Genomic DNA, 128,010 nt, shown 5'->3' with positions numbered 1-128,010 from the left:
ATTGATAGAAAAAGTTTGTCAGCAGCGCAACGCGCGGGGGATGACTAGTTTTGAAATTTATAGTATAGTATTTTGTGTATAAATATTTTTATCCTCTGTCTATTATAGAATTATAATAATATTTAAATTTTTTAATTAAAAAAGAATATATATCTATTTCAATACTCCACGTCTTAGTATATCACACTGTTCATTTCTCCCTTTTTATATCGACAAGTAAACTAGTGAATGAAAATCCGTTTAGTCCATAATTCATTTTAAATAAATAAAAATACTAAGAATATGAAAAAAAACATCGAAAACATTCATCTTCCCATGTTGTTACAATCTAATCAATACAAACCATGATTTTAGAAGCCAAAGGCCTATTTTTATTGTTATAATTTATAGTACTAGTACAGTTTATTTTTAATTCACATTAGTACAAAAAATCAGAAAAATAAGCCTATGTAGTGTTCTCCTATTTAATAGACAATTGTATATAGCAATGGTACACTAAAACTTAAAATGAGATAGGTATTTAGCTCCAATAGTACTCAAAAACCAATTCTATTTTTGGTTTTTGAAAAAAAAAATACCTATCTTTAGGTTTACACTAAACCAAAACCTAAAAAATTCTCAAATTTTGTGAATAAAAATAACATAATATAGAGAATATTCTTTTAAGTTTGAGTTTAGTGTAAATGGTTGGAGTAAAATCAATATTTAGTGTGAGATTTACACTAAAATGGGTTTGAGTTTAGTGGAATGGTTGGAGATGCTCTAAAAGTAGAGTTCATGGACCTAAAAGTAAAGGTGGGAAAAAAATACCGAAATACCGTACTGAATAATTACCGCGTAATACCACAATTTTCAGTATAGAATGATACCGTACCGTAATCTTTCGATACGGTAACGGTATCAATTTTCCTATATCGCAGACTGACAATATATCGAATATTTGGTATACACCTTAAATTCGGTATACCGAATCCTCGGTGCATACCAAAAAATCGGTATATGTTCAAATGTTATATAGAATATATTATACTCCCTTCTTCTCACTTTAAATGAAACATTTTTAATTCGTCACGAGATTTTATATAGTGTTGTTTTGTGAATAAAGTAAATAAAATAAAGTAAGAGAGATGAAAAAAGTAGAGAGAGTAGTGTTTTTATATTTAGAAATGTGCATTTAGAGTGAGACATCCCGAAAAGAAAAATGTGTCTCTTAGAGTGACACGAAGGGAGTATTATATTTAATATAGAGTAAAAGCTAAAATTGGTCCTGAACATATGACCATTTTACGTTTTTGGTCCGAAACATTATCTTTTGAATTTTTTGGTCCTGCAAATATAGAAATTTGATCATTTTGGTCCTCCGTCAACATTTTCGTTAAAAACTAACGGTTAACGAGTTTAATCCCAAAATGTTTCACTTCAATTAAATAATATGTTAGGGTTCTTATTTGGAGGGTTTCACTTCAATTTCTATCTTCTTCGTTCCTCTCATCTTTCATCTTTTTCATCCATTTTCATTCATATCAAAATTCTAATCTACAGAACTTCAAATTCTCCATTCATTCAAAAATTCTAAAATCGAAATTCATCTTCAAAATACCTAAAGCCATCTCCAATCATTTACGCCAAGCCAAAACCCATTTTTGAGTATACGTCACACCAAAAAGTAGTTTTACTCCAACCATTTACACCATATTTAAGTTTACACCATTTTTGAGTATTCGTCTAACAAAATTTTGGAGTAAACACCATATTTGGTGTTATTCCATTGAAAAACCCGAAAATGGGTTTGAGTTTGGTGTACGGTTGGAAAACTTATCTACACCAAAAATGAGTTTTGATGCATGGTTGGAGATGGTCTACATAATCAAGAATCCAACAAAATCGAAGAATCCCAAAATTGAAAAACCCAACAAAAATGGGAGAACCTCAAATCTGCAAACCAAACAAAATCAAGAACCCAACAAAATCGGACAAAATCGAACCCACCGACGGCGCCGAATACTTCCTCTCCGCCGCCGCTATTTTCCCCTCATCAAAATCATCGTGCAATCGGAAGACCTCCTCTTGAGAGATTGAGCTCCAACAGTACAAGGCGATCAAAGAGATGCATAGAATCGGCAGAATAGTGCTCGGGCGACGGTGGCTGGAATTCCCCAACGAAGACGGAGACTGGCGACGAGCAGGAATCTGCTGCGGCGGCGGTGGAGGAGACGGCGACGGAGAAGGATGTTTGGCGGATGAGTTGATTGTGAAGAAATATGATTATCGGAGAGAGTGAAGGCAGTGATGGTTTTACCAAAGGAAGGGTTGTCGGGAGGGGGAAGAGTGATGATGACATATTATTTAATTCTAATTTTAAAAGAATAATTATAAAAATAATTAAAGAATTGATTAGGGACTAAAAAATCAGAATTAAAAGTTTAATTTGGTCAAAATTGGGATTAAATTCGTTGACCGTTACGTTTTAACGGAAATGTTGACGGGATGACCAATTGTGATTCGATTTGAAATGTGCATGACCAAAATGATCAAATATCCATATATGCAGGACCAAAAAATCCAAAAGATAATGTCTAGGTACAAAGGGGTGCGTTATATTGCTAACTATTGAAGTTGCTAACTGAAGAGTTGATTTCTTGCTTGCTGTATCCTATCAATTTCTAATTACACACTTCCTAGATCCAGTAAATCAACTAGATCACAAGGTCTAGAGACTCACAAGACTGGAAGTCTGGTCGTTGGTACGCAAGCAAACCTTCAAAACCCTCAACCACAGATACTAAACTAGCACAGGGAAGTAGGGATCGATCCCACAGAGATGGACTCGTAAAATACATGCGTAGAGAATTGGAAACTATTTTTGGGTTGGCTGCTGCCACGCATATTTTGGGTTGAGGAATTTAACTAAGTGAATTTGGAAATAAAGTATGCTATGCTAACTGCTAGATCTAGGCAAAAAAATGAATTATGTATAAGAACTAAATCAAATCAACTACTAGATCTGGGACTTCTACGAACATCTCTAGACCAAGGAGATTAAAACAAGTGGGGACCAAACTCTGAAAAAGGTAAGTACGGACAGAATCGAATCTGCAGCCTAACTAACTAAAGCATCAACTGAAAATGACTTCATCTTCTTCAACGAACACAAATAAATGCAGAGATCGAGAAAAACAAACTCAGATGTAGATTGGAAACATAATTTTAACGGTAAACGAAACAACGACGGAAATCACACTACTAGACGAAGCAAACCAAGCAGAACAAAATCCCCATAATCTCATGCACAAATTTCACCTCCCCTGTTCAGATCCACACTTCGGATGCTAAATCCACTCCGGATCCAAGCATCCGAACAAAAATCCAACCGAACACAACTTCAATACCACGATTCTCGAATCTCCTAAAATATTCAGCAACAAATTCAAGAGAACATCTCAAATAAACAAACCAAAATAGCAAGCGTCATAATAATCAACACGAAATCCAACTTCATCAAGGCAAATCAAACGTAAACAGAACGGATAAACTGATTCAGCAACAAAACAACAAGCTCGACTTCCAAACGTGAAGTTCGAGACGGAACAGAGTAGTAAACAGAAATTAAGAGAACAATTGTTTCTTCGCCCTCAAGGGACGGTGGTGCACTGATACGTAATTCACGAAAACGAAAACCACCCCAAATTTCCCATTTCCCTAGTGTGTGTGCTAAGAGCGTGACTGTGTGTGGAGTGTAACCGATCTGCCATTCTTGTTGCGCACTCCTTTATTTATAAGCTTCGAGGTGGGGCCCAGCGAGGTATTGATTGACTTGATTGCCCTCAGCTTTTGGCTTCCTTCCTCTAGCTTTTCCTCTTGATTCCGTTCCTGCTCCTCGCTAGATCTACTCCTCCAGCATCTCCTGGATCTAGCGCTACACACACACCTGGCTTAACAAAACTTGTTAGATCCAGCAGAAATGTGATGTTTTTCACTACATAACCAATGCATGAAATTAGCCTTATCAAACTGCTCACACTTAAACCATACTTGTCCTCAAGTATAAAGACAAGAAGAAAAGAAGAATAAGGCGAATTTCAAGCATGGTTATCCCCTTGACCGACTCTACAGACTCTAGACAAAACTACTACACTTAGACACTAAAACAAAGAATACATAATCACATAAGATGAAAACACATAAACACATATGCATGAACTGGTTTCAACTTTTAGACAACCGTCCCCACAAGATTAAGGTCAATCCAACAGGCTGCACTCCTCCAAATAGGCCCTTTTCTCCCCTCTACCTAGCCAATCTGTCAGCTCGTCAAGATAGCCTTTTACTTCCCCAATTGTTAGATTCACTCGATCGCTCATTCCTTACCAGGGATGTTAGGACCGATTCTCTCTTAAGTTATTGCCAAACCACTGAAACCTCGGGTTATGAGAATTCCTCCTTCTATCCTCCGTCACTATCCCCCTTTTTTTCTTTTTTTTTTTTTTCTTTCTGGACTTCGTCCAGCTTATACCTCCTTGATTTCCTGGACTTCGTCCAGCTTATACCTCCTTGATTTCCTGGACTTCGTCCAGCTTATACCTCCTTGATTTTTTTCTCTCTTTTTATTTCCTCCTCTGGACTTCGTCCAGCTTATACCTCCAGATTTTATGATTATATATTTTCTCCTTTCCCCCTTTTTTATTTATATTTTTTTTTTTTTTTTCTTCTCTTTTCCTTCAGCATTCAGTGGCAGACTTTTGACATATGTTAGCTCTAAGTGTTATCACAGGCTTATAACTCACCTCTAGAGTAGGGCTTCACAACTGAGCAAGTAAAGGCATTTACTATCGTTCTCGCTTCATTCAGATTGGTTCGGCTTACTAAAGAATCAGGCTTCTAAGTTGGAATACCTCCTATTTTCAATTGCTCTCCCTAAGGGAATCTGCCGTATTATATCCACTAGTTCATGCGACACACCCCTAGACCTACGACTCCTCAAAGCATAATAACACTGCATTGATTCCTCTCCCCCTCCCACTTCACTCAAGCTTGTCCTCAAGCCATCGTCGTGAAGGGGGGAAAACAGAGAATTCAATGCAGAATTAAACAACAATTTCACTTCTCACACTTAGACCGAGCAACGGGCTAAGTGGGAGAAGAATAAACCAACAGAAAACATAGAACTTCTCACACTTAGACCAAGCATTGGGCTAAGTGGGAGAAGATAGCATAAAACACAGCAACGCATGGAAATAAAACACAGAAAAAGAAACACAAAAACTAAAATTTACTTGGTCTGGGGAAATTGCTCATTTCTGGGGCTGGCTCCCGCGAGAGCCAGACGGTGGTGGAACACTGGGGCGGTTTGTTTTCACTTTCTTCTTCGCTGGTTGCTCCAGCTCTTCCTTTCCTTCTGCAGCTTGATCGAGTCCTGGTTTCCTCATTAGCATTTTCGTCCTCGGTGGATTTGGAACTTTCTCGGGAATAGTCGGGGTGGTCAACTGCTGGAATGGCTTGATCGAGGGACTGCTGTGGATGATCTTCTGTGCCTCGCCACTTGACCCAGGAGTCGACTTCGACTGGGTCAAGGGAAGCGTCTGATGCAGCCATTTCAACATCCGCGTAGATATCTCCACAGCTTCCGCCACTCTTTCACTTTGTTTGGCACATTTCGTGGCCAAATCTGCTACGTTGCTGCTCAGAACTTTTACTTCTTCCCGACTCCCATTGAGTTCCTTCCGTATTCCCCCGAGTTCCTTCATCATCTCCTTTTTCATCAGTTGCATTTCCTTTTTCATGTCCTGCACCTCCTTCCTAAGCTCTTCCACCTCTTCACTTGGCATGGCCTCCTCAGCTTCCTCCGACTCCGCCTTCGCTTTATCTCCCAGCGAATAGAAGTAAGTCTTGTTGCCTTGAGTTTGCAACAAGCCCTTGTTGAAGAAGTAGTCTACGCTGAAAACCTCTGGGCGGTCGCACATCACGACCTCGGGAGCAAGCTCGGCGATCTTCACCTCAATGTTTCGTTGCAGGTAGGCGCCGATGAGGTGGCAAGTATACATGTGGCGTGAGGGATTGCTCGTCATCTGGTGACAGGCCTGAGCCAGCCAATATCCCAAATGTACCTTGATGCCATTGGCCATGCACCAAGTGAAATATAGGTCGGTGGTTGTAAGAGCGGCATTTGCTGTCCCCATCAGATTGTAGCTGATAAAAGTTTGGGCGAAACGAAGGATGCGGTCTTGGATATGAGAGGCCTTCGAGTAGCTTGACTTGAATGCACCCGCTTGAGAGTGAGTGAGCGACTCCCATGCTGACTGCACATTGAAACCGGGTGTGTGCTTTGGTAGCCCAATCATCCTCTCGTTCCACTCCCCTTCATCATCCTCCTCTGGAGTGAGCACCCCCATACGGAGTGACCATTCTCTGATGCTAATCTCATGTTCTTCGTTGAACATCCGGAAGGTAATGGAGTCTGCATCCAAGTCAGTAGTGTTTTTAAACCGAAAGGTGGAGAAAAACTCCCTCGCCAGATCCACCGGAACCTTTACTCTGCTATGCTGCAGCAGCCACTCAAAACCAATTGAGGAAATGCAAGCACAGAACTCTTCGTCGCTTGCAATCTTTACTAGTTCCTTCGGCCGATATTGCTTCCCAGACTTCGTCATCTTTCCCGTGCCACACCTTTCCTTGTAAATAGCGGCCCTCTTCGGATCGTCGAACTTCCTCATAGCTTGCAACAATTTTTTCGTTAACAACACCTTCGGGCGTCCAGCGATAGGCTCCTCCTCCACTTCCTCAGAGTCAGACTCCGGCAGGGGAGTCTGTTCGTCTTGATGCTCCGTGGAGGGTTCCTCGACCACTGGGGAAAAAGGTTCCTCGACCTCCTTGACGGAGGTAGCTTTCCTCGATCGGGTAGTTGCATGGCCTTTCCCTTTCTGTTTCTTCTCGTTTTCCAGACGGCTCTCCTCAGCCGTTGAGTCCTCTTGTGCCACTTCGTCAACTTCATCCAGTAAGCTTCTCCTGGTGCGCCTTCGCTCAGCCCTTTCGTCTACAGCGGGCTCATCTTTCTCTTCCGGTTCATCTACCAAATCCACAATTAAATGGAGCCCCTCCACGTCGGGCTCCTGTACATCAGTCTGCTGCATCTCCGCAGCATCCTCAAACTTCTCAGGGGTTGCCCCCTCACCTTCAACCATCGGGGTTGCCCCCTCAATGTAAACGGGGCTTCCCCCCCCAATATCGAGTAGAGTACCCTCCTCGTCGGCAGGGGTACCCCCTTCCTTCCCCTTATCACCCTCAAGATTAGGGTCCTCGAATTTTCCTATCTCTGTCTCGTCACCCTCAAGATTAGGGTTCTCAAAATTACCTGTCTCTGTATCGTCACCGTCCCCGCCTTCCTTTCCGTCCCTTTTTCCGCCGTCCTTTTGCCTACCTCCGACATCATCCGCCTCCTCTGGGACTATTTCTGTGTTTGTCGGTTCAGATCTACACGCTTCCGCCTCTCCTTGCAGCGCTTTCTCATGAGAGACGGAAGGTCGGGCTGACGAATCGTCTGGTACCGACGTCGGCACAGTGATCGCCGCGGATGGCATCATATTGGCAAAGAATAGGGCGTAGACCTCCTTCGCCTTTTCGACGCACCCTACCTTCTGCGTCAGATCGGCCAGCAAGGCCGGGTCGTAGACTATTTGTGGAGAATTTCCGGCGGGATTAGTGGATTCCATTACTCAGATCTGCAATTCAAACAAAAACTCGGCCGATTTGGTTAGGGTTTGTAAGCTTAGAGAGAGAATGACAGTAGAGAGAGGGAGGAGCAAGTTGTGAAATTATTATGTGGAGAGAGAAGGTCGGTTCGCATCTTTTACACAGAAGAGAGAGACGGTTGCAGGCATGACATCAGCGACCGTACTCCTCCATAATTGTCGGCATTTTGAATTTCAAATTATAACTTCCCTCCTCAACTGCTCCTTCATGCACTCTTCCTCTAATTGATTCCCTTGACCGCGACCTAAAAAAAATATGAAGACCCCAGACTCCTGGGTCAAGGTTAAAGTACGAGACATAAATCCCCTTTGAGTTTGGGTCTTCGAAAATATTTTTGGAAATTTTTGAATTTTTATTTTGTTTGGATTTTCTTTGTCTTCTAAAGCAATTAAACTATGTACAATTACCTTTGAATATTCTCGAATCCCCTGGATCAGTGTGTAAAAACATAACATTTCCCTTGACCCAGGAGTTCATCGAGAATATTCCTTTGTCTGGCTAAGTGATAACTGAGAGCGCACGTAGTGGTATTTCCTCCACTACGCATAGCTCAGAATTATCCCTATAGACTTTCAATCGATGGCCATTAACAAGAAAAGGGACCGAGTTAGGAGCACTTCCCTGGATTTCCACTGCTCCGTGTGCGCGGAGGCCAACGATGGTATATGGACCTACCCACTTTGACTTCAACTTCCCTGGCATTAGCTTGAGTCTGGACTGAAATAGAAGTACTTTCTGCCCCACCTGAAGTTCCTTGACCCGGAGGTTCTTGTCGTGCCAGAGCTTCGTTCTTTCCTTGTACCACATTGCTGAATCGAATGCCTCTAGCCGTAGTTCCTCCAGCTCCTGTAATTGCAGCTTCCTTTCTTCTTCACATGCCACAGACTTCATATTCATCTTCTTAATGGCCCAATATGCCTTGTGCTCCACTTCCACGGGTAAGTGACACATTTTCCCAAACACCAACCTATAAGGTGACATCCCGATTGGTGTCTTGTAAGCAGTTCTATACGCCCACAAAGCATCGTCAAGGCGTTTACTCCAATCCTTCCTTGTGGTGTTAACTGATTTTTCCAAAATACTCTTTATCTCCCTATTAGAGACTTCAGCTTGCCCATTCGATTGGGGGTGATATGGTGTAGACAATCTATGATGCACGCCGTATTTCCTCATGAGCGCTTCTATAGTGCGGTTGCAGAAGTGTGTTCCTTGATCTGAGATAATCGCTCTAGGAACTCCATATCTGCTGAAAATGTTTGACTTCAGAAACTTGGCCACCTCTTTAGACTCACAAGTGGGCGTAGCCTTCGCCTCTATCCATTTGGAAACGTAGTCTACAGCGACCAATATGTAAGCATTTCCGTACGACGACGGAAATGGGCCCATAAAATCCATCCCCCAAACATCGAAAATTTCGCAGATCACTATGGGCACTTGGGGCATCTCATCTCGTCTCGAGATTCCCCCTGTCTGTTGACACCTTTCGCAGCATTGACAGTATTCAAAGGCATCCTTGTTCAATGTAGGCCAGTAGAATCCACTGTCTAGAACTTTCCTTGCGGTTCTCCTTGGTCCGAAATGCCCTCCACACGCCAAGGAGTGACAATGATGGAGTACATCTCTTTGTTCCCATTCAGGAATGCAACGTCGAATTATCTGATCTGCACACATCTTCCAAAGATAAGGATCATCCCAGAAGTAATATTTGGCTTCGCTTTTAAGCTTCATCTTCTGGGCCCGGGAGGCTTCCCCTGAACTTGGCACCTCTCCCGTGACCAAGTAATTTGCCAGGTCGGCGTACCATGGTTCTGCGTTACGTACGCGCTTTCCTCGATCAGATTCTCCTGGACCTGTTAAAACTAAGACAGATTCCCAGCTTATCGGTCTAGGTGGTTCGTCCATATAGTACAAATGTTCTTCGGGAAAAACATCGGGAATAGCCTCGTCCGTATCTCCTTGATGAATTCTACTCAAGTGGTCAGCCACTCGATTCTCTGTTCCTCTTTTGTCCCTTACTTCCCAATCAAACTCCTGTAGAAGTAGGACCCATCGAATTAGCCTTGGCTTTGATTCTTTCTTAGCTAGCAAGTACTTTATTGCTGCATGATCAGTGAAAACAATAACCCTTGACCCAAGAAGATAAGGGCGGAATTTTTCGAACGAGTAGACGACAGCCAACATTTCCTTCTCCGTAGTATCGTAATTCTTCTGAGCTTGATTTAGTGTCTTGGACGCATAGAGAATTACGTAGTTTTTCCCATCTATCTTCTGCCCTAGGACGGCTCCCACAGCGAAATCGCTCGCGTCGCACATTATCTCAAAAGGGTGATTCCAGTCCGGTGCCCTGATAATTGGTGCGGACACTAGTCTCTCCTTGAGCAATTGAAATGCCCTCTTGCATCCCTCATCAAACTCGAACTCCACATCGTTGTGCAGCAAATGAGTGAGTGGTTGCGCAATTTTTGCAAAGTCCTTGATAAACCTTCGATAAAACCCTGCGTGACCGAGGAATCCTCTAACTTCCTTTTGATTTGTAGGGTAAGGTAGCTTTGCAATCACTTCCACCTTTGCCTTGTCCACTTGTATTCCTCTTTCAGAGACCACATGACCTAAAACAATCCCCTCAGTTACCATGAAGTGACATTTTTCAAAATTCAGGACTAGATGTTTCTCTTGACATCTTTGCAGCACTAGGTCAAGGCTGGCTAAACAAGTATCAAATGAGCCTCCATATACAGTGAAATCATCCATGAATATCTCGATGCATACCTCTAGTAGATCCGAAAAAATACTCATCATACAACGTTGGAATGTACCTGGTGCATTACATAGACCAAATGGCATCCTTCGGTAGGCATAAGTTCCAAAAGGGCATGTAAATGTGGTCTTTTCCTGGTCCTCTGGGTTCACGAAAATCTGGAAATAACCGCTATATCCGTCGAGGAAACAGAAATACTGTTTGCCAGCCAGCCTCTCTAGCATCTGGTCAATGAATGGTAAAGGAAAATGATCCTTTTTGGTGGCTTCATTTAGTTTCCTATAGTCGATGCACATCCTCCATCCAGTGACCAGTCGAGTAGGCACCAACTCGTTCTTGTCATTCTTCACCACTTGTATTCCAGATTTCTTCGGTACCATGTGAACCGGACTGACCCACTCGCTATCTGGAATAGAGTATATGATTCCAAGGGACAGTAGTTTCAGAACTTCCTTGAGCACTTCCTCCCTCATGTTTGGATTCAGTTTCCTTTGTGGATCACGCCGAGCCTTTGCCCCTTCCTCTAGTCTGATGTGGTGCATGCAAAGATCAGGGCTAATTCCAACTAGGTCAGAAAGTGTCCACCCTATGGCCTTCTTGTTCCTCCTTATTACTTCCAGCAGCGCACTCTCTTGGTCTTCAGTCAAGCGGCTGTTAATTATCACTGGACAAGTTTCTCCTTCCTCCAGGTATGCATACTTTAAATTTTCAGGCAAAGTTTTCAACTCCTTCTTCGGTGTGATGGCTTCCTGAGGTAAAGGGTTCTCCGCCTTACTTCTTGGCGCCATTTCCTCTAGATTCGCTCCCTCGTCTGGGCTCTTCTCCTGAACAGATCTGGCTGATTGGAATGATAGTGGCTGGTGGCAGAATGCCATGATCGCTTCATTGATCTGATCATCTGTCAAGTCCTGTGCGAAAAAAGTTTCACACCATCCTGTCACCTCCTTTTCTACAGTCTGGCTCAGCTCCGAATTGTCAAACTGTTCCTGCATTAGTTCAGTCTCAAGATATTCTTGGACTAGGGGGTTAATTACATCTACAACATGCAAGTTTTCAACATCAAGCGGTTTTTTCATAGCTTCTTCAATGTTGAAGGTGTATTTCTCCCCATGATAGTCCAGGCATATGGTTCCATCAAACACATCAATAACAGTCTTCGCGGTGCGAAGGAAAGGTCTCCCCAGTAACACCCCACTAGACTCAGTAGATTCATTTCCCCTCATTTTTATCACATGAAAATCAGCTGGGTATAGGAAATCATGCACTCTAACTATAACATTTTCCAATACTCCCTCAGGAGAGATGCATGTTCTATCGGCCAACTGAATCACTACTTTAGTATCAACCAAACTGACTCCCACCAATTTTTTATATATTGACAGCGGTAGGACATTTATCGAAGCACCTAGATCACACATGGCATGCTCAATTTTAATATCACCTATAGAAATAGGAAGAGTGAACATACCTGGATCTGTACACTTTGACGGCATCCTCCTCTTTTGTATCACGGCGGATACATTTTCTCCTATAACAATCTTCCCATCAGGTTTGGTTTTTCCTGCTATGAATTCCTTGATGAACTTGCTGAAGGTGGGTATTTTCAGAGCCTGCAAAAAGGGTAGGTTAATCTCCAGCTTACTAAATATTTCCACAAGGTCCTCAGTATCATCTTTCTTTTTCTTGGCTTCTCCTCGATATGGGAATGGTTTGGGTCGCTTTACTGCATTCGTGGAACTCCCTGCTGGGGCTGCACCTGTCTCCCTGCTTCCCTCTTTAAGTTCCAACTCAGGTTCTGGATCAAGGAAAAATGGGTCACTTAGTCGAGGCATAGATCCCCTTAAATCTCCCTCCTGGAGGTCATCCTGTATAGGAATTTCTCTGAGTCCAGGATCATCTCCTCGAGACTTCTGATTCCCCTTTTCTCCGTTCATCTGTGAGGGTGTCTCCTCGTTTATCACTTGCTTCGGTCCTTCATAGCCTTTCCCCGATCTCAAGGTAATTTGACTAATATTTGCTCGGTCTGGTGGTTTGACAGTGGCAGGCAATTTCCCTTCATTTCCCCGCATTTCGTTCAGCGACGTGGCCAACTGGGACATCTGCTTTGCCAGCATGTCCATGGCAGACTTCTGCTCCTGCTGGGCATCTTGAATTTTGTGCACCACGTCATTGTTAGCCTGCATGTTATTCTGCATGTGTTGTTGGGAATTTACCAGATCATGCACCATGTCATCAAGATTCCGCTGTGGTCGGAAACCTTGAATTGAACTGGGATTAAATCCTTGATTTTGATTGGTTCCAACCACCTGGTTCTGGCGAAAATTTCCCTGACCTCCTTGATTATTGTTGTACTGGGTTGCTGGACCTGGGTGACTCTGTTGGAAATTTTGATTGTTTCCTGAATTGTTCCTCTGATGCGGTGGCACATAAGAATTCCCTTGGTTGCTCTGGTTCCTGTTGTTCCAGTTATGCTGATCCCCTTGGTTACGGAAATTCCAGTTGTTCAGCCCCTCTTGCTGCTTCCCTGCCCAGTTAGAATTATGCTGTGGTCCTTCCTGATTCCGGCTGGGCCATGTCTGCTGGTTCTCCGCTGGACCTGGGTGTTGTGACTGTGGTTGTTGGTTCCCTTCAGCCCATCTGAAACAAGGATTGTCCCTCCATGGTGCCTCCTTAATCTTCCACTGGTTCCAGTTGGTATTTTGATTACTTTGATTCCAATTCCCCATTGCATTCACTTGAGCTTGGAAATCTCCATCGAGTGAGGGATTATTGTAAAATTGAAGCTGATGTTCCTCTTGACCTGGGTTTTTTTCCTTATCAGTCGACCCAGGGGTATTTTTCTTTTCAATGGCATTTAGCAGTGCCTTCTCCAGTCGATCTATTCTGTCTCTAACCTCTTCTCCTTCTCGTTCCTTAACTGTGTTCGCGGAGCTTCTCCTCATGATAGCACGCGGGCAGTCATACGCCTTCTTCGCGTCGATTAATCTTCCCAGAATCTCGCGTGCCTCGCTTGCCTTATTCTTGGTGAAATTCCCCCCGCTCGAGGAATTCATTAAGTCCTTGGACTCAGGATTTGCCCCTTCGTAGAATAGATAAAATGTTTCAGCCTCCGTCATCCTGTGATTTGGGCAAGCGTCAAGCAGGCCTTTAAACCGAGACCAATATTGGCTTAAAGATTCATCGTAGTCCTGCTTACACTCTTGAATTTCTTTTTTCAAAGCGTTTGTCTTATTGGACGGAAAGAAATAGTCCAGGAACTCCAATTTGAAATCCCTCCATGTGGTGATCGAGTCAGGTGGAAGCCTCAGCAACCAAGTGTTTGCCTCTCCTTTCAATGCAAATGGAATCGCTCGCAGGCGATAGTCCTCCTCGGTAGTTTCGTTAGGCCTTTTCTGGATGCTACATAGCTTACTAAACTCGTTCAAAAACTCATAAGGACACTCATTCCTCCGTCCAGAGAATGTAGGTAAAACGCCCAGCACATTCGTCTTGATCTCAATAGACCGCTGACGTTGATTTGACACTATGGCATGAGCTGGCTCTCCGTCGAGATGTGCAGTTAGCGAACCAATCTCTGGGTCTAGGTCCACTAAGTTTGCCATTACAGACTCCTCTTCCTCCCTTTCCGAATGCTCAGTTTCTGACGACGACCGTGAATCCTCTTTCCCCGATGAATTCCACTCTTCTTCACTCCCTGATTCAAACGGAAATGGATCTACAGTTGACAACCCCGATCTGGTAGTTATGGCGGATGTTGATTCCTTAACTTGCCACTTCAACTGCACGTTCCTTGACCAAGATGGGTTGCTCCAGATTCCTGACCTTGAGCCCTTGCTCATAAACTGCCAAAAGCGAAATTCAAAAGATTAAAACTATTTACACCAAATCTCTAAACACATAAACAAACTACGCCATCCATCCCCGGCAACGGCGCCATTTGAAGAGTTGATTTCTTGCTTGCTGTATCCTATCAATTTCTAATTACACACTTCCTAGATCCAGTAAATCAACTAGATCACAAGGTCTAGAGACTCACAAGACTGGAAGTCTGGTCGTTGGTACGCAAGCAAACCTTCAAAACCCTCAACCACAGATACTAAACTAGCACAGGGAAGTAGGGATCGATCCCACAGAGATGGACTCGTAAAATACATGCGTAGAGAATTGGAAACTATTTTTGGGTTGGCTGCTGCCACGCATATTTTGGGTTGAGGAATTTAACTAAGTGAATTTGGAAATAAAGTATGCTATGCTAACTGCTAGATCTAGGCAAAAAAATGAATTATGTATAAGAACTAAATCAAATCAACTACTAGATCTGGGACTTCTACGAACATCTCTAGACCAAGGAGATTAAAACAAGTGGGGACCAAACTCTGAAAAAGGTAAGTACGGACAGAATCGAATCTGCAGCCTAACTAACTAAAGCATCAACTGAAAATGACTTCATCTTCTTCAACGAACACAAATAAATGCAGAGATCGAGAAAAACAAACTCAGATGTAGATTGGAAACATAATTTTAACGGTAAACGAAACAACGACGGAAATCACACTACTAGACGAAGCAAACCAAGCAGAACAAAATCCCCATAATCTCATGCACAAATTTCACCTCCCCTGTTCAGATCCACACTTCGGATGCTAAATCCACTCCGGATCCAAGCATCCGAACAAAAATCCAACCGAACACAACTTCAATACCACGATTCTCGAATCTCCTAAAATATTCAGCAACAAATTCAAGAGAACATCTCAAATAAACAAACCAAAATAGCAAGCGTCATAATAATCAACACGAAATCCAACTTCATCAAGGCAAATCAAACGTAAACAGAACGGATAAACTGATTCAGCAACAAAACAACAAGCTCGACTTCCAAACGTGAAGTTCGAGACGGAACAGAGTAGTAAACAGAAATTAAGAGAACAATTGTTTCTTCGCCCTCAAGGGACGGTGGTGCACTGATACGTAATTCACGAAAACGAAAACCACCCCAAATTTCCCATTTCCCTAGTGTGTGTGCTAAGAGCGTGACTGTGTGTGGAGTGTAACCGATCTGCCATTCTTGTTGCGCACTCCTTTATTTATAAGCTTCGAGGTGGGGCCCAGCGAGGTATTGATTGACTTGATTGCCCTCAGCTTTTGGCTTCCTTCCTCTAGCTTTTCCTCTTGATTCCGTTCCTGCTCCTCGCTAGATCTACTCCTCCAGCATCTCCTGGATCTAGCGCTACACACACACCTGGCTTAACAAAACTTGTTAGATCCAGCAGAAATGTGATGTTTTTCACTACATAACCAATGCATGAAATTAGCCTTATCACTAACTCTGCTAACTCATTAATGCAGTGTATTAAAAGTCGATACAGTGACATTAAAATGTCAATCCATAATATCAACACATTATATTAAAGTTCAACAAAATACATTTTAATGTCATTGTGTTGACATTTTTAATACATTGCGTTGATGAGTTAACAAGTTAGTAACTTAAGAAAGTTAGCAATTGATCATTACCCTTAGGACGAAAAATGTAAAATGGTCATATGTTTAGGACCAATTTTGGCCTTTACTCTTTAGTATATTTTTATATATAGCATTAAAAAAGAATAAAATATTTGAAATCCCACTTTTAAATATTTTGTGTATAAAATATTTTTCTTTTGCATAATGATATTACGGTATATTGAAAAATCGATATGGTATAATAACAGTATGATATTTTGTCATAGCGCAATTTTCATACTGTTATACAGTATTGACCCATCCCTATCTAAATGATATAAACCGTATATCATAATTTATATTCCCTTCGTCCCATAATAGATGTCACACTTTTTTTTTTGTTTTGTCCCACAAAAGATATCACATTTTCATTTTTGGAAAAATTCTCTCTCATATGAATATAAAAATCATATTTTCTCTCTCCACTTTAAAGCCTCCTAAAATCTCGTATCATCCCAAAAGTGTAACATTTTTTGTAGGACAGAGGGAGCATAGACTAATAAAAATCCAAATTTCACTAAAATTACTAAACAATATTTTTGAGGCCACCGAGTTTTAAACCTTAGCGGCAAGAAAGAGAGATGTCTCTTCTACCGCTATATATTATCACTTCTTTTATGTGTTAATTCGAAAATCATTTAAAATCTAAGAACAATTTTTTTTTAAAAAATATTGGGCATAAATCGCACCCGCAGCAATTTGCAGAGACTTAGTACTCTGCAATGCCACATGCATGCACATCGTGGTCTCTATGAATGAGCAAATTGTTAACCATTGTGAATGCTCTTAAATATTTTTTCCACCAATAAATATGGTGGCAATCACAATTAGTACTAGTTGAAATGCTTTGAAAGTAGAGTTGAAATTGCAAATAATGAACAGATTTATTGAAAAAGGACCTTAATAGTTTGCATACACACACAATCAAGGGAGATGTCACCGCTGAGTGGCTTCTCTCACAGAATCAAGATGACTACAAACACACACACAAACTGACTTATTGGATATACACACAATCAGTTTAGACATTCTGGTAGCCTCACATATCACGCAACAACGATCTCTTGGTTTAAGCCTCCGTCGCTCATGCCTACACAGCCGCCGGCCCCACAACCTCCGCAACCACCAGATTTCTCCATGTTCTTAGAACCACCAGTACTAACACCGGAGTTACCCATCACGCTTCCACATCCACCACCACAGCCACCACATCCACCACCACAGCCACCGCTAACACCATTTTTAGCCATCATGCTTCCACATCCACCACCACAGCCACCGCCACATCCACTACCACACCCACCGCTGACACCATCTTTAGCCATCACACTTCCACATCCACCACCACATCCACTACCACAGCCACCGCTAACACCATCTTTAGCCATCATGCTTCCACACCCACCACTACCACCACATCCACCACAACCACCTGTGTTAGCCGTCATGCTTCCACATCCACCACAACCACCAGACTCCACGGTCCTCACTCCATTTCCACATCCGCTGCCACATCCTCCACAACCTCCAGCGAGAACACCTGTGTTTGCTGCAACCAATTCCTTCGGCAGAGGAGCCTGGTTGGTCTCTTTTCCTACTGCAATATTATGTGCTTCGTTTGAGAGTTCTTCGCTGTGCAACGCCATATTGCAATGCCCTTCATTTCTCAATATGTTACCTAGTATAAATGTAACTATGAGGCTGGGCAAAACGAACCAGTCTTCTTTTACCTAAAATCCCAAAAATAGCAATAAAGTGATGAGTGATTAATATACTTAACCGAACATGACTGAGTTCCTTAACACACAATAATAGTACCTTGACAGTGCCAGACTTCATGTCAAGTAATGCCACTGTTGTTCCATATGGCTCTTCAGTAGAGAATTTTACAGCTGTTATTAGGTGAGGTTCATGTTGATGCTCAGCTTTGTGTTTTGCACAGCGCCTTGATTCATAGTCCAGCCTTCCACCAAGAAAAAGTCTTACCTGTATGAACACAGATGTTATGAACATAAAAGAATAATGCCTAAGAAACTAGAGATTCTTTGTTGTTCTATTGGAGATTCTTTGCTGTATAGCAAATCAAAATGTAAAAATGGAGGATACATACAGTATGAGGACCGGTCATCTCGAAGAGGTGTCCGTCATCATTGTTTGTGTTCGGAAGCTTAAGGGACCATGGAGAATTCACCATAGACCACTTGGACTCTGCACCCTCGGCCAGAGTACATGCTTTGCCCGAATCCATGATTCCAACCACTACTTTCTTCCTAGATTCTTTCTTGCCTTTTGACTTATGTTGATCTCTGAAATCAGGAGATTATACAACATAAGTAGACTGTTCTTCAAATCCAAATATGTACATTTTCCATCCAAACAACTTCTTATAACATTATCCATAAGATAATCTAAGCATATTGCATTAGTTACTACCCCAACTTCAAGCTAAATAATGACGAAAAAGTTAAAAGTGAGATGGCGAAACAAAATTAAGTAGAAGGAATACAAAATGCATACATACGCACCCAACTAAGCCCAAAAACACTGCAACTTATAATGAAGGAAAGACAAATCTTAGATACCTCATATGCAGGTTGAGAACCATGTTTCCTTCCTCATCTTCTATGCGTGCCCAATTTTTAGAGAATTGGGCCCTGACTGGCAATGGGAACAAGCAAGAACTTTTCGAAAATGGCCGAGACCGAACCATATGAAGTTTATGTGGTGCTGGGGTAGGTATGGTAACTGATATGGCCACTCGCAAGCCAATCGGCTTAGATTCCGTGATGTGTGAACTAGGAACCAAATCCAACCATTTTTCCACAGTAAGATTGGAGTCAGGTGACAGGAAGTCTTCCAGAGATATGAAAGTAGTGCCTATGTTCTTGACTTTTTTTATGAGCGGTGAAACAGAAGGTGAGGACATGAGCTCAAAGAGCAGATTCCCAGTAGGCTCACACTGGAAGCATGCCACTTGTTTCTCACCAGATTCAGAGAGAATTTTCAGGGTTCTCTTTGCATTGAAGATCATATCTGGCTGCGATTTACTGAAGGACACACAGAGACTTCCATTGTGTCCCTCTGGAAGATTCCTTACACTCACAAACTCCAACATGACCTGAAGAATTGAATAAACATATCAATTTTATACTTTAGCCATATCATTTTCCTATTTAATCATGCATAATGGAGAAACATGGTATAGACTGCTGAAGCCCCATTTGTACAGGATGATTAGACATAATATCTAGAATGCTTTAGTTCAAAAGAAAATGACTATTGTTATATTGTCTCTGAGAAACAGATTCTCAACAAAGCATTCAGTCTCGCTGTGAATAGCATGATGCAAAACAGTATGAATAGAAGTCTCTCCACTTCTTTCGTTCTTTCTTTTCTTTTCATCTGCTTCTTTTTCTCTTTAAAAATGAATTCTTGTGTGAGTCAAGATACAAAGGGATTTAATTTGTGAAGCAATTATAAGCATATGCAACCATAAAGGACAAATGATCTGAAGAGAAAATCTGTCATCAAAAAAGCTGAATCGTATTTGGTGGATAAGGATCACATATCAAAGTAAAACAGGGTAGTATGTGATATAGGGTATCTCAGGTAAAGACAGGTTCATATCATAAACTTTTGATCTTTATAGATTCTAATCCCAGAAACTGAAAGATGCTGTGCTAAAACCATTTCCCCAGCTATATGGTGATGTAACAGTGTGCTTAAGGATTTATGGGTTTGAAATAATAGCGGAAAAGAGAATGGTGGCATAAAATCAACCTAGTGCAATGCAATATGCATACATGTCTATTCAAAGAGTGTTGTAAAGGTCTTGAGAAGTACCTCAAAAACTTTTGTCGCAGGAAGTGCTACTATTGGGCTCTCATTCAAACTTGCTACCTTCTTCGTGACAGTGCCCAAGTAAGGAGTAAGTCTGACCGGTGAAGGGGCATTGCCCTTGTACATTGCTCCAGCTCTCCAATACCTATGGCCATACAGGTCCTCAAAGGTCTTGGTCGTCCCAGTAAACCCAACATCCAATTTCTGACCCTTTGTTCTATCAGAATCAGTGTCATCATGTTCCAAAATTTTTCCCATTATTTTTAGAAGATCTTCACAATAAGACACTGGATGCAACTGATGAGTGTGCCAGATAAGGTCAATGTCGTAAGTGGGGACAGAGAAGCTCTTGATGCCTTTCTCCTTGTTTCTCTTGATTAGGTGCAGAAATCCTTTGTACCTTGCCACAGCTCCTATAATATAGCGAGTGTCGTTCATATGGCATTGGGAGACCTGCAATATAAAAGGAGAAGAAAATACACGAAAAGATTGAATTTTCTGAATCAAGTAATAGACACTGTTTGATGCATGACTCTAAAAATGGAAAATAATGTATATATAGAAACTATAAAAGGAGCCTAAAATTAAAATGACTATAGTTATCAGGCTTGCCTGATAAAAGAAAGGGGCTTGTCTTTGAGCAGCTGCGATCAAATCATACTTCGTGAAATTCTCTGCCACTACTCCTTGACCAGAGATATTCTCTTGCTGAAGTTCCAAATCCAGTTCAAATGGCTCGCCGGGGAATAATCTTTTCCAAGCGTCTTCGGTTTGCTTTCTCGAAGTTCCCTCCACAGAAGAAATAACATTCTTGTTGTCAAGAATTCGGCCATAGAACTCCTCGCAGTCTTTTTTGTATCTAACCTGGAGGATTAGGCCAGTTCAATCTTGTGCTAACACAATACATTGCTGAAGTCAACAATAAAGTAAAGAGCGTGGAGGCATACTGGATTGAGCCTGTGAGAGTGCCATATCCATTCACAATCTAAAGGGACAACCAATGGAGCTTCAAAAAGTGGCGATTCAGAATGTTTCGCCAGCATTGGAAGCCAATAAGCATTGTACCTAGTGGTAGAAAAAAGACGATTCCCGTTAAGATGATAAAGAAAGTAGAAACTATGATGAAGATCCTTGTGATGGTGGATACAAAGTCATCATCCTGACTACATACCAAGAGATCTGATCAATTAACAGATATATTAAGCACTATTGTTAGGGGATATAGCAATTCAACTTTTCCAATTCTAGGTCGAATTTGCTTCCGGTTATCAGGAGCGTGCCAACATAGCAATAGACCGCCGACTTAAAACATCATCAATAACATTAAAACTACTCAAAACACGGCATCTACTAAGCATTCTACTACAATCACCAATCATCCATTAATTTAAGCATCTATGATCTATACACATCAACTATTAGAATAAACAAATAGATGCGCGAATTGCTTGCCTGTAAATGGCCCTATCTAGGCCAGGGCTGTCATAGAGCCAACGGTTCCGATCAACAGCCTCGAGAAACTTGAGCTGCCTTTTTGCGGCGGAAACAAGGTCGACGTTGATCTCAGTGTTCTGTGCTGCTTCCCATTCCAACTCCTGCTGCTTCTCCATTCTTCACAGCTTTTAACTACCGAAACAATAACACACTAAGAAAACAGAATTTTCACAGCCAGTAAAAGCGCACGATCGGAAATTCAATACACGGAGTATAATCTATCCCCAAATCAGATATCAATTCAGTAAATGAACGGAATCCTGATCACTTCCGTTTCGGATTTCAAGTAAACTAACAATTGTTCTACAAAATTATGTTACTTAAGTGTAACGTAAAATTAGCAAGCAAAACTATTATATTAACTGAAAACGATGATCGGAAAAAGAAGGATGATTATGAACAGAAGATGACGAGAAAGCGTTAGGAAGTTCACCTCAAAATTACTTTTCCGTTGACGAAATATTAGATGAGGAATGAGCGCTGAATTTACCGGTATTTATAGCATATTCCATGGGTACGATATTTTTAGTTCAAGTAGTACAAATAGGGAGTGAATGACGAAACTACCCTCTTCCATAATGGAATGCCCTTCAACTGCTGTTTCACAACTAATTTATTCTTTTCGTTTTGGATAGGCTTATTGCAAGTAATTATATTTAAATTTGTGTATGACGAAATTATTTTTATTATTTTAAATCAAAAGATTTAAAATGATGAGACTCTGTTTACTTTTCTCAATTGTTACGTTTTCTATTAACCAGCTAATGTCATACGTTTTCTATTATAACTCTTTGAGTCATAATTCGCTTATTTTCCCCGTAACTATTTTTTATCTATATTGATAAATATACTTTAGATAGAGATAAATCAATTTATGGAAATCAAATTAAATTGAATAGCCTTATCTAAAAAATAAGTACTAGTACTCCTACCTACATATTTCCGTACACAATTGATTTTGTTAATTACAATTATTTTCCATTTTGTAGATAAATTACTATACAGAGTACTCTGTAATAGTATATAATAATCCTAACATCATTTGGCATATGATTACTTTTTTAATTGAGATACTGTGAAAATTGTTGAAGGATATACGGAATATATGATTTGTTGTATTAATGAAATAGAATATATTTAATTTTCTAAAAAAAATCATATTGGGAAGGAATATTTAAACATTAAATACCAGTATAAATTTTGTACTAATTACTAAAAAATTAATAGAAAATTATGACAAATATCATGTCTGTAAATCACTATCTTAATTATGGTTGACATAATATATTGCAATAAATCGAGCAAATATACCATAATTTTCTTTGCATGGCTTGGCAGTTGAAAGACCAAAAAGATAAAGATGAAGTGGGGTCACAGTATTACAATCCCACCCTGTTATATCTATTATTTACACGTTCAATAATCTGTATTCTATTAAACAAAAAAAAATGACAAATAAAATTATCTAATTATTACACCTACACGATAAATATAGTTTTCATCAAAACTTGAGGTTTTTCCCATAAAATGGTAAATGGAGATGGTAATTGCTATTTTAGAGAAGGACATAATTGGGAAATTTTCAAGTGATGAATAGAATTTGTCACAATGTGTAGCATAGGAAGTACAAGGAGGTCCACGTCGATATATGACCCACTTTAAATAACAAAACATAAATTACATTTGTCTTTTTCATAAAATATAAAAGAAAAATGATAACTTACACGCCATCCTCGTAGACTGTAAATTATAAAGTGGTAATAATGCACGTATTAATTATTGGTTGAGCTCACTATAGAAAAAATTAAAATCAATCACCTGCCCCCATGATTCTTTGCATAGGTTTAGCAATTCAGGAAAAGGAAAAAGAAGACACAGAAATTTCACATGAAGTTGCAGTTTGGGCCTAATTTCAGTAGAAAACATCAGCTGCTGCACAAACTGCATGATATTCTTTTTTTGCTCACATAAAAGCCTAAGAAGAAGGCATCACCCCCTCCAAAACGTGATCTCGATCACCATCTCAATATCTTGACGAACTAAGCAACTGCTGGAATCACGCAAATACCACAACCGAAAAGTATGTAAAAAGCCAACCATACGCCATATTTTTGGCTCAAAGGAAATCGTGATTACATACATCGGATGCAACTAGTGATACACGTGAGCTGAGGTAAATAGCCTATGTCAATCTTATGAAAGACGCATCAGTTAATTTCATCCAAATAAGGAAACAAGCACAAACCTTCAAGTGAACTTATAGGTTTACTAGCTCCCACAGATTTAGCAGAGCACCCTTTGATGGAAAGTTTACATCAGCTGTCTTCTGAATTTGTGTTCGTCTCTGGTTTGGCATTTTGCTCCAAGTACTCCTCTTCAATAGTTTCTTTAAGGATGAAAAGTCTCTGGATAACAATAGGTTGGTCCATTTTCTTGGCTTCCCTGATTTCAGTCTCTTCCATATTGAGATGGTATGCATCGAGCATGATCTTAATCCACTTGTGCAGCTCCTTGGGAGTTCTGAAACGTCAGATGAAGATGCAGTTACATCAGAAACAGATTCTGAATCTTTTATATGGCTAAACAGTTCGGAAAAAAAGATTTTTCACTACGTGTATATAGCATTTGGTTGTTTGATATCATGTTCGTCGCCAGGCGAGAAAGCGGTGGCCAATGCTGAAAATCGCTCTTCAGGATCTGTGATGTTCAGCAAATACTTCAGGAGTTTAATTTCCTGGGGCACAATACTCCTCAAACTGCTCTGTGTTGCCTTGTATATACGATACATTATATCTTTCACCTACAAAATTTTGCTCATTATAAACTGCATGAAAATGTACACCAAATTCTTGAGAAAATAAAATAGTAATGTTGCATGAGAAGTAATTTTTAGGGAAGAAATAAACACAATGATTTAGTTCAAGAATAATGAGAATTAGGATGCTTTTTAAAAACATACGGAGGTTTTGGCGTTTAGAGTAGTGTCTACTTCAGAAAGAATAATGGCATTTGAAATATCAGAAATTCGCCTAAACACAATGACTAGGTGGCAGTGTGGCTTAATACTTACGCTGTTGCTACTTTAGCCTTGTGAAATGGATTTAGCCCATTTTGGTGAGCAATTAAAAATCCTAAGAGCAACTTTTCTCAAAACCAATTGAGAAATGCAAGCCAACTGGATATAAACTACATCTAAGTATCATAAGAAAATATGTTATAAATTTGATGCATGTTTGCTGTAGACTATGTAATTGTTGCAAACCATTAGAAGAATAATCAATCAGCTTATTGAATGTCCAACCCATTAAGAGTCTAAGACCTTAAATCAATGATGGGAATAATATAGGTAGAGTAAAAAAAGAAGAGTCACAGCGTATAGCGGAGAATGATAAATGGAAAGCAAATGAACGGTGTTTTGCTTTTCAAATCAAATTGACATCTCAGGTATTAATAAGATTTTTGAATATGGAAAGCTGATTCACACCTCATTTTTCATAGTTGCTGACTCCTTTGCTGCTGACCAAGCACCATTTATCAATAGAATTAAAGAAGAGTCAAGCTCTTTTGCCTTGGCTAGGCCTTTTATTTTCTCACATGCTGCATCTATTGAAGGGGAGTTTAAGATGTCATCAAACTTAGCCTGTGCAATGTCTAATGTATCCACAATCTCCAGAGTATTATCGAAAGCGCTGACTGCTGATAAGCATCGAGTCCCCAGCCTAGCAACCGCTGCTCAATTATAAGATTACAATCAGACCCTTATTCGAGAACTTTGACAATCAGTTATAATAATCATAATATATAGGAAAAACAAAAATGACAACGCAATGCCTGAATTTACACTGGAAAATAAAACTAGGGTAATGAAATCCAAATTAGATGATAACGTGAGCCCCTATTGCATAATTTTTATAGGTATTTTCAATAACTGATTATATATGAACATGCATGCATACACTAGGACTCGGACTATAAATTTAAAAAATTCTTAGGATACAACAGAAGTCAAGCATGTTTAACACTAAAAGTACTTATGTAGACTAGCAATATGTATTTCACAATTGGCATAATGAGAGGCAAAAGTAATTGCATACGCCCTATTACATGATTATATCCCAAGTTCGAACATCCAAAAACAAATGAAGCACTTCTAAGCACCACATCACTTAGAATACACTATTTTCCTGGCTAGACACTTCAACCAAGTCATATAAAATAAAACTCGCTTAAAAACATATCCGTTGGACTGGATAAGCTATGCAAAAGCATTACCATCTCGGTCATCCAAGCTGTCATAGGTTTCTGAGACCAACGTGAGATGGCGAAAGAAACTGTCTGTAAAATCCCCACGTCTCTTTGCTACAATAGCATTGATATCCATGGGACTTTCTTGTATCTCTTTAAGCAGTGCAGTATGCTTTTCCATTTCATCATCAATCTGCCAAGTTCATGTGTGATTCATTTGTAGCTACAATGAAATTTTCAACTAATAATACACATTCTAATCCTCCAATCATTTCATAAGACAATAAGTAGCTGATTCGTAGCACATAAGCAGTTATGCCACACTGCTATTTTTTTTTCCAAAACCACAGAGATCAAACCAATTATTGGAATAAGAACAATTAGTTGAGTGAAATCAAAGATCAGCGAAGACATAGCTATGTTTACAAAGTAGTAAAATTGAGGAATCAATTGAGCGAAGTAAATAAAAATACACGAGAATTTACCTTTCTAACTCTCCTCGACAGGTCTATCAATTTTTGCTTCATATTTGAATCTTTTTCAGAATCGGCGCGGGTTTTACACCGATTATAAAATTTCTGCCGATATTTGCCCCACTCATCTCTGAAAATCAAGTATTTCTTCCAATCTCGAGACTTAGGTTTCTCGTTCAGGAAAAGGTCGATCATCTTATCAATAAATTGGGTTATCGTGTACCCCTCTGCAACTTCAACTTCAACGTCAGCTTCAACCTCAACCTCCATTCCAGCTGCGGCAGCACAAATCTTCCATTCAACTGAATCAAAGAGAATCACTCCAATTGCTGAACTAAAGCTGGGAACAATGAGCGATAAAACAAAAAATACAGCATACCTACGGTTCTTCTGGATTTCGCAGCTGTAAAGCTTTGGAAAATTTGAGAAGTTAGCAATTGAAGTGGTAATTTTGCAGAACGTGGAGATATTTCTGGATGGATTAGAGAGAGAGTGGAGGTGAAGAGAGAGAGTTTACAAGCCATGGTAGCGGTCTGTTTGAGCTGTCGACAAGGAAGGAAATGAATTTGGAGATAAGAAACGCCGACCAAAACGACGTCGCACTACTCGTTTCATAAACCCGCTTTAAACCCTCGCGGGAATTTCCCCCTTTCTAAACGACGACGTTTGCTTGGAATTGTAAATCTTAATTATAATAATTTCTCCAACTTAATCAACTCTAGACTGATCTTCACTTTTTCTAAATCAAAAAAATAAAAAAATTTACCGCCAAATGTCTTAAATTCAGAACGAATCTCACAAACTTATAAAAAAGAATTAGCATGTTTCAATACAAAATTGAAAATATGTTAAGTCAAATTGCTATCCAGAGATTCATTTCAAGTACAAAAGGTGCAGAATTTGTTGTGCCTGTGTGCTTCACAACAATTTCCAAATTATGAACAGGTCATAAAGATAGTATAAAATATTGTTAGATTAGATTAAGAAATTAAATTAGTGGAAGTGGACTTTAATTAGCAAAATTAGGGATCAAACCGAATTGACCAAGTAAACACACTAAATGTCAGAATATCTACATCTATCCAGTCTGTAACATTAATCCTCCCAAATTTTACAACTCTGTATACCTCATTTCATTGTTTCTCCAGTCAATCACTAATTGTCTTGCTTGCTCATCTAAATTTTATATTTTCTTTTGCTCATCAAAATTTAACTAGACTAAATAAAAACAACTATACCAAACATAATCATAGAGAAACTATAGAGTGGCCTAATTGTAATCAGATGATAGAGAAATTATAGAGTCACCTATTTGTCACCATATGGTTGCTTGTAAATCATATTCATTAACAATTATTTAAAGACTAATCCCATTTCCATGATCAATCATTCAAGGTAACTGACAAAGGGAGGGACAAAGATGAATTATAAGTAAATGGTGGCTCAGCCCCATAGCAAATTTAAATTTCCACAACAATAAAGAAATATCAACTACTCTAAAAACAAACAAATCATAATAATCATCAAGAGTATTAGTTAAAACTAATGGTCATTAAACTTATAGTTTATGCAATTAGATTAATATATCTCTAACTTGTTGTCAATGCTTAAGCACCAACCACTGTAGTCAAACTGGAATATCATCAGAGGTTTCTTCATTTCCATGTTTTTTGTCTTCCCTGAGAGGCTGAGAAATTCAATCCAGGAAACAAGATCAGCTGAGTTACCATGTTGTTTTCCTGATCAAAGCAAGCATAACTATAAAGTTTGAGATCATCAAAGCATCCCCCGATGGGGCGACTTTCTGTGACGATTTCAGGATGATGGAGGAGTTGGATATCGCGAATACGAGACTAATCACATGCTGCATCTTTCTCATATTCCTGTTGGTGAATTCAAGTTATGCACAAGAAGGTGAGTTTCTTGGTGTTCTTTGTTAGTTAGTAGTTATGTTCTGCCTTTTCTTTTCTAGATCTTGTACCTTAAACAATTTTATTGCCTTCATAAACTACAGAATATATAGAGAAAATGTTGAATAGAACATTTTATTGTATAACTTCAGCTGTTTAAATCATGTCTATGGAAACTAGGCAATTTAAAACAGGATCCAACATTAGTTTCTAGTAGTAGTGTTTATACTGTCAATATTTCACATTTTTGGGGGATGATCTTCAGCAGGCTCGCTTAGCATTCAGTGTTGCGCTGATACTGCCTTCACAGATCCGAATACCACTATTAGCTACATATCAGATGAAACTTGGTATCCTGATAACAAAAGTTGTCAAAACACAGTTTGGACCGGGGATGTCAATCAAGAGACTAACGAAGCAAGATATTTTGAGTCGGGATATAACAGCAAATGGTGTTACAGCTTGCCAACAAGGAATGGATCTTCCTATTTGATTAGAGGAACATTTCCTCTCAGCAATCCGCTGGAATCATCGCCTTCAGGCAACTTTTTCAGCGTATCAGTTGGCGAAACGGAAATAGAGAGAGTCAATTCTTCATCGAAGCGAGTTGAGGGATTATTTACAGCTATGAGTAACTACACTAACTTCTGCCTAGTGAAGGGAAAAGGGGAAGCATACCTTTCAAAGCTGGAACTTCGACCTTCGAATACTGTATACCTAGCGAGATACAATTCTAGCGTGCTCAAACTTGTCGATCGGGTAGATGTAGGAAACACAGTGGCTGATATCAGGTATGCCTTCTAATTGAAGGTTGTTGCAATGATGAACTAATTTAGCATGGTTTCTTTTCAAATAAAAACTACTGAAGTTGTCACCTAAGACTCTATTCTATTAGTAGTACTTATTAGTGAACATATAAATGGGAAGCTCTAATTAACATAACAACATCTATTATATAAATTTCGATCAAACCACAGAAGAATGTAATAAGAATTTGACTGAACAACTAATCTTCTACTTTACTCTATTTTGAGATCTCAGGTACCCACACGACTCGTATGATCGAATTTGGAGATCAGATGTATACCCTGATTCAACAGCTAGATACATACCGCCTCCCACCACCGATGTCAATATCACTGATCCAGACAATATAATGCCTCCACTTCAAGTATTAAAGACAGCTGTGACTCATCAGGAACGGTTGGAGTTTCAGTATGATACCCTCGATGCAGGATCAAGAAACTACAGCATCTACCTCTACTTTCTTGAGCTGAATGAATCTGTTCGAGTCGGGGAAAGGGTATTCAATGTGTTCATCAATGATAAGAATATGCATACGGTTGACATATTGGCTAGCGGTGCACCCTTCTTGAGAGTAACTCTCAACTTCACAACAAATGGAGTTCTTAATCTGACCTTGGTTAAAGCCTCGAATTCTCAGCTGGGACCCATCTGTAATGCTTATGAGATTTGGCAAGTTTACCCGAGGAATGCAGAAACGAATGCTGAGGAAGGTAACTAAGCACTTAAGTTACCTAATATTTTCATGCAAGAGATTAGACAGATGGCTAAGATTCTCGTATATCTATTTAGTGGCGGTGATAACGAAAGTGAAGAGCGAGTTGCTTGCCCAGAACCAAGATAGTGAAGTTCTGAAGACATGGTCCGGAGACCCTTGTCTCCCTCTTCCATGGCATGGTTTGTCTTGTGATGCTCCCAACGGTACCTCAATTATCACTGGAATGTGAGATGCTTCTCCATAATGCATACTCCTTTCTCAATGTGTTACACCTGCAAACTCGTTGTTCCAACGACGATTCTTCACTTTCTGCTGTCACAGGGACTTATCCTCCAACAGACTCACCGGGCCACTCCCTTCCAGTATTACCGACCTGAAATACCTGAAAGAATTGTACGACTCAGTACTCTTCTTTTTAGTTTCTTTTGTTGATTTATGAAAGTGACGATCAATGGTAAAACGCAGGAACTTGAGCAATAACGGCTTCATTGGCACTGTTCCTCAGTTTCCAGCTTCTTCCATGCTGATTTCACTGTAATAATTCAACTCAACTTAGTATGTTAGACTATTTTATTTTGTAGTATCAGATAATTTAAGACAGTCATCTATGAGTTTTTCGGTTATTTTGCAGGGATGTGAGCCACAATGAACTCACAGGAAACATCACATTCACTATTTCCAAAATGAAACATTTGGAGAAACTGTAAGTTCACACACTATATTCTTGACAAACTACTAGGTGCTGTTTAAACTGGTTTTGTCAGTGAATTATCGTTTATCTAAACTCGAATCTATTTTGTTGTTCAATAGATATTTCGGCTGCAATTCTCACCTCACAGGAAGTATTCCTACAGACTTAAGCAAGTCAAATCTCAGTACAGAGTAAGATGTTTATCCTTTTAGGAATCCACAGCATATTTACGGTGCAAAACTATCGTTAATCGTTATCTACATCCGTTATGTATATGTACCTTTGAGAGAGAATTGACTCCTTATTTAGCCATCTACATTCATATATGCAGCAATGGGGTATGCAATGCTCAGGCATCCTCCCATTCGGCTCGGATTCTCATAGGCACAATTGCAGCTGGATCTCTGTTAGTTATAGCCATAGCCGTAGCTGGGACATGCCTGTTCTGTATTTACAAAAAGAAAAGGAGCACTCTACACAAGTACGATGACAAGAGGCAACTGACGTCGAAAAGTAAGTACACAGAAAATCTCAATGTGTTTTGGGATGGAGAATTTTATTTCATGAAGCTACAACAGCATTGCTTTAAAGCGCAGATGCGATCTATGCAATATCGAGCACAGAATCCGTGGCTACAAAATCAATTTCTATCCAAAGTTTCACACTGAAGTGCATAGAAGCTTCCATACAAAACTACAAAACACTGATAGGAGAAGGTGGATTTGGATCAGTCTATCGTGGCACTCTAGCCGATGGTCAAGAAGTGGCAGTGAAGGTCCGATCAGCCACCTCAACACAGGGAACCCGTGAGTTCGATAATGAAGTAAGCTTCTATCATTTATATACACCATATGAGAGATGACATTACTTCTTCTGTGATGTCCATGCCAGCCTTACAGTATCTGTATCGTTAAATTATGCAGCTAAACCTGCTCTCAGCAATTAGACACGAGAACTTGGTGCCATTGATCGGATATTGCTGTGAGAATGACCAGCAAATTCTTGTCTATCCTTTCATGTCGAATGGTTCTTTACAAGACCGCCTATATGGTAAATCTTGTTTACATTGAAATCGATCAAAGTTAGATTCTCTCCGGATTTTATTCATCTATTCTCATTCAATAACAGGAGCAGCAGCAAAGCGTAAAGTCCTTGACTGGCCAACAAGACTTTCCATTGCTTTAGGTGCTGCAAGAGGCAAGTAGCAAACAGTTCCATTAAAAATCATGTTTTTACTAATCTATAGTAGTATCATTTTTCATGAGCTTAATCACATTTTCAAACCAACTATGAAACTTTTTTCCAGGCTTAACATATCTTCACACCTTCTCCGAGCGTTGTGTAATACACAGAGATGTGAAATCGAGTAATATACTTCTGGATCATAGCATGAGTGCAAAGGTTTCGGACTTTGGATTCTCGAAATATGCACCTCAAGAAGGGGATAGCGGTACTTCTCTTGAAGTAAGAGGCACTGCAGGATACCTTGACCCGGAGTAAGTTTGCAGTATCAGCCTTTCATGAATCATATAAGAATTACCACTTTCTATCTCCTAACAAAACTGTGCCTTCTCAGGTACTACTCAACGCAGCATCTATCAGCAAAAAGCGATGTCTTTAGCTTTGGGGTCGTTTTACTGGAAATTGTAAGCGGCCGAGAGCCTCTCAATATAAACAGGCCAAGAAATGAGTGGAGCTTGGTGGAATGGGTAAGGTTTTATACATGAAAGAGATGAAATTATAGTGCAACCATTTATATTCACTTGTTTCATATTTCTTTGCTTTTTGAATAACATATAGGCAAAGCCTCATATAAAGAACTCAAAAGTAGAAGAGATAGTGGATCCTAGCATTAAAGGAGGATACCATGCTGAAGCAATGTGGAGAGTTGTAGAGGTAGCTTTGGCGTGTATTGAACCTTACTCGGCTTATCGCCCCTGCATGGCAGACATTGTTCGTGAGCTAGAGGATGCTTTCATCATAGAGAACAATGCATCAGAATACATGAAATCCATTGAGAGTTTTGGTGGGTCTAATCGCTACTCAATAGAGAGGCCTATCGTCATACCACCAACTCCAGTTCCGACAGAGCCATCCCCTATTCTTATGCAGCCGCCTCCTCCACAGCCAAGGTGATCAGCTCGGGTAATTGAGATTGTTGCTTACGAAATCAGTCAGCTTACGATTGGATAAAAGATTTAGAAAACATGACTAGTTCTAGACTATTTGGTTTCTACCATTGCTTCATTACTAGTATTGTGTAAATACTATGACAGGATGGATGATAAGCAAACCAAAATGCCTTCCTCCAAGATGCATAGTGCAAGACCACCTAGTTTAGGCCAAAAATCATCCAGAGAATGAAAATTTTTACTCAGTTGAGCATCTGTATTCTTAATGGAGCCATCATGCCAATTGTAATGGCGTATAAGCCTCCATCTTCTCTTTAAATACGTAATTAGCAATGGCGTATTTCCCATTCATAGAATACAAAAAAAGCTTCCGATCAGGAAACTTTTTTTGCTTATGTTGATCATACACTTCGATGTTTCGTGTTTATTTTTGTATTGCCACCATATTTACAATTCGGTGTTAAGTGTATTTGTAAGGTTGATCTCGAATTTCATATATTTTCAAACTCATTATTCATCCCTGCCATTTGTGTAAAGCTTTTACTGTCTTGAGATGAAAGTTGCTCCCTTTTTCTCCCTTGAGTGAAAAATTACAGACATTTAACATGATTTTAAAAAACTGATTTTTCTTTTTCAAAAATTGATTACACCAAATTCATTTATTTATATTTTTTATTTCCTCGTGCGGCAGAGCCCTGTCTCGAAATCAATCATTTGAAATCAAAGAAATAATACACCAAAAAGGAAAATTATGCATCTTAGTAGTATTAAGAAATGCAATGTTGGCATATAAACAGTCAATTGCCTTTGGAGAAACAGCGCATAGTTACTGTGTCTATAAAAAACTAATGCCATTGTACCTTTCTGTGTCTATAAAAAACTAAAGCCCTTATTGGATGTACTAAAATTTGGCTACAAGCTAACTCAAGCAACTTGCAACAGACCATTGTGCCTTAGTAAGGCTTCGGGAGAGGGTTCACGCCCACGGAATTCCACAAAGACCTGACCAAATATTTTGGCAAATTAGAGATCATGTAAAAACCTTTTGTTGTATGAAATTTTGACTTAAAAAGAGTAAGATAGACACAGTATAATCACTTCTAACCTCTAGAGGAGCTTTTCCGCCTCCGAGAGCAAGAACTGTTTCTCGGAACCTATTGCCTGTTTCCTTCACCGCCTGTCACGAGGGATAAGTCACAACTCACAAGGTGTAAGAAAGACAGTTGCATTAACTATATTCCATGATATGCATATGTGCACCAAAACCATAGAACATCAAATACCTTATCATCATTCAATCCGGCATCTTCAAATGCTGAAAAGGCATCAGCTGACAAAACTTCAGCCCACTGCATGAAGATATGGGCATCAGTTGGTGTTAGCAAGAAAACAAGAAATTGGAAAATAGATGAGTTTCTCTGCTAAGGAAATATTCAGGGTAGTTTATGCCTAATGCTGTAGATCAAAAAGTAGCAAGGAATTGAACCAGAAAAGCATCTGAAAGGTTAAAGAGCACCGGAGTGCATACCCAAGCATTAATGCAGAGAGACCAAAAAATTACCTTGTAGCTGTAGTATCCAGCGGCATATCCACCAGCAAATATATGACTGAAACTGCAAAGGAACTTATCCTCTGGAAGTGGAGGAAGCACTTGAGTCTTTTCAGAAACTCTTCTGTCAACATGGAAGATTGACTCCGAACCACCTGGGACATACTTCGTGTGCAACTCTAGATCAAGAGTGGCAAATCGCAGCTGAAATATACATGAGAGCATATAAGTAGTTTCCATGGCAGTCAAAGGTAATCATGCAGTAGCATACTTTCTATAAGTGAGAAATGGAAACCCTGCTGAATAAATCAACAATCATTTCGATAGCGCTGCACCTACTTGTCTAAGACTTAAAGAACCAGCACGGAAAGTCCTAGCAGCAAGAAGCTTTTTGTATATGGCATCTGGAATGCTTTCACCAGTTTCATAATGCTTGCCGATACTCATCAAGGTATCTCTGCAAACAATAACACATTAAATCTTATCAATGAGTAAGATGACTGGAGAAGAATCAAAGAGTTTCTTATACTCCATTGACGAGCATGTCATTGAATGTTGGGAAAGAATCAACATATTAGCACTATAGCAGCTTTACAATCAGCAGTTTGGATCCAAATATTGTTTTAGGTTCAATTTTCAATTCTGAGACATTTCACAAGAACTAGTCAGGTCTACAAAAATAGGAACAAGTGGCACCAAACAGGAAAACCTGACCAGACAAAGAGAGGTGGCATTATAAGTATATAGTTAAGTATAACAGATCCTGGTTATTGGAAAGATAGGACATTTAAAATATATAAACAGGTAAAAATACCTACCTATGGTAGCACCAATTTTCCATGAATTGGGAAGGCAGTTCTACGGCATCCCACTCTACATTCCTTATACCAGCAACCAAACCCTCATCTTGCTTTGTCAGCATATGCTGAAGTGCATGGCCAAATTCATGGAATACGGTCTCAACCTACAAGTACCGTGAGTGAGAATCAATCACATAAAGAGTAGTTAAAACAAAGAATAGCACCAGGACTTCAGAGTTCAGACTTTCAAATTTTTCTCCAAAATCATTTCACATATGTTTGTCAATAATGGGAAAGATTTCATGCCATAGCATATTAATATGTAACTTGAGGGGGTATATATATAACAAATTTAGGACAGGCAAGTGTTAACTAAATTTCATTAATACTTCATGCTTAGTCCACAAATTGGAGTAGCTGCCACTAGCAGAGTAACACAGTCCAATCACAAACTGTAATAACTTATACTCCATCCGTACAAATCTTCTAGTTGGTAGTACAAGAAACATGTGCATACCTCACGGAATGTCATAAGGCTTGGCTTGTCCCCTACAGGTGGCATTTGGTTGCACACCATGTGGGCAACAGGCAACCTAGGAGAGGAGCCATCTCGCGACATGACACGACTTCGGCTAACTACTTCATCCATCCATGCTCCTCCTCGTTTCTCAGAAGGGCGAGAATATGGATCAAAATAGAAGTATGCAATAGGGTTACCTGAAGAAGCTTTGACACGATAAAAACGAACATCATTTATCCAAACCTACAGAGAAAATATATTCTGTTAGTGACAACCCCATGCATCATCAGACAAGCTCGCTCTGATCTTAAAACATAGATACAGAAAGTATCTTACTGGAGCTAAACCGTCTGCAGGCTCAACAGTGATCCCAAACAACTTGTTTGCCAGACTGAAAAGACCATCCATAACTTTTGGCAAAGAAAAGTAAGGTCTCAACTCTTCCTGTTGAATTCACTAAACGTGATCAGATTGAATATTCAGCAGAAGTAAGTAGGTAGATAGGAAGCATATTGAATCATACTAAAAGCAATCAAAGTTCTGCCATAAAGAAGATGCACAAAAAACTGTCACTATAGCTTCTAAATTCGAATTCTACACAAGTACACTATTTACGAAAGCACAGAGCAAACACAGAGTGACTAACAAAGTACCAACATAAAATAAATATTCATCAAAAATATTTATGACAGCAGACTAAATTTATTCAGATAAGATTAACGATCAAAGAATGATAACTAGCATTGAGGAATACATTACTGTAAGGAGTTCCTTTTCTAACATAAGCAGTAAGCAGAACTTACTTGGCAAACAAAAATATGAATAAATAATCATGCAGCATCTCTTTGCAGGAAGCGCAAAGGAACATATAAATAGCGGAAGAGTATCTGAATGAAAGCAAGCAGAGTATTTCATAAAAGCCATGTTGTCAAATAGCGGATATAGAGGAGATATGGCGCTATTACATAGCATTCTGCGATTGAAACGCTATCGCCACGCCGATTTATGACATTTTTCCGTGGCGGCCGCCACGGGCGCCATGGCGTTGATTTTGACTATTTACCTCTTATTTTGACTTTTTTTATCTCTAATTTTGACTTTTTAAATCCAATTTTAACTTTCTATCTTTGAATTTTTAATCCAATTTTGACTTTTTTATCTTTTGACTATTCAGCCCAATAACTAGAGACTGGCCCAATTAACCCTTACAGACCGGCCCAATTAACCCTTACAGGCCGACCCATTGACCCATACTTGGCCCAATTTTAAATTAAAAAGATAATTAATTAAGTTAAAATATATAAAGTAAATCATATTTCCACCATCATTTTATGCTTTATTAATTGTTTTAAAAGTTTTAGATGTTATATTTTTATTAGTTTCTAATTTTTGGATTAAACATAATAATTTATATAAGTATTATTTTATTTATTTAATTCTTGACCGCCATATCCCGCCATACCGATATGCCATATCCCTATGGCTGTTTTCGGGTAGATCGCCATAAGCCGCCATACCGAGATTGACAACATTGCATAAAAGACAAAGACGCTGCATGCTTTTGCATTTTCTACAGACTACAATTCAAACTAGTCTTTTTGAGAGAATTGATAGATCCACCAACTCACCTCATTTATTTCGTACTTCGATTCACGAAGTCTCTCACTCCAAAAGCTAGTATCCCAATGATTTAAGTCGTCAGCTTCTGGAGCACCTTGACTCTTTGAGAAAGCTTTGAGGTCTTCCATATCTGCCAGGCCAAACAACAATGTCAATGTAAAATCTTCCTATAAAAGTCTCCCTTTAAAGGCAAAGAGATACTATGTCGCTACATTCCAAAATTTATGTGTTAAGAATCATACTACCTTGAACTGCAGAATTCCAGGATGCAGATCGAAGTTTTTCAAGGAGTTCTTCTGCCTTATTAACAGTTGCCATCTTGCTGGCCATACTTACCTGATAAAGATCGCCCCATTAGGAATTTCTACAGATAGTTATATAGAAAATAAGAATCATACCTCTGCGTAGTTATTATATCCAAGAAGCTTAGCCTTCTCCAATCTAAGCTTCAAAATCTGGTCAATGATTGCTGTGTTATCCAGATCACCACTAGAAGCACGACTTATATAGGCACGATAGACTTCCTCACGTAAGGTTCTATTCTTAGCATGCTGCATAACAGCCATAAAACTAGGAGCATCCAAAGTAATTATCCAAGGCCCATTCTCTGTAGTGGCATTTTCATGTCCCTGTTTACATTGCAAAAATGAAAATAAGCAAGACCGCCTAATTGATAAGTGATAACATATCAAATAAAAAGATAGAGGTATAACCAAATCAATCATCCAATGTAAGTACCTTAGTCACTGCTGTTTGTGCACCCAGTCCGAGAGCAGTAGCTGGCAAACCTTCGATATCTTTCTTATCTGTTATTAATTTTTCAAATTTCTTTGTCGAATCCAAAACATTCTCCCCAAACTTTTGTGAGAGTTTAGCCAATTCCTGCAACAATTCAACAGACGAAAAGGTAATTATTTTTAGCAGAAAAAGTTCCAAATGTGCAGATATTGGCATACTATGCAACAGATATTTGTAAAACTAAGAGTAATAATATGCACATTCCATCCACATTTCATGATCATAGTTACATTGGTTCTGCTTTAAAAATGGATATGCTGGAGTGCATAGCATTGTGCACACAAGCAACGATGAACACTTGGAATCCCATGAGGATAAACAATAGCATAATAAACACAGCCAAGTTCATTCACGATCACATATTTTGTAGAGGATACCTGTTCAATCTTGTTGAACTCCTCCCTTTTATCATCTTCAAGTGCAACACCATTCAACACAGCCTCCTTTATTTGTGCTGCAGAAATTGATGAACGAGAAGGTCATCAAGATCAGAATGCCAATATAAACATCCTAATTATAAAAGAATGAACTAAGCAAAATCACATCTCGTCTGAATCCAAATATCTCCAAAAATCATAGTAAATACAGGTGTTTCAATGCACCTTCAACTATCCGTTTGCGAGCGTCACTGAGCTTCTCCCAATCAGGAGATTCTCTAATAGCTTTGAAGGCATTGTAGATAGGCTTGCTCTGACCTAACTTAAGCTCAAATGCCACTTTTTCCGGCTACAAAAGCCAAAGCAAGAAAACAACATACAAATCATGTTATCAACTGAATACACACATACGTACATAAAGTTGCATTTAATCCGTATATGCACCTGGACTTCTTCTATGGCGGAACGGAGATCGGCGTTATCTTTGACGGCCTTGAGATGCGAAACAGCGCCCCAAACCACAGCCATACGGTCGATTAACCTCTCCAGCGGCTCCACTAACTTGGGCCACGTCGGTTCCACCGTCCTCTCCAGTTCCGCCAGATCAGATTCCTACAAATTCCTCCAATCCAATTAACTCGAAATTCCAACGCGCAACAATTCAATTCAATCAACACAGAAAAACGCGAATACGAGAAATTCAAAAACACGCACCGATTGCTTGAGCAGCGCACGGATTCCAGGACGGACGTGTTCGGCCTGGATCGAATCGAACGGCGGGAAGTCGAAGTCGTTGAGCAGAGGATTGGTGTCGATCTCCGCCATTTCCGCGACGTCGGATAAAGGCGAGGCGCAGAAGGATCGGACGGAGGGACGCGAGGGAGCGAGGTGAGTTCGGTTGATCGGGTTGCGAGTGCGGAGAAGGCAGAGGGAGAAGGAGGAAGACCAGAGGGGACAGGGACGGGATTTGAGAGGAAGACGAGGGTAAAATGGGAAACGAGGTCTGAGAGAGGGGGGTTTTATGAGACAGACGGGTTGGAAATGGATAGACCGAGTGAGAGATATGAAGGACGCCATGAGAAGAAAAAAAAGGAAGGGTAGAAGAATAAAATGGTTACGAGAGATATGGGGAAATGGGGCGGGTACGGTTCGGATCCATCCGGATCTCATCCTGCTCAACACTTCAATTGGATAAAAGTTTACGCAATTTGATAGATTACAACCACAAGAAATGAATCAAACGCAAAGTAGTAGTAATTATTAAGGGGGCAACGTCGTCTATAAATTAATTTATACTACTAACCTATACTACAAGTCAATGTGACTAATGTCGCTATGGCCTCTGGATATTCTATTCAGACATTGCGATCCTGGAATATTTTACGATATAAATTATAGTACTCCTTATTAACTCAAATTTGGAATGTTATACCATCTCTAAATCAGTAAATCATCTATATCAAACTTAAAACCTATTTTTTAAGTATAGGTTACATAAAATAATTTTAATTCAACTATTTACATTAAATTCAGATTTTACATCATAATATAGTACTACTTAATACTTATGTTTCAGTTAAGAGATGACCCCTTTCTTTTTCACACTTGTTTTAGAAAAATGACAATAAATAGTTAAGGTTGAGAAAAAATTTAAGTACGAGATAGAATAATGTAGAAGAGTACGGACAGAGTGAGTACTATATATCTCACAAAATTTTTATCGGAATACCATATTTGGTGTTGTTCCATAACAAAATCCAAAAATGAATTGAGTTAGGAAAAGTTTTCTACACCAAAACTCAAAATGAATTGAGTTTGAAAAAATTTTCTATACCAAAACTCATTTTTGTGTACGGTTGGAGATGGTATTAGTGGCACAGTTAAACCATTACAAATTAGTTGGACAAGAAATTAATTTACATCTTGACTTATAATCAATTTACAAAGTATCATGTTGTATGAAATAGTTTTCATATAATGTTTTATTTAATTAATTTGATTTAATTTAATTTGATTGAACTAATTTGGTAGTATATACAGTTTCAATTATACTTTCTTTGTCAATCTCCACTACCACTAAACTGGACTGCACTTGACAAGATTTCTTTTTATAAATTCAGACTCACTTCAACACAGGATTACTCCACATAAGAATTATTTTGAAGGCCTCTATCAATTATTGCCACACATATTTTGAGTTTCAAGAATGAGTTAAAAATTGTTAAGATCATACTAAATGACTATATAAAACATGTAGTTCTTCACACATCATATAAACAAGCATTTATTTTGTATTTTAAAATCAAGCAGTTCATAATTAAATATTACTACTCCTTATGTATATTTACAGTTTTACACAAATCAAGGAGTAGAATTAATATGAAATATAAAATCCTATAATACAAATCACCAAAAACAAGTCATTTCAGAAAAAAAGGCATAACTGCAAGTTTCATATGATATTAATTAATTCATTTTGTACATATATAATGGAGAGTAAATAGGAATCAAAGAGCATGACAGTTTCGTATCCCTTCCTTATTTTACTTCACCCCATTTAAGTCTCTAAATTGGACCACAGATTTGCTGCCTGTCTGAATAAAAACAACAACAACAAATGTAGTTACATCAATTTTTTCTTCTTTAGAACAACATTTCTATGCAAGATGTGCCTACCTTATTAGTTTTTGTACTTCATGGTCTCTTTCTCAAAGCCAATTGTGGGGAACTGCTTTGCATACTCCTCCACGTCGTGGCGAAGTTTTGCGACCTCCGATTGGAACGAAGGAGTAGACAGTGTGGCCACAAAGTCTTTCAGTTTTGTGCCTGCATAATTTCAAGTATATTTGCTTAAAGTTGTTGGAATAGAATGAAGACACTCACAAATATAAATGTATAATGTTAACATCAAATAGTATAGTTAGAACCTTTAGTTTCAGCCTTAACTTTGACAGCCAATTGCACAGCAGCATCAAAGAAGTGAGCAACTTTGGCAAAATCCTCCTCTAAGAATCCTCTTGAAGTAAGAGCAGGGGTACCTAACATAACAAGGAAAACAGATATGAAAATTGGCAATGAGACGAATTATCATGTTAAACTTGAGAAAAAAGAAGCGCGCGCACCCATTCTGATGCCACCGGGAACCATGGCGGATACATCTCCAGGAACGGTGTTTTTGTTTGCTGCAATATGGACAGCTTCCAACACCTTCTCTACCCTTGAACCATCAATGCCCTGCAAAAATAAAAGCATTTAAAAATGAGATAGGCATTTGCAAGATAGCAATCAATTAGTATGAAGTGTGACAAATTACCTTGCTTTTCAAGTTGACAAGAACTAAGTGGTTGTCTGTTCCTCCAGAAACAAGTTCGTATCCGTTCTTAGCGAGAGTCTGCAACATTAGATTGGGTTTAATATTGCTTGCCTTTTCATCCAAGAAGTATAAGCAACGTATATCTAAGCCGATTGTACCTGAGCAAACTTTGCACAGTTGCTCAATACTTGTTCTTGGTAAGCTTTGTATTCTGGAGTTGTTGCCTGTTTCAATGCAACTGCCAAGCCAGTAATTGTGTGGTTGTGTGGGCCGCCTTGAAGTCCCGGAAAAACAGCTTGGTTGATTTTATCTTCAAAGTCATACAACACCTTCAAAAAATAAGAGTTAGCATTTTTTTAATCTATGATAACAGAAACCACTATGGCAATCCATCCAACCTCTTTGCCTTGTTTGTTGACCTCTTTAACACCCTTCCTGTAGAAAATCATGGCACCACGAGGTCCACGGAGTGACTTGTGGGTTGTGGTTGTCACCACATCCGCATAGTCAAATGGCGATTGGATGACTCCAGCTGCAACTAGTCCACTAATATGTGCCATGTCGGCCAGCAAAATTGCCTTCTGCTTGTCGCATACCTGCCAAAGGCATCGAGAAAACAAGCTCACGGTTGTGTGTCAAGATAACAACGATAACTCCATGAGTATCTGGCAGAAAACTACCTTCCTGATGCGGTCATAATCATAGAGACGTGCATAAGCACTAGCACCAGCAACGATGAGTTTTGGCCTAAAGAGTACAGCACTCTTTTCCAACTGCAGAAATAAACTAATTCAGCAAACTGTAACATTCTAAAAAGTTGCTATACGATGATAATACACGAGGCTTCACAAATCAGACTCCTCATATTTGTAGAACATTCTGCTATTGATTTTCTGAAAAGAATTTATTTGAAGGATTTGAAAAAAGTAATGCACCTGATCATAATCAATTAAGCCTGTGCTTTCATTCAATCTGTATGGCATAGTCTCAAAAAATATAGAGACTGCGGATATCTTCTTAGTATCAGTCTGTAAAATCAGAACAAAATCCATCACAATATTCTTGATGATAAACAAATAAGTGTTCAAGAGAAAATATCTATAAATACGCACCTGGTAACCGTGAGAGAGATGGCCTCCATGAGGAAGATCAAGTGCCATAATTCTGTCATGCGGTTTAAGTAAAGCAGTGTAAACCTGAAAGTTTGAAGGAGATCCTGATAGAGGCTGCACGTTTACTGTGATGAAAAACGACTCAGATAAGTTTCACTAATATCCATATCTAGTTTAAAGTGTCAAACCTCACAATGTATATTTACTGATACAAACCATCTGAGTACAGAATGAAAATGCCATTACCTCCCCATTTCGCAGGGTCCAACCGGAATGCTTCCAGTGCTCGCTTTTGGCATAGCGTTTCAGCCATATCAATGTACCTGAAATTTCATAAAACTCATCATAATGGCAAATAAGTTTAACAAATATACATAAGCAGAAATTAGCATAAGATTAAAACAAAATAATGGTTAAAGTTAAATTCTACTCACTCATTTCCTCCATAGTATCTTGCACCGGGATATCCTTCACTGTACTTGTTAGTCATAACCGAACCAACCGCTTGCATCACAGACAATGAAGTGAAATTTTCAGAGGGGATGAGCTCGAGCCCCTGCAACATATATATATGCAACATACATGGATTCCAACAATTAAAACACAATACACCTACTCCTTTATTTTAACTAAAAGTTGAGCAGGCAAAAATGGTAAGAAAGCAATCTGATCACATAAAAGTGATAGCAATACAATCTGATTTAAAGCATGAAAGGAGAAGCAGAAGTGACCTTCCATTGTCTGGCCTTTTCGTGCTCGATAATGTCAGCAATCTCGGGATCAATGACTTCCAACGGTGCATTCAACTGCTTAGGCCACTGCAAATCTCAGTGAAACACAAGTTAGTAAGTGTTATTCATGAGAAACTCAATTCCTAAGTGAGAAACAAGGCATACCGAGACGCCGTTCTTTTCCTTGTCGTAGACAGCTTCATCAGGCAAGGAAGACTGCAGAAACACAAGTTTAATTATGAGAATATAATAAGTAAGGAGAAGGGGAAATGAAGGAAGTGAAGCATGGAGACCAGGTGATAGATAGAGCCGCCGCGCTTGAGAGGTTTGGAGATGGAGGAGGAAAGCCTCCTCACTGCCATGGCTAGCATCATCTTGTGTAGCGTGTTTTGCTCTCAGGAGAGATGCGAGAATGAGTGAGAGTGGTGGATGTGTGTTTAAGTTTTAATGGGTGAGGTTTTGGTGGTGCTTGAAAATCGATGAATATGTATGGTTCTTGTTTCTCATTTTAGCGCTATAATGCTTTATCCGCTTTCAATTTGCATTGCAATGGAGAGGAGCACAATATTTTTTTATTGTTTTACTTTAATATCATTATCTCAACGACTTCGACATCACAGTCGCCAAAAAATCAAGCTTTCATGTTTCATCCAATTAAAGGATAAATTGGTGTTTCATATTTTTATCTTTGAAAAAAACAACGAAATACTATCAAAGCCCGGCCCATATTGATACCACCTAAAACAGCAGCGGACAACAGCAATGTAAAATAAATCAAGATCGCGCAATTGTTGCAAAGCCCGGCCCATACGAACCGCATTCCTCAACACAATCTACTACTGTACTTCATAATCGTCCGTTTCACACTTTTTAAAATCTGAAAAATAAATCACAAAATATAAAATTTTTGCTATTATCACCTCCTTTCTTTTTTTGGTGAACTACGCGCTGATATGGTAGTCTGTTTAAAACATGTAGACAAAAATGACATTACGTAAAACGACAACGTCTAATTAAGTTCGAAATGACGTTTTATCTACGTGTTTTTAACGGGCTTGCACTTTTCGTCGTAAAAGGAAAGGATGAGATAATTGATCTCAAATTTCATGATTTATTTTTCAGATTTTAAAAAGTGTTGAACAGTCAAGAAATTGCTAGGAGTATCTTTCATAATTTATTTGACAATTTGCCTTATTAATTTTATCATATTCTTTTAACTAAAACCTAGTACGAACAACATATGTTTGAATTGAGAGAATCTGTAACAATATTTTTTGGACAATTGACAGTTGAGGGAATATAAGAGAATATTGTCTCCGATAAACATCAAACTACCCTTTAAGAATAATTAACATTATTAACTTAGGGGCTATTCGATTTGCAAGATTATATTTTGACTATTGAATATGTGATGTATTTGGTTCATGACTTAGCCCCAGATAAATAATAATTGTTATAATTAGTCATAGCCGCTCTTATCATAGGATAATTAGTTTTAGCAATCAAATGACGCCTTAGTGTAACTTATAATTCCCTCCTAGCATTAATGTTAACTTTGGCTCGGAGATGATTTGCGGAATAGAAAGTCATCAACTTACTTGATTCATGCTTCATACTAGTATATGGCAATGGTACTTATCGTTTCACTCCAATTAAGCTGCACCGATAACCAAATTCTATTGCATTCAACTTCCATTTCCAATTCAACAACATTACTTAGGCTTCTTCATCAAAGGATTTCAATCTTTCATCCCCTCATCCGTATTTGAATCAGCTTTAACCTTGTCAATTAAGCAATATATTCGAGGGGACAAGTGTTAATTAATGTGAAACATGACTATTCATCCTTGAAATCTGCTTTAATTTGTCTGCTTTTTCATTAGGGACACCATTTTAATTATGAGATGTTGATGGCTACTAATTGTGCTCCTTGCTCAACGCTCGGGTCAAAAATTATTTCATGACAACGTTGTTATTAAATCAAAGCCACTAATTATTTTTTATCTTCACCAATAGAGTATAATTAAATACATGTCGCCTACTGATCTCGGTATACATCCTATCAACTCACACTTTTGCTACATAAAAATCTAAATGGAGCGTCAATCCATTTGAAGAAGGCAAACAAGGTTAAGTATTTCTACTTTATTACAAGATATGATTATGAGACATACATTTATCGGATTTGTGCCGAATTCCACAGACCTTCTCATATTCTAACCTTTTTTTATTCGAATTTTGAGTGGTATCGATTTTTTTTTCCGGCCGTCCACTTACTTTACCCTTGCAAAATAGATATGTTCATCTCGATTACAAACGACAAAATCTTATAGATTCTTCCCCATATATATGTGGTGCTTTGCATGAACTCAAACTTGTTAGCTAATACCAATGGGTGGGGTAATATGAGTAAGTGAAAATATTAGTAACTTTAAAAAGTACTACTCTTTAAAATATTAGCTAATACCAATGGGTGGGGTAATAAAGGGTGACTAGTTAGAAAAATCACAGAGTTTGGTTGATTCCATAACTTTAAAAAGTACTACTGTTACTTTATATCATAACTTTTGACATTTCCCCAATTGTTTCATCTATTCGTATTTGGAAGAAATTGTGTATGACGTGAGCCTATATCCATATTTTTTACAAATTTTTGTATCACTCAAAAAGCCACTGGTTGTGGTATGATCTGTGTACACGGTCCCTCTTGACCCTATAAGGTAATGTTAGAATTTTTCCTTAGATAATAAACAACCAAGACTTACTTCACTTTAATGCTCTTTTAATGCTATATTACACTAGTATTATTCGTCACATTTCATGCCATTGGAAAATCCGGTTTACCATTTTAATATATCTACGATAAGGAGTTCTGGTTTAGGAGTGGAGCCATAAATTTGAGGGAGAGAGGAAAATTTATACATGAAAAAGTTTTAAGATTTTGAGGGACATTTAGTGAGAAATGGAAAGAAATAAATGGTAGTAGTAAAATATAGAATATATACACGAATATAAAAAATTAGGTGGGACAATTGCCCCCTCTTTCAATGAATGTAGATCCACTCCTGTTCTGGTTCACTTTTATTGTAAATAATACTTAGTAAATAGATTCTACATACTACTAACTCATTTCACTTACATTTTATTATAAAATTAACTCCCTTCGTCCCCATGAGTATGAACTTTGGATTCAGCACGAGTTTTAATGCATTATTGCCAAAGTAAGAGAGAGATAGACAAATAAAGTTTTTTAAGTATTGTTAGTGGAGAATGAGTCTCACCTCATTAGAAAGAAGGGAGTTTCCAAAATTGGAATGTTCATACTCTTTGGGGACGGACGGATAGCGTACATAAAAATGGATTTCACATTCCACTACTTTTCAGTCACTTCTCTTCATATTTCTTAAAAATCATGCTGAAATTAAACGAGACTTCTATTGCTGACAGGTTATATTTCCTCCTTCCCACAAGAATATGCATTTTGGGTTGGACACAAATTTTAATGTACAATTGATAAAGAGAAGAATAGAAAGAAAAAATAATTAAAATATAATTAGTAGAGAGAGAAAAAATTTCTAAAATAAAAAAGTATGTATTATTGTCGGACAAATTAAAAAAAAAGAAGCTGGAACGCTTATTTTTATGAGATTGAGCAAGTATGTAATTTTGAGTTGAAAATACAACATTTCATTATAGGTTATCAATTTGGCTGAACTTTTTCCTTTTTTTGAGTGGTTATTGAGATGCGTGATCGGCAGTGGCTATTTCCTTTTCCAACATTGTTTTATTAAAAGAAAACAAACAATGCCACATTTTATTTTGATGTTCCACTTTCCCAAAACACACAAAGTAATTCCGAAATTGATATTCTAGGTTTTGTAGTCTTTAATTTCTGATCATATATACTATGCTCATTTTGTTATATAACTTTAGCCTTTTACATCATTTTGTGATAAATAATGCACATGATTTTAAAAGTCATTCATAGTTCGTTACCTTAAATAATCCTATCACCAAAACTAGCCAACTGATTTATTCACCTTTCTGGTTTATACCAACAATCGACTCCTGTTTTTAAACTGCACCAGCCACTAATATTGTCAATGATTAAATATTCCTCTATAAAATAATCTGCTCCGTTGTTTATATATACATACTGAAATCCTTTGTTTTTAACTTAATAAAAAGAAAATGGAATTCTATGAATTGCATGTAATAGGATGTATAAGAGCGAATAGCTGGTTCTCATATAGATGCAAATTAAGTTTAATGGTGATTAAATTAATATGATTAAGGCGAATTTCTTAATTTTTCTAATCAATAAGGTACCAAAAATAATTAAAACGTTCAATTTAATCATGGAGGTAAGTGAGTCATTGATATAAATATTTAATGAGGTAGAAATATCATTAAACCTGTTCTGGTTCAACCACCATATATATATATATAGTCCAAATGTATAAATTGCTGGAAACGATTTGTTACTAAAATAATATCCCATGAAATAATGAATGATCAAAGATACTAACCTTTTATTCCCGGTCTGTTGAGAGGATAATATATTGTTTCGTAATTGTAGATTAATTTAATTAGAAGAATAATATACACTTTATAGCGTAGGCCTACACAACAGATGTATGTGATATATACACCTTTTTGTAGACCGTACAGTTAATTACATATTCTATTTATGACCATATTTAATACAGTCTTGCAAAATTCTTCCTTGGCTTGAGTTTTCAAATTTTAAATCTTTTATACCAGTCAAATTAATAAAATTATACTACTATAGTTTAAATCAATCGAAAGTTAAATAAACATATAATTAAATCATCCATTATCAGCCAAAAATGTGTTAACTAACGCTCCTCCCCCTAAAAAGAATAATAAGAATATACAGATCTCTCAGTGGAGACGCTACCTTATCACTTAAATCAAATGTCAACTCAGAAAATTATCATAAAATTGGAATCAATATAATGTCAAAATGAGTCATCACTCTTTCAAAAAATATTATACATTTATACTCCATATTATGTGATATTTATGGATAAAGTTATATGGAGGTAGAATTTGTTTTTTGTAGGTCAATTGACACTAGAAAGCGGAATTGAAACATATCCAAATTAACGTTTATGTGGGAAAAAATGATAAAATTTAATTTAGTTGGCAAAATGTTATAGAGTAGATGAAGAATTATTATTGATATTTCAAATAAAGTTTATGCAATAAAATATGATAATAAAATATTGTTTAAAAGTTCTGTATATATGTGTAAATATTGAACCAGCTGTAATATAATGTACTAGTACTAACTGATTGTTATAGTATGAATATAATTACTTATGGTTACTGATCTCACGTTAATTAATTGTAACCAATTACCAAAATATAATTGAGAGTACCTTCTTAAGTGGAGTATAAAATATTCTTTACATATTCAAAGCGATTGTTACATTTGAATTCTCTATACATTAAGCAAAAAAAAGTTCAAAATCTAGTTTGGTATGAAGGTTATTTGATTTTAATAATTAATTGACGAATAAAGTAATTCATTAATTAATTTTCCCCAATCAAGTTTTAATATATTGTTCAAAATATATTCAAATTCAAAGTTTTAAAACCTTATTGTTAAAAGTTTTTTTTTTTTTCCTGGTAATTGACGACTTGACCGACCATGTTGGGAATCTATCACAAGAGAATCCAAAACTTTAGGCAGGATGTTAGTTAAAGTGCAATGCATTATTACAGAGTAACAATTTGGCTATTTTGAGGTAACTAATTAGTTGCAAAGCCAATACCGTCTAATTAGTTATTAGTAGTACTCTATCAATTAATTTGCACATATGTTGACTGCGAGTTACGTTTACCTGATAGTCGACCCCAATAAATCCTATTATATCACCTAAATCATATCCTAAAATAAAACAATAGTCCACTAATTATAGTAATAAGTGATTGGGCCCATTGAGAGGATAGAATAGTTATAACGTTAGGATGCCTTTTTCCACACTTTATAAAGCTCCCCTCAATTCCAATTTCCATCACAACACCACCTCACAAAAATATTCTCAAATCTCAATCCCAAAAATGAGCGACGTTATTAGCCGGCGGCCGTCCTACTTCACCGGATGCATGTCGCCGTCGTGCGTCCCCGTGCACGAGGAGTACTCGCGCATACCCGGGCCCCGCGCCAACCGAGGCCGGCAGAGGCTGCGGAGGCTGATCCGGAAGATCCTTAGCGAGAGCAAGAGCCTCTACGCGGCGCCAAAGCCCCTCACTTTCCAATACGACGCCGTTAGCTACTCTCAGAATTTCGATGACGGCTGCCACCGCCGCGACGACGATTACGCTCGAACGCAGCACGCTTCCAGATTCTAGACGCGCATCCGAAGCAATTTGTACATATTTTTAGCATTAATCTATTCCAATTTTTGCACTTTTGTTGAGATCTTTGAGAATGGACTATATGCTTTTTTATTACTTTTATTAACTTTATCAATTATCATCATCTTTCCCTCACACACAAACAACACTACAAATCAGAACATTGTGATTTCTGAATCTATATAGTAATTTTGAAAATATAAATATTGGGAATAATGAGCTAATTTTGAATCGAATCATATCGTTAAAGAAATTGCACATGGATGAAGCACCAATTGTCTCCCTATTATGTCTTCTAGTACTGGTCCTCACTGCCGTTGCTGTCGTTCACTTAAAATTATTCTTAAAAAAAAAAAATAAAGCTTTAAATTCCAGCAATTTCCAGTTGGTTTTTACTTGATGATTGTAGCAGCTGTTTAGGTATATTTCAATGCTATAATTATTTTAATTTAATACTATTAAATTTATATAATTTGCAATCAACTAATTTCGGCGGGCCCGGACCAAGGTTTCTCGTGTGATATTGTTACAGGATGTGTGTTTTTTGGGCCAATTATAAGGCGTGTGATATAAATGTTTCAATAAATTGTGTAAATGATCAAACGATTCAAGTTAGGTGAAATTCATGTGCGATATTTATTTATAATTAATAGATGTGTATTGCCTATTTGAAACGAAGAACATGAGGGAAAATATTACTCCTAAAAACGTCATTTTCCTTTGCTATGGAATTCCTGGGCCACTGCACACTGTCGACTGTTTATGGTCCGTCTATATTAAATTTCGAGTGGTGATATATAACAGTACGGTTACAAAAGTATTTGTATTAATTATCTAATTGCAGTAATATAAAATTAAATGGATTGGAACTTGACAATTTTGATGTTTCACAAGTTTTAGTTGACATTGACTACATAATACCACAAATACATGAATAAAATAAGAGCTTCTTGGTCATTTTTATTTTATTTTAGTCTGAGTATGATGAGAGTTGAATTTGAATCCCTATCTGTTAGAATGAAGAAAGTTATTCTTTCAGAATCTTCACACTGATATTACATTGATACTCCAAGAATAAATTGATACTTTTTTCTGTACACATATATTTTGATCTCTATTTTAAATTGATACTTTTTTCTATACACTTATATTTTGATCTCTATTTAAAGAGAACTTGAGGAGTGATAATCATCAATCAATGAAATACATTTAATCCATTCATATCACCTAATTCAACATGGTATCTGTCTCGGCCAAAACTGTTAAATGGTTCAGTCGACATATTTGAGGAGAAGAGAATATTGTAAGGCTATAGATTGTATTGCATAAGATAATTCAAATGGTTCCCAACATCCATATAAGTAGGATGGTTGGAGACTCTTGAGATACTACAATGAATGTCTTCTTGGACAAGACTAACATGGGAACAAGGCATGATTTAAATGTTCACGTCTTGGGACTCAAGTATTCTTTAATGTTTTTCTCTTCTCAACACTTCTCTCTTCTCAATACTTCTCATTTCTCAACACTCCCCCTCAAATTTAGTAGTGGGGTCTCCAATACTCAATTTGGAAAGCACACCTTCAAAACTTCTTGTGTCGACTACTTTAGTCAAAATGTCGGCAAGCTGATCTTCTGAACGAACAAAAGGAAGTTCGACAATACCGTTTTCAATATTTTCTTTGATGAAGTGTCTGTCCACCTCGACATGCTTAGTTCGATCATGTTGGACTGGATTTTGTGAGATACTTATAGCTGCTTTGTTATCACAATACAGCTGGCACTTGCTAGGTGAGAAATTCATCTCTTTCATCAACCTTCTTAGCCATAATATCTCAGTCAACCCACTCTTAATTCCACGAAATTCTGCTTCAGCACTCGAGAGAGCCACCACCTTCTGTTTCTTGCTCTTCCAAGTTACTAAGTTACCTCCAACAAAGGTAAGGTAGCCTGCTGTGGATTTTCTATCATTAGGATTTCCTGCCCAGTCAGCATCTGTGTACCCATGAATTTCAAGATGTCCGTTCTTTGAGAACAACACTCCATGTCCCGGAGTTCCTTTCAAATACCGACAAATCCTAAGAGCTGCCTCCATATGATCCGTCTGCGGCTTGTGCATGAACTGACTAACAATTCCGACCGCATAGGCTATGTCTGGCCTAGTGTGAGAAAGATAAATAAGTTTTCCAACTAGTCGTTGATATTGACTACGATCGGCCAACTCAGTCCCTTCTTTGATTTGTAATCCATGATTGACTGCCATAGGAGTGGTTGCTGGTTAACATTCCAAAAGACCAGTTTCTGCTAGAATATCCAAAATGTACTTTCTTTGTCGCAGAAAAATTCCTTTGGTTGACCTTAGCACTTCAATTCCAAGAAAATACTTGAGGTCACCCAAGTCCTTCATCTCAAATTCCTGAAATAAATTCTTCCTCAATTTCTCAATTTCTTCTTCGTCATCACCTGTGATAATCATATCATCCACATATATGATTAGGCACGTGATCTTATCACCTTGCTTCTTGAAGAATAGGGTATGGTCTGAATTACTCTGTGTATATCCATATCTAATCATTGCCCCCGCAAACTTTCCAAACCACACTCTTGGGGATTGTTTCAATCCATACAAGGTTTTTCTTAATCGACACCGTTCACCTGTCTTAAAATCAGCTGCGAAACCTGGAGGTGCCTCCATATAAACTTCTTCTTCTTTCTTCAACTCACCATGAAGGAATGCATTTGTTACATCAAACTGATGCAATGGCCAGTCCTTATTAGCAGCAATGGATAGCAATACTCGAACAGTGTCCATCTTGGCTACTGGAGAGAAAGTCTCTGAATAGTCAACTCCATATGTTTGAGTGTAGCCTTTTGCGACAAGACGTGCCTTGTACCTTTCAATTGAGCCATCAGGTCTTCTCTTGATGGTAAAAACCCACCGACAGCCTACTGGCCGTTTTCCTTAGCACTTCAATTCCAAGAAAATACTTAGCACTTCAATTCCAAGAAAATACTTGAGGTCACCCAAGTCCTTCATCTCAAAGAAAATACTTGAGGTCACCCAAGTCCTTCATCTCAAATTCCTGAAATAAATTCTTCCTCAATTTCTCAATTTCTTCTTCGTCATCACCTGTGATAATCATATCATCCACATATATGATTAGGCACGTGATCTTATCACCTTGCTTCTTGAAGAATAGGGTATGGTCTGAATTACTCTGTGTATATCCATATCTAATCATTGCCCCCGCAAACTTTCCAAACCACACTCTTGGGGATTGTTTCAATCCATACAAGGTTTTTCTTAATCGACACCGTTCACCTGTCTTAAAATCAGCTGCGAAACCTGGAGGTGCCTCCATATAAACTTCTTCTTCTTTCTTCAACTCACCATGAAGGAATGCATTTGTTACATCAAACTGATGCAATGGCCAGTCCTTATTAGCAGCAATGGATAGCAATACTCGAACAGTGTCCATCTTGGCTACTGGAGAGAAAGTCTCTGAATAGTCAACTCCATATGTTTGAGTGTAGCCTTTTGCGACAAGACGTGCCTTGTACCTTTCAATTGAGCCATCAGGTCTTCTCTTGATGGTAAAAACCCACCGACAGCCTACTGGTCGTTTTCCTTCTGGCAGAGCACATTTCTCCCAAGTGTTGTTTCGGATCAGTGCATCAATCTCTTTCTTCATTGCTTCCCTCCAATTTTTGTGTTTCATAGCTTCTTCCCATGTCTGTGGTATTTCTTCTTCCTCGTATAGTGCATTTTCGAAAGCCCGAGCCATTTCTGATAAATGACCTTTTGCTAGATTCGCGATAGAGTAGCGCCTTTTTCTCTCAATCTTTTCTGGTGTGTACCTTCTGGGTAGAACCCCTCTGTTAGGCCTTGGAGGAAGTATGTATCTCCCAGTGTCAGGATCAACTCCTTTGACATTGTTTTCTTCATTTTCCCCTTCTGTAGCCTCGGTTAGATTTCTGGTCTCTTCTGTATTCACAGTGTTAGCCAAACAGTTATCTGTATTCACAAGAGGACTTACATTGGACAACCTCAATGGAGAAATAATTGGGACAATGTCACCTTCTGCAATAGACTCTACCACATCAGTGACTTGCTCAGCGGAATTGCTTACTGCTTTCTCTGTTAGGTCAGCCTCAGGATTACTTGGCGTTGGCATTGGCATTGGTATTGTCATCCAACTTAGCGGGTCCATATCATTGTTATTCCTAATATTACTCTCCCCCTAACCGCTAAGGTGGGTGAAGAAGTATTTTGTTTCAAGAAAATTGCAGTTCATTGTAACGAACATACGGTTTGACTTTGGATCAAAACACCTATACCCCTTTTGATTTACCCCATATCCTACAAAAACACACTTAATAGCACATGGGGATAATTTAGTTCTTTCGTGTTTAGGGATATGAACAAAAACCGAGCATCCGAAGACTCGAGGTTCTAGGGTCAAGGGGGGAGGTATCTTGGATAGGGTGGACAAGAGTTGCAAAGGGGTTTTGTGTTTGAGAATACTTGCGGGCAGGCGGTTTAAAAGGTAGGATGAGGTGGCAATGGCTTCTGGCCAAAAATGGTTTGGGGCTCGTGATTCAATGAGCATAGAACGGGTCATTTGAAGAAGAGATCGGTTTTTTCTTTCGGCTACACCATTTTGTTCAGGAGTATAGGCACAAGTGGTTTGGTGTATAAGACATTTTTCTTTGAAGAATTGCTGCATACTAGAATCGACAAATTCCCTTCCGTTATCTGACCGAAGTATCTGAATGGTTTTTTGGAACTGAGTTTGGACAAGGTGGTAAAAATGAGTAAAGTGTGAGAACACTTCAGATTTATGTTTCATAAAATAGACCCAGGTCATGCGAGTGCAATCATCGACAAAAACTAAATAGTATCAAAAACCTTGCCCCCCAATAACTGGTGCAGGACCCCATACATCAGAATGAACCAAGGAAAAAGAGGTTTCAACACGAGTACTATTTAAAGGATAAGAGCTTCGATGACTTTTGGATAGAAAACAAGTTTCACAGTACATGTCATGCTTAGGAATAATACTAGGAAATAACAGTTTTAAATAACCGATAGAAGGATGACCCAAATGTCGATGCCAAAGCCAAGCTTTCCGATCCGCCGACCCGTGAGTTAGCATGGCAGTTCCTTTTTGAGCTATCTCATCCACGTAGTAAAGCCCATCGCGTTCAGTGCCACGCCCAATTATCTCCCCGGTTCGGATATCCTGCAACAAACAAAATTGTGGTTGCATTAGTAGCGTACAATTCAACTCCTTTGTGACATGACTAATGGACAATAACTTGTGAGACATCGAAGGGATATAAAGACAATTTGACAATTGCAAGGTAGGTGATATATTAACAGTCCCGGCCCCCTCAACAACTGTAAATTCCCCATTGGCAGTTTGGATGTGAGATTTGTGAGGTTTATGGAGTTCGATGAGATCGGTGGCATCATATGTTATTGTATCGGTTGCCCCACAGTCAAATATCCATCTATCATTTTTTTCTTCGTCACCGGATACTGTACACGCAATTCCGTATTTTTCGAGGGGCTGAAATCGATTTTGGCACAAAATTGGGGCATTTATGGGTTTTTCAAAAGTTTTGGGGTTAAAATGAGGCTGACAATTTTGGTGGGGTTTTTTTTAAAAAATTGGAGATGGATGGGGTATTTTTTGAGATTTTTGAAGAGTTTGGGGGTCTCTAATGAAAGAGCCCCTAAACCCTACTGTACCTAATCCCAAACCAGCCGCTACACCTCCTTCATTCTCCAATTCTGCACTCCAATCGGCGATAATGCTTCCACTTCCTCCGGCGACGAAATTCGCCACCCCGGTCTTGTTCACTGTGGCGTCTCCGGTCCTATTCGCTGGTTGGGCCGCCACGCTAGCCGGCTCTCCACTGCCAGGGACGGTGGCGATTCCGCTACCTCCGACAACTGCGGCAGCGTGACCGCCACGGCTCCAGGGTGCCCGCGGTGGCTGTGGCTTGCCGTGCTTTTCTTCCCACCAATCTGGGTAACCAACGAGTTCAAAGCATGATTCTTTTGTGTGTCTCTTTCGCTTGCAGTAAGAGCATACTAATTTCGATTTGTCTTCTTCTTCACTCCGTCGATTTCTGCCGGTGCCGCCGCGGCCGCCACCCCGAGAACCGCTGGCCTGGTTCTGCCACCCTCGGACAGCGAGACCAGCCCCAATTCCATCAGCAGCAACTCCTCCGTTGCTGTTTGCAGCTTGTAAAACTTGGAGACGCGTTTCCTCTTGCTGGACTAGATTGTATGCATAATCAGCTGAGGGTAGTGGATCCATTTTCAATATTTCCCTCTTGGTAGTTTCGTATTTGCTATCAATTGCATATACAAATTGACATAGTCTCTGATCTTGAATGAACTTGTCGTGAATCTCCATATCCTCTGGGTATATCATTGGATTCTTCTGTTTCTGGTCAATTGCAATCCATATTTCAGATAGCATGCCCCATATTTCATCTAATGATTTGCTTCCCTGTCTCAATGTGGTTGCCTTGAATTGGAGGTCGTACACCTGAATCTTGTCTCCTCCGCTCCCATAAGTAACAGCCAGAGCATCCCAGATATGCTTAGCCGTCGGGTGTTGTGAGATTCGACTAACTAGTCGAGACTCGATGTTTTGTATCAACCATGTGAACACACAATGATCAGCCTGTTGCCACTGTATGAAGGCTGGATCGGTTCGCGGTGGGGGAGGAGGCACTCCGGTAACGTGAGAGACCATTCCCCGACCGCTTATCGCCGTCTTCATAAGAACGGACCAAAGGGCATAATTTTCTCCGTTCAACTTGTTCCCGCTGATGTGGAGGGGCTGCGTGTCAATTCTGTATGGCACGGTAGCAGTTTCTGGTGGATTTGGTTGATTCGTCGCAAAACTATTGCGCATAAAATTGGCAAACTGCCGGGCAAATTCATCCGCCATGGATGAATCTGAGGTTTCGGTTATTCGGTTGCTTTCTGACATTTGGCTTACTGTTTACAGATACAGCGGATAATGATAAAAAATGAAAAAACGGGAAAGGGCCGAGAAAGGTATCAAGGACGATGATGATACCTTATCTGAGTCCAAACCCGCTCTGATACCATGTTAAATGGTTCAGTCGACATATTTGAGGAGAAGAGAATATTGTAAGGCTATAGATTGTATTGCATAAGATAATTCAAATGGTTCCCAACATCCATATAAATAGGATGGTTGGAGACTCTTGAGATACTACAATGAATGTCTTCTTGGAACAAGACTAACATGGGAACAAGGCATGATTTAAATGTTCACGTCTTGGGACTCAAGTATTCTTTAATGTTTTTCTCTTCTCAACACTTCTCTCTTCTCAATACTTCTCATTTCTCAACAAAAACCATGATAAAGACCAAATGAACAATTCAAAAATCCTGATAAAAAATATCTCAATACTCATATCCATCAATTCAAATTAAACCAAAGTCAACCAAATCATTCTCCCAAATAAGCCAATGATGAATGAATGATTTATTGGGTTACAAACTTATCCCACATCGGATGAGTGAGGAAAGTTGGAAGGTGTATATAATTCCTATCCAACCCCAATTAGTTTAAAGCCTTTTGAGAGTGACCCAAAAACAAATCCGTTCGGCAATGGCACAAAGCGGACATAACGACCCATGTTCGTGTCGACTGTGTCCCCGATGTGGTCTCAGTTAGGTTTGTTGGGTATATATAATTCCTGTCCAACCCCAACTAGTTCTCACTCTTTTGAAAGTGACCTAAACAATATCAAATTAATGTTAAATAAATCCCTACGGGCTTGACCCAAAGCGGACAATATCAAACTAATGTTGTTGAGAGTGACCCAAAAATAAATCCATGCGGGCTTGACCCAAAGCGAAACGGACAATATCAAACTAATGTTGCAGTCCTTTTGAGAGTGACCCAAAAATAAATCCTTGCGGGTTTGACCCAAAGCGGACAATATCAAACTAATGTTGCAGTGAGTGACCCAAAAACAAATTCGTGCAGGCTTGACCCAAAGCGGATAATATCAAACTCGACGAATGACGATCCTAACATGATTGAGAGCAACAAAGTTATAGTGAAACCGGAACATGGTACACCTCCAGTGGCAGATCCAGGAATTTATATTCGCGGGTACGAGTCATATGATAAATCATTATATAACAGTCCCGATGGTTGGCAACGGCAGGGCGGGGCCAGGTGGTGTGGTGCGGTGCGTCAGCGGCTTAGCGGTGCCTGCCGGTGAGAGGATTTTTTCCAATAAAAGCTAATTGGGAATGGGCGGCTTAACGGCTAGATTTATGGAATTTTAGTTAGAATTAAATTGCTTTTTTTAGCTTTTATTAACTTCCTTTTATAGCCGAATAGGGGTACATTTTAATATAAAATTAAAAATTTCTATATAATAGTACTAAATAAATTTTTTTTTTTTGGTCATTCGAACCCCTTGTTACCACTCCCCTCCACCACTGTACACCTGCTGCGGCCGCCGCCGTATCAGCCACGCCCCAAAAACAATATACAAGGATTTAATGAAATAAAAATATATGGTCTAATTTTCTCATCCTTTACATATTGTCATTTTTTTTAAAAAAAAGGTTGCTTCCAAGTTTACATATCAATTCAAAATTTAACCTTTTTTTTTTATAACAGGTCTACCTTGAATCTAACGACAGATTACACACGGAGATAACTCTATAGCTTCCAACATCTAATTGAAATAATCAAACACACACCCTTTTGGAGAAAATCACACGAATAGATATTTGCGACTTCAGCTAAAACTTAGGCGTAACCAAATTAAACAGTATTGTATACTTTAATTTCGTGTGTAGCAAAACCCTAATTAAAATCACTTTCACTTGTCGACATACAAGATAATTACGTCGTCTATTATTGTAGGAGTAGTACTTAATTTCCAACATTAATTTCTCAAGATTCTTCATCTAATTACTCCATGACATACGTATTCATTTCAGTACCAACTTTATAGAACCATTAAAAATTTCAGCGTTTTGGGTTAAAGAAAGTCAAATTAAGTTTGTGGTCATGCTTGACTTTGCTACTCTATATATAATTACTTCAATAATTTTACAACACAAACTGATTTTATGATTTGTGAAATCCTGCATAATTTATAATTAAGCACCGATTTGAAAATTTGAAGCTTTCACATACCAACCGAGTACATCCATTTCTATAGCAAATCAGAGTACGATACAAAAGTATTTGTTTTTAACTAAAAAACAGTTCAATCAACCTTTTTGTTGCACGTAGCCCATCTCCAAACCAGCTCACTGCTATCTCCTGATCATAAAATCACAAAAATTATTTGGATTGCAAAAGTGAATGATTTACAATGAAATGAGTTATTAAAGAAAACCTTGATTCATGAGTAGAAGTGGATTGCGGCCGAGGCTGGCTCAGTTGAAGCTGGATGGGTGCATAATCATAGAGAGCCAAACCACTTGGAACCTCAAAGGTGCTGTGATTTTCTGCACCATAAGCCTACACACATCATGTTATAAAATTAGATCAAAATTAGTTTCTTTTACAAATTAATATAACTAATTTTTTAAAATTACCTTTGTGTACAAGTCCTTGTTTTGTTGTTCAATAAGTTTCACCTTCTTATACAGCTGAATGTTTTCTTCATGGATCAATTGTCCCTGAAGTTACTTTCAAAGTCTTAATTCGTTCTAAGGCGTGCGTGATCAATGTATATACGATCGATGTGTCCATACCTTTCGGCTAAGCTGTTGAATCTCCTCACTTAATATTTGTTCCTGTAGTAATAAATTTGTAAGACAAATACTATTGAAATCATGTGTTTAGTTTGGAAGTGAATATATATATATATATGAAACCTTTTTCATACGAACGCCTCGCAAACTCAGCTCTAGTTGCTCCTCTATCCTTTGAAGATCTTTGACGCTCAGTCCATAAAGCTCTTCCCCCATCAGTTTCCTGCTTTATTTATCATGTCAATCCAATTTTATCATTTACATAATTTATTTTACTTCAAGCCCTAAAACGTACCGATGATTTTCCTGCAGATCGCCCAACTGTTGCCTTAGGGTTGCTGCTTCCCTTTGCCAAAACTAAGCATACCAATGGAAATTAAGTTAAGTAAAATTCATCATATATAATCACAGTTTATTTAACCTAATGTTAAATTTCATTCAAGTAACTTATCTCATTCGAAAAAAAAATTGAAATGAATCTAATGAAGTAGAAGAAGCAAATTTAGTGGCAGAATGTTACCTTGATCTCAGATCCCGGATTGAGGAGCTGTTGCTGATCCTCTTTTGCCTTAGTGTAACGCTCTATAACTGATTTCATGCTGCCATCAAAATAATACATATGATAGAAAATTCATCAGCATTTGACTATAAAATCATTCATAGATATTTGCATCTATCACCATTTGATTCGAAAATACTTTTTAGGCCACAGACAATCACTTAATTTTCCACTTTATTAGTGATTACTTCAGACAAAATGTATAGCTTAGCATCCAGAAATTAAGATACCATGATATTCTAATAAGTTATCATCACCATCTTTATTAAGCCCTTGAAAGTAGAAATGAAATGTGTGGTTTTTTAGATCTGAGATGAATAAATTAACCGTACTTGTTCTGAAAAAGCCCGGAAGGACAAAAGATAAAGATTTTGCAATTTTATGATGATTAGGTATAACCTTCTAGTTAACCTCACCAAATGCTTTTTTTCAATCTTCATGAAACTAGACTTGAATAATGAGAATCACATGACACTTGGACATAAAGAGAGCACATGACACTATATACACACTTCAAAGGTACTCAATTTTACTTCTCTCCTAATTTTTTTTTCCATTTTAAATATAAAAGGAGTAATTTTCAGTTAGGGGTAATGTCAAGTAGTACCAAATTTACATGCACTCAATTTTAGTACTTTTAGATTTATATTGCTATAGCCTATAGCTAGGGGAAAGTGTAAGTGTAACCCAAAGAGAACAACTTGAATAACTTCTTCTACATAATTAAGTGAAGTGATTGTAATGTCTACTAAATAGTAACATGATGAGGTTGAAGAGTGAAGAATGGTCAAGAAAAAGATACACACATAAACACATATATAGAAGCAAATGTAATGTGGATTAGTTTAGGAGGAGGTGTCTCATGAGTTTAATTTCCTCAAAAGATACTGATAATTAAAGTTTAGTGTCCAATTTCACGAGAGATATTAAGATAAGTGGAATGCGAAAGATGATGGATGATGATGATGATCGGCCTACCGTTTAGTGGAAATTGTGGAGTGTAGGCCATGCTATATTATAACACACTAGTGCTCATTACAACATCTGTGGATGCTGCATACATTATTGACACCATATATTCTATATTAAATGGGTACTATACAAGCAACTATAACAAAAAAAAAATAATGACTTACCAGATAAGGTTAAATTTCATATAAAACATTTGAAACTTAGGATTATGTGATGTATCTTCCTCAGGTGACACCGGATTTGGGGCTTAACAATTAAATAATTTTAAAAAAGATTTTTTAATTAAATTCTTATTTGTCATAACTGTGCTAATATGATTGGTGGACAGCAAGTTGATCAATAGAGTATTGGGAAATGAAACAAGTACTACAAGAACTTATAGTAAAACACAATTAACATTAAGCAAATGTTGGATGCTACAGTATATTGGTTTCCTTTCACTATCCTATAGTATATCTATAGTCTTATTCAAGATAAGGAAAATTTCATGACAGTCACTTGAAAAGAAAAACAAAACATAATATATTGCTTATGAAATTAGAATATGTTAAACAATGCAAATGGTGTATTGCAGTTAAAAACAAACAATATACTAAGACTGTGATTATAGGATAGATAACTCATCTATGTTTGGAATTTCTACGACTGAAAAAAATCTTGATTCCTAGAATTCCAAGCATAGCCAAACAAGAAATCTTGAACTGAAAAAAAAAAATAGCTAGTTCAAATATTAACATTGAGTTTCTTTTCTAAAAAAGGTCAAGGTCAAATGCCAGAAGACATTATTATTGATTCCTATTTTCTGAATACCCAATGATCATATAATTGAACATGTAACAAAGTTATCTAAATTTTAGAATTGAGTCCCCCTTTCTTAATAAAATCCAAAGGGTTACATATATCATAGATTAAAGCTCTTGTCAGTAGGCTTTATATTGTAGGGACTAATTCATCTCTATCTACAACTTTAATAATTAATGTTATAATAATACATAACTAATAAAAAGGTTATAATATTACTAAAATTTTTAACTATATATAGAAACTTTAAATGTAGTCCTTCTGGTGTTAATTTACCTAACAAACAATATAATTATAAAGTTGTGTGCATGCACCGTCCAAGTAAAGCTAAATTGTTGATTCCAATCAATGCTATTATCTTTACCTTGTCACAACACAAGACAAAAGACATACAGGAAACGAACTTTGCTTTATTAATAATTAATGAGATTTGATTGAGGTATCTGATTTTAATGCAATAGAGAATGTACCAAAACATTATCTTCTCATCAAATAAAACCTTAAACTATCTCAGGGGCTGATGGAATTACCTAAACTACCAATGCAAGCCAACCAAATTGTTTCCTCCCATCAAACAAGAGCCAACTCCAAAAAGAAGAACTATTTGATATATGCTAGTAGTTTCATTTATTTATTTATGGAACATGAAGCTTTAAAATCAATAATTTGAAATGCGATTTTCAAGGTGTATATATCTACAACAAAGGAGGCTATCTAGAGTTAACTTACACAATGTTTATACTTAAAAACACACATATAAATGACTTTCCTTACTAAAACATCATATTCTACATAATTATATATAGGAATATTATGACAAATATAATTACAGAATTATATTTATCCTCTTTCCTTTTGCAATGTATCACATGAAGAAAGATTAAATGAGCAACTTGGATCCTCTATTGCCATATACCATGGCATCTTACATTGCACTCAAGATGATTGACATATGTCAATATTAATGGTTTATGACTTATGATTAATATAAGGAAAATATATTTTCTAGCATCTCAGAATCTTGAACCCTATAGATTGCCACATGTCATCCATCTACGGATGCAATAAGCATATCACACAAATTGACTATAGATGATCTTATATACTACTACTATACATCTTACTCGAGTATATATATACCATTGCCGTACAATTTTGGAATAGTCACACATCATTCTTGGCATCTTACAAGACATTATGGAATGCAAGCAGATTATTATAACTCTCCCTCTTGAACTGCTATACAAGAGCATATAAATAGATAATAAGGCCTAGCTATATATATAGCTCTCTGAGAATAGAGAAATATAGAGTGTTAGATGCTTATACTTGACAAACTCTTGAAAGATGGATATATTCGGTAAACAATGGTATCTTATTCGACAAATCGTCACGAGCTAATGAAAAAGAGAACTAAAGATTTGTCTCTATAAATAGAGGATTGTTCCATCTAGCTTCATATTCAACTCAGATCTTATTGTTTATGTTTATAACATGATATTTTGTTTATGTTTATAACATGATATTTCATTCATTTTTATCATATCTTCATATGATTGAAATTTTAACTACGCCTCAAGAAACCATAGAAAAGACACATTTACATACAGTATATTTCATTAATTTCTTCGTTAGAAATGATTGAATTAGATATAAGACAAAAAATCCATACTATATAACTCTACAAAGTAAAGAGTTATTTGAAAAAGATTAGACTTTTCATACACAAAACTTAAATACTTCTTCCACTAAGATGTTCAAAAAAACTAAAAACACTTTAAATTAAAAGTACCGAGCATCCAATTTGAATCTTTCATTTAATTAGTCTATCATAAACAAAATTCCATGCAAAATGGTCCTAAACAACTAATCAAGATTGATTTGAAGTATATATTTATATTTAATTTCTTGATGTTAATATTGTGTAGGAGACAGAAACAGAAATCACACATTGAGCATTCTTGATTTAGAGAGAAAGCAAACCTGGTATTTGAAAATTCATAGAGTTTGCCAGTGCTTGAAAATATAATAACTCCAACTTGTGCATCACATAGAATGGCAAGTTCCTTAGCCTTCTTCAACAATCCGCTTCGCCTCTTCGAAAACGTCACTTGCCTACTCGTTGAGTTATCGATCCTCTGAATCACGATCTTCCCCCTCCCCATTTTTCTTCTTTCTAGGGTTTCTTCCTTCTTCCCAATTGTTAGATCTAAAAAACCCCAACTAGGGCAAAAAGATGGAATAAATTAAGAAAAGAAAAGAAAAAAGGTTACTTTTGTTGAGCTTAGAGATGAAGTCTGCAAATCAAAGGGGTGAGAAATTTTATTTGAGGCTGATATTGAAGTCAAGACAAGCCCTTTTTATAGAATTTGTTATAGTTTTGGATTCCAAAACTATCTTTTGGGTTCTTAATTTAGAATAGTGGAGAACTCGAGGACCAATCTATAATTATAAAATTGAAAAAGCAAGGGTAGTTTAATGGCGCCGTCGCCTTATAAGGCAGTGACACGTGGGGAATCCTAAATATTTCTATAACAGGAAAAACTTTATTCCAATTTAAGTAACTTTAAAACCTTAAACTTAACAGACCCATGAAAGCTTTGGGCAGACATTTCAGAGATTTGCTATTGATTCTTTTGGCATTTTTCACATCTTTCGAAGTCATTTTGGAACTACCAAGTGACATACCTCCTTACGGCTAGGCTTTTTATACTTTTTCCCATTTGTTATTTTCTTTTCACTTTTGCTAAATACATAAAAATTAATTAGTTCATTGCATAAAATATTTGGATGAAACTAAATCATAGTACTTGGTGCCACAGTTCATAATGCAAGCCACCCTGGCTTCTATTATTTTATGTGAACTGATAGGATAGATCACTTGCTTATATATTTGTGCCATATGCATTTAATACTTTCTCAGTTAGTATTTAGTTTTAAAATAAAAAAATTGATCGCAAATTAATGTTTTTAAGTATGATGTGATATTATTGATTCATTGTGCATAAGAACAAGTTGAACTACGTGCAAATTTAAACTCATTAACTTAAGACTCTCTGATTCATAATTTAAAGTTCCATTTTGTCATTTTAGGATATTCATAATTTAAATTCTCATTTGTTTTTTTAATTTATTTTAGGGAAGTGGACCCACCATTCAATAAATTATTACACTTACATTTTATTATAAACTTACTATATAAAAATAGAGCTCACATTTTATTAACTAATTTTCCATTTTTCTACACAAAATCAAACAATTTCTTAAAATTCTTGTTTAATCAAAATGAGACTATAGATAATAGAGAGGGAGAGTAGTTGATAAGATGACATATCATTCATATCCTGTTTGGTTCATCTGAATTAGCAGGTGTTGTTTGAATTTCTATGCATCTCAATAACATTAACCATAAACAAGTTTTGACTTATTGAAAGAATTCCCTTTTATTACCATCTATAAGATGACTTGTTTGGAATAGAAAATATGTAAAAAAATCGAAATAATACATCAATAAACCAAGTTTCAAACTTAGCATGATAGATTTATACTCGATATAGTATTGATTGTACATAAACGAATATATAACTAAGACTAGATCTTGATACTATCTCATATCGTAAATCATGAGGCAAGAAGTTTGGTACCACCACAGAGATTTGAATATTGGAAAATATTTCATTTTCTTTCTTTGGAATCTTTTAATGTTGGGGTTGCATCGGTAGGCGTTCTCCAACAATGATTATAGTTAAAGAAATAGAGCAAAAAGATGAAATTCTATTGGCTTAGGCCACGTGAAGTCGATTTGGTGAGCCAATGAGAATCTTTTGAAATATATAAAGGGGTTCCTTGAGAAAAGGAAAGCACCAAATTCAAAGGGATAAAATTATAAATTAGAGGAAATTCCATGCTTGTAGACAGGTGTCAATCATCAGCAAATGATAGGAAGTCGAAGACCCTAAAATCAAGTGTTTTAATCTTTGGACAATTTATCACTCCAACAATGGAAATGTCGACACTTCTGACTCTCAAACCCTTTGAAAATTGAGTTCTGTTTATTTCATGTAAGAAATATATATATGTACCAGATCAGATATAATTTTTTGGAATGGGGGAACTATGCTCCTTTTCATGATCTATGTAACATGCTCTTTTAATCAGATGCAAAAATCGTGATGATCAATTTCTTCCTATATTTAAAAGTTAGATTGTAAGGTTCACTTGAGTGAGAGAATTCCCGGGTGGAGGTTTTGTGGTGGATCTGTAATATAGAAGTGATTTTTAGAGTTTATTGGCTGCTTGTTTGGAACTACTCTAATGTATAGATTATATTATCTTGGAGATTTACATCTTTATTTATGATAACCACTATTGTCTTGTATATACCATAGCATAGTATAACTACACGTCTACACCTTTTTTTATGTTCAAGTCAACATAGTATATTAGTATTAGTAATACATTCAGATATAGTATATTCTTTTAATTAAGACAAAAACATTTAGAGGTCTTTACATTTTATTTCGTAAGGTCCTTATATAAATTTTTGTTTCATTCAATTTTTGTATAAATGCATTTTGTTTAGGTTCTTTCATAATTTTTTGTTTCATATCCTTATATTACTGTATTTTGATTATAAAAATAAATATAAAAATTTAATTAATAAAAGAAAAGAAAACTAAATCCCGAAGTTCGTTAAATCAAGATTTAACCAAATTAAAAATGAAAGTATAAAAACCTATTAAATCAAAATACATCAGATCAGTATAAGGACGTAATGAAACAAAAAAATTATAATAAGACTTAATGATAGACTGTATTGGTACAAGGACCTAATGAAACAAAATGCATTGGAACAAAGACTTAATGAACCAAAAATTTGTAAAATGACCTTGAAATGTTTTAGGACAAGGAGGGTTAGTTTCATAAATGATTATCAAACTATGATAGTTCTATTATGATGTTCTATTGAAGTTTAATTTAATTTGATTCTAGGAATACTCTTTGTGAAAGGATTTGTCATGTTCATCAAAATGCAATCTTGGTAACCTTAATGTCTTCATCTAATCACTTTTACTTTTATCCATCACATACTTTACTCTTTCATATCTGTCCTCCTTTATTCCTCTCTTATATTTCATTTTATTGCATTTAATTCACTCAAAACATTTTTTTAAATATGTGCCAAAAAGTTTTATCCCAATTTAGTTAGAATGGTGGGAGTAATATTTTTGTGCAATCATAATAACATTTTCCTCCACTAGAATGTTTTTGAAACATACAATTTCCTTAGTGGCTTCAGATGCAACCACATACTTAGCTTCCATGGAGGAATCTGTGATGCATTTCTGCTTTATATTCTTTTATATTACGGTTTCATAGCTGAAGTGAACATATAATTAGATGTAGATTTCTTCTAATTCTGATCAGTTTAAATATCTTAATCGGTACGAAACTCATAATATAACTTAATTATAGTTTAATGAAGCTCATAATACAATTTAATTAAGCCTAACAAATTAAAGAGCCGCCTACAGTCACGTCTTCTTCTAGATTTATGTTCTTCCCCCATCGTTTCTATCTCAAATATTATGTCCCAAATATGTCTTCATATTTCCCTATAAAAATTACTAGTACAAAATGGAATACGTTTTGTAGCATCGATGGAGGGATTTTTTCAACGCAAAACTAGATTTTGCCACAATTATTGATGTTGGACTTAGCAAATTTTGAAATTACTAACATAAATTAACAATTTGGAAAAAAAGATATTACGTCATAGGCAAAGTTAGTAATGTAATCTCCCATCCCATTAAAATATAGACTTCTTCATTTTGGATTGTCCTATAAAAATAATCCCTTCTATTTTTGGTAACTCAAATTTATTTATTTTTATGCTACTCTCCCTTACTTTATCAGGAGTATTAAGAAAGAGAGGTGGAAAGAGAATTGGGCTTGAAGTTTCTTTGTTGCCCAATTGGCCCCAAACCAACGATCACAAAATAATGTTTTTGGGCCCACGATTTTAGCCCAATTCCTATTATAAAATACGGAATATGCCCATGGAACATTCGGGAAAAGGAGGGGGCATAAGTTTCCAAGTAATTTCCTTCGTGGTCACTTTCTAGAAGTTAATTAATCCATTTAATTATATTTCAGTCCATTTTGAAGTCAAATTTGGTCTACCGATCTTCCCCAATTGGGAACTCGAGAATTTAATGGACATATATTTATCTAATCAACTATGACAAGTGTTATTTTTATTAAAAGATTGACATAGTACCTATTTTTATAGGTTAAATTATATATATGGTCGGAACATGGTTGGAAATTCAATAGACATGTATTTGGAAATTCATTTTATATCAATAGTTAGCCGGCAGTGATGCAGGTGGCTGCATATACTTGGGTCTAATAGCAAGAAATAGCCGAACACATAAAATTTGTTTAGATTCTTTGAGCTGTTCATTTAATTATATTTATGTCAATTTTGTGAATCTGTCATCAGTTTTATATTTGGATTTTGGATCATAATTTGGTTGCCGAAAAGTATAGGTTTAATTTGATTAACTTTATCTCTATGCTTGGATTAATTGTTATTGTAGCTTCCCTTATTCTTAATTCATATACACTTAAAAGCTTAAAAATTGACTAAGCCATTTAAATCATGAAATTTGATCAAATTCTGTTTTTTCTTATAAACACTTTCATATTGAAATATTAACTTATGAAGTTTCAATCTTTCTTAATAGTCTCATACTTGCACAAGATGTTGTCTTTTAATGATGTTACAAACATCGTGAATCATTAAAATAAATATATTTTTTTATTTACTTTATTTTCTTGGTTTTTGAAATATTGTTAATTTCTGCATGAATGAGATAATTGCAAAAAAAAAAATGAAACTTTTGTGATTTAATATTCTATTTTAAAAGATGATGACATAGACTAGAATTTGACTAAACTTCTTCATTTAAAAGACTATTAACCTATAAAAAATATATTATACGTCGATCAAAATGAATATGTACTGTAAGAGTTAGATTTACGAAATTAATTAAAGATCCTAGCTAAGTTCGAATATCACTATCATATTTATAGGTGAGTTTGATATATCTAATTTTTCATGTATGGTGATCCATCTTATGTGATTTATGGGTTGTCGCTCATAACATTATTAATTCCAAATCAAAAGATAGTGACTACAAGATCTCATGAATTTAATAAAAAAGGTAATGGTGCATTTTCTTCGACAATTAACGTATGATAATGTTTGAAATAAAATGGACAACTCACATGTTTATATGAGCCCACAAATAAATGGGAGTGTTGTGTATGTAAATGGACTTTTCTAGTCTTCTAGATCGATTGGAAACCAGTGGATGGTTGATTGTGACAAATGAAACCAGACTACATGTTCAAAATTGAAATTCACAATATAATTTCCCAGCTAACTACTGATGGGTTTTATTTACTTTTCTTTTATAATGAAAAAAGTAAATACTCAATTTCAAATTTTCATTACATCCATAAGCAATGTGTGTCATATATATGACCCATATTTTTTTAATGTGTAATTGATAAAATAAGAAAGATAGTAAAATAAGAAATATAGAAAGAAGAGATCTATTTGTTAAAAATGGACCAAAATGATGAAAATGATTTATTTTTATAAGATAAAGGGCGTATGGAATGAATCATATGGAGACAAACATTTAATAGTTGGTGCATTTGGTGAGTGGGACAATAGTATTGGACTCAATTTGGGATAAAGGTAAAGGTCAAAAATGTTAACGGTATCGGTCAATGAAATACATTGGCTGCAGGCTCCATATGAATCTTAAATTCTTAATTAGAATGGAGTATAAGTGTATAACTTATAACAACCTCCAAAGTAGACTAAAATCCTTACAACATTCTTTTACCATTTTTCACACGAAAAATTGTAAGTCATCCTTTGCGGTCAACATCTATAGTGTTGTGAAATAATTATATAAAAACCTCTTAATAGGATAATTTCTCACAAAATTCATAATTGATTTATATCTTAGGAATTACTACTATGTATTCTGAGAAATGTGGTTCACTCTGGTCTTTAGGTGATTCAAATCATTTTGAGAAATGACTTCTTCATAAAATTAAGAGTGAACTTCAAAAATGGTCCCTGCACTATGGGTTTATCTCGAAAATGGTCCTTGGACTTTAAAAATATCACCAGTAGTCCATGGACTAAGGGTTAATATCAAAAACGGTATTTTGAGACGAAAATGCCCTTTTGAGGGGTTTTGAGGGATTTGGGCAATTTGGTCTTTTTACACTTTTAACATTTTAAATCTGATATTATTTTAGTTATTTACTAAATCTGATATTATTTCAAAATTATCATTCTTCGTCCCTTTTGTCATCCTTCACTTTGTTTCTTTATTTCAATATTAGATTTAATTTTACAAAATTAAATTTTAAATTTCAATTTTTAAATATCAATAAATTTTTTTAATTAAAACTATTAATTCATGGACACTATAAATATTGATTGAAACTATTAATTTTTGTTATTTAATATAATATTAAGCTGAATTGAAGAAGTACAGAAAAATAATATTAATCGTGATGGAAAAATAAGAGCTATTCTATTTAGCTTTCGTTCGGTTGTTATAATTGCTTGTGATTGAATATTATAAAGTCAACTAAAAATTTTGTATAGGAGTATTTTTGTTGAAATTTTCTAGTCATTTTGATTGATTGTTTTCAAATTAATAAACGAAAATTATATTAGTCTTACATTAAACGCATATTTATTTCAAAATAAATCGTGTTATATTGTCTATTTATGATTAAAGCTATTAAATATTGATTAAAACTAAGACGTTGTTATATCTTATTGATTGAATATTAGACACTATCAAATATTGATTATGACTAATAATTTTTGTTATTTAATAATTTTTATAATTAAAAAAATTTATTGATATTTAAAAACTGAAATTTAAAATTTAATTTTGTAAAATTAAATCTAATATTGAAATAAAGAAACAAAGTGAAGGATGACAAAAGGGAAGAAGAATGATAATTTTGAAATAATATCAGATTTAGTACATAACTAAAATAATATCAGATTTAAAATGTTAAAAGTGTAAAAAGACCAAATTTCCCAAACCCCCAAAACCCCTCAAAAGGGCATTTTCGTCTCAAAATATCGTTTTAGATATTAACCCTTAGTCCAGAGACTACTGATGATATTTTTAAAGTCCAGGGACCATTTTCGAGATAAACCCATAGTCCAGGGACCATTTTTGAAGTTCACTCTAAAATTAATATTGGGCTAATGATGTGTCTTTCACCACATGATCACTTATTTATTCCATTTTTGTCTTTATATTAGATGCATCATATTATGTTAAATAACAGAGATAACATTAAGGTAATTTGTTCTACTAATAGACTGATAGAGTATGATATGATTGTATTCTACTCCTGTTATACTATGAGATATGGCATATCCCACTTGAAAGGTTAGGTTTAAAATTGTACATATTTTAAAAATTTGTAGAAGAATTACGTTATCAAAGATTTGTAGAACAGGCTATTATCAGTCAATTATTAGTACTTTCTCCGTCTTTTAAATATTATTACATTTTAACTGGGCATGAGTTTAAAGAAATTTAATGGAAGTTTGTTGAAAAATTTAGTGATATGTGGGTCCCACTTTTAAATATACTGTGTTTTACAATAAAATGTTAGTGGGAATGTGTTAGTGAAACGTAATATCCACTAAAAAAAATGGTAAATAGTGAAATATAACAACTTTTATGGGACTGGCGAAAATAAAAATATGTGACAAATTTTCGGGGAAGAAAGAAATACTATGATTTATGGGATACCCGTACTTACCAATCATAAGAAATACGCTCTTAATAAAACATACTCTTATTACAGACTTTAATTAAAAAAATTTAAAATTTAATGCAGCATGCTAATTATTGAGACCTCAGACCAGGCATGGCATACTTGTTAAGATTAATTAATTAAGCAACAAATCAATCAATCGATTAATACATTAAAATATGGTTGTTGAATTAATTTAACTGATTGACATTCATTACGAAATAATAAAACAAGGTCTGACTAATATGCTGATTAATTAATAAATCAATCTATATCAAAATAATTATTCAACTAATTAGTTAAATTTTATTCTCATCGTTATTAGAAGTCTTATATTTCAATCAACTACCTAAATTCATATTATTTAGAGTATAATATTGCTAATTACTATAACTATTACCAAATCCAATAATAATTTAAGCTTATACAAACGATGTGAAATAAAAACTCAACGATAGGACTCGAGGAATGTATTAAAAAAATTCAAGATGAAAGAAGAATGTCAAGAAGAAAAGGCCAAATAAAAACGTGTAATGAAGGGAAGCTACCATTGTAGATTGAAGTCAACATATGTTGTCTCATCTTTCCATATAGCAAATAACGCATGTAATTGTTGTTTATTGAAATAGCGCGTTAACACAGTACAAATCTCTCTTATATAAAACCCCTCTCTCCACTCTTCGTTAAACCCAAGAATCTCTGTTTCTCTATTTTAAGTTTAACCAACATTTCTAATTTTCTGCAATTGGCTGAGTTCTGGTGCTACTCAGAAGATAATAAATTTCAATTCATCAATGGATGACATTTTGGGTTTGCTAAGGATTAAAGTTGTGAGAGGCTTCAAACTTGCTAAAAGAGATGCCAGAAGCAGCGATCCTTATGTCATTGTTCGGATGGGCAAGCAGGTTTGAATATCATTTCCTTTATTTAACAAATTTGTTTTAGGTATATGTTTAGAAATCTGTTGGGTTGCAAATTCATACCATATCGACCAAGAAACAATTAGTCTGAGGCCTTTTAAAATGAAAAAAAAAAAAATGTGTGCAGACTTGGTCCAAAGCGAAAAATATTAAATTAACGTGCAATTGACGATCTTGTCACCTTAAACTTCAAACTAATAAGCTTTCGTCTTTATGGAATGATCAGAAGCTAAAGACTCGAGTGGTGAAGAAGAATCTGAACCCGGAATGGAACGAGGAGTTGACTTTGACCGTTGCCGATCCAAATCAGCCCATCAAATTGGTAGGTTGATGTTAATTCCATCCTCTCTTAATCAATAATGTATCCTTAAAATTCAAAAATTAATATGGGCTTAAAATGCAGCAAGTTTACGACAGAGACACGTTCACGCTGGACGACAAAATGGGGGATGCAGAGTTTGATATAAAGGAGATGGTGAGGGTGCTGAAGATGGAGTTGGAGAATGTTTCAAATGGGACAGTGGTGAGCAAGGTTGTGGCAAACAGGGAGAACTGCTTGGCAGAGGCAAGCTCTATTGTGTGGGAAAATGGGAAAGTGATGCAGAATATGGTGTTGAGATTGAGGAATGTTGAGTGTGGAGAGGTAGAGCTGCAGCTGCATTGGATACATGTTCCTGGCTCTAGAGCTCTCTAGTACTCTTAATTTAACCTTTTATGTACATACTTTTTCATTTTATTTTTATGTTGGGAAGTGGTATTTCTTAATATGATATGATATGAATTGAATTGAATGTGTTTTTGTGTTTAGAATTTGGGGTTGAAGTGATATGAAGATATATAGTATGAGTACTTGAATTTCAACTTTTCTACAAAGACTTTGGACGCCCTCCGTACATGATTTAAAGAACCCTTTTGCCATTTTAGTTTGTCCACGATTTATAAGAACCATTTATTTTATTCCACTTTTAGTATGCAGATCCCACATCCCACCAACTTTTTACACTCACAGTCCAATATAAAACTAGTACTTTAAGGCCATGCTTGGTATGATGGAATGGAATGGGGGGGGGGGGAATGGAATGGAGATGAGAATGGAATGAAGGTGGGAATGAAATGACAATTCCATTCCATTCTTGTGCTTGGTGAATGTAAGGATTACAAATGGAATGAAATTGTTATTCCTTGATTGATTTCATTCCTATGCTTGGTAATTACAAAATAATATATGAATGGAATGGAATGAAATATGAATAATTAATATGTTGATTCTATAAAAAAAATATTTATTCAAAAATATTTTTGTCAATATTTTGGATCATATAAATTTGTACGATACACGTAAATGAGTGTGTGCATATGTGGTGTATGCATGTGTTGATGTGTGTGTGTATATGTGGTGGTGTGTGCGTATTTGTTGCTATGTGTGTTGTTGCGTGTGTGTTGTTGTGTGTTGCTGTGTGTGTGTTGTGTGTGAGTTGTTGTGTGTGTGTTTTGCTATGTCCGTGTTGTGTGTGAGTTGCTGCGTGTGTGTGTGTGTTTTGCTGTATGTGTGTGTTGTGTGCTGTGTGAGTTGTTGTGTGTGAGTTGCTGTGTGTGCGTGTGTGTGTTTTGTTGTGTGTGTTTGTGTGTGTGTCTTGTTGTGTGTGTGTGTGTGTGTTTTGCTGTGTGTGTGTTTGTGTGAGTTGTTGTGTGTGTTTGTGTGTGTTTTGCTGTGTGTGTGTGTGAGTTGCTGTGTGTTTTTGTGTGTGTGTGTGTGTGTGTTTTTTTTTTCAATTATTAAAAATTTTAAAATTTTAATTTATGCTAAAATTGAGAAGATATTAAATTTAAATATAATATTAAATAATATTTATATAATTTTGTTAAATTTTAAAATAAGAAGAAAGGAAAATGAAATGGAATGGAATGACCATTCCTTAGCTAAATGGATGGAATGGGTATTCCCATGTGGAATGGAATGACCATTCCTAATGGAATGGTGATTCCTATGGAAAAAATTTATCAAGCAAAGGAATGGAATGGAGGTAGGAATGTCATTCCATTCCCCCATTCCATTCCATCATACCAAGCATGGTCTAAATGAGTCCCACATTCCACTCACTTTCTCCCTTTATTCTTCACAAAGTTAAACAATTTCTTAAAACTCATGCCGAGTTAAAGTGGCTCTTTAAATGGTGGACGAAGGAAGTATTACACTATCTGTTACAAAAGCTCAAGTTCTAACTCACTTATTAAACTGTCCAAAAGCTACCATTTAAACTAACGATAAAGCGTATATATATAGTCAATAAAAAAGCTAAACGAAAATTAAAACCCAATCATATTCATATTCATATTCAAATCCATTAAAGCTAGTTTAGAACACAATTAAAAGATAAACTCCTATTGCAAGTCTTCATCGCAAGAAGCCTCACCCCTTCATCGGGTTGGAAATTGAGGATCTCACGCACAGAAATAGAATGGTCTAGCTTCGCTATTTTGAAGAATTGGTGATCATGCATGAATTTATTAATGGGGTTGATCGAATCATAGTGATGTTAATGAAGAACCAATGTAGTCCATTGTCATACACGATTTTGAAATATCCAGTCACGGGTATCATCATAATTATTCGACCCCCTTTTTTGGTAAAAGTATAAAGCAACTTTATTGGATGAAACTGTGACACATGAATAACTTTATTACTTGTATGGATATGAAAATACCCCCTTTTTAATCAATAAAAATGCTTCCGTATGAAAAAAAAAATGTCGCCCATAAAATTGAATTTATTTTACTTGAATTTATATTAGGTTGGTGTTTTAGTGGGCGCAAATTATATCTAAGCCCAAAACATCTAAGTCCATTGATACAATTATATACAAATAGGTTTGGTGGAGCAAAAGTATGGGGCTTCACTTGGGCCTACTCCAGTGAGGCCCAACCATATCATGCTCTTACATTATTTGTTGTAAATGAAGAATTTGGAAATATGGGCTTTAAGTTTAATAAATTCATCATTACTCCAAATTATTTTCTAAATGAGATGATACAGTGAGTAAAAATAAGGGCTATATATAGAATTATTCTAATCTTTATGATCTTTTCTTCCGTCTTACAGTATATCAACTCCACTCTGAACAAACTAAGGTGTGTGTTTTATTTTTTCTTGATTTATCTCCACATTTTCCAGTTTCTAGACCCATTGTACGTTTTATTTTTTAGACCCACTTGTCTACACGAAGAATGTGAATCGTGTCAATATTCAATGTAAAAAAATTTAACACGTTTAATATGCATATAAATAATAACATGAGCACCGTTTCATTTCATAAAAATAACAAAAACATCAATTCCAATTTTGACCATATTGAATATTGATAGTACTTTATAATTTATCATTTAAATTTTAAATGAGATGATCAAACCAAAGTTAACCTATTTTTTGGGATTTTTTAGAGAAAATAATTCAACTTTTAATGATTTTTATGGAAGTGTTTTAAGATCCGGTCTCACTCAAAGGATCAATGAAGGCGGTTTCTAAGGAAACCACGTTATAGGTTTTCACTGAAACCACTATTTTGTGGTAAGCTTTGTTCTAGCTCATAATCCCCCCTTTTTTTCGTTTGTTTTATGACACTTACTAAGCACATCCCTTGCATTTTTTCACTCTCATATTTAGGATGTTATTGTAAAATAATATTCCATCCCCACGTTGATCATTTTTCCATTTTAGAATTATTTCTATATATAATAATAATAATTAACACGTTTTCTCTTTCATGATTCTCCGATCCACTGTATTCCTTTTCTAACTTTATTATATCTTTTAACATAATAAAAATATATAAATTTTTAATCTCCGTACAAAAAGAAAAGCGGGAGTATAATAATTGATACTCATCAGTTTTCAAATGTTTGCCTTATTTAAAAAATAAAACTTATCGTTTAATAAGTAATCTTTATTTTAGTACTTTTAGAAAAATAACGTTTTTCTTTTACCTCCACCTAGAAAGCAAATGGTTTTCTGATTTCTCCTATTCAGAACAAATTATTTGATTGTTTTGTTGTCCAATTAAAAATTAATCATAATAATGTTTTCTTTGTATCTCTCCTAATAGAGGGATATATAATATAATAAGGTAAAAATAAAATTTATCATTTAAAATGTGTACTACATGTTTCATATTTTATTTTTTATAATACTAATAAATAGAGTCCCATTATCTCCAAATTTACTCTTAAAGACCGAACCACCGAACCCTATCAAATTAGTGCTTTTAGATCTAGTTTTTTATGGATAAGATACAGAAATTTATAAATTATTTTCACCTTCATCACGAGCCTATTTTAATTCATCTGAAGGTAAATAAGTCATACTAACATGTTATGAAGATTTAACTTCGTTCCAGAATATATTACTTCATTCTAGTAGGTTTTTACTTCATTCCAGTAGGTTTTTACTTCATTCCAGTACGTAAATGTGGTTTCGCCGTCGCTTTCCGTTCTTTCTCTCTACAATATCTATCATCAACGCCATGGCGCTAATATGGTTTAATAAACACATGGAATAATGTAATAAATTATTGGAATGAAGTATGTGTAGAAGCATTTGAAGTCCTACGGGAATGAAGTAAAAATCTTATCCAATGAAGTAATAACGTTTATGAATGAAGTAATAAACTCACTTGAATAAATTGCATTTTTAAATGTTAATCAAGCAAAAATCCACGTCAATGAATTTGAATGAAGCATATGTTGAATCATTTCAAAACCTATTGGAAGCAAGTAAAAACATGTTGTAGTTTCAAGGTATTACGTACAGAATGAAGTAATAGACCTATATAATGAAGTAAAATGGGCTTGTAATGAAGCCGAAAAAATTTTCACAGCAGCACATCTCATCAAAAAAACTAAATCTAATGGCCCAGATTTGGTCTCTAGTTCGGTCTTTAAAATTAGTTCGACATTGATCACAACTCTTAATAAATATATTCATCCAAGGTCATATTCTAATGCTTATAGCACCCTAATCCAAAATCAAGACCAAATCTCCACCCTTAGATCTTAAAATGAATGGATGAGATTAAATCTTACGAATCTCAATAAATAGTAGACAAAATATCAACAAAAGGGTAATATCGTCATTATGTTATCATATGATAATTTTCGTGAATATTTTTTTATATCAATATAGTGTATTACAAATATCAACAATATGACATAAGAATATCAACACTAGTACAAGAAAATATCAACACATATTTATTGAAATTTTTACATGGTTTTATTGAGATTTTTTGATGTATTTGTTGATAAAAATCTGGTTATCAACATTTACGAAAACTAAAGTAAAAAATATCAAATTTTATCATCCCAACGTCGTCGGAACATATGCAATTGAGATCTCGTTGGAATCCTTATAAAATTATCTTTAATTTGATATATTTTTTGCGAAAAAATAATTTAAATCGAGAGAGTTACGTAAATTTAAAGTTTTAGGATGATTTTAATGAGAGAGAATTGACATTAATACCCTCTAATTTTATTTATTAATTTTCTTAATAAAAAATATAATCCATGTGACATTATTTCAACCACTAGATCTTCTAATCTAATAGCTAAAATTTAGTCTTAATTTGAGATTACTAATTAATTAGCAATTGATCACTTTCCTATTCATCCCCCTTATATTATATCATACTTAATTAACCATTCTTGTTTATTGCATGGAACTACATTCCATGATTAAGTTGAAACGGGTACGTAAGGAGATGTGGATGAAGTGGGATTTTACATGTAGATTAAAGATGAGGGGTTTTTGTGGGTGGGAAAAGTTACACGTTAATTAGATCGATAATAGTTGGGATAGCATTTAAAAAGTTACATGTCCTTGTTCATCAACATACGTGGCATGATGCGACTCCATCTTCAATTAATTGTCTCTCTTATAAATAAAGCTTCAAATACGCACCGATATTTTGTCACCACAATGAAGATGGGAAATAATGTAGTGTGTGGACCAAAAAATCTGGTAGGAAGATCTTCTTCTCAATAAGGAGTGGGAAAATGACATTGCTAATTAACCACTCGTTAATAGTGGTGTATCCAGAATTGTTGAATTAGAATGTGAGTTAATTCGACAAATTAGTGCAAAAGACATTAGTTATAAAATTTTATTAAACATTGTTCGATTTTAAAACACATAGGAGTACTATATTAAAATACAAAATATAACACTTGTTTTATTGACAGTAAACTAGACTATATATACCCATCTTCAAGTACTTAAGTATATAATGCCCTATGACCAAGGGTAAATGATAGTATCTACTTCCATATAGTACCACAAAGTAGATAAGCTTAACATTTGCTTCTAACAACGATTTCGATTTGTCTTAATCCCAATAATGTAACCTCTCGGGTATCATTCAATCTAAAATAATTGTAGACAATCAAGATTTTGGAAAGTCCACATTTTGACCAATTACTTTAATGTGCACTCCTCTTTTACCAGGACACTAGAATTTTTCAATATTAACTACACATTTTTTCCATGACCTAGACACTAAATCTAGATCACAAATAGTAGTTCTTTCAGCTTTTTGATTGTCTAAATCTATATCACAAATAGCAGTTCTTTCAGCCTTTTGATCATATGCTTCTTTTTTTCCTTGACTGCATAACCCATAGTTCCTACTATGTAGATGAAGATTGTGATGGATAAAAGAATTTGAATCTACTAAGTTAGTACTATTATTGTTGGAGTGTCTTATCATAATTGATAAATGTCCTTTGGGTGGTAACTCTTGCCTTGCTATGTACTACTAGTTGATTACTCTTCCAAGTTCCAATTAACTGGTTCATGCTTCATCTTGTAGAAGTATTTACTCCTACTAGCTAGAATTACAGCCTTTAGGTATGCTTTTATGATCAAGATCATTATTTTTTTCCGCTTTATTGTTGCTTATATATTATCTTTTGCCTCCTCCCAAAACTGACTATCTAATTAAATATATAATCATGCTCTTTGTAATTATAAGAGTCCAACACATCTTGATCAAAACTAAGTTAAAATATTAGCCCTAACTAATGAGTCAAACAAACTGTTATACCCCATTTAAAGAGTCATTTTGACTCGCCACGTGACTCAACTTATTTTAACACAAATAATACCCGCAAGTGTATGAGACTAGTGTAGTAATTAGCAAGCAAGAGTATCGTATCCCACATAAACAAATTTGTACACTACAATCTAGACAAACATGAAATGTTTGCTTTATTCTAATACTAATAAAAGCGTATAATATCAAGAAAACAATTAAAAACAAGTGGACAAGTTGTGAAAATATGATATGGAGAAAATGTAGAACTCAAGGATCTGATTCCAAGCTCTTATACAATCTATTTGCCTTACCTTTTGGTGTCCCTAGAGTTATTAAATCGATCACGATTATAGATTAAACACCCTTCCGAGGTGAGAAACCTGTAGATTAAGTGCTAGAATTTACGTCCCATTCTAATCCTAAAACCCCTAACTCCCAAAAGAACGATGAGATCAAAGACCTCACTCAAAACCTCAACTCTTCCGAGTTCTATTGTATTAAGGTGTGAATAATTTTTCTTTACAGATTAATTATTTCATCTCCCGATTAATCTAATTAATCATACACATGATCAAGCAATTGAAAGGAATAAACCCAAGAATAATCAAATAACTACAAGAGCAAGGTAAGAACGGAATTGATTGAATAAAACTATGAAATTAGTACATCATCACCAAGAATTCTACAAAAAGGGTTTAGCTACTCATGTTCATGAAGAAAACCAAGTTTAACACAAAGTATTCCATCAAAAGCAAGAGAAATAGATACTAAGAACTCCTGTGGAACGAATCTATGGAGTGAAGCTTCAATCTTCCGATCTAGAATTTTCAATCTTCGATTCCCTCTCTCAAAGGTGTTCTTGGAGTGTGTGATTGGTGTAGGAGGCGGCTGGTGTAAAATATCCTTGCCTAGGCATCCTTTTTCCTCTTTATTTTCTTCCAAAAATCGTGTTTTGAGAGTTACAAAACGCCCCGCTGATGGACCCGGTCAGGTGGCATTGATCCGCCAAGAGACACCCGCCCGGGTGGACCTATGGTCACAAGAATACCCGGGCGGGTATAACTCTATGACTCCGCTACGCCTTGGCCTTCTACCCGGCCGGGTGCTCCATTGGTGACGGAGCTCTACCCGGTCGGGTACTGCACCGAAAATGCCATTTTTGCCTATTTTTCCTATTTTTCTCTACACAACTTAACTAACACGTCATACTCCAAAATAACAATTAATTGGCTGGAAACACGACAATGCAAACAATAAACTCGACATAGCACATCAACAGACCAATTAAGCTGCTGAAAATATGAGTTTGTCACCACGAGTTTTAAGAAATTATTTGACTTTGTGAAAAAAAGTAAAGGGAGAAATGACTCAACTTATTTTAAACACAAAATATGTCTGCAAGTGTATGAGGCTATTGTAGCAAATAGTAAGTAAGAGTATCGTATCCACAGAGACAATGAGTGTTAACCTAAGTACCACTAACCAATCTTAACTATTATTTAGAAGAATCAGAAGGTTTTCTTTTTCTAAATCTACTTGAAAGCAAAGCATAAACAATAACTAAAGCAAATAAAAACAACTTAGACAAATTAAAGCAAGAGAAAGGTAACGGATATAGATCAAGAATTAAGAAAGTAGAATATTACGGGATCGATAACAACTATCATATGCTCAACTAATTTCCAAACTATGCCAACAAATGGTCTCAAGGGTTTCTAAGCTATCACTAAAGTAAAACTATATCTTCTCGTGAAACATTCAATTTGTAGATTGTTACCTAGAACCGATGTGTCCTTCCTAGAACTAAGACAACAACTCCTAAAAGCTCCTAAGATACTTAGCTTCATTTAAAGGCTCAAATCTCCCGATTATATTGGCAAGGACGTCAACTTCTCTTCTTTCAAATTAAACTACTCATCTCCCGAGTATTGTAGTAAAATCCACATGCATTCATAAGGTGATCAGTCAAATAAATGTATAAGTACAAGAGAAGTCAAAATAACCACATGAACCAAGGCATAGAAAAAAAGAAATAAATTAAGCATAAGAATCATTGTATCCCCCCCGTAGACCTCCACAGAGGGTTTAGCTACTCATGTTCATCACAAAAGTAAAAAAAAATATTCAAAAACATTGTTTGAACAAAAATAAAACTAAAATATGAACTCCTAGAATTGGGTTGGGCAAATTGGAGGTCTCGTCTCCAATCTTGCGATGAATACTCGTCCTCTGCTTTGTTCTTCTATTCTTCCTAGGTGAAAAATTGGGATTTTTGGAGTAGGAGGCGTGTGTAATGTGTTGGGAGGCATTCCCTAGGTATATATATTCCTAGGGTTGACTTTGGGCGAAATAAATTGTCTGTCGAACCTAGCGGGTCGCTAGGTTAGTTGTGCGTCGAAGCTGGCGAGTAGCCAACTGCCTACGACATTTTTTCCTGTGCTTTACTGGTGGGTTGCTAGGTTCATTTGCACGCGAATCCGGCGGGTCGCCAGCTATGTCACTGCTTCGCGTAGTCTTTGTAAATCGGCCATAACCTCTTCTACCGAACTCTGTTTGAGACGTTTAAGATATCCACGCGAAGCTCTTTCAAAGACAAAGAGAATGGTTTGTAATATGAACTGATTGGACTTTAAAATCTCAAGAAAAACTGTCTCGAACCAAAGTTGCTGCACATCCACATATTTTGTACATTTTTCTACACATTCTTCACAAAATGGTCAAAATACCAATATCATAGAGAAGTAACTATAACCATGTCTCAAAGTACACAATATACGATCAAAACCAAGTAAAACTACCCTCTAAAACTATGTAAAATCCAAGTGAATCAAGAAAGTAAATGGAATGTGAGACCCATTTTTATACTCCCTCCGTCCCGGGTTAGTTGCACATTTCCTTTTGAGCACGGAGATTAAGGAATGAGTGGTTAGTGTTTTAAGTAGAATGAGTAATAAAGTATATAAAGTGATTCGATATTTTAGTTATATTATTAAATTTATTTTTTATCCAATTTTCCGTATCAATATTTTTTATATATTCAAAATTATTTTATTTGTTAATAATGTTTGAACAGTAAATAAACAAATTTCCGTGTATAATGTAAACAACAAAATGTAAAAGTACTCCATTATATTCAAATTTAAATCAAAAGTGAGCCCTCAAATCTAAATGGCGGTAGATCAAAAAGTTTAAAATTGTGGGTTGACCCCCACCCACCATTTTGTCGCCGACGGGAAAGAGGTTGGGGTTTGTGAGCTACGTGGATTAATCCACCCTCCATCTAAATTCTCTTGTTAGCCATGGTAGATCTAATGAAGAAATTGGAGGTGGAATAAGTCGTTAATGGAGAAATTGGAGGTGGAATAAATAGTATTTTTATAGAGAGATGCGCGGAAGAGTTTAGTGAAGCTGGAGGCGGAAGAATTTAGGTTAGAGAGAGAATGAGTTTGAAGAGAGAGGGACGTGTTTTTTTCCAAATGAGGGGTGGATGGGTTGGTGGGTGATTAATTTAACATTTTAAGTGTAATAAGGGCATGATTAACTAATATTAATTTTTACCTAAAATAGAAAGAGTGCAAGTATCTCGGGACGCCCAAAAAGAAATATAGTACAAATAACGCGGGACGGAGGGAGTATTAGTTTTATAGTAATAAATTGTGACTATAAAAAGTTAATAGAACGTGAGGTTTATATACTAAAAGTGGAAAATGCAAATGATTCTTTAAAGCAAACTAAAAATGGTGGATAGGGGGAGAGGGAGTAGTATATTGGTATACCATTCTTGTTTATTTCACTTTTAATTTATAAAATATATACAGTAGGTGCTAGGATTACGAAACATAAACTCTTTTTGTTTCACTTTTAATTTATAAAATATATAGAGTAGGTGCTAGGATTACGAAACATAAACTCTTTCTCCATCTTAATGATTTTAAAAATTGAGTCAATATATTGGACTACATTTCATAAGGAAATTGAAACGGGTACGTAAGTAGATGAGAACAAGTGGGATTTTGCATGTTAGAGATGAGGGTAGTAATAGTAACACGTCAGTTGGATTAGATCCAACATAAATCCAACATAGTTGGAAGAGCATTTAAAATGATTGAAGCTTATCATTATGTCTTCGTTCACCAACGTACGATGCATGATGCGACTGCATCTTTAATAAATTGCCTCACTCTTATCAATAAAGCTTCAAATGCTCACCGATATTTTAATTTGATTTTTGTCCCACAGCGAAAATAGAAAATAATATAATGCGGTGAGGAAATATGTAAGTGGACCAAAGAATGAAATCCTATAAAAGGGAAAACATAAAGAACAAAAAAAATTATAGTACTACATCTCTATAAAAGAAAAAACAATACTTCCACTTTATAATATGTTAGGTGACTATGAGATTATGGTTCCCTCAAGTTCATTATTATTCTAGAGTTGTTACTTTATTCTTCAAATCCATAGATATTGTCAATCTTAACTAAACCATTTATTCCATGACCTAGACGCTAAATCTAGATCACAACTAGTTCTTTCAACTTCCATATCATACGCTCTTTTTTTCCTTAACTGCATAGCCTTCTGGTCCCCCTACTATGTAAATAATATAAAAAACAATCACTATACACTTTCTTAATTAATGCAGTAAAGAATTTGAATCGACTTTAGTACAACTATTGTTGGATGGTCTTATCATAATTGATACAATGTCCGTCAATTACTCTTTAAACCGGTTTACATTTCATCTTGTACAACTATTTACTCCTACTAGAATTATAACCTTAAGGTAGGCCTTATTGTAGTCTAGATATTATTGCTTAGACTATCTAAATTTATTATGCTAGTTTTGTGTTTTTGGGAAATTATGGATGTGATTGTTAATAGCTCGAAGGTGAATCGGAGAAATCAAGAAGAAGTAGCTGAATTGATTGAGAGCGATTTTTGTGTGAGAATTGGGGAAAATCTAATTGAATTGTGTATCTATCGATTACACCATACAAGGAATGAATGAGGAAAAACTAATCCTCAACAAACTAATCATCTAACTAATACAATGGCTATTTTACTAATCTGACGCCCATATTGAATCTTACAATTAAGAAGTAATCCAACGGCCACTGAAACATGCGAGCTTGAGATGAGCTCGTTGCTCATTCTTCCAATGTAATCTTGACTTCCCTTTGATGCTGATTGAGCTATCACAAAGCTAACAATGGAAATATGAAATCTTCTCTACCTAATAAGTCGAAAAAATTGTTATACAACCCTCCCACTAAGACGAGGGAATATTATTTGCGGTACAAAAATTTCGACTTAGACATATTTTAGGGCGATAATATAGTAATGAAAAGAACTATGGGAGCAAAAATGTAGGCCGACCGCCGACGCAACCCAAATGTGATTTTTGGTCGTGCTAATGTCGGAGGAATTCGACTTAGACATATTTTAGGGCGATAACATACTAATAAAATTGTGAAAAAACCACAAAAGATTGTGAGTTCTTTAACAATCATAGCGACTAGTTACTCCCTTCATCCACCAAATGTTGTCCACATTTGACTTACGAGTTTTGAAAAATATGAAGAAAACAAAGTTAAAAAAGTTAGTGGAATATGAGTCATAATTTAATAAATATATTACTTTTATAATAAAATGTGAGTGTAATGAGTCAGTAGAAAGTGAAATCTACTAACTAAAAATGAAAAAAAACAAAGTGGATAATATTTTATTGACAAACCGAAATGGCAAATGTGGACACCATTTGGAGGGCAGAGGGAGAATTAGATTGCGAGTCCCTCTGTCCTCAATTAATAGTCCCGGTTAAGTTCATCACAGATTTTAAGAATTATAAAGAATATGGATGTGGAATATGTGACTTACTTACCATTTACAATAAAAGTAAATCGGTACTCCTAATCGCGAACAAATTGAAATAACAAAAATTGAGGCTTAACAACTAGAGGTGCTTAAACGGTTCTCCGGTTCTCGGTTAACCGGAACCAGAACCGGGAACCGGAAAACTGGTTTCGGTTCCGGTACCGGTTCCAACTTTTTATATAAAACCGGTTCCGGTTAGAACCGAGAACCGATCGGTTTCTAATCGGGAATAGAATTACAATTCAATTTTTTATATAATTTAATATACTAATAAATCTAACTTAATTAAATTAATATTGAATTGGAATAAAATAATTTGAAACATTGTTTGATTTTAAGATTTAAACAGTATGAAATTTAAAAATTCTGTTTTCTGAAGTATTTAAAATATTTAAACCGTGATGCTTTTAATCTATAATTATTTCCCCAATCCATTTTTATGAACTAACTATGAGTAGAACATCATAAGTTTGTTTTTAATTTTCCAAAAACTATACAAATACAATATCATTTCATATGATAGAAATTTAACTTTATAACAAATTTATGTAACAATTCATTTAATAAACGATTTTAACATGTTTGTGAATGATTTATTAACTGTTCCGTATTAAACAAAAAAGTTACAAGATCAATTAGTATTTGAAATTCCGTTGAATATTTATTTAGCCAAAAAAAAAGGAAAATAGAATTCCATTTTAAAACTCCTTTTTAAAAAAGTGCTAAATTTTAGAAGTCCATTTTTTTTATAAAAGAATTGTCAACATAAACTAGTCCGACCTACTATACTTGGCATGACTCTTACTCATACATGAATGTTATTTTATTGTTGGTTTTTAATTTTTGTATATTTATTTGAATTTTTAGGTATTATTTTTTATATATCCATATTTTGGATGATTATTTTTTTAGTATTGAATTATTTAAAATTATAAATAAATTTGGATTAAACTTAAACATTGGTTCCGGTTCCGAACCGGAATCGATCGGTTCTAGTCCCTGTTCCGGTTCTAGGATTTATGAAAAATTGAAATCGTTTAACCGGTCAACCGGTCCGATTCTAACCGGAACCGGCCGGATAAGCAGGCCTATTAACAACCACACAGATTCATATTTTTTTGCATTCTTTTAGCATAATCGACTGCAATAAAATTTTTAATTTCCGAATTAAATTGGATCATGAGTTTTTAGATTTGATAGAGAATTATAATGAGCTAGCAAATGCTCACTCCATCTCAATCTTAATAGAACATTTTATATTTGGCATATAAGATTTTATGCATTATTGTTTTGTGAGTTAAGTGACGAAAAATAATGCGATATATAAAGACAAAAATAAAGAGAGTGAAATTTCTATTCTAAAATATGTGATACTTAGAGCAGGACATCCTAAAAAGAAAATACTCCCTCCGTCTCCAAAGAGTATGAACAATGAGTTTGACATAGATTTTAATAAATAAGGGAAAAATAAGAGAGATGGAGAGAAAAAGTAATGAAAATAATGTTAGTGGAGAGTGTGGTCCATATTATTATAAGGATATAAGTTGTTAATGGTAATGATATAAGTTGTAAATAAAATGATGTGTAGGGGTAGTATGTTGTTTGACTTTTTCCAATTTAGAAAGTTCATATTCTTTAGGGATGGATGAGAAAAAGGAAATAGTTCATACTTTTTTGTGACGGATGGAGTATTAAATATAGAGACACTGACGACAGAGACACTTAAAATGAATTTATATAGTTTATGTTAACTGTAACCGTAGCATTGTTAGAAATCGTGAGTTCATTACTCACTTGTAGGGTTCATCTCTAATGGTGTAGGTTTCTATTTAATGGTGTGGGTGCATATTTGAACGCATATAGTTGAATTACCTATTTTCAACCTTATAAGCGAATTATTTGTTTGGAGTAGAGGACATTTAAGCAGATTAAGCATTTAAAAGTGGAGTATCTCTAATTACGACTGAAAATATTCCAATTGAAAAGTACTTATTGGATTCTCTACCCTTTTCTGATTTAATTTTTGCCAAAGGTTCCGTGAAAAGCATGGGCAAATTTTGTACCTCATGCTCCATTTGTTCATGAAAAATAGTTAAATTTTGTTATTTTGGCATGTCCACAAAAATGGTCACATATCTAAAATTTAAAAATGGAAAGTTTCTCTCTAATACTTTACCTACTTTTTTCCTATATCTTTCTTATTTTACCTATTTTTTCTTCTTCTCTTTTACTTTACACAAATAGAACTATTTTTTATGGACCGAGGGAGTATGATTTTTAAAAATAAGATTATTTTTCCTTAATATATGTGAGAAGATTTTGTTAAAAAGAGTGAACTTAAAAAATGGTACCTAAATCATTCACTTTCGAACAAAAATAGTCCCTGATCTTTTTTCATACTCCCTTCATCCGCCAATAGATGTCTCATTTTTTAGCAGTTCGGGTTTTATAAAATTTTTTGACTCTGTAAAAAGGAAGTGGTAGAAAAAGTTAGTGAAAAGTTGGTCTTAATTTTTTTACATTGGTTTTATATTAATATAAATGTACTATTTTCTCTTTTTACTAAACACACAAATAACATCTCCTAAAATTTTGTGTCAGTTCTCAATTAGGCCATCTATTATGAGACGGATAGAGTACTATTTTTTAAATTCACTTTTTGAAAAACAGTTGTTTTGACAACTCTTTATATGTGAGAAGATTCTTTCCTTGTCTGTAGTTTATAATTCAAAACCTCTTCCTAGTAAACCCATAAAATAAAACTAATAACGTTTGAACCTCGTGAGAGAAAAGAAATATAATCTTAATTAAGATTTTCGTATCTTTTCTTTGAGTATCCTGATTAAGTACCAAAATTGTGTCAATAGTACATCCATTCAAATAAGATTAAATTATATTAAGGTTATTAATTATCCCATATTAGAATTTTAATAGTATATGACAAGGATTTGAATGTGAAATTAATAAAATATGAGATAGATCAAAAGGAAAAATAACTAGAGTAAACTAATTTTCAAAAATGAAAGTAAATTAATTTTATAAGTACTACTACTTGTTTAGTGACAAAGCGAATATTAAATTTGACTAATCTCAATAAAATCAAGCCTATTACCTCTTAATAAAATCAATGTATTAGAAGCCTCAATTCAGACCACAACTTAAAAAAGTGGCACGACACTTACATTTTTGTCATTTATGTGGGAGTCAAAAATCGTGCTTTAAGTTTTACTGTTGTTGTATCTGTCCAAATTTATTAGACTAGTTAGTTTATTGTCCAATAAATATAGTACAAACTATAGGAGTGAATAAATTGAAAGATTTCGAGGTAGAATTTTGGAAGGGGATAAACAAAGTAAAGATTATGCCCAGAATGTAAATTATTCGAGAATATTAGTATGCTAATTGCTAAGGATCGATAAGCCCTGTATTTCCTTCATGATATATATGTAGACAATTAAAGCTTCACCGAATTTCATCAAACGGATCCACAGGAGCACACGCGTCGAAACACAAGTTACACCAGAATCTAGGCAGATACCGACATATATCTTTATTGTTTTTTCCATGTATAAACAAAATGACAATATTGCTGTTTAATATTAATTAAGAGGATATTATAGGATATCAGATTAAATAGAGTTAGACTGATTTTTATTCACGAGTGAACTATGCAAACAGTCCTGAACTATGCGTTTCGCAGGCAAACGGTCCTTGAATTTTAAAAATATCATGGTAGTCTTTGAACTAAGGTGTGATCACATTCATGGTATTTTTTCACTATTCATCACAAATTTACACCAAAAATGCTCCCAAGGAATGAAGGGCATTTCTAGACATTCATATCTAGGTACTGAATATGATATTTTCTCTACCCCTCTCTTGAGTATTGAATATGACAGTATTTCTTATAGTTTGAGTACTTGAAATGATATTTTTCATTTTTACTTTTTCAATCACTTTATGTCAAATTTTCATTTTCTCTCTTAAACTATACTACTTTATATAGTAAAAAGTTAAAATAAAAATACTATGAAATTCTTATATAAATTAATTATAAAAATTAAACTTATAGTTATTATTTTAAAATAACTTGTTGCTAAATTCACATTTGATCGTGATTCAATTATTTATTAATATTAAAAATTAAAAATTTTGGATTATTTAAAAATTTTGGGTTAATTAAATTTTTTTAATTTTTAATAATAAAATCACAATCAAAATTAAATTTAGTCACAATGAAGATTGTGATTGATAAAAAAATTAAATAACTAAATTTTATTTTGATTGTTATGTTATGAGCTTTTGTGTAGTGTATTAAGTGGGAAAATATAATTTTTTATATTAATATGTGTGATAATTTTTTTCTAAAAATAAAAATGTGGCATCTTTATTAGGACAAACTAAAAAGGAAAGTGAGACAGACATATTTACAGAGAGAGGGAATAGGTGATTATATAATGAATTTGAGAGAACATCGCGTTTTCATTTGTAGAAATGTAGATATCCGATAATAGAACACGCGTTACTTTGGATATGACAAATATATTACTCCTGATATATGAAGATATGATATGGATGCAAGGAGCATAAAATGTACTTGGAGATATAATTTTTAGTATAATTTTGGGGAATTTAAGCTCATTTTTATTATGGGTTTTTGGCTTTTTAAACCAAAATCTTTTCCCGAATTCCGGTTTTTCCCATGAACTTAGTCCATTATGTATGACATAGATTTTAAATAAAATTGGTTAAAGAAGAAAGATAGAAAGACAAACTGGTTAGACAGTGGACAATGAGTTCCACTTCAGTAAAGAAAGAAGATTACTATAGATAGATAAAGACTAACTCTAGTGCACAAACCAAATGAGTAAACATGACTATTTTTTCTGGACAAATGTAGTGTCCTACTTCCTTCGTTCCTTAATTTTTGTCACCTTTTGACTAGACACAGATTTTAAGAAATGTAATGGAAAATGGGTAAAAATAACTTAGAGAAATATGGGTCATAATTTTAAATTAGTATACTACTCCTCTGTCCCATGTTGCTCGCACTTTTCTTTTTAGGTCGTAAATTTGGGATTGATTTTTTAGTATAATTAAATTAATATTTTAAGTTTAATGAGAAATCACTTAATAAGGAAACACTTAATTAACTATTCCTCCGTCCCATAAAAATATGGGCATATGATATGACACGATTAAGAAAAAATTGGTACCGTAAGAGAAGAGAGGGGAAGAGTAGTTAAAATATTGCTACTGGATAGTGGATACACATTATTATTAGTGTTTTGACGGCGGTATAACTTGTAAATAACTTGATATACAAGGGTAATAAATTAGGATACCTTTCCATAAATGGAAAATGCACATATTTTTATAGGACGGATGAAGTATAATATATTAATTAAATACCCATATTTTTACTTAAAATAGAAATAGTGTATGTAGAACGAGCCGAAACATAAAAGTGCGAGTAACATAGGATGGATGAAGTATTAGTTTTATAATAAAATATGAGTGAAAATGAGTTAGTGGAATGGGTGGCCCACTGCCAAAAATGGTAAAAAGGTGATATGTAACAAATTTGTGCGACAGATGAAAGAGGGAGCGTACATTTGTCCCACCTAAATAGAATTCCTAGCTAGCTCTGCTCCCGGATTAGCTAGAACCAGACTATCCAGCAACTCAAGTAGGACGTCTAATCTAAAGTTTCATGGTCTACCTCGATTGACATCTTTAACTTCTATTGACATCTCTAACTCTGGGCCAAGGGCCGCGGCCCTCCCACTGTGGACACTCTAAGTAGCCTTTTTTACCACACATCTATATGAACCATTGACGGAAAATTACACGTGCTTGTAAAATAGTAGTATGATCAATTATAAACTAAAAAACAAAAACCAGGAAATGCACACATTTCCTTTACGTTAACAGAAAAAGAGTAATAGTCAGGGCATACCTAATAATCCAAAAATGTAACTTAATGATTTACTAAAAGAATCTCGCGCAAAGAAAATTAGGGCGGTTTTGTGGCTGGAAAATCTCACACGTCGTCAGTCAGATGATAGGTAGAAGAGCATTAAAAGTGATGTGTTCAATAAATTGCCTACAAATTTATCTATCTACTGACTACTGTTACTTTCACCCCCTTTGGCAATTGGCATTCTCTTGTGTTATAAATAAAGAACATTAGGCGCCTCCATTTTGTCGCCACAACGAAATGGAAAATAAAAGTAATAATGGAATGAGAAAAGGAGCTTGGACTAAAGAGGAAGATCATCTTCTCAGAGACTGCATTCGTAAATACGGAGAAGGCAAATGGCATCTCGTCCCTCTCCGAGCTGGTAACTTAATTATCATGCATCCTTCTTCAATTTCAAACAAACAATTTTACTTCTTCTTCTCTAATTTATTATCACTATATATATTTGCAGGGTTGAACAGATGTAGGAAAAGTTGCAGGCTGAGATGGCTTAATTATCTCAGACCAGATCTTAACAGAGGCTTTTTTACGAATGATGAAGTTGATCTCATCGTTAGGCTTCATAAACTGTTAGGGAACAGGCAAGTCTTCATTTCCTAATTTTTACTACTTTTTTTAGTCCAAAAAAATAACGCTAAATAGACAGAATTATGAAAATAATTAAGAATTTGAAATTAATTTTAGTTTACGCAATAAATATAAAAAATCCAATGCTCAGTGCCTCCCACTGTTGATCTGGATGTTTGTGTACGTTATGGCTAGATTTGGAATGTTATATAATTAATAGCTTTACCGTTAGATTGTTGACGTACTTTGCCTTTCACGAAAATAGTTACCTCGCCATTGGAAAACATTTAGATATTTTTTTGTACAATTTCTATATTAATTTTGAAGATTCGCAGTTAAAAATTTATTATTACTACAAGATAGTAGTATTAAATTTTAAAAAATTGTATAGCCCAATTATGGAATAATCAACCCCAACGACTATTTTTAAACAAAAAATAAATTAAACATGAATGATAATTATAATTCCTAGTTATATTCCCTAGTTAATATTTCTTAAATTAAGTTAATATAAATTAAATCACAACATATTTAAATTGGAGAAAAATAGGAAAAATTAAGTACAAAAATTATAGTGCGACACCATGTCACAAAAAACACACGACCAAATACTTTTATGGATATCGTGGAAATTTCGAAACAATAGAAGTTTATCTATCTGTCTACTCGATAAAAGATGTCAATAATTAGCGAACAAACCCTAAGTACTATTCACTATAGTTCAAGTCAAGAAATTCGAAGCAATAAATAATTGTCACCCCCACTTATTTATATCTACAAAGCAACAAACTGTGATTTGGTTGTGACATCTCAGCAACTCCCTTTGAAAACTTTATCCTAACATTTTTTAGCATGTGATTTTGTACATGGTTTTTTTTAATTCAACTTCTAAATGCTAAAAAAATAAATACTATTATTCAACGTGTTGTTATTTTTAATTTGAACACGTTTTGTTATCCAACAACGGAGGCAGATGGTCGTTGATCGCCGGCAGACTACCCGGACGGACTGCAAACGACGTCAAGAACTTCTGGAACAGCCACATTTCAAAGCGACCGCCGCCTCCGCCCAAAGAAAAAACCATCACCGAGAGCAACATCGTAAGGCCTCGAGCTCGGACCTTCTCCAATTCACACCCTCCGGCTTGGTCCACCAAACTAGTCGTATCGAGCTCATCCATGCCGGCTGAGAAACCTCCCACGAATAACGATCCAACGAGGCCGCCTTCATCGGCTCTGCAGAACGATCTTGACGAGTGCATGCGATGGTGGGGAGACTTGCTCGAGATGTCGGAAAATGGGGAAAAAAATCCGTTTATGTTCTCTGATGATGACGTGGCGCATTTACCGGAGCTGGGGATCGGCGATCTAGACGGCGCCGATGAAGACGGGTTGACGTTTGATGCTGATATTTTGTTTGGAGGTTGAGCAATAATTGAGTGATGGACCCATTAATGATTGGTGTATATATGTAATATAGTGAATGGTCCTTTTGATTGTTGAGTTTGTATCATGTACTTGTATCTTTTGTACCTCTAGTGTGAAATGAAATGTGTGATGAAATCTTATACTGTGATAAATCAATAAAAAGGTTTATTACTCCCTCCGTTCCATATAGTTTGTCTCACTTTGACCGAACACGATTTTTAAGAAATGCAATGAAAAGTGAGTTGAAAAAGTTAGTAGAATGCGGGTTCTACTTTTATATATATTAGTTTTATAATAAAATGTGAGTAGGAATAAGTTATTGGAATATTGAGTTCACTATAAAAAATGGTGAAAAGTGAAATGAGACAAACAACGTAGAACGGACCGAAATAGAGAAATGGGACAAACTATCTGGGACGGAGGGAGCATATTTACTCCCTCCGTCCACGAAAAATAAACAAGTTTTTGCCATTTTGGGAAAAAGGGAAAATTTTCAACCAATACTAACCCTAAACATCATTCTAAATATGGACCACACAATTCACTAACACTCATTTAAGTACCTCCCCCCCCCTCCTCTCTTAGTTTTCATATCTATTTTCATTTTTAAGAATAGGAGTATAATAATTTATACTATTATAATATAAATTTTAAGAAATTGTTTGTGTGTATAATATTTGGAATGTGATAGTGGAATTTTAGGCCCACTTAAAATGTTTAATTTATAAATTCATCTTTTATACAACAATTTTCTGATTTTAGTTTTTTTGTATTACTGTTTTTTATTCTAAATTATATATCCCACAATCAAAGTAAACAAATCACGTTAATTGCAATCACAATCTGAAGATTTAAACACCAAGAACAGAACCAGCTCAATAAACACTGTGATTTCCACACTTTAATTCAAACTCGGCATGAATCGATTCAAAAGACAAGATTAATGAATCAAAACTAGCATCAAACTTAAATTAAAGATTAAAAAAAATCACGGAGAGGCCATAAGATAGATTTTTCAAGAACTAATTTTGAGAAATTAATACAACAATGTTTTGGACCGTAATCTAAATCGGGTACATAATTAATTTCAAGAAGAGGAAAGGGATTAGGGTGTGCTGAGAGAGGGAAAGAGAGATGACAATGTTTTGGAGTATATTACATTGAGAAGGGGACGGCCGATTAGGGTTTGATAGGAGGCGGTGGGAGATTAGGTTTCTCGAGAGAGAATGGGTGAGTGATAGATTGAGAGAGAATCGGAATTCTCGCAAATGAGGGTAGAGACGGGGTTGGGGGTGGAAATTTGGGAATTAATTTTGGGGGTTTTTAATGACATTTTTAATAGAATAAGTAGGAGTGGTTATTGTTTCTAAATATGGTAAGAAGAATCGGGACTCCTATTCACGGACGAACCGATATGGAAAAACGAGATTCCTATTCGCGTATAGAGGGAGTATTGGATATTTGATACTCCATTCGTTTCATAATAGATGTTTTTTGTGTTTTAAGTAAGAGAGAAATTTTCCTAGAAAAAAAAATGTGACATCTTTTGTGTGACAAACTAAAAGGAAAAGTGTACATCTATTATAGGATGGATGAAATACTAATTTTTCACTCTAAAATTGTGATATTTATTTTTGTATGTATTATATAATTGTCATTGAAATATAATATTATACATATGTCACACATGTCATATTGTTAGTTACTCTCTCCGTAGCCTAAAAATTGTCTTTTATTCTATTTTGGTCTGTTTTATGAAATTAGCTCCTTTCTATATTTGGTAAATTTTAATTACCATTCTTTTTATCTCTCTACTGCGTTACTAATTTCGCATTCGCCTCCAAAGTGTCTATATATTTAAGAGAATAAAAATTAAAATAGCATTCACAAGCAACTGCAACTGTATTAAAGCTCTACAACAACTAGTCATGTGCAATATTTATGGATCTTACAAACCGCATGAGTTTCAACTTAACTGAAGACACAAGAAAAAGTATGTCAGAAACGAGATCTAGCAAAACAGTTTAACGGATCTTCTTGTCCTAAATGTTTATTAAAATAAAAAATAGATGAAAGATTTAATTATTTCCTGTTCATTAGTGGAATACTTTTTCTTAAACCAGCAAAAAAAGAATTTTTCCCGCGGTCAGTTGCACAACAACCCCTGACGACTTAATTGGATACTGTTATCATTTCTAAGCTCAATCTCTTTCATAATATAGATATAGATCTAAATATAATTTTTACATATCTCTATATAAATGTGTTGTGTTAATGTTGGGATCGTCAATTGCACGTTAGTTGATATTGTCCACTTTGGTTGGAGCCAAGCCTGCATGAATTTGTTTTTAGGTCACCCCAAAATGCCTCAAACTAATTAGAGGTGGATAGCATTTACAGTATATACTAATCTAACTTCCTTCACTCAACGAATGTGAGATTGGATTTGTATATGATCTAACAGTTAAAATGCAAAGTATAATTCTTATCAAAGAACTACATACAATAAAAACTTTATTCACTTATATATGATCATATATAAATAATTAGAAATATAATATTAAAATTTCTAGGCATTAATCTGTAAAGGCTAAACACATTTTTGATAATTTAGTCATATATTCAAATGCTAGAACTAAAAGAAACTTGATTAATGGGGGGCATGAGCCCCTAGATAATCCTTTTTGGGTCCGCCTATGTTTACGTGAGTATCATACTTCAACGTTAATCTCATTTAGTCTATATTATTAATTATTTTATATTACCTATTTACTTTGATTTTAATATTTTAAAAATATTATGGATGTAAGTAATTTTATACTCAATACCTTGACCTAACTTCCAATAAATTATCTGTCCTAACTTTCTGAAAATAGGATTTCATTCTCAATCCCTTTTGCTAAATTTACAGATGTTGTTATTCAATTTCTGGATATGATTAGTCTCTCTCTATTTCCTTATATTTTCTAGACAAACAATTAAAGGCTAATTCCAGTGGGCCGTATATTAGTTACCAAAATATACATTGGGACTCAACAAAATTTGGGGTTTTAAAATTCGGACATGGAATAGCCGCTAGGGAAAAAATGTAAAGGACCATAAACCCAAAAATAGGAAGTGATGATAGATCTTCATTTATTATTGTCACAAGAACACATGCTTTTATGTTTTTTCACTAAATTGAAAGTTGGTTAGGGTTGATAATATGGATAATAATACCTAAATATGATAAATGTATGTAAAAAAGGAAATTAATTAATGGGATTAGTGAACCAATCCGAAATACTATGTTTTAATATATAGTAGTAGATGGTGTTGATTGGGATTAAATCGGCCCACATAAGTGTTTATTTAAATCTAGAAAATGACAAAATAACATATTGAGCATTTATCAAAGCGTTTGTGTGTCGCTTTTGACATATCATTGCAATGGAAGGAGGTCCCTTTTGGTATGTCTCAACTGCATTGCATTAATGGAGTATCTTATTTCACCGACATGATTGTAACGTATACCTGCATGGACCAGAGGATTTACTTCACTATCACTTCAATTTATTTTATTAATTAATGAACACTTCCTTGAAACAATATTCATGGTTACAATTCAAACATATGTGGGTAAAGATTAAAGAACATCTATTAGAATTGTGACCTTGGATACGTATTCTTTAAAATAATAACATTAATCCTCGATAATTTTATCAAAAGCAACTCGCCTATAATAATTCAAAAACTAAGCACTACAAAGCTAGCTTACATATCTTGACCTAATGTTATATTAATAACTCAAATAACAATCAAAGATAAAATTCATAGACATAGACAAACTCAAGTCAAATGGGAGAAAACTGAAGTAATTTTGTTCATACAAGTCATAGGGAAATGAAACCCAATATATAGAAGAGTAAAGGAAAAATCACAAGATAGGAGCAAAATCCCTCATCTACGTGCCGCACCTAGCTCGTAGGGTCATGTTGGTCTGCTAACTGCACTTTAAAGTGAAACTATTATTAAAACTAGTCCATTTGATCTAAGAGCAAACGGCAAAGATTAATTTTCACGCGATGTCAAGCTATTCTAACAATGTCAACTAGGATTTACTGATGTCAACTCGTGTGTAAATATTGTCAATTAGGGGCATTAATGAAAACCAAATTTTGTTAGTTATAACTAACTTTTAGAAAATATCTCAAAGCTTTAAACTAATATAACTATCTCGGTTTAAACTATTTTTCCACAAAACATAATATCAAATTAAAGGTAATTTTATAACGACTATAACGAAATCCTAATTGCATATATTTTGATGATAAAATTTGAAAATTTGATTTGAATTTTCAATATATTCGACAGTCACACTCACGTCAACAATAGTACATATAAAGTCAATCATATGCATAACCAATGTTAACAAATTTAGTTAACATATTTAAGGCATTGAGTTGACATTATTAATATATCAGGTTGACATCGTGAGAATCACAAAAACCGTCATGTATAAAAAACGACAAAAATGTCCTTTTTGAATTAATTAATATAAAATGAATTTTCTCGTGGCACCACTAGATACCACTAGATCTTTTAGATCTAATGACTAAGAATTGGTAATACTTATCAACTAGCAAATAGTTAGCATTGATAAAATACTTGTATATACATACAAGGGAGCATTATGGCGCATCTTTAATTATAGTCACGATGTACTTCCAACCTTGTGCTGCCACATGAAACGTAACATGCAATATTGTAAACACTACCATGCAATATATATTTGTGGAAGTTATAGATAGATTTTCGCAGATTGCATTTAGCTATAGGCAGATTGCATTTTATATTGTTGGGTTTTGCATTATAACATAAATTGTCTACAATGCAAAATAAACTATATATAAATGCAATTAATATACATATATATATATATATATATATATATAATGCAAATTAAACAATCTATGTCTACAATGCAAACTTCAAAAATACAAAATGCAATATCCTTATAACTACCATGCAATCTGCTGAAATCCATCTATAGCTTCTACAAATATATATTGCATTGTCATGTTTACAATCGTTAATATTACGTGCCATTTGACCGCACGAGGTTGGAAGTACGTTATAACTTTAAAATTACTTACTATTTTTCAAGAACACTATACATATTGAAAAGAGAGATTGGTCGCTAAACACGCTGTGCGCACAGAAAGAATATAACAGGTTTCCTTGGTCCAGCAAATCCTCTAGATCACGCGGTCTAGGAACTCGTTGGTCGTCGGACACACAGAGCACTCTTACAAAAACCCTCAACCACTTTACTAAACCTAGCATAGGGAAGTAGGGATCGATCCCACAGAGATGGATGCGTAATAATCATGTTCAAGGATTTGGACTTGTTTTTGGAGTTGGCTGCTGCCACGCATTTTTCTTGGGTTGAGGAAAATAAACTTAACTTGAGAATTTTAAACTGCTACGCTAACAGCTAGGCCTAGGCGAAACAACAAAAGCATGCACGAAAATTACCCGAACAATCACTAGATCTAAGAAACTACTCTAATTACCTAGACCTGGGAAACAAACTGACTGTGGGGACCATGACTGAAAAAGCAGAGTACGGACGAAAAGCTGGCAAAACAACTAACTCTGGTACTAACTAACAGTGACATCATCTTCTTCAACCAAATTGCGTAAAAACTCAGAAGAAAAACAACATGAACCAAATCGGAACAGAGCAGACTAAATCTAAACCATTTTAATGAGTAACAATAAAGAACTAAATAGATCTACAGATGCTAGACGAAGTAAAACAGAAAGCAAGCGGAAAACTCAAAATCCATGCACAACTCAACCTCCTCACTTCGGATCCAACCTCAGACGCTAAATCCACTCCAGATCCAAGCGTCCGACACAAACTCCAACCAAAAGAAACATTTCATAACTTCAGATTTAAACAACAATCTCCAATCAATCAACAAACCACAGATCTATCACCAAATTCCCAGATCGAGTACCACCGCAGCAAAAACAGAGATCGACATATAACTTGTCAAAATAAACTCTCAACAGCAGGATCTATGTAAATCAACTTGAAAAATCACATATAAACGCAAACAAACAGAAGTGAATAGATAATCAGTAGCATCAACAACCGAATCGACTCCCAAAAGTGAAGTTCGACCGTAAAGGTGCAAAACAAACTGAAATTTAAAGAGATTGTATCTTCGCCCTCACACGGACGGTGTTACGACTGAAATTTTGAAGAACTAAAACCCCCTCGGAACCGAAACTACCCCAGATCTCCCATTCCCAAGTGTGTGTTATGTGTGTGAGCTAAGAGTGAGCGAAAAAGAGTGATGATTTGTGTGTTGCATGCTCCTCTATTTATAGGCGTTGGAGTGGGGCCCAGCGAGGTATAGATAGACTTTGTTGCCCTCAGCTACTGACTCTCTCCTTCACGCCTTCTTTTTACTAGATTCTGCTCATTTTTACTTCATTCCTTCGCTAGATTGTTTCCTTCAGCACCTCCTTGATCTAGCGATTCTGTCACACACCTGGCTTATAAACCGTGTTAGACCCAGCAGAATGTAACGCTTTTCACCATATACCGATACATGAAATTAGCCTTATCAAACTGCTCACACTTAAACCATACTTGTCCTCAAGTATAAAGACCAGAAAAAAAAGAATAAGGCGAATTTCAAGCAAGGTTATCCCCAGACCGACTCTTTAGACTCTAGACAGACTCCTAGACCTAGACACAATTTAAAACTTAAAAATTTTAAGGAAAAAAAAACATACGAACACATAAACACATATGCGTGAGCTAGCTTCAACTTTTAGGCAACCGTCCCCACAAGATTAAGGTCAATCTAATAGGTTGCACTCCTCCAAATAGGCTCTTTCCCTTCCTCTACCTAGCCAATCTGTCAGCTCGTCAAGATAGCCCTTTTTCTTACCCAATTGTTGGATTCACTCGATCACTCATTCCTCACCAGGGATGTTAGGATCAATTCTCTCTTAAGTTATTGCCACACCACTAAAGCGTCGGGTTATGAGAGTTCCTCCTTTTCCTGGGTCAGGCTATTATTGTTCCTACCCTTTAGACAACTTCCCCCTGGACTTCGTCCAGCTCATTCCTCCTTATATATATATATATATATTTTTTCTCCTTTTTTTCTTTCTTTTTTTTTTTTTTTTTTCTCTGGACTTTGTCCAGCTTATTCCTCCATTTCCTCTTCTCTTCTGGACTTCGTCCAGCTTATAACACCTTACCCTGGACTTCGTCCAGCTTATACCTTCATAACCCAATTTCCTATTTTTTTTTCTCCTTCACAACTCTTCTCCCTAAGCATTCAGTGGCGGCCCTTAAACATGTGTTAGCTCGAAGTTATTTAAGGCTTATAACTCACTATTATAGTAGGGCTTCACAACTAAGTAAGCAAAGGCATCCTCCATCGTTCTCATTTCACTCAGATTGACTTGGCTTATTAAAGAAAAAAGCTTCTAAGTTGAAATGCCTCCTACTTTCAATTACTTTCACGAAGGGAATCATGCCGTATTATATTCACTGGCTCATGCGACACAACAAATTTTAGACCTAAAGACTCTTAACATGCAGACAAATTCATGCATTGACTCCTTTCCCCCTCCCACTTCACTCAAGCTTGTCCCCAAGCCATCGTTGTGAAGGGGGGAAACAGAGAAATCAATGCAGCACCAACAACAAATCATATAAAAACAAAAACTTCTCACACTTAGTCCAAGCATTGGGCTAAGTGGGAGGAAAACACAACAAAACAGAAAATACAAACTTCTCACACTTAAACCACGCAGTGGGCTAAGTGGGAGAAGACATAGACAAATACAGAACAAAAATAACCAACAAAAACAAACACAGATAACTGAAAGTAAGAAAAATAAAAGTTACTTGGTCATGGGGTGGTGATTCACTTCTGGGGCTGGCTCCCTCGAGAGCCAGACTGGGGTGGGATTCCGGGTCGGGTCATCTTTACTCTCTTCTTTGCTGGCTGTTCGGGTACTGGCTTCCTCACTATAGACTTTGATTTAGATGGGGCTGGAACTTGTTTGGGAACGGGCGGGGAGATCAACTGCTTGAGCGATTGCTGCGGTTGCTTGATGGAGGGACTGCTCTGGATGGGCTGCTTGACCTCACTACTGGACCCAGGAGTTACCTTCGACTGGGTCAAGGGGAGTGTCTGCTACAACCACTTCAACATCTTCAATGAAAGCTCCACCGCTTCCGTCATTCGATCATTTTGTTTGGCGCACTTCACCGCCAAATCTGCAATGTTGCCCCTCAGGGTCTTCACTTCCTCCCGATTCCCGTTCAATTTCTTCCTGATCCCACCAAGTTCCTTTATCATTTCCTTCCTCATCAACTGCATCTCCTTCTTCATATCCTGGACTTCCTTTCGTAGCTCTTCAACCTCTTCACTTGGCATGGCTTCCTCGGCTTTCTCAGGCTCTGCTTTGACCTTGTCTCCTAACGAGTAGAAGAGGGTCTTGGCGCCATGAGTCTGCAGCAACCCCTTGTTGAAAAAATAATCAACACTGAACACATCTGGGGGGTCGCACATGACTACCAAAGGAGCGGCCTTGACAATTTTCATTTCTATGTTTCGTTGGAGGTAGGCGCCGAGGAGGTGGCAGGTATACATATGACGCGCAGGGTTGCTCGTCATTTGGTGGCATGCCTGAGCCAGTCAATAGCCTAGGTGCACCTTCACGCCTTTCGCCATGCACTATGTGAAGTAGAGGTCGGTAGTTGTAAGAGCTGAATTAGCGGTGTTGGGACTACCGCAGCGGAAGACACGGAAACCAAACAGGTCCTAGAACGGATTTATTTAGGTGATCATGCATTCGACTCCAATTTCATGCAATATTCATAGATCTATAGATATAACATCAAATAAACACATAATCATGCATATTCGATGTAGATTCGATTGTTACCTCATAATCCATCATTGGATTGACGTTGCTAGCTGCACCACCCGGAGATCCTTGGTTTATCGACCACGAATCTTCCGTACTATTCCCTCGTCCTTGATTCTCCATCCGTGTGGGCGGATCTTAGAAAACCAATTAAATAACTTTGAATGGATCTAGGGAAACCCAATACAAACACCAAATTGTCTAGATCTAATCCTATGAATTAGGATAGATCAAGAACAATAATCAAAACCCTAATTCTCCCACAACTATGGCTCGAAAATCGAGACCAAGAGAGAGAAGGAAGGAGGCGCCGATTTCGAGGCTAGGGTTAGGGTTTTGTGTTGTCTTGGATTGTGTGCTAGGGTTTCCCTTTCATTCATTATTTATAGTGGACCTTATTGGGCTAGTAAGGGGATCCATGGAATGACTTAAGTGTTGGGCTCACCCATTAGATAAATTACTAATTAAATCAAATGACCCATGATTTAATATATTATCAATGGAATATTATTTTATTCCACTAAAGAATAATATTGCACTCCCACTTAAATCACCAAATTACAAATAACTTGAGTCCATTTTATTTTATAATATTTCCCGCGTTTAAGATTATCTTGATCCATCAATTTAATTCTTTTGTCTGCTATGTGACTAGAATTAAATTAATTCTTCAAAGAGTTTTTCTAGTTTGAAACTTTATTTATTATTCGTGGAATAAATTCCAACTGCGCAGATTTCTGAATAATAAATTCCTCTTTCAAACACCTCATTGGGGATCACCCTTTTAGGGATTTAATCATACCACACTGGGCACGCGAATTCTATGAAATAATATTCCAATACCTTCATGTTATTCAATTACTACCACCCAAGATATCATGAACTTGAGTTACGTACAAACTCTCACATATTGATAAGTCAAAGTGGCGTTTGATTGAATAAACAATATTGATATTAATATCATAGACTAGAAAATACTAAACTTTCTGAAATATATTCTTTCAGTAGATAGCAATAAAGAATACATTTCGGATTAGATCCTTTCAGTGCTTTACCATACCGGTGTTACTAATCTCATCTTAGGTAAGAGAGAATTATCACAAACACCGCAACCGTTCCAATAGGTAGCCAAAGCCTATCTAGGTTGTGAATACGTTTTTCTTCTTACTAGATCTGGCCAAGTCCCCTACTGGAAAACTCATGAGGAGATTCATCGAATTTCCCTACTTGACCTTCTTAGTAAAAAGCCTTAGACTTGTTTATCATATTTCAATAATAAACCATTATATTATATTATTTATTCTCATTATTAGGTAAACAAGTGGACGTGGCGTTTCTTGTATACATGCACAAGCTGACTGTACAAAGGCATGTACGCTCGAAGCATCTTTTAGTATACAAACCCCAACAAAAGCGGTTCCCATCAAATTGTAGCTGATAAACGTCTGAGCAAAGCGAAGGATCCGGTCTTCGATGTGAGAGGCTTTGGAGTAGCTGGACTTAAAAGTTCCCGCCTTGGGGTGAGTGATCAGTTCCCATGCCGTTTGCACCTTGAAACCCGGCGTGTTCTTCGGCACACCGATCATCCTTTCATTCCATGCCCCCTCCTCATACTCAGCTTGGGTAAACAATCCCATTCGCAGAGACCATTCCCGGATGCTCATCTCATATTCATCATTCCCGCACCACTCCCTTGCTAGATCCACGGGCACCCTCTCCTGGCTGTGCTGTAGTAACCACTCAAATCCTATCGAATAGATACAAGCGCGGAATTCCTTGTCACATGCAATCATTTTAAGCTCCCTTGAGCTGTACTGCTTCCCAGACTTGGCCATCTTCCCAGCGCTACATCTTTCCTTGTACACTGCGGTCCTCTTCTGGTCGTCGAACTGCCTCATCTCCTCTAGCAGCTCTTTAGTCAGCCAGACTTCTGGACGTCCTGGAATAAGCTCTTCTTCAGCTTCTTCAGATTCATAGTCGGACTCAGGGATAGGCTCGTCTTGGTCCTCGACAGAGGGATCCTCGGTCATAGGGGAAAAGGGTCTCCTCGACCTCCTTGACGGAGGGAGCTTTCCTTGACCGAGTAGATGAGGTCGCCGCCGCCTTCCCTTTTCTTGCCCTTTCCTTGGCCAGGAGGCGTTCCTCTGCCTCCGCAGCATCAGGAACTAAGTCATCGACTTCATCGAGGAGACTCCTCCTGGTGCGCCTCCTTTCTGCCCTCTCGTCTATCTTGGGTTCATCTTACTCCTGGTCACCCACCAGGTCCATAATCAATTTCAGCCCTCCCTCGGGCTCCGGTACTCCAGTCGCAAGTAGATCTGCTTCTTCCAACAACTTTTCCGGGGTTTCCCCCTCATGTTCCACTATCGGGGTCGGCCCCTCAATATAAATGGGGTTCTCCCCCCAGACACCACTTGGGGTCGCCCCCTCTTCCACGAGTTCAGGGGTCGCGCCCCTGAAATCAGTTGGGGTCTCATGCCCAGTTTCCATAGGGGTTTCCCCCTCAGCAATATCCTTCACAATAGGGGTTTCCCCCTCAATCGTACTGTCCACAATAGGGGTTTCCCCCTCCACAACTTCATCTAAAACAGGGGTTTCCCCCTCACCATCTTCCTTTCCCTCAAAATTAGGGTTCTCGTCACCGTGCTTCTCTGTCTCTTCATTTGTTCCGCCGTTTGTCGGTCTATCCTCCCCCGGCCGTTCGTGCACCACCTCCTCTTTCTCCGCCTCTTGTGAAGCGGTTTCTGCATGTTGAGATCCAAAATCTTGCGGCCTGTTTTCACGAAGATTCGCCGGTTATGCAGCCGAGTCTGCCGGAATCGTCAGTGGTGGTACGACCGGCGCGGACGTCATTAGGCTAGCGGAGAACAGGGCATATACTTCTTTTGCTTTCTCGACGCTCCCCAATTTCTGCGTCAATTTCGCTAACAGGGCTGGGTCGTACACCGTTCTTTGTGAACTTCCGGTGAGTTGGGTTGAATCCATCACTGCAGAGCTGAAATTTGACAAAAAACTGGGTCGAATATTGGTTAGGGTTTGTATTTTAGAGAGAGAATAAAAGTAGAGATAAGGGAGAGTAAATTCAGATTTTCGTCGATTTGGGGATTATTAGAGAGAGAGAAGCGACGGTTGCTTTTCTGATGAAAGGATGGTGCAGTTGCAGGCATGATGTAAGCAACCGTACAACTCCCATAATTATCGGCAGATTTTGAAATTCAAATTATCTCCGTCCCTCCTTGACCTCTTCCTCCAAGCTTTCCTTGACTTCTTCCTTCAGAATCTTCTCTAGCTAATTCCTTTGATCATGACCCTATACTTATACAATAAAAAAATTGAAGGTTCCAGACTCCCAGGTCAAGGTTAGAGTATAAAGTATTGGTTTCCTTCGGAGTCTGGTGCTTCGAAAATATTTTTTGGATTTTTTAGTTTTTTATTTTTTTAGTTTGAAAAACAATTAAACTATTTACACACTTTTTAAAGTATCCCCGAGATTCCCTGGTTCAGTTCGTATTTTCAAAATTGTTAACCTACTTCATGACCCAGGAATTCATCGAGAATACCTCCTCGTCCGTCTAGGCAATAGTTGGGAGTGCGTGTAGCGGAACTTCGTCCACCACACACAACTCGGAATTATCCCTATAGACCTTCACTCTATGACCATTGACAAGGAAAGGGACAGAGTTAGGAGCACTTCCCTGGATCTCCACTGCTCCGTTTGTGCGGATGCCGACGATGGTATATGGGCCGATCCATTTATACTTCAATTTTCCTGGCATTAGCTTGAGTCGCGATTGGAAAAGGAGCACCTTCTGTCCCACATGAAGTTTCTTGACCCGGAGATTCTTATCATGCCATAACTTCGTCCTTTCTTTGTACCACATGGCAGACCTCCAGCCGAAGTTCCTCCAATTCTTGCAATTGTAACTTCCTCTCTTCTTCGCAAGCTAACGACTTCATGTTCAACTCTTTCACTGCCCAGTACGCCTTGTGCTCAATACCAACAGGTAAGTGACACATCTTGCCAAACACAAGTCTGTAAGGCGACATTCCAATAGGCATTTTAAAAGCAATTCTGTAGGCCCACAATGCGTCTCCGAGCCTCTTGCTCCAGTCCTTCCTTGACGGATTAACTGTTTTCTCCAATATCGCCTTGATCTCGCGATTAGAAATCTCTGCTTGGCCATTAGACTGCGGATGGTACGGAGTCGACACTCTATGGTGAACACCATATTTCTTCATCAGAGCCTCGATGGTGCGATTACAGAAATGAGTTCCCTGATCTGAGACGATGGCCCGGGGAACTCCATATCTGTTGAAAATATTAGCCTTCAAAAATTTTGCCACCTCCTTCGATTCGCATGTTGTGGTGGCCTTAGCTTCTATCCACTTGGACACATAGTCTACTGCAACCAATATATACTTGTTCCCACAAGATGATGGGAACGGTCCCATAAAGTCCATTCCCCATACATCAAAAATTTCACACACGATCACCGGGATCTGAGGCATCTCGTCCCTCCTTGAAATTCCCCCCGTCTGTTGGCACCTCTCGCAACATTGGTAGAATTCAAAGGCATCCCTATTTAGCGTCGGCCAATAAAAACCGCTGTCCAGAACTTTCCTCGCTGTCTTCCTCGGTCCAAAGTGACCTCCACATGCCAAAGTGTGGCAATGAATTAACACATCTTTTTGTTCCCATTCGGGAATGTAGCGTATAATCACTTGATCTGAGCACATTTTCCACAGGTAATGGTCGTCCCAAAAGTAATATTTAGTTTCGCTTCTAATCTTCATCCTCTGGGCCTGGGAAACTTCGTCTGAACTTGGCATCTCTCCCGTGACCAAGTAGTTGGCTAAATCAGCAAACCACGGTTCTGCGTTCAGTATGCGCTTCCCCTTATCCGATTCCCCTAGACCGGTTAAAGCCAAAACTGCTTCCCGGTTAAGTGGTCTAGGAAATTTCTCCAGAAGGTACAAATGCTCCTCAGGGAAGGCATCGGGTATGGCCTCTTCTGTTTCCCGTTGATGTATTCTGCTCAAGTGATCGGCTACTCTATTCTTCGTTCCTCTTTTGTCTCTTACTTCCCAATCAAACTCCTGCAAGAGTAACACCCAACGGATTAATCTCGGCTTAGACTCCTTCTTAGCCAGTAAGTACTTTATTGCCGCGTGATCCGTGAAGACTATAACCCTCGACCCAAGGAGGTAGGGTCGGAATTTTTCAAACGAGTATACGACAGCCAACATTTCCTTCTCCGTGGTGTCATAATTCTTCTGAGCCTGATTCAGCGTCTTGGAAGCATTAAAGATCACATAGCTTTTTCCATCAATTTTCTGTCCTAGGACAGCTCCCACAGCAAAATCACTCGCGTCACACATTATCTCGAAAGGATTGTTTCAGTCTGGCGCTCTGATAATCGGTGCTGACACTAACCTGTCCTTAAGCAACTGGAATGCCTTTTTGCATCCTTCGTCAAAGACGAATTCCACATCATTGTGTAACAATCGAGTGAGTGGTTGCGCGATTTTTGCGAAATCCTTGATAAACCTCCTATAAAACCCTGCATGACCCAGGAAGCCTCTCACCTCTTTTTGATTCGTAGGGTATGGTAACTTTGATATCACATCCACCTTTGCTTTGTCTACTTTTATACCTCTCTCAGAAACCACGTGACCCAGGACAATGCCTTCAGTCACCATGAAATGACATTTCTCGAAATTCAATACTAAATGCTTCTCTTGGCATCTCTGTAACACTAGATCAAGGCTGACCAAACAAGTATCAAATGAGTTCCCGTATACGGTGAAATCATCCATGAATATCTCAATGCATACTTCCAACAGATCCGAAAAAATGCTCATTATACACCGCTGGAAGGTTCCCGATGCATTACACAATCCAAACGGCATTCTTCGGTATGCATAGGTACCAAAGGGGCACGTGAATGTGGTTTTCCCTTGGTCCTCTGGATTAACGTAGATTTGGAAATAGCCACTGTATCCATCAAGGAAACAAAAGTACTTCTTGCCAGCCAGTCTTTCTAGCATCTGATCAATGAAAGGTAGGGGAAAATGATCCTTCTTTGTGGCTTCGTTCAGCTTCCTGTAGTCGATGCACATCCTCCACCCTGTCACTAGTCTAGTGGGCACCAGCTCGTTCTTTTCATTCTTAACAACCTGTATTCCAGACTTTTTTGGTACCATATGGACAGGACTGACCCACTCGCTGTCTGGAATGGAGTAGATGATCCCTAGGGCAAGCAATTTTAACACCTCCTTTAGGACCTCCTCTCGCATATTCGGATTCAGTTTCCGTTGTGCATCTCGATGAGCCTTCGCACCTTCTTCTAGCCGAATGTGGTGCATACATAGATCCGGACTTATTCCTACCAAATCTGAGAGAGTCCACCCAATTGCTTTCTTGTTTCTTTTGATGACTTCTAATAACCCCTTCTCTTGCTCCTTGGTCAGGTCACTGTTGATTATTACAGGGAATGTCTCATTCTCCTCCAAGTAAGCGTACTTAGGGCTGGGGAATTATACCGAAATACCGGACTTACCGTACCAAAAAAATACCGAAAATACCGTTTTTTCGGTATACCGTAGTTTTCGGTACGGTATGATACCGTACCGATAGAGATCGGTACGGTAACGGTATTAGATTTCCCATACCGCGGTATACCGAAGATTGGTATGCAAGTATATACCAGCATACCGAAGATTCGGTATATACCGATGCTTCGGTATACCGTGATATACCGGTATACCGGTTGATATATATAATATATAAATATATATTTATTGGGGTGCGTTAGGCTCCTTTGCACCCTAAGTGTCCTATTTCCTTCTTAATCTTAGCCCTTGGATCCTTGAATTGGATGGTTGTGATCAATGCATTATTAGTCTATAATGTTGCATTATTAGCCGCTGTGCATTATTAGAATGAAAATGTGCATTATTAGTCTATAATGTTGCATTATTAGCCGCTGTGCATTATTAGAATGAAAATGTGCATTATTAAATGACACGTGGCATTAATCTAACCGTCAGATAACAAAATCGTGGGGCTAGGATTAAGAAGGAAAAAGGACAAAAGATATGAAAAAGATTTGAATACATCCCTATATTTATATATGTTATATTTAAAATAAGTTTTAAAAAATAAGAATTTTTATTATACAAAAATAAAAGAATCAAAATTGGGAATCCTATTTTTTGAATTAGTTGAAAACAAGATATATTTTTTTAATATTTTGGATATAATAGATTTTTTCACGATATAATGGTATAACGGTATGCTGTGCCGCAAAACACGGTATAACGGTATATCGGAATGCCATATCGCAGTTTGGTATACCGTAAAAGTACGGTATACCGAAATGCGGTACGGTATACCGATAACACGGTATGGTAACGGTATGGAAAACTGCCATACCGAATTTCCGGTATACCGAACTCCGATATACCGAAACTTACGGTACGGTATCGGTATGGTTTTTGTCATACCGTAACTTTCGGTACGGTATATGGTATGGCACTCCCGGTACGGTATACCGTACCGAACCACCCCTAAGCGTACTTGCGGCCTGGTGGAAGTATCTTCAGCTCCTTCTTCATTCCATTCGTCTCCTGGGGCAAGGGATTTTTTTCCGCAATTTCTGGCAATGCCTCCTTCCCAGACCCAGGAGATTTCTCCAGACTAGCCACGTGAGCTGATCCCTTAGATTTGGCTGACTCGGGGCTTCTGCAAAATTCCATTATGGCCTCCGTGAGTTCCTCATCTGTCAATTCCGTTGTGTTCATCGCTGCACACCATCCTACAACTTCTCTGTCAATCGAATGACTCAACTCTGAGTTGTCAATTTGTTCCTGTATCAATTCTGTCTCAAGATATTCTTGGACCAGGGGGTTAATAACATTAATAGCATAGAGATTCTCAACATCTAAAGGCCTTTTCATCCCTTCATCTATGCTAAAAGTATACTTCTCCCCGTTATAATCCAAGCAAATTGTTCCATCGAAGACATCGATAATGGTCTTAGCGGTACGCAAAAATGGTCTCCCTAAAAGTACACCACTAGACTCAGCAGACTCATTATCATTCATCTTGATCACATAAAAATCAGCAGGATATAGAAAATCATGCACTTTGACTATAACATTTTCCAACACACCTTCAGGACAAATGCAAGTTCTATCTGCTAACTGGATCGCTACCTTGGTAGCAACCATCCTTACTCCAGTCAATTTCTTATAGATCGAAAGCGGTAAAACATTAATGGATGCCCCTAGATCACATATAGCATGCTCGACTTTGATGTCCCCTAGAGAGATGGGTAATGTGAACATATGGGTCGGTGCATTTTGAGGGCATCCTTCTCTTTTGTATCACAGCAGACACATTCTCCCCGATCACAATCTTCCCATCTGGCTTGGTCTTCCTTGCAATGAACTCCTTGATGAACTTGCTGAAAGCAGGCATTTTTAGGGCTTGCAAGAATGGCAGGTTGATTTCCAACTTGCTAAAAATCTCCATGAGATCCTCTGTATCATCCTTTTTCTTCTTCGCTTCCCCTCGGTATGGAAATGGCTTTGCTCGCTTTACTGCATTTGTGGAAGTCCCAGCCTGGTTTTCATCAACTCCCCTGTTTCCTTCCTTGCTCACTTCTTCAGGTTCTGGGTCTAGGAAGAATGGGTCTCTTGGTCGAGGTAGGGATCCCCCTATATCTCCCTTCTGGAGGTCTTCCTGAACAAGGATTTCCCCAGGTCTAGAGCTTTCCTCTTGATGCAGCTGACTCTTTTTTCCTTCACTAGCCTGCATAGGCACCTCCTCGTCAATTTCCAACGTCGGTCCTTCATAACCCCGCCCAGATCTCAAGGTGATTTGACTAATGTTTGCTCGGTCTGGCGGTTTGACGTGGGCAGGAAGCTTCCCTTCGTTTCCCCGCATCTCATTCAAGGAGACTGCGATCTGGGACAGTTGTTTTGCCATCATATCCATGGCGGCTTTATGTTCAGACTGAGCATCTTGTAACTTGTGCACCACGTCATTGTTGGAATGCAGGTTACTCTGCATGAACTGCTGTGAATTCACTAGGTCGTGGACCATGTCATCCAAACTCCTCTGTGGTCTGGAGTTGAACTGATTAGAATTTGGCCCTTGACCTTGGTTCTGACGATAATTCCCTTGATGATTGTTGTATTGGTTACTAGACCCTTGATTCCCCTGATGGTTGTTGTACTGGTTACCAGATCCTTGATTCCCCTGATGATTTGGTTGGGAATTCTGGTAGTTCCCTTGGTTATTTCTCTGATGAGGTGGCACATAGGAGCTCCCTGGATTGTTCTGGTTCCTATTTCCCCAATTAGTAGGGTCCTGATTCCTGTACCCCAGCTGCAATTGCCCCTCTTGACCTTTTCCTGACCAGTTGGACTGCCACTCCAGAGGGTGTGCATAATTCGTGAGCTGACGGCTGGCCTTGATCATGATCAGTCCACCTAAAGTTTGGGTGAGTCCTCCATGGAGCATCCCTCTGTCTTCCTTGGTTCCAACTTCCGTCGGGATTCCAACTTCCCATCGAATTTGTTTGAGCTTGGCACTCCCCTTCACAGGGCTGACTGTAATATGGCTGAAGTTGTCTTTCCTCTGGACCAGGGGGTTTCTCAATTTCCACTGGAGCATGCGGATTGTATTTCTCAATTGCATTCAGCAAGGCTTTCTCCAGTTTATCGATCCTATCTTCCACCTTCTTGTCATCTTGTTCCATTACTGCATTGGCTGACCCTCTTCTCAATATGCTTCGCGGGTTATCATAGGCCTTCTTCGCCTAAATCAGCCTTCCCAAAGTTTCCCTAGCTTCACTTGCTTTATTCTTAGTAAAATTTCCCCCGCTCGAGGAATTCATCAAGTCATTTGATTCAGGATTTGTACCTTCGTAGAACAGATAGTAGGTCTCCGCTTCTATCATCCTGTGGTTCGGACAGGCATCCAGCAGCCCCTTGAACCGGGACCAATAAGAACTTAGAGACTCGTCGTATTCTTGCTTGCACTCCTGAATCTCCTTCTTCAAGGCATTCGTCTTGTTGGACAGGAAAAAATAATCCAAAAACTCTAGTTTAAAATCCTTCCATGTGTTGATCGAGTCCGGTGAGAGCCTTAGCAGCCAAGTGTTCGCCTCCCCTTTGAAAGCTAACGGGATTGCTCGAAGACGGTAGTCCTCCTCTGTTGCCTCGTTGGGTCGCTTTTGAATGCTGCATAATTTACTGAACTCGTTCAAAAATTCATAAGGTCATTCGTTCCTTCGCCCAGAGAACGTGGGTAGAACTCCGAGTACATTCGTTTTGATATCGATCGACCTCCGTCGTGGGTTCGAGACTATAGCATGAGCGGGTTCACCGTCGACATGCGCGGTGAGCGACCCTATTTCCGGATCGGGATCTACTAGATGAGCCATATTCGGGTCTTCCTCCTCCTCGGTCTCGGAATGCTCTGTTTCCGTTGACGACTTCGGGTCCTCTTCTCCCGATGAATTCCACTCCTTCTCACTTTCTGATTCGAACAGAAATGGGTCTCTCGTCCTTAAACCTGACCTGGTGGTGATGGTAGACGTAGATTCCCTGACTCGCCACTTGTATTGGCCACTCCCTGACCCAGATGAGCTCGCCCAACTTCCAGAATGGAAGTCTGCGTTCATAAACTGCCAAGGAGAACAGAAAATAACAGAAATTAAAATATTTACACCAAATCCTTAAACGCAATAACAATAAACGCCATCCTTCCCCGGCAACGGCGCCATTTGAAAAGAGAGATTGGTCGGTAAACACGCTTTGCGCACAGAAAGAATATAACAGGTTTCCTTGGTCCAGCAAATCCTCTAGATCTCGCGGTCTAGGAACTCGTTGGTCGTCGGAAAATCCTGGTCGTCGAACACACAGAGCACTCTTTCAAAAACCCTCAACCACTTTACTAAACCTAGCATAGGGAAGTAGGGATCGATCCCACAGAGATGGATGCGTAATAATCATGTTCAAGGATTTGGACTTGTTTTTGGGGTTGGCTGCTGCCACGCATTTTTCTTGGGTTGAGGAAAATAAACTTAACTTGGGAATTTTAAACTGCTACGCTAACAGCTAGGCCTAGGCGAAACAACAAAAGCATGCACGAAAATTACCCGAACAATCACTAGATCTAAGAAACTACTCTAATTACCTCGACCTGGGAAACAAACTGACTGTGGGGACCATGACTGAAAAAGCAGAGTACGGACGAAAAGCTGGCAAAACAACTAACTCTGGTACTAACTAACAGCGACATCATCTTCTTCAACCAAATTGCGTAAAAACTCAGAAGAAAAACAACATGAACCAAATCGGAATAGAGCAGACTGAATCTAAACCATTTTAATGAGTAACAATAAAGAACTAAATAGATCTACAGATGCTAGACGAAGTAAAACAGAAAGCAAGCGGAAAACTCAAAATCCATGCACAACTCAACCTCCTCACTTTCGATCCAACCTCAGATGCTAAATCCACTCCGGATCCAAGCGTCCGACACAAACTCCAACCAAAAGAAACATTTCATAACTTCAGATTTAAACAACAACCTCCAATCAATCAACAAACCACAGATCTATCACCAAATTCCCAGATCGAGTACCACCGCAGCAAAAACAGAGATCGTCATATAACTTGTCAAAATAAACTCTCAACAGCAGGATCTATGTAAATCAACTTGAAAAATCACATATAAACGCAAACAAACAGAAGTGAATAGATAATCAGTAGCATCAACAACCGAATCGACTCCCAAAAATGAAGTTCGACCGTAAAGGTGCAAAACAAACTGAAATTTAAAGAGATTGTATCTTCGCCCTCAGACGGACGGTGTTACGACTGAAATTTTGAAGAACTAAAACCCCCTCGGAACCGAAACTACCCCAGATCTCCCATTCCCAAGTGTGTGTTATGTGTGTGAGCTAAGAGTGAGCGAAAAAGAGTGATGATTTGTGTGTTGCATGCTCCTCTATTTATAGGCGTTGGAGTGGGGCCCAGCGAGGTATAGATAGACTTTGTTGCCCTCAGCTACTGACTCCCTCCTTCACGCCTTCTTTTTCCTTAGATTCTGCTCATTTTTACTTCATTCCTTCGCTAGATTGTTTCCTTCAGCACCTCCTTGATCTAGCGATTCTGTCACACACCTGGCTTATAAACCGTGTTAGACCCAGCAGAATGTAACTCTTTTCACCATATAACCGATGCATAAAATTAGCCTTATCACATATAATAAGTTGTAATTTATTATCAATAAATAATGATATTGTCATAATACCCTCTATTTTTTCTTTCTAAAGTGGATGGGGCCATAGTGGGTCGATCGATCTGTCCATGAAGGGAATTTATGCGTGTATAGTTTACTGACATTATTGTCCTTGTTGTTTATTGCAGTCAAATAAATACTTCTTGGTCCCTTAAAAAATTATTAAAAAAATAAGTAAATTTTAATGTATAATTAAGTAAAAAAGAAATAAAAGAAAAAAGTGATTAAAATATTGTTAGTGAATAATGAAAAAAAAAAGTTATTTTAAATATAATTAATCTATTTTTAAGGGATATCTCAAAATGATAAATGTGGTCTATTTTTAAAGGACGACAAATATTTAATAAGGTAAATATAAAGGCACCCGATCTCAATCATAAAATCAAAATCACTTAAAACTATAGAGTTATTTATCAACAAAATATTTTTAATGGTTGACTGTTCCTTTTAATAATTCCCTGATTCATTGACAATCACCGTTACACGATCAATCGTGAGGGACCAATTTAATCAAAGATAGCAAGCATTGTGATAAACTTATATCAATAGCAGGAATATCTAGCTAGGCTAGGGTTAAAACATGCTACCCCAAGAAAAAAATCATTTTGAACCAAAAATGATCAGGCATATTCATATATATCATACATGTACTTCCGATAATTCTTTAATTTTTTGGGTGCTATAACTTCCAATTGCCAATTATAGGAAGATAGTCATCGGTATTTTTTTTGTTTTATTTAAGTTGGGTTGTTAAAAGATTGTGTCATATATAGAACTGCCCAACAACAGAATGAAAATATTACTCCTTCCGTCCACTAAATTTTGTCACCATTTGACGCGGCACGGATTTTAAGAAATGTAATAGAAAGTTGGTTGAAAAAGTTAGTGGCATGTGAGTCCTACTTTTATGTATTAGTTTTAAAATAAAATGTGAGTGAGAATGTGTTAATGGAATGTAGGGTCCACTACCAAAAACGGTAAAAGTGAAAGGTGATAAATTTTTAGGGACGGACGAAAGAGGAAATAGGTGACAAATTTTCAAGGACGGAGGAGTAATTAACTTTCCTTCATTATATTAATCTACGTCATTTTTTTTCATATTTGGTCCACAGCTATTAATAATACCACGATCAAGGGTCATTTGTCTTACTTCATAATATAAGACATTATCTCATTTATCATAGAGAAGAAAAGTATGGAGAGCTAAATTATTTTTTTTTGTTATATACATTGAAAGTTTTTTTTTTTTTTTTGATAAACTATCGAGATATGATAACAAAATCGATTCACTTAATTAGGGGTGTAATGATACGGTGCACCTTATTAAAATAATTATACTTTATACCTTAGCTAAATATAAATCGCGTAATTTTGCCCTAACTTATCGTTTTGTAAATTTTAATTTCAGTGTGATGTAACGATATGATGATATCTACATTATGGTATACTATGTCGAATTTAGGTATATTCCACTTTTACGGTATATACCAATAATCAGTATATCAAAATTATAAAAAATACTCGTAGATAGTAGACTGATTAGATTGAGACCATCTCCAGTCACACACCAAAAATTAATTTTGATGTAGAAAACTTCTTTATTCATACACTAAACTCAAACCTATGTTTGAGTTTTTCTATGGATTAACACCAAATATGGTAAAAGTTGTGAGACAAAAACTCAAAAATGATATAAATTTTGAATTTGGTATAAATGATTGGAGTGAAACTATTTTTTGGTGTGACATGTACTTAAAAAATGGGTTTGAGTTTAATGTAAATGGTTTGAGATAAGGCTGTCAAATCGTGCAGGTTGGGTCGTTATCATGTCAACCCATTATCGACCCAACCCAATCATGTCCCAACCCAAACCCAACCCGAAATCCTCGGGTTCTTATTTTGTCCCAACCCAACGGTTTCGTGTCGGGTTCGTGCATGTTATCGTGTACCCAAAAAAAAAATCAACTCGCTGTTAATGATAGTAAATTAGCTTGACACGACACGATAACGACTAAAACATGATATTATACGATTTAAACATGATATAACATGATAAAATAAAAAATTATCAAATTAAAATAATTATTTTCGTAATCAAATTATTAAAATTAAAGTATAGTAATATTAAATCTATATAATAAAATTAAATAATTAAAAAAATTAATTTTTAATAAAATCTAAGCATAATATTTTCTTAAAATTCATAAAAATTTAATTAATATTTTTAATTAATAAAATTAAAGTATAGTATTTTTTACTTAATTAAAATTAAAGTATTTTTTTTAATTAATTAAAATTAAAGTATAATATTTTTAATCAACAAAAATAACTAAAAATTAAACTTTAATAATTTTTTAATTAATAAAAAATAATTTTTTCTTCTTAACGTATAACCCAAACGGCCAAACACGACCCGACCCAACTCGTTATCTTCGTGTTCTTATTGGGTCGACCCTATAAGGACCCAAATCTTGAACGTGCGTGTTCGTGTCGTGTTAATTTCGTGCGGGTCATTGTCGTGTAATCGTGTCGTATCAAAAATTGCTAGCCCTAATTGGAGATGGTCTAAGTAAATACTCTCTCTTTCCTTCCATGAATAAATTTCCTATTTTGATTGACATTAATTCTAAAAAGAATGAACTACAAAAAGTAGTCCCTATGTATGCCAAAGTCGAACGCTAGAAGTACCCATGTTTCAAAAATTGCAATAGACCCCTCTACGTATGAATATAATACTATTTGAGGTCCTTTTTCACTTTTTCCAGCCATTCATTCCCTTTTCCCCACTCCAAGGGTGTTCTAGTCGTTCTTATTTTTATAATTATAACAATTATTACTTCTTTTTCTATTATGCATTTTTTTATTTAAATATTTAAAATTTAGACTTATAAATTAGTCTAATTACAAATTCTAACTAGATTTCAAATAGTATTACGCATTTATTTATTTTCTTACATTTTTTACCTTTCTATATAATATTATGATATGATTTATTTTCAAAAACACTTTTTGCAATTATAATTTTTAAAAACAAATATTACACTGAAAAAGAAAAAGTACAAAATACAAAATATTGAACAGATAAATAATACATATATAATCTGATATTCTAGTTAGAATTTGCAAAGTATATTAATTTATGAATCTAAATTTTAAGTATTTAATAAAAAATGAAAATAGCATACAAAAAGAAAAGAAAAGATAAGTAGAGGAATTACGTTTCATTCCTTTTCTTTTGTTGCAATTTTAAAGACAAAAATGCCCTCAGTAGCATAAATGTAAAAAAGAGAAAGAAAAAAGGACATTGAATACCAAAAATAATGAAAATGGACCTCAAATGATATTATATCCATACGTAGAGGGGTCTGTTGTATTTTTTTTAACATAGGTACTTCTAGCGTTCGACCTGACATACGTAGAGGCAATTTTTGTAGTTCACTCTTCTAAAAAAATGTAAAGAAAAGTGGATGAAAAAGGTTAATAAAAGGTAGGTCATACTTTTATAATAAAAATTACTCCCTCCGTCCACGAATAGGAGTCCCGTTTTTTTATTTTGATCCGTCCACGAATAGGAGTCCCGTTTTTTCATTTTGATCCGTCCACGAATAGGAGTCTCGGTTCATAATTACCATAAATGGTAAAGAGACCCCACATTCCACTATCTCATTTCACTCACATATTATTTTAAACTATTACTCCCTCCGTCCGCAAAAAATAGAGCAATTTGTGTATGACACGAGTTTTAATGTAGAATTGGTAAAGTAAGAGAGAAGGTAAAAAAGTAAGAGAGAAGGAGAAAAAAATAAGTGATAAGTAGTGTTAGTGGAATGATATGTAGGGTTATTATTTGTTTAAAACTTTTCATAAATGAATGTGCTCTATTTTTTGTGGACGACCAAAAATGGTAATTGTGTTCTATTTTTTGTGGACGAAGAGAGTATATACAAGTGAGACCCCTATTCCACTAACTTTCTTCCACCCACTTTTATTAACATTTCTTAAAACCCGTGCGAATAGAAATGAGACTCCTATTCATGAATGGTGGGAGTATCAATGAAATATTTTTGTGGAATATAGATTTTATTTACCTCATATAAAATTGAAATAAGACAGTTAGTTGTGAATGATGTGAATCAAATATTTTTTCTTTCACCCCTTCAAACTTTAGTGGTTTAACACATATTTGGATTCATTTAAGTACATTATTTACATTGACATCACTTTTTGTTACATAGAGCATTATTTTAGGCCTCGTATCTTCAAATCTAATGATCCATATATTTAAAAACACCAAGAAGAAAGTACTCCATAATATATCAATTCCAAACATGAGTAGCGTCAACACACATAACCAGACAGTAGGATAATTATATACTCCCTCCGTCCTCCATTAAGAGTCACACTCTTCCATTTCCGTCCGTCCTCAATTAAGAGTCACACTTCATTTTTACAATAAATAGTAAGTAGGTCTCACATTCTACTAATTCAATTCACTCACATTTTATTATAAAACCAATATAAAAAAATGGGTCTCACATTTCACTAACTTTTTCAACAAACTTTTCTTTACATTACTTAAAACCCGTGCCCGGTAAAAAAGTGACTCCTAATAGGGGACAGAGGGAGTATATAGGAGATGAAACGACATGCAGCTCAGTTGATGAGAAGATAGACATCGACGAGACTCACGAGAGTGAAGAGAGTAACGGCAAGAGGAACATATAGCTGAGGAGGTGGAGAGAGAATAGTAGCTTTCTCATACTCAATGCTCCATTTTGCCAAACCATCACTCACACTAAGAGTCGCTTTATAACTCTTGTACTATTGCAGAACATCTCCTTCCAAAACAAAAAATGTGATGATTTTTGCAGCATCATCTATCGCCTGTTTCAGAACCTTTGCAGTTGTTGGAATCGCTCTTTCATCAAATAATATATATATTTTTATATGCGTCAAACTACTACTACCTCCATCCCATAATAGATGTCACCCTTTTTTTAGTTCGTTCCACAAAAAATGTCACATTTTCTTTTTTTGGAAAAAGTTTTCTCTCATATCGATATAAATATATTATTTTTTCTTTTCATTTAATGTACAAAACAACGTCTTCTAAAATCTCGTTCCATTAGCAAGTGTGTCATCTATTATGACGGAGAGAGTATATAATATCAACCAAAAAATAGTAGTATGATTGAATTTGAGGATAGATATATAGTGACATTTATTACCAATAATATAGTGCCAGATCTTGATGGAGCCAACGGCGCCCTCCTCCCCTTCGATGAGCTCAACTCCGGTGAAGGCTGCCGGGAATATCTTGACAATTTCGTTCGTGTCGAGCTTGAAGAAATTGTAGAACTTATCAGCTGGGCATTTGATTGCAGCGCTAGCAACTAGGGTTTCTACCTTGTTTGCCATTTTGGTATTGAGTCTATACTATAATTCTACTCCTATTATCTTCTGAATTTATAGTGCTGTGGCAACTTTATTTAATTAGTATTGGCATGTATCATTCATCTAATCCATACCTAAAAAATCTTAATATTAGTGTCCCACTTTGAAATCGGAAAAGATATCTTAGCTAATGATTCTTGATAGTGATTGGGCATAAATATTGCGTAGTAGTTATAATTACCAAATTTAAGTAGTCCATTTTATTTAAGTAAACTTGATAGTTTTTACAAATACAGACATTTTAATGCTAATAATTAACGCCCCACTTTTTCAAACCCTAATTTTCGGGTTATAAAATTTTTGCATTAAATGCCTTAAATGCTATGATATGTGGATTATTTGATGAGTAAGTAATTGCATAGTGTCTTTGTGACCTAATTGCGTATGAGAATTTAGATTGAGTTGAATAGTCAACTTGTTGAAATGTTGACGTGGCTATTGAATAGTCAAAGATGGAAAAAATATGACGTGGCCGTTGAAAGGTCAATGCGATGAGAAAAAGAAGAGAAAGTGAAGAAATGATTGATTGGGTGTGAATATTTGATGCGGAGAAATATAATTGTGGGTGAATTATTTTCATAAGGGATGAGTGAGAATTAAATAGGAGCATTATTTAAATGGGTGGAAATTTTCGGCCATCATGATTATTGGAGAAAAATAATATTATTCTTGGAATTAATTATTTGTTTGGGATAATTATCCAAATTAAATCCAAAGTCCAAATACTCTATAAATCCTACATGGAATTTTCGAACCACCACTTTGATTTTTCCCATGAGATTTTCGAAAATCTCATATATTGGAGAAGAAGGAATTATTTATTTATTTGATCCCTTATTTATTCTATTCCATGAATAAATATAAATATGCTAAAATATCCTAGCATATCTTGCCAAATCTAAGGAGATCTTACCATATCCTAATTTAATTAGGATTAATATTAAATCCCTTTGGAGGAATTGATTTTACACGCCACTTTCCATTTAATTGGGGAAGAATATTATTATTTTTCTTACTCCGTGATATATTATTCTACTCCGTGAAATATTTGAATTAAATCATAGGCTAAATAAATAAGCCTAAATTTCGAAATCCCCTATATTCTCAATGGTTTCAATGCCAACTACTCTTCAAATCTCTCCATATCTTCTCAAATCTCTAATTTATTTAATTAGAGATATTATTGTTGGCACTCTATAAATACATGGGAGATCCTAAACCCTAGAGATCAAAAACCGGCGCCCCACTCCCCCATTATTTTCGAAATCTCTCTCCCCACTCTCTCCAAATTTTCTTCAAGTTTTCTTCAAGATTTCTTCATCAATTGAGAAGAATTCAAGTTGGAGTTCAAGATTTTATTGAAGAATCAAGTCTATAACTTGTTTCTACCGATTGTTCTTTTGGAAAAGGTACTTTAATCTTTGATCTCCTCTTCTTCTACCGATTAATCGGTGTTCTTGAGTCCACATGCATTTAGATTGAGTGAATGGGAAATAAATTGATGAATTTTGGGATGCATGGATGTGTGTGTGTATGTGACCGTGTGTGTGTGTGTGTGTGCGCACGCCTCGGCGTGCGTGCACATGTGTGGTGATCGTATACGTGTGTTGTGTGTGTGGAACACTCATGCGTGACACGATTTAATGGTGAATTTGGAGTTGTTCATTGAATAAGAATGATATGCTAATCATGCCTTGATTTTGGATGATGATATAAAACATTTATCGATGGGAAAAAGGGAAACATGGGAACATGCATGATTTTGAATCAATGATTGAAACTGATTTGTGATACGCCTAATTTAAAGGTGATACTTCGCGCTCTCAGCGTGATAAACGAGGAGAAGAGAATACTTTCGAGATAAGCCGACGAGGTGGGCTTTCTTTTAAAATAAGGACATTGTCCTAAACTGATATTGATGATAATGAGATATGTGTTATCATGTCTTGATTTGTTTTGTCGTGCCTATCCCTCGTGGCTATGCCACTATTGATTTAATCGAATTCGGATCCTTGTAGAGCCGCAAACTCTACTTGGGTTAGTGTACACCAATGTTAGACCGAGTGCTGGCGTACGGGTCGGCCGGTCTAGTGACCTGGATTGCGGCCGCAGTCCTTGTCATGTAGAATGAGGATATGGTAAACGTCGATGTGAAAAATGGTTGCGCGACCGTGATATTTGATAAAGAAAATATTTTGGTGCCTCGGGTCTTTCTAAAGTTAAAACCCCGATGGACACTTGAGAATGGCATGATAACTATAATTGTGATAAAACTGTTTTCGGCAATGAGTCCACTGAGTATGAATATAAGTACTCAGCCCTGCATGTGTTTTCCCTATGTGCAGGTTGAGCGGTGGCGAGCGGGCGGCGGTGTTGAGTAGGAAATAATAAGATGATCTGTTGGAACTCTAAGTGTCGTTGTGTCTCCATACATAGCCTCACTTCTTTCTTGGTCGCTTCCGCTATATTATGAAACTTGTGATCTTTTGGTTGGGTTAAACTCTTTTATTTCGTGAGAGTATTTGGATGTGGAACAGTTGGAATTATTTTTGGAAACTTTGATAAGCATTTATTGTGATAGCCTTTTGTTGGATTTCTTGGCTAAGGCATTATTCTTTTCCTATTTAATGGTTCATTAAATGCTTTGGTTAAATCTCTTTTTAAATGGAACCCTAGCCTATGATCTTTGATGCATTTAAGTCCGTCTAGTTAACGATCGCCGTATTTATTATACCCTAGATGGGCGGGTCGTTACAGTTGGTATCAGAGCAATCGTTCTTTCCGCTCTGGACCCAAGAGTCTTGTTGTAATAAAATCTGAAATTCGTATAATTTGATTAATGGATAATCGTCGAAGGCTCAACACCGCAACTCGTCTCCGCTCAACCACGAGGAATGAGGTAACAAGTATCTCTTGAATATTGATCTGAATTATGAAATATTGGAAGTTGAAGCGAATGAGAGTTGTTGTGATATTTGGGAATTTGTGATGGAGTATAAAATGATGATTATGCAAGCATGCGAAATTGCTAACTGTGATTATGCAAAAATAAAAGATGAATGCTGTTATGCAAGTGATTTGCGACTAAGATCGCTACGAATTGAATAAATGAAATTCTATATGATTTGTGATTTTCGTGATATGTGATGAACGACATCTATGAGAATGAACTTGAACATGCTGCTATACATAGTTGTAAGTCGTGTCGCGAATGAAAATTTTGTGATAATATCGAACTTGGAGGCACCAAACGCCGAATACGAGGCGAGCGACTTATGAGAACGAATTGCAAAGCGTTGAAACGCGAAAACATATATATATGTACACACCTTTTGGCACGGAAAGGAAATTCTGTTATTTCTTGATATGATATTATCTTCACACCTCCGTCGTTCGACGCATACACATATATATATATATATCCATCGTACTCTCAGCATCAGTTGAAATCTTATACACTATTGATAATTTCTTCGATCCTTGTTCTGATGCTGAGATTTCTTTTGTAGATGCCTAATCATTATTACGCACCGATGTGCGATCGTTACGCGAAAAACAAGGTTTTCCCTGTCGAAACCTACCAAGAGTTTGAGTGGGATGGGAAGTCCTTTCTCCTAACCTACGTCACCGAATTCTACGATCGCTGGATGGATGCATACGCGTATGGAGGAGTTACCCATCACGCGGGGATCTCGAGATTGATCCACACTCTGCCGAGACCTTGGAGCGAATGGACTGCCCAAGCTGCATTGCCATATACATGGTTCAGTCCGCCAGAGTACAAGCCTCGAGGCGATATAATCGGCTTGATAGGAGTGCTACTCCCAGCCATGGCAGCTGCGAGGGATGGACCGCCGCTTAGCCCCCCACCGCACAAGTATCCGCCGGGACAGGCCCGCCGATGGAGGTATCGTCGCGATAAGGAGCCGCATGTTGATCGTGTTCCTACTAGGCCGAGACTTAAGGCTAATGCGGCTAACCCTTTGATTATCCATGGGAATGTGGAGGACATGCGTGCGATCACTCCGCCGCCCCCGGATGTTGGTGAATATGGCGAGAATGAGGGACCGGACGAGGAAGGACCTGTTTTGGAAATGGATGAGGACGATGACCCCGAGGAGGATATGAACGACATCGACTAGGATTGATAGTCGTGGAATATTTGTTTTGCTTCCCTCATATTTTTGGATTGATTTGTTGATTTTTCCACCTTATGATTTTGCTACTCTTTCGTTTTTCTGCATCGATACTAAGACCTCTATGAGATTTTTTTTTTATTAATATGCCATGGGGAGATATTTATTTTGATGCAATAGATTGCCTTTCGTACATGGTGCAAATTATCTATCAATATGTTCTCACTCCATCACATCATGCCTCTTATAGCACCACCATTTTTGAATACCTTATGGCGCCCTGTACTCGCCACTTAAATTGTACAACTGCTTCTTAAGTGTAAAGTACCTTGATGATATGGAACATTGATCTTTTGATAACCTTGACGCAGCCGATTGTTGGTAACAATGTTGATTGACACTATTCTTTGCAATCCGTCAATGTGACGAACTTTTGATATCTTGTGCTTGGCCATATACTCTAAAACAATTGACCCATGAACCTTGTTATTCAACTATACCACGTGACTATTGTTAGAACCATGGGAATATTTTTCAGAATGCCACCAAGACGCTACCGAGAACCAACTCCTCAAACGGAGGAAGAGGACAGCGTGTCACAACCAATTCCGCATCTTCCACCTCCTCCGCCTCCGCCGCCTCCGGTCGATCGAGAAATCGTGAAACTATTCTTAGAGCAAAAGCCACCTGTGTTTGACGGATTGGGAGAACCGGCCAAGGCTGAATCTTGGATCCGGGCAATAGAGCGCATCTTCGCGATATTGAGATGCAACGATAGAGAATGTATGAGTTGTGTGACCCATCAGCTGACTGAGGCAGCCGACTTTTGGTGGGATACTAGAACGAAGACTATGCCACGAGACCAAGTAGAGGCGATGACGTGGGAAGGTTTCAAGACGGAAGTATACAACAAGTATGTGCCGAAGAGCTATCGGAAAGCAAAGGCAGCGGAATTCCACAATCTGACACAAGGACACATGACGGTGACCGAGTACGATCGAGCGCTCAACAGCATGACCCGGTATGCCCCCGATCAAGTCGATACCGATGAGAAGCTATCCGACAAGTTCCGTGAGGGACTGAAACCCGAGATAAGAATGTCGTTGGCCAGCCGAGGGAGACTCCCCTACACCGAAGCGTTAGCACTTGCGCTAGATATTGAGGCAGCAATGCCTAAGGAGAAAGCTAAGGAGAACACTACTTCGTCTTTACCCCCACCGCACTATTTCAGAGAGAAACGGAAGTGGGATGAGCCTAGAGCTTCGCACGATGGAAAACGGCACCAGTCGAGTCAGCATCGATCCCAGCACGAAGGAGGGCAGCGTACGTCTAGCCAGAGAGGAGACTACCGACCGAGGGCACCACAATGCAATGTGTGCTCTAAGTACCATTTCGGAGAATGCCGATAACAGAACGTGATCAAGTGCTACACTTGTGGAGGAAAAGGTCACTTCTCTAGAGAGTGTTCGAATAACAAGATAGGATCGGGATCGAGACGGAACGATCGGGGATCCCGTCAACAAGCGAGGGCACCGCCGAATGAATCAGGAGGAAATCGCGACTCATCGTCACGGCAACAACAACCTCACCGCCCCAGACTTCCTCCCCAAGCTAGAGCGTTCGCGCTGGAACAGAAGAAGCCGAAGAAAGAGCAAGAGGATCGTGGGAAAGGAAATTTGACAGGTATGGGCGAAATTCTCAACACCCCTGTTGTTGTGTTGTTTGACACGGGCGCATCGCACTCGTTTATATCTGAATTGTGTGTGCGCACTTTGAGCTTGCCTACTAGCGAATCTGAACGTAGAATGATGGTGTCCTCACCAGTAGGAGGAATGATAAAAATATCTAGAAAGTGCTCGAACATAGAAATTGTTATGGGAGAAATTAAGATAGTTGCTCATGACTTACGAGTCATAAAAATGGAGGATATCGATATAATCTTGGGAATGGACTGGCTGACAACGAAGTTTGCGACGATTCGTTGTAAGGAGAGGCAGATATCTCTACAAGCCCCGGGAAGCGAACCCACCATATACCATGGGATCTCGACGAATCGGCGAACCGCCATTATATCCGCGCTTGAAGCGACCACAATGATGAAAAAGGGGCGAACTGCCTATCTTGTCTACCTCCATGGAGAGGAGAAGGACGAAAAGAAGATGGAAGATGTTGCTGTCGTGCAAGAATTTCCAGACGTTTTTCCAGAAGTGTTACCTGGACCACCGCCAGATCGACAATTGGAGTTCACGATTGACCTTGAACCGGGAGCGGCACCCGTATCAAAGGCACCATATCGAATGGCGCCAAAAGAGTTGGAGGAACTAAAGATACAACTCCAGGAACTCATGGACCTAGGTTTCATTAGGCCTAGTGTCTCGCCATGGGGCGCACCAGTACTTTTTGTAAAGAAGATGGACGGATCAATGAGGATGTGCATCGATTATAGGAAACTAAACAAGTTGACTCTATAGAACAAGTATCCACTGCCAAGGATAGATGACTTGTTTGACCAACTGCGAGGAGCAGGAGTCTTTTCAAAGATGGACTTGAGGTCCGGATATCATCAGCTACGAGTTCGAAAGGAGGATATACCCAAGACTGCGTTTCGCACAAGATATGGCCACTACGAGTTTGTGGTGATGCCGTTTGGATTGACGAATGCCCCAGCGGTATTCATGGATTTGATGAATCGAATATTCCATCCGTACTTGGATAAATTCGTTTTAGTCTTCATAGATGACGTGCTAGTCTACTCAAAGAACGAGAAGGAGCATGAGGAGCACCTACGAATCACGTTGGAAACGTTGAGGACCGAGAAGTTATATGCCAAATTCAGCAAGTGTGAATTCTGGCTAAAGGAAGTGAATTTTCTAGGACACATTGTGTCGGCAGAAGGAATCTGAGTGGACCCCGCCAAGGTTGAGGCGGTACAACGATGGAAGTCGCCTTCAACACCAAACGAAATTCGGAGTTTCCTAGGATTGGCAGGATACTACCGAAGATTCATTGAAGGATTCTCCAAGATAGCGAGACCAATGACGCAACAACTCAAGAAGGGAGTCAAGGTGAATTGGACCCCAGAGTGTGAAGCAAGCTTTCAACTCTTGAAGGAAAAGTTGACAACCGCGCCAGTGTTAGCTGTGCCCGAGTCTGGAGTGAACTACGTAGTCTACACCGACGCTTCGAAGGTTGGATTAGGATGCGTATTGATGCAAAATAATAAAGTGATCGCCTACGCGTCACGACAATTAAGACCACACGAGTTGAATTACCCAACGCACGATTTGGAGTTAGCAGCAGCGGTACATGCCCTAAAGATTTGGAGGCATCATCTCTACGGAGTTAGATGTGAAACCTTTACGGACCACAAGAGCTTAAAGTATTTCTTCGAGCAAAGAGACTTGAATATGCGACAACGAAGATGGCTCGAATTAGTGAAGGACTACGATTGTGGAATTAACTACCACCCCGGCAAAGCAAATGTAGTGGCAGACGCTTTGAGCCGCAGAGATCATTCGCAAATAGCTACCTTTTCTGACGGAAGAGGAGAGCTTGATACGAGAATTTAGCAAAATGCGATTAGAAGTGATAAGAGCACCCGAAACAGTGGAAGAGCGAATTGCCACTTTGGTGGTTAAACCAGATCTAAAGACGAGAATCGTTGCAGCGCAACGGATGGATGCGGAACTAGAGGAAATCCGAGTTGAAGTGAGAACCGGTGAATCCGAAAAATTTAGTGAGGAGTCCGACAACGCCCTCACCTTTGAAGGAA

At 36.7% G+C, this 128,010-nt stretch overlaps 8 protein-coding genes and 3 pseudogenes across 13 annotated transcripts; 4 read left to right on the top strand and 7 right to left on the bottom strand.

Moving 5' to 3' along the window:
• Positions 1–16,874: 16,874 nt before the first annotated feature.
• LOC125213569 (glycine-rich domain-containing protein 1-like) lies at positions 16,875–21,872 on the bottom strand. Its single transcript, XM_048114192.2, has 9 exons — positions 21,777–21,872; positions 21,302–21,475; positions 20,797–20,914; positions 20,462–20,713; positions 19,853–20,302; positions 18,592–19,127; positions 18,120–18,315; positions 17,828–17,995; positions 16,875–17,739 (listed from the first exon to the last, which is right to left on the bottom strand). Exons 2-9 carry the CDS (start codon positions 21,457–21,459, stop codon positions 17,056–17,058), a joined length of 2,562 nt encoding a protein of 853 aa, XP_047970149.1. The 5' UTR covers positions 21,460–21,475; positions 21,777–21,872; the 3' UTR covers positions 16,875–17,055.
• A 1,089-nt stretch (positions 21,873–22,961) lies between these two features.
• LOC125217123 (endoribonuclease E-like protein) lies at positions 22,962–26,622 on the bottom strand. Of its 4 annotated transcripts, none has more exons than XR_007175567.2 (7): positions 26,441–26,622; positions 26,074–26,363; positions 25,616–25,781; positions 24,828–25,072; positions 23,956–24,143; positions 23,589–23,863; positions 22,962–23,393 (listed from the first exon to the last, which is right to left on the bottom strand). XR_007175567.2 is itself a non-coding variant. In XM_048118950.2 (6 exons), exons 1-6 carry the CDS (start codon positions 26,583–26,585, stop codon positions 23,659–23,661), a joined length of 1,239 nt encoding a protein of 412 aa, XP_047974907.1. In that variant the 5' UTR covers positions 26,586–26,622; the 3' UTR covers positions 23,425–23,658. The 4 variants fall into 4 exon arrangements, 1 of the variants encoding a protein (XP_047974907.1); XR_007175568.2 differs by having other exon boundaries at positions 22,962–23,390; XR_007175569.2 differs by lacking the exon at positions 22,962–23,393 and adding an exon at positions 23,425–23,511.
• Positions 26,623–27,591: 969 nt separating this feature from the next.
• Positions 27,592–32,805, top strand: LOC125209723 (nodulation receptor kinase-like). Of its 2 annotated transcripts, none has more exons than XM_048109309.2 (15): positions 27,592–27,975; positions 28,240–28,762; positions 29,013–29,488; positions 29,568–29,718; positions 29,815–29,886; positions 29,959–30,027; positions 30,125–30,196; positions 30,304–30,375; positions 30,516–30,697; positions 30,781–31,007; positions 31,108–31,234; positions 31,313–31,381; positions 31,491–31,680; positions 31,761–31,893; positions 31,985–32,805. In XM_048109309.2, the coding sequence occupies exons 1-15, from the start codon at positions 27,882–27,884 to the stop codon at positions 32,318–32,320; spliced, it is 2,793 nt and encodes a 930-aa protein (XP_047965266.1). In that variant the 5' UTR covers positions 27,592–27,881; the 3' UTR covers positions 32,321–32,805. The 2 variants fall into 2 exon arrangements, with proteins under 2 accessions (XP_047965266.1, XP_047965263.1); XM_048109306.2 differs by having other exon boundaries at positions 27,593–27,975; positions 28,237–28,762.
• Positions 32,806–33,059: 254 nt separating this feature from the next.
• On the bottom strand, positions 33,060–39,149 carry LOC125201021 (putative cytosolic oligopeptidase A). The gene is made up of 16 exons (XM_048098892.2): positions 38,695–39,149; positions 38,425–38,592; positions 38,206–38,329; positions 37,981–38,057; positions 37,544–37,687; positions 37,204–37,434; positions 37,051–37,141; positions 36,814–36,935; positions 35,522–35,629; positions 35,183–35,428; positions 34,684–34,829; positions 34,205–34,322; positions 33,878–34,069; positions 33,600–33,665; positions 33,422–33,493; positions 33,060–33,318 (listed from the first exon to the last, which is right to left on the bottom strand). The coding sequence occupies exons 1-16, from the start codon at positions 39,055–39,057 to the stop codon at positions 33,241–33,243; spliced, it is 2,346 nt and encodes a 781-aa protein (XP_047954849.1). The 5' UTR covers positions 39,058–39,149; the 3' UTR covers positions 33,060–33,240.
• Positions 39,150–40,403: 1,254 nt separating this feature from the next.
• SHM1 (serine transhydroxymethyltransferase 1) lies at positions 40,404–43,621 on the bottom strand. Of its 2 annotated transcripts, none has more exons than XM_048100039.2 (15): positions 43,430–43,621; positions 43,302–43,352; positions 43,137–43,223; positions 42,840–42,961; positions 42,652–42,728; positions 42,406–42,530; positions 42,229–42,321; positions 41,974–42,066; positions 41,692–41,889; positions 41,452–41,622; positions 41,294–41,371; positions 41,103–41,214; positions 40,908–41,018; positions 40,657–40,806; positions 40,404–40,570 (listed from the first exon to the last, which is right to left on the bottom strand). In XM_048100039.2, exons 1-14 carry the CDS (start codon positions 43,508–43,510, stop codon positions 40,661–40,663), a joined length of 1,545 nt encoding a protein of 514 aa, XP_047955996.1. In that variant the 5' UTR covers positions 43,511–43,621; the 3' UTR covers positions 40,404–40,570; positions 40,657–40,660. The 2 variants fall into 2 exon arrangements, with proteins under 2 accessions (XP_047955996.1, XP_047955995.1); XM_048100038.2 differs by having other exon boundaries at positions 40,404–40,574; positions 43,430–43,620.
• A 7,424-nt stretch (positions 43,622–51,045) lies between these two features.
• Positions 51,046–51,786, bottom strand: LOC148931627 (secreted RxLR effector protein 161 pseudogene; annotated as a pseudogene).
• A 6,929-nt stretch (positions 51,787–58,715) lies between these two features.
• AGL21 (AGAMOUS-like 21) lies at positions 58,716–63,980 on the bottom strand. Its single transcript, XM_048100232.2, has 8 exons — positions 63,623–63,980; positions 59,828–59,906; positions 59,603–59,664; positions 59,431–59,530; positions 59,308–59,349; positions 59,149–59,232; positions 58,947–59,071; positions 58,716–58,870 (listed from the first exon to the last, which is right to left on the bottom strand). Exons 1-8 carry the CDS (start codon positions 63,802–63,804, stop codon positions 58,864–58,866), a joined length of 681 nt encoding a protein of 226 aa, XP_047956189.1. The 5' UTR covers positions 63,805–63,980; the 3' UTR covers positions 58,716–58,863.
• An 8,159-nt stretch (positions 63,981–72,139) lies between these two features.
• Positions 72,140–73,302, top strand: LOC125200315 (protein C2-DOMAIN ABA-RELATED 7-like). The gene is made up of 3 exons (XM_048097985.2): positions 72,140–72,426; positions 72,668–72,763; positions 72,845–73,302. The coding sequence occupies exons 1-3, from the start codon at positions 72,316–72,318 to the stop codon at positions 73,133–73,135; spliced, it is 498 nt and encodes a 165-aa protein (XP_047953942.2). The 5' UTR covers positions 72,140–72,315; the 3' UTR covers positions 73,136–73,302.
• An 18,274-nt stretch (positions 73,303–91,576) lies between these two features.
• Positions 91,577–93,565, top strand: LOC125202150 (transcription factor MYB114-like). The gene is made up of 3 exons (XM_048100502.2): positions 91,577–91,747; positions 91,838–91,967; positions 92,927–93,565. The coding sequence occupies exons 1-3, from the start codon at positions 91,624–91,626 to the stop codon at positions 93,378–93,380; spliced, it is 708 nt and encodes a 235-aa protein (XP_047956459.1). The 5' UTR covers positions 91,577–91,623; the 3' UTR covers positions 93,381–93,565.
• A 25,587-nt stretch (positions 93,566–119,152) lies between these two features.
• Positions 119,153–120,066, bottom strand: LOC148931626 (MLP-like protein 43; annotated as a pseudogene).
• Positions 120,067–124,759: 4,693 nt separating this feature from the next.
• LOC148931625 (uncharacterized) overlaps positions 124,760–128,010 on the top strand; it is an 8,282-nt pseudogene continuing 5,031 nt past the window's right edge.

Source organism: Salvia hispanica, chromosome 2 (assembly GCF_029641045.1).
Source record: "Salvia hispanica isolate PSC_SH4W2 chromosome 2, Shi_PSC_v1, whole genome shotgun sequence".
In the NCBI taxonomy this organism is placed as follows: domain Eukaryota; kingdom Viridiplantae; phylum Streptophyta; class Magnoliopsida; order Lamiales; family Lamiaceae; genus Salvia; species Salvia hispanica.
This window is presented reverse-complemented; position numbering and strand designations above follow the sequence as displayed.

Bases quoted from the DNA above. Each gene is read 5' to 3' on its own strand.
- LOC125202150 (XM_048100502.2), top strand. From the start codon at position 91,624: ATGGAAAATAAAAGTAATAATGGAATGAGAAAAGGAGCTTGGACTAAA. The intron at 91,748-91,837 runs GTAACTTAATTA...ATATATTTGCAG, and splicing joins TCTCGTCCCTCTCCGAGCTG to GGTTGAACAGATGTAGGAAA. The intron at 91,968-92,926 runs GCAAGTCTTCAT...CAACGGAGGCAG, and splicing joins CATAAACTGTTAGGGAACAG to ATGGTCGTTGATCGCCGGCA.
- SHM1 (XM_048100039.2), bottom strand. From the start codon at position 43,510: ATGATGCTAGCCATGGCAGTGAGGAGGCTTTCCTCCTCCATCTCCAAA. The intron at 43,224-43,301 runs GTATGCCTTGTT...TGAGATTTGCAG, and splicing joins AGGAAAAGAACGGCGTCTCG to TGGCCTAAGCAGTTGAATGC. The intron at 41,623-41,691 runs GTTGGATGGATT...TATTTTTTGAAG, and splicing joins TCAACAAACAAGGCAAAGAG to GTGTTGTATGACTTTGAAGA.
- LOC125213569 (XM_048114192.2), bottom strand. From the start codon at position 21,459: ATGGAGAAGCAGCAGGAGTTGGAATGGGAAGCAGCACAGAACACTGAG. The intron at 20,714-20,796 runs GTATGCCTCCAC...CTAATCCTCCAG, and splicing joins ACTCTCACAGGCTCAATCCA to GTTAGATACAAAAAAGACTG. The intron at 19,128-19,852 runs GTACTTCTCAAG...TCAATTCTTCAG, and splicing joins CTGCGACAAAAGTTTTTGAG to GTCATGTTGGAGTTTGTGAG.
- LOC125217123 (XM_048118950.2), bottom strand. From the start codon at position 26,585: ATGGCTTGTAAACTCTCTCTCTTCACCTCCACTCTCTCTCTAATCCAT. The intron at 25,782-26,073 runs GTAAATTCTCGT...TGAACTTGGCAG, and splicing joins TGTCGAGGAGAGTTAGAAAG to ATTGATGATGAAATGGAAAA. The intron at 24,144-24,827 runs GTGTGAATCAGC...AAAATTTTGTAG, and splicing joins CAGCAACTATGAAAAATGAG to GTGAAAGATATAATGTATCG.
- AGL21 (XM_048100232.2), bottom strand. From the start codon at position 63,804: ATGGGGAGGGGGAAGATCGTGATTCAGAGGATCGATAACTCAACGAGT. The intron at 59,907-63,622 runs GTTTGCTTTCTC...TTTTGATGGCAG, and splicing joins TATGAATTTTCAAATACCAG to CATGAAATCAGTTATAGAGC. The intron at 59,233-59,307 runs GTATGGACACAT...AAGTAACTTCAG, and splicing joins TTCAACAGCTTAGCCGAAAG to GGACAATTGATCCATGAAGA.
- LOC125201021 (XM_048098892.2), bottom strand. From the start codon at position 39,057: ATGGCGTCCTTCATATCTCTCACTCGGTCTATCCATTTCCAACCCGTC. The intron at 37,142-37,203 runs GTATGATTCTTA...GATCTTTATCAG, and splicing joins GATATAATAACTACGCAGAG to GTAAGTATGGCCAGCAAGAT. The intron at 34,323-34,683 runs GTAGGTATTTTT...TATTGTTTGCAG, and splicing joins GAAAATTGGTGCTACCATAG to AGATACCTTGATGAGTATCG.
- LOC125200315 (XM_048097985.2), top strand. From the start codon at position 72,316: ATGGATGACATTTTGGGTTTGCTAAGGATTAAAGTTGTGAGAGGCTTC. The intron at 72,427-72,667 runs GTTTGAATATCA...TGGAATGATCAG, and splicing joins TTGTTCGGATGGGCAAGCAG to AAGCTAAAGACTCGAGTGGT. The intron at 72,764-72,844 runs GTAGGTTGATGT...CTTAAAATGCAG, and splicing joins CAAATCAGCCCATCAAATTG to CAAGTTTACGACAGAGACAC.
- LOC125209723 (XM_048109306.2), top strand. From the start codon at position 27,882: ATGATGGAGGAGTTGGATATCGCGAATACGAGACTAATCACATGCTGC. The intron at 28,763-29,012 runs GTATGCCTTCTA...TTGAGATCTCAG, and splicing joins AACACAGTGGCTGATATCAG to GTACCCACACGACTCGTATG. The intron at 31,008-31,107 runs GTAAGCTTCTAT...TAAATTATGCAG, and splicing joins CCCGTGAGTTCGATAATGAA to CTAAACCTGCTCTCAGCAAT.